The sequence below is a fragment of the Pagrus pagrus genome (assembly GCF_965226575.1).
Source record: "Pagrus pagrus genome assembly, chromosome: 4".
In the NCBI taxonomy this organism is placed as follows: Eukaryota; Metazoa; Chordata; class Actinopteri; order Spariformes; family Sparidae; genus Pagrus; species Pagrus pagrus.
Window position 1 is genome coordinate 2,717,109 of NC_140188.1, and position 140,812 is coordinate 2,857,920.

General features: G+C 40.3%; 2 protein-coding genes across 5 annotated transcripts; both read right to left on the bottom strand.

Annotated features, from left to right (window-relative positions):
- Positions 1–7,955: 7,955 nt before the first annotated feature.
- Positions 7,956–48,953, bottom strand: gdpd4a (glycerophosphodiester phosphodiesterase domain containing 4a). 2 transcript variants are annotated; one of them, XM_084351158.1, is made up of 18 exons: positions 48,747–48,953; positions 32,976–33,187; positions 31,947–32,052; positions 31,361–31,464; positions 31,027–31,120; positions 30,357–30,416; positions 30,142–30,240; positions 29,914–30,007; positions 27,955–28,100; positions 27,786–27,868; positions 26,162–26,312; positions 24,994–25,212; positions 23,544–23,701; positions 20,262–20,409; positions 14,979–15,061; positions 13,855–13,934; positions 13,026–13,143; positions 11,635–11,723 (listed from the first exon to the last, which is right to left on the bottom strand). In XM_084351158.1, the coding sequence occupies exons 2-17, from the start codon at positions 33,035–33,037 to the stop codon at positions 13,049–13,051; spliced, it is 1,782 nt and encodes a 593-aa protein (XP_084207284.1). In that variant the 5' UTR covers positions 33,038–33,187; positions 48,747–48,953; the 3' UTR covers positions 11,635–11,723; positions 13,026–13,048. The 2 variants fall into 2 exon arrangements, with proteins under 2 accessions (XP_084207283.1, XP_084207284.1); XM_084351157.1 differs by lacking the exon at positions 13,026–13,143 and having other exon boundaries at positions 7,956–11,723; positions 48,747–48,952.
- Positions 48,954–61,025: 12,072 nt separating this feature from the next.
- Positions 61,026–121,496, bottom strand: pak1 (p21 protein (Cdc42/Rac)-activated kinase 1). Of its 3 annotated transcripts, XM_084350090.1 has the most exons (16): positions 121,309–121,496; positions 107,868–107,932; positions 88,179–88,398; positions 83,743–83,837; positions 82,682–82,829; positions 82,521–82,558; positions 79,813–79,926; positions 77,256–77,490; positions 72,800–72,863; positions 72,515–72,563; positions 70,511–70,623; positions 68,622–68,739; positions 67,729–67,828; positions 66,006–66,202; positions 65,185–65,322; positions 61,026–64,081 (listed from the first exon to the last, which is right to left on the bottom strand). In XM_084350090.1, exons 3-16 carry the CDS (start codon positions 88,369–88,371, stop codon positions 63,995–63,997), a joined length of 1,689 nt encoding a protein of 562 aa, XP_084206216.1. In that variant the 5' UTR covers positions 88,372–88,398; positions 107,868–107,932; positions 121,309–121,496; the 3' UTR covers positions 61,026–63,994. The 3 variants fall into 3 exon arrangements, with proteins under 3 accessions (XP_084206216.1, XP_084206218.1, XP_084206217.1); XM_084350092.1 differs by lacking the exon at positions 107,868–107,932; XM_084350091.1 differs by lacking the exons at positions 107,868–107,932; positions 121,309–121,496 and adding an exon at positions 91,808–91,887.
- Positions 121,497–140,812: the final 19,316 nt, after the last annotated feature.

Genomic DNA, 140,812 nt, shown 5'->3' on the forward strand with positions numbered 1-140,812 from the left:
AACTATTCTAATCCTAGATTAACTAAAGAAAAACCTTAAACTAGACTGCTGGTGATCTCCAAAACAAGACTACAAACAAATTAACAATACAAAAGCCCCAGCACTGAAAACGTGGGGGGAAAAGGTAACAAAGGAGACAAGGTGAAAAATCTCCTCCTTTTGGTATCAGCTGGGCAGTGGCTTCAGAGAGATCGTCTCTTCCACTCAATCCTCCTTAAACGCTCTCAGGTAATTGCAACACACCTGGACAGGTGTTTCTTCCTGAAAGAAAACAGACACAAAAGGAAGGGTGCCAGAGCGCAACAGAGAGAGAGAGAACACAACCAGGCACAACAACTATCCCTATAGGCCTGCACATAACACACTTGCTTGTATTTTCACTCGAAAATAATTCACTTGCTTTCATTTTCACCTTAGTGTGCACGTTTAAGTGCACACTTAAAAATGCATTAAGTGAACTCGAAAATAATTCACTTGCTTTCATTTTCACCTTAGTGTGCACGTTTAAGTGCACACTTAAAAATGCATACTTTTAAAAGTGCATACTTTTAAGTGCGTACTTTTAAGTGCACACTTTTAAGTGTGTACTTTTTTAAAGTATGCACTTTTGAGTGCACACTTTTGAGTGTGTACTTTTTTAAAGTATGCACTTCTTTAAAGTGTGTACTTTTTCCTCTAAAAAACTCCAAAAAACAATTGCACCAGGGAACGAGTTGCACAAGGGAACACTTAGAGGAACAGCAAAGTCTCTTTTCTTTTTTTATAGATTTCATGTGTGAAACTGGTAATGAGTGGGGAAACAATCTAATAGGAGGAAAAACATCTTCTAGAAGTTAAATGATGCAGATTTTTTTCTTAAAAATTCTGATTTTTTTTCGCAAAAATTCAGATTTTTTTTGGCAAAAATTCGGATTTTTTTTCAAAAAATTTGGCAAAAATGATTGGAGATTGGAGCTACCAGGGAACAAGTTTCAACACTTAGAGGAACAGCAACTCTACGGAGCCTGCTCCCCTTTTCCTCAAAAAAGTGTGCACTTTTAAGTGCGTACTTTCAAGTGCATACTTTTAAGTGCGTACTTTTATGTGTGTCTTTTGGTAACCTAGAAAAAAAATTCTTTCCCCTGAAAAAACCCGTTTTTATTTCTTTTCACCACTTTTTTTTTAACGCTCGCTTGTATTTTCACTCCCCTGAAAAAAAACCTTTTTTTCACCTGAAAAAAACCTTGTTTTTATTTCTTTTCACCACTCGTTTTCAACACTTTGTTACGGATCCTCTAACAGAAAAGCTTGTAAAGAGGATGCAACATATTCAAAAGGACGCTCAGACAAACAAATCAAGGAATGAACCAAATTTTATTCACAAATCAAGAAAAGAACCAGCCGAAATACATAAAAGGGGGGAATCGCTGGGCCAGCCACGGAGTGGGCCGTCGCACCCAGCTATCCCCTCTAAACTAAACAAGAAAGAAATTATTCTAATCCTAGATTAACTAAAGAAAAACCTTAAACTAGACTGCTGGTGATCTCCAAAACAAGACTACAAACAAATTAACAATACAAAAGCCCCAGCACTGAAAACGTGGGGGGAAAAGGTAACAAAGGAGACAAGGTGAAAAATCTCCTCCTTTTGGTATCAGCTGGGCAGTGGCTTCAGAGAGATCGTCTCTTCCACTCAATCCTCCTTAAACGCTCTCAGGTAATTGCAACACACCTGGACAGGTGTTTCTTCCTGAAAGAAAACAGACACAAAAGGAAGGGTGCCAGAGCGCAACAGAGAGAGAGAGAACACAACCGGGCACAACAACTATCCCTATAGGCCTGCACATAACACACTTGCTTGTATTTTCACTCGAAAATAATTCACTTGCTTTCATTTTCACCTTAGTGTGCACGTTTAAGTGCACACTTAAAAATGCATACTTTTAAAAGTGCATACTTTTAAGTGCGTACTTTTAAGTGCACACTTTTAAGTGTGTACTTTTTTAAAGTATGCACTTTTGAGTGTGTACTTTTTTAAAGTATGCACTTCTTTAAAGTGTGTACTTTTTCCTCTAAAAAACTCCAAAAAACAATTGCACAAAGGAACGAGTTGCACAAGGGAACACTTAGAGGAACAGCAAAGTCTCTTTTCTTTTTTTATAGATTTCATGTGTGAAACTGGTACTGAGTGGGGAAACAATCTAATAGGAGGAAAAACATCTTCTAGAAGTTAAATGATGCAGATTTTTTTCTTAAAAATTCAGATTTTTTTCCTAAAAATTCAGATTTTTTCACAAAAAAACATCTTCTAGAAGTTAAATGATGCAGATTTTTTTCCTAAAAATTCTGATTTTTTTTGGCAAAAATTCAGATTTTTTTTGGCAAAAATTCGGATTTTTTTTCAAAAAACTTGGCAAAAATGATTGGAGATTGGAGCTACCAGGGAACAAGTTTCAACACTTAGAGGAACAGCAACTCTACGGAGCCTGCTCCCCTTTTCCTCAAAAAAGTGTGCACTTTTAAGTGCGTACTTTCAAGTGCATACTTTTAAGTGCGTACTTTTATGTGTGTCTTTTGGTAACCTAGAAAAAAGATTCTTTCCCCTGAAAAAACCCGTTTTTATTTCTTTTCACCACTTTTTTTTTAACGCTCGCTTGTATTTTCACTCCCCTGAAAAAAAACCTTTTTTTCACCTAAAAAAAACCTTGTTTTTATTTCTTTTCACCACTCGTTTTCAACACTTTGTTACGGATCCTCTAACAGAAAAGCTTGTAAAGAGGATGCAACATATTCAAAAGGACGCTCAGACAAACAAATCAAGGAATGAACCAAATTTTATTCACAAATCAAGAAAAGAATAAAACTACATACCAAAAGAAAAGGTTGGAGAACCCAGCCGAAATACATAAAAGGGGGGAATTGCTGGGCCAGCCACGGAGTGGGCCGCCGCACCCAGCTATCCCCTCTAAACTAAACAAGAAAGAAATTATTCTAATCCTAGATTAACTAAAGAAAAACCTTAAACTAGACTGCTGGTGATCTCCAAAACAAGACTACAAACAAATTAACAATACCAAAGCCCCAGCACTGAAAACGTGGGGGAAAAAGGTAACAAAGGAGACAAGGTGAAAAATCTCCTCCTTTTGGTGTCAGCTGGGCAGTGGCCTCAGAGAGATCGTCTCTTCCACTCAATCCTCCTTAAATGCTCTCAGGTAATTGCAACACACCTGGACAGGTGTTTCTTCCTGAAAGAAAACAGACACAAAAGGAAGGGTGCCAGAGCGCAACAGAGAGAGAGAGAACAAAACCAGTCGGGCACAACAACTATCCCTATAGGCCTGCACATAACACACTTGCTTGTATTTTCACTCGAAAATAATTCACTTGCTTTCATTTAGTGAAAATTAAAGTATGCACTTAAAAGTGCATACTTTTAAGTGCACACTTTTAAGTGTGTACTTTTTTTTAAAAGTATGCACTTTTAAGTGCACACTTTTGAGTGTGTACTTTTTTAAAGTATGCACTTTTTTAAAGTGTGTACTTTTTCCTCTAAAAAACTCCAAAAAAACAATTGCACCAGGGAACGAGTTGCACAAGGGAACACTTAGAGGAACAGCAAAGTCTCTTTTCTTTTTTTATAGATTTCGTGTGTGAAACTGGTACTGAGTGGGGAAACAATCTAATAGGAGGAAAAACATCTTCTAGAAGTTAAATGATGCAGATTTTTTTCCAAAAAATTCAGATTTTTTTCACAAAAATTCAGATTTTTTTCACAAAAATTTGGCAAAAAAGATTGGAGATTGGAGCTAACAGGGAACAAGTTTCAACACTTAGAGGAACAGCAACTCTACGGAGCCTGCTCCCCTTTTCCTCAAAAAAGTGTGCACTTTTAAATGTGTACTTTTAAGTGCATACTTTTAAGTGCATACTTTTAAGTGCGCTCTTTTATGTGTGTCTTTTGGTAACCTAGAAAAAAAAATTCTTTCCCCTGAAAAAACCCTTGTTTTTATTTCTTTTCACCACTTTTTTTTTAACACTCGCTTGTATTTTCACTCCCCTGAAAAAAAACCTTTTTTTCACCTGAAAAAAACCTTGTTTTTAAATAATTGACTTGCTTTCATTTTCACCTGAAAAAAAAAAAGCAGTTCTTTGGTCACCTAGAAAAAACTTTTTGTTCCCCCTGAAAAAACCCTCTTTTTTTAACCTGAAAACCCTTTTTTTTCACCTGAAAAAAAACATGTTTTTATTTCTTTTCACGACTGGTTTTCAACACTTGTTTGTATTTTCACCCGAAAATGATTCACTCGCTTTCGTTTTCAACTGAAAAAACACTTTTATTCCCCCTTGAAAAAAAACCCTTTTTTCACCTGAAAAAAACCTTTGTTTCACCTGAAAGAAACTTTTTTTACCTGAAAAAAACCTGTTTTTCACCTTTAAAAAACCCTACTTTTTTCCCATGAAAAAAAAACTTTTTTCTGCTGAAAAAGAGTTTTTTCATCTGAAAGAAATTCACTCGTTTTCTTTTCACCTAGAAAAAAAATTCACTTGTTTTCAACAGTTGTTTTTATTGTTGCCCGAAAATAGTTCACTTGTTTTCATTTTCACCTGAAAAAAATTCACCGTCTTTTGGTCACCTACAAAAAAAACTATTTTTTTCACCAGAAAAAAAACCCTGTTTTTATTTCTTTTCACCACTTGTTTGTATTTTCAAGTCACTTGCTTTGATTTTCACCTGAAAAAAAATCACTATTTTTGGGTCACCTAGAAAAAAAACTTTTTTCACCTGAAAACCTTTTTTCTCTTCTGAAAAAGTCTTTTCTTTCCACCTGAAAAATACTTTCTTTTCACCAGAAAGAAATTCACTCGTGTTTCTTTTCACCTAGAAAAAAAATCACTAATTTTCAACATTTATTTTAATTTTTGCCTGGAAATAATTCACTTGCTTTCATTTTCACCTGAAAGAAATTCATAATTTTTTGGTCACCTAGAAAAAAAAATGTTTTCCCCTAAAAGAACTTTTTTTTTCACCTTTGTATTTCTTTAAACCACCCGTTTTTAACACTTGTTTGTATTTTCACCTGAAAAAAGTCAATTAAAGCCTAAAAACTTAGAGCTTAGAGCAGGACCAGAAAAGATGTGGTAGAGAACAGGGGACACTTGCTTTCATTTTCACCTGAAAAAAAATTCACTTGTTTTTTTTCTTTTCACCACTCATTTAGACACTTGTTTTTTTTCACCTGAAAGAAATTCACTTGTTTTTATTTTTTTCAAAGATTTAAAAAAAAAATTTAATAAGAGAAAAGTTGAGGGGAAAAAAGTCAGAATTTTGGGAGGATTAGGGTAAAATTTCTGACTTTTCTTTCTCAAAATCTTTCTAGAAATCTGACCTTTTCTCAAAATTCTGACTTTTTTCTTAAAAAATTCTGACTTGCTTTATAAAATTCTGACTGTTTTCTAAAGTTCTGACTTTTTTTTCTCCAATTTTTTTCTCAAAATTCTAACTTTCCCCCAAAAAAGTTTCTCTTTAAAACTCTGACTTTTTTTCCTCAACTTTTCCTCAAAATTGACTTTTTTTTCAAACTTTTCTCTTAAAATTTTGACTTTTTTCTCCCAAAATTCTGACTTTTTTTCTCCCAAAATTCTGACTTTTTTCTTAAAATACTGACTTGGTTTTTAAAATTCCGACTGCTTTCTAAAAGTTCTGACTTTTTTTTCTCCAATTTTTTTCCTCAAAATTCTCTCCCCCAAAAAGTTTCTTCTCAAAATTCTTTTATTCCCTTAACTTTTTCAAACTTTTCTCTTAAAATTCGGACGTTTTCCCCCTCAACTTTTCTTATAACCTACAAATTTCCCACCCTCCAAATTTTTTCTTAAATTCTAACATTTTTCTCATAATTCAGATTTTTTTCTCAAAATCAATTTAAAAAATAAAAAAAAATCGGAATTCTGACAAAAAATTCTGATTTGAGAAAAATATGATTTTTTTTTAGAAAAAAGTCAGATTTCAGAAAAGCAATTCAGATTTAAGAACAAATATTTCAGATTCCAGAAAAAATTGAGATTTGAGAAAAAAAAGTCTAATTTGAGAAAAATGACAAATTTGAGAAAAGAAAATGAGATTTCAGAAAAAAGTCTGGTAAAAAAAAAGAAGTCAAAATTCAGAGAAAAAAGCCAGAATTCTGAGGAAAAGTCAGAGTTGAGAAAGAAATTTCAGATTTGAGAAAGAAATTTCAGGTAAAAAAAAAACAAAACCAAATTCAGAGAAAAGTCTGATCAAATCAGAATTTTCTGTTTGAGAAAAAAGTCAGAAAAAAAACAATTTTTTTTGGGGGGGGGGGGTTGGTTCACGAGAAAGAAAAAATGTAACGAGAATGTTTTTTTCCTGTGTAGAATCAAGAGAAAGTACATTCATGAGAATTTTTTTCCCTCTGCGTGGAACAGAATGAAGAAGAATATGTGAAAAAAACTGAAAAATTAGGGTTTTTTTCCTAAACTCTGTTCCACACAGAATAAAAAGATTAAGTAATTTAGGAATATACAGAAGCCCTGAGGGGCGAGAGAAAATTGATCACCAGGGACATCCTTTTTTTCACAGTTCTAAAAATAATTTTTCATGTGTAGAACCAAGTGAAAAAAGACAAATTCTTCAAGAGAAAATATATTTCACAAAGAATTTTTTTTAATGTGAGGTACTAAGTGAAAAAATCCCATCTTCATGAGATAAAAAAAAAATATCACGAGAATCGTTTTTTCCTGTGTGGAACCAAGTGGGGAAAAAACGTTTTCATGACAAAAAATTAATTTCACAAGAATTTCATTTTTGATGTGTGAAACCCAGTGAAACATTTTTTTCTATGAGATTTTTTTTTGTCTGTGTGGAACCAAGTCATAAAAACATTTTGTTTCTCACAGGAATTTTTTTGTTCATGCTTGGAACCGAGTGAAAAAGTGTTTTTCTAATACTCAGTTGGACCACAAGAGGCTGAAGTGCACCACTAAGCCATGTTCTAAATAGAACCAAAGAGGATTCTTATTTTTTTTCCTGTCAAAGCTTTATTTTTTTCACTTGGTTCCACAAAAGAAAGTCCAGAAAAAATTCTGGTGAAAAAAAAATTCAATCTTTTTCACACCTGGAAAATAGATCACCAGAAAAAAAAAACTCTTTCAAGTCTTTGTTTTTGTAATACTAATTTTGACCACAAGGCACTGAAGTTTTTTAAACTTTTAGAGATTAACCTGGCAAAACATTTTTTCCCATCAGTTGTCAAGTCACTGACACAGCAAAGAAAACAATTTCAATCAGAAAAAGGGATCACCAGAAAATAAAAAATTCTTCACTTGCCACTTCTGCCCCAAAAACCCGGTATCGGTCAGGCTCTAGTCAAAAGTACAATATTTGCCTCCAAAATGAAGTGGAAATGAATTATAAAGTAGCAGAAAATGGAAATACTCATGTAAAGTGCAAGTACCTCAAAATTGTACTTAGGTACAGTACTTGAGTAAATGATTTAGTTACTTTCCATCACATATAACAGATGTAACTTACTCAGGCTTTGCAAAACATCTAACGTCGCTCTTCTGTGGTCAGACCCGAACCTCAGAGTGAGTTCTTTGTAGCCTGCTGTCTGAAATAATATTAGCTAGCCACACTTTTTAGCAAAAAAGAACAACCAAACCTTTTTTCTAATGTTTTAATACCAGATGACAGTAGCATTTACAAACAGAGAAAAGTTACAGTAAAAAAAAAGGAAACCAAAGACTGGGAACGCTTCTATAAAATAAAATAAAAATAGCCGTTCAGTACAGCACGAGATGTAAAATGCTACAGAGATTAAACCATTTGAAAGAATGGCATCTGGACTATACTATAATACCCATATAATACTACTCTATTATACCTTAGCTTATTTTTCCTCAGCAACAAGTGCTGCAGTGCATTGTTCAAAGACAGTGTTGAGCTTTTGTACACTTTCAGATTTTATTTTGTTTTATTTCAGTGCGATTTTTTTGATAAGATCTGATTTTAAGAGATCCAAAGTTTTACTTGGTCTGAGAATGTTTCTTACAGTGGGCATCTCTTACGTTAAAAGCATAACAGCAGCCAACAGGACAACAGCTTCCTCCTCCCAGTATCAAACCATAGCAAATCCAAATCTGAAACACAGCCTTGATGTGGAGAACTCTAGTAATTTAATAAATAAAGACATGAGCTCTGACCTCCAACATATCCTGTAAACACTTATATCTACAGAGCACTCTTGTAGGCATCAAGACAGTAAAGCAGGTGTGTTGTATTGATGATGACTGGGTCAGAAATGATAGAGTGAAGTCTGGAGTGAAGGTGTCTGAGATCAAACAAAAAGAAGCTGTTTGCCTCCAGTGGGAGTCTGTGGCCTGATGATGTGTGTTTGGTGTCATTAACATCCATTTCCTCTGAGTTTTTTTTTTTCTAAATCTTTATGGTTTGACTGTGGTAATTCAAGTTGTCTTGCATTATCTTTACTGATATAACATGCAGAGCAGCATGCAAAGGTCGCCTGCATGTGAAAACAATGTAATACAGACACAACTTAACTGGATGTTTGTCGCAAAATCTAAAGATTTAAAAGCAAAACAGAGACTGAGGTTAAACCTCTGCTTTCTGGGGGGCAGGGAATTTTGAAAAAGGATCTATCTTGCTTGGTTGTGTTGCAAGTACCAAACAAAATTGTCTGTTAGTTGATTTAAGTTCAGATGGAGATAAAGTGATTGTTTCTGCTGTCATGTTGTCCACTTCTCTGCTGTTTATTTCCATGCTTGGTACGCACCAAACCGTCACTGTTTTGTGAAAATAACTCAAACTCAAAAAAACATCTTCCATGTTATGTAGTAGGTTTCATCTTTCATCTTGAAATATATTATGAAGCAGGGCTGCAGCTCAAGATTATTTTCATTGTCAATTAATCTGATGATTAATTCTCAATAAATTAATTGTTGTCTATAAAATGTCAAAAAAGTTATTCAGCCCAAGATAACATCCTCAAATGTCTTGTTTGTCCACAGCCCAAATATATTCAGTTTAGGGTCACAGAGGAGGACAGAAAAGAGAAAATATTGAATATAGAGAATTTAGATTTTTTTAGCTAAGAACAGAATGACTCAATGGCTTTTAAATAATCGCTGCTGCTCATCAGCGCATATTGTTTTTGACCTGTGGAATGCTGCCACTTTATCAGTTTGTGTTTTAGGAAATACAAACGTTTCTATGAATGTTATCATTTTGTTCTCAAGTGAAAACTTGTCAGCACTTGAATCACCATTACTGTAGGAATCTCTTTATAGACTCCGTTTCCGTCTACTCGAGCTGAGTTTAACACTAACGAGATAGATTTTTGTAAGTGTGTCACTTTTAGAAAGCATCCATTAAATAAATGTTGAATAAATTCATCACATGCAAGGCTTCGAAATGCATTTCCAAAGGGAATCCAACGCAGTTCTGTAATGTCACCAGACTCACTCACTTCAATTGAACGGGCTTACGGTGAGAAACATCATATTCAATAGAATAAATATGGCTGTTTGTGCAGCGATTGATAAAGCTTAAATGCTCATCCTACCCGACAGATCAGCTACTATATTCTCAACAGGAACACAAATACAATTAAACTAAGTGCTATCCACTTATTCATATTACAATACAATACAGTACATTAAGTTGCTTTGTTGCATTTGCAGTCTTAGACAGTCATGTGATTCTGCACTGTAATGACTTTAGTCCTATAAGCAATGTTTCATTCTGACCTCAGGACGGAGGAATGCACTGGCCACAATCTTGTTCAGTGGTCTTGTGTTGCACTAAAGTTTTTTAAGACAAAATAAAAAGTCCAGAAACTTCTGATAGCAGCCACACATTCATCTGTCTTCAAACATCCACCTCAGTCAGACAGACCTCAACCGGGCCGCTGTGGTCCCAACGTGAAACAGGACACACAAGTCCTAAACTTGAAAAGTTCAGTATTTAGTCCAGGGCTAAGAATGAATCAGAATGGGAGATAAAATGCTAAATGAAAGCTAGTTGGGTAAAATCAAATGCACATGGATTCAGTCTGCAGGTTAAATGTAATGAGCAGCCCACTGGGAACCATGTTGGATGACGATTTGTCGGAAACTATTGCAATATTTTATAAATTAATTCCTGTATGTTTATTTTGCTGGATGGATGACTTGATTCTGATTCTAAACACTGACAAGAAAACTAATCTTTTTTTTGTTTTTAATGGCACTTACTGCAGCTCGTCCTGCTTCATCTCCAACACTGTCCAGCAAACTGGCAAAACCCCTCAGAAACCCAAAGCCTCTAACCTCATGGATTTCACACCTGAAAAGTCGAGACAAGACACTCTGGATTTCAGATCTAAAATCAGTTTCAGTCAGAACAACATTGCACAGATGGACTATAAAGTCATATTTGCAGAAAGTACTGTGTGCGTATATTTGAGGAGAAAGCAGAAGCTGTATTCACTGCCTCTTTTTCTCAAAAGCATCTTTATCTTTATTCAGAGCAGCTGACACTAACATTTGGCACAAACCTGTAGCCAAACGGAAATGACTCCCAGCCAAAACATTCCTAATATGCTTCTGAGAAACATGGCTCCACATGATAATACATTCACTTTAGTACAAAACATAAATAGTAACCAACACCACCATCTCAAGCGTCAGGTTTACATTCAGTCTGTCAGTCCAACAGTTCACACACCACATCCAACAACTCACAGAGATTAAATCTTAAGACATGGTTTAAGGTTTGGTCTAATGCACCTGATATCTGTACAGCTGAAAATGAAAAAGTAAAGCTCCTACAGAAGATGATCAGAGTCCATTATAGCAGCGTCCAGATGTCTCTTTTCATCACCATCGGTTTTCACTCAGAGCTTCACCTTCACTCTTTTGGTTTTTATCGACTAGAAACACGAGACAGAAAGTAGAAAGTATATATTCATTCGTTTCTTGTTTCTTCTGTGAGGTTTCATTTCGTTAACGTCTTGTGTCGTTGAGCTCAGCTGGTGGAGTTGAATTATGAAAATGTTCTCAAACATGTCAGCCTCTGGGCCAGTGTCCTCACCGCCCGGGCATTTTAATGGCATCTATGAAATAGCAGTATGAAAATGAACACTGACGGTCCCGGGCTCGTTTCCAGAGTCTCTCAGCTCCGTCCCTGATGGCAGATCAGTGAATGAGGTTTGGTTCAGCGGTTCAGTTTCTGCAGGCACTCGGCCCACAGACTGAGAGGATGAGAGAGGAAGTGGAGAAAGAAGAGAGAGTGTGCTGTCTCTGACTTTACTTCACTTTGGTCACTTTGTCCTGATTCCTAAATATCTCTAAAAATCTGCTCCTTTTTTCTTCTCTTAATTGGAGAAATCATTATTTTTTCTCTTTAATTTTAAGATATTTTCTCAATCAGCTTCTCACTATGAGTGACACACAATTTAGGTGAAAGACAAGACAGATTTGGTTATTTCACACGCGTGATCGACACATTTCTGGGTTCCTCTGAGCTTTTCTCTCTCTCTCTTATGTACGTTTTTCCATCTCTCATTATCTGTACCTCTCTAGCTTGCCTCTCTCTTTCTTCGTCTCTCTCTGTCTCTCTCCCAGTCACTCCTCCGTGATGGTGGGCAGGTGAGGGTTACTGGGGGAACTGGGCGTGCTCCGTAGGTCAGGCCGGACGTTGACGCTGGAGATGGACCACACATCACTCAGCTCTGCAAAAACCGGAGGCAAAGGGCAAACAGTTTAGAGTTTATTCCTTCACCTGATAAGAAGCATTGTGGGTAATATAAAGGCCGTACCTAAATCAGGGGGTGCACATGAAACATATATGAGGGGTGGGTAAGTACAGGAAGGTAGCGAAACACTGGCAATGTGAGCATTGAAATTATACATTAATATAACCCGGGAATAAGACAGCCATGAATCTACAAATGCAAAGATGAGATTAAAAAAAGAAGCAGCATGCAAACTGCTGAGTTTGGTGCAAAATGCAGGGACACGTATGTGGTGGTGAGGACTTACAGTATTTCAAGGCTTTATATATTGGACGTCATAGAGTGGTGTAGGGATGCCTGGCAACCACAAGGTGAGGACACTTACATGTTTTGTTCATCAAGATAATCTTCACAGATGAACACTACTTTTGTGATTTACAAAGTGTAAACTACCTCTGTAGTCTCATTTAGACACTAACCGTTTTTAACACACGTAATTGGTTTACAATTATTTTATGGGACATTTAATGATGAAGAACAAAACGTGTAATTACCTTAAGCCTGTGTACATCACAGACCTTATTTCAGGCATTCAACCAAAAACGCATTTAAAAAACTGATTTCTGGGTTTTAGGACTACAGCACTCTATTTGTGGTTGGTGCAGGATTTTTATCATGTTTGTGACACCACTTGCAGCTCTTACGACACTAAGGCTTGTACTCATTGACATATATTAAGATGGAAGACACTTCTCCACTTGACAAAATTATAATTAATAATACACCGGATACGAGCGCTGCCATTTTTTAAAATTAGAGAAACAACGTTTGTGTTTCACATGTACTTTGAGTTTTTATACTGCAATCCACTGTACTCAGAAAATAGATACTATTAGTAACATGGAAAGCGAGGGGTTTATAACCTCCACCAGGGGGCGATCAAGATTTTTTTGCTTCACTTTCAGGGAGCTGTCATGTTGTCCATCTTTATATACAGGCAGTGCTTGTACAGATAAGATGTTACTACATTGACTAAACCTTATTTTCTCTGATTATATGATTTTAAGATGCATATATCAAGTATCAGTACATGACCTCCTCATTTTTTACATTGAGTATCGTTTTGCTGTTGCTTGCCAAGTGAAGCTTAATCGCCACATTTATTTAAATCACAGAAATCTCTCTCTATGCTGTCTAGAGGCTTTATAGAGGGTTAATGCTAGTTTTCTACAGGAACCACAGAAGGTTGTACAGTTCACACAGGGTTCAGGGTTCAGACAAGGTTCCTGAGGGACTGACATGCAGGGCTGACATGCAGGGGGTCATGGGTTGAAGACCAAGGGGAGGGAGACGAGGGCTCCAGCAGGGGGTTCAGAGTGGAGGGGGCTCCAACGAACACAGATGACGTCTGAAGAGTCTGACACACACAACACACACAGCAGGAGATCACTGCATGCAAAGACGGTAAACATAAAATAATGTGGAGCCACACAACATATTGATGAATACTCTGACGTGTTGGAAAAAAAAAACTCAAGTGATTCTTAGATTTGAAGTCAACGACACTTCAAACCTGTTGAAAAGCATTTTTCCTCTTTCAATGAAGACCAGCAGCTCCAGTAAAACCACATCCTAAATAAGTGCTGATCAACAGAGATGTATTTGATTTGGATACTAACATCGAGGGAAGACAGCAAACAAGTATGTGTAGTATTTTCCAAAATGTCAGCGTATTCCAACAACAATCTGGCCAAGACTTTCTCTGTGAGTCTCGATATATTAAATTTACATTTGTTGATTCGAAACAAAATTTTTTAAATGCAGAGATAAGTTACATTATTCTGTTTTAAGACTTTCTTTTAGTCTTGTTTCCATCTTCTCTTTTATTCAGGAAAATTGTTAAGTAGAACCACAAAAGACAACGGCCTTTTCTCTAATAGTTTTTTGCCTTTTGTCGTTCTCTCACTTAAGCAGTAAGACGAGGTATCCTAACCTCGGCCTCGTCAGTGATGACCCTGAATCGGAGTCAACACAGCTAATATCTGACAGGATGGAGACGAGCAATAAATAAAATGGAAATGAAACAGGAGCCTCGACACAGGATGAAGAGAAGAAAATGTTCTCATACCCGTCCTGAACTTGCTGTACGGTCCGTTCTCATGAGTCTGACGGCTACCGGACCAGAAGGGCAGACCTCTCTCTCTCCACCTGTGACACACACACACACACACACACACACACACACACACACCAGACAGAGAGATCAGAGCAGCAGAGCACAACCAGGTGTGTTTCTATGTTTACCAAAGTGCTTTGAGACAGTCACATGAACACACACTGCTTTGATGTGTACATCATGCATGCATGAGGACGAGGGTGTGTGAGGGGGTCCAGGTGAATGTTGATGAAGCCCAGTATCAAAAGGAGGAGAGAGGGAGTGATGATGAAAGAAATGATGCTAAACAACAACTACTAAGGTAAAAATAAAACCACAGAGGCAGACAAATATCCAGTCCTTTGTGGTGAAGGACCTCATCTGGCCCAGAGGAGGCGATGACCCTTTCTGACATTCACACTCTCACTCTGTTCATATCCTCAGTCTAAGGGCCAGGTTATGCTCGAAAACAACAAGTCAGAAAGCAAAAGTTTGTATAGTTGCTCTGAACAGACACACTTGACAGATACTGTAATACTACGTAAATAAGCTGCAGGTTGAAAAATAAATCAGCATTTTAGCATTTTTGAGTTGTCTTCTCTCTCTTTGAAATAACTGAAGTCTTTAATCTTGAGCTGTGTTTCAACCCAAAATACCCCAAACTTCTGGTCAAGGGAACTACTTTTCAAGGATCTAAAAGGTTCCTTCAGCCCGTCGTTGTCTGTGTTTCATTCACAGCCTTAGGACCCGTGAAGAACAGGCACATTAAACTGTTGATGAAACCGAAATGATGAAAAGCGACGGCTGGTTTTATTTATCAGTTTTGCACACAACTATACAACAATGACGTCAACATTTCCCGTTCCAGCTGGATTTCATCCTCAGCACAAATACACAATAAGAACTGGACTTCACCGTCAGTCGATCTGTAAACTGACATCTCACACTAAATATTAATAAAACCTCATCAGCAGCCAGGATGACTCAGTCCTGCACAGCTTCACCACCCCAACACCAGACGTTATCATTACCAAAGGAGGATAATTATAAGAGCAGTGTGTGTGTGTGTGTGTGTGTGTGTGTGTGTGTCTACGCACCAATGGAATATGAAAACTGCAATGATGAGGAAGGCAGACACAGCATCAGTCAGAATCCACATCAAACTGTATTCCTCTGGAGTCTGGAGAGAGACGGAGATAAGAGGAGTTGATTACATTTGCTGATAAAAGAGCTCCACAGATTTGCTGGAACAGAGACAGAAGAGTGTGAACATGAATATCATCATTTCATTAAGTGACATCAAAGCATTGGGCTTGGACTTGAACACTCGTATTAAAAATATAATCAAACATATTTTACACAGACGTGTAGGTGGTGAGAGGGAAGGTTTATGTAACCAGAAGGTCACAGACTCAATCTTCAAACACCCACGACACCTGCTGAAGAGATTTTCAGTCTGATACAGAACCTCCTACCTGCCGCAAGTCACAGCGGATAAGAACAAATTCTAGATGTCTCAAATATAACAGTACACGTCTGGAGACATGCTGACAAACATCCGGAGGCCAAAAGGAGCTCCTATGTTTCCAAGTCAGGAGAAAATCCTTAAAATAAGGGGTGTGTCTAAGAGTAACTCACAAAGTAAAGGTAGCTCTAAGGCCTGGTCCACATGTACATATATTTAGAAAAACAGGTTGGTTTTTATTGGGGGGGGGGGGGGTTTGTTCAGTCTGTATACTCTGGTCAGTGGCTGAGCTACAGAAAATACTATAACGAGGCAAGAAAGGGTGACTGCTCTTCACAGAATCTTATTAAAATAACTTGTTAACAAAACATTGTAAGCAGCTTTTTTGGTCTCTCTTTTCCAACATTGTATCACCTGTCCACTCCATCACTGCACAAACTGAAATACTCTGAGTTCACATTTGCCAATTATGCTACAAAGACGTATAAACGTGTGTGTGTCTGTGTCATTGTTTACAGAAATGTCCATTTCTGCCTGTTCAGACGTAAACACCGAAAACCACATTTCTGAATATCTTCACCCTGGAGGGAGCTTTCCCAAAGCCTAAGTCTGAGAGAAGTTAAGAGGCAGTCCAGACGACTCAGTAATGTGTCATATTGCTATGTGATTATAATAATGAATTTTTTAAACCACATTTTGATGGCAGCCAGTTAGAAAGGATTCAGTCGGTTCACCAACAAGTCAAAACTAACCAGTAGATGGTTTGTACTTTGCTATTTGGACAGTGGGAAAATACACTTTGTATTACAGCCCCACAACGCTCTTCAAACCCTTATTTGTTTGACATAATAATTACCAACTGTAATCAATTAAGATCATTTCATGGCCATCACTGGATTACCCAGTAAAACTGGTGCTATAATCAAACGTTTTTCTGAACTTAATTCATAAAACTGAAAATCAATTAAATCTATTAAAGGTGACATATTATGCTCATTTCTGCTTGTTGACATGGGTCCTTGATGTCTAAATGGAATGATAGTAACATGCTTTGGTCGAAAAGACCGAAGGATTGAGCACAGCAGGGTTGTTTACACACCAGTTTCACAGCGCTGCTCTCAGCGGCCGGATTCAGGGACTGTTTGTCATTATGCTAATGAGCTACTGCGTGCGCCGCCCACTTCTTCCTGCCGACCGGAAGACGTGAGGACGGCATCGCGGGACCATGGCAACAAGCGCTACACAGCAACTTTCAATAAAGTTGAGAAAGAAAAAAAAGGGAAAAAAAACCAAGGAGCAACACACAACGCGACGCAGCTTTTCTGTGTCCGTGCCATGGATCTATAATATAACCTGGATATGACGACGCCTCTCAGCAGGCACGCCGATTTTTTCCAGTGGCCACTCGCGGTATTGCAACAAAAAATCCCATGGGGCCCAGAAAGCATTTTTCCCATAAGCCGTAATAGTAAAAGAGAAGCCTGTAAAACTGTTCTCAGGACACCTCCAGCTGTCACCACTGTTAATTGCTAATCTTTGTATTCCATTTTTTTAAGTCATGGACTTTTAAACCGTCAAAAAGTTTTCTAAAGGCCAGAAAAGCCCCCCCAAAGTCTCATTTTCAATGGTGACGTCACAGCTGTGTGCGTGAACTCCCAAGCGCGGTCGTGCTGTGTCTCGGGAGCGAGGATGCCTGTTGGCTTAATGACAGCTCTGAACGGGGCTAAACGTGGTGGGGAAAGTGAATTAAACGACTCCAGGGTGAGTCTTTTTCGAGACAGAGTTGTGATACAAGTTTCATATTTTAATGGCATGTATTTTTAAATGCAATTTTAAAGGTATTTTGGCGTTAAATCACCCGCTTAATGACCACATTTTCGCTTACTGCCGTCCACTGCTGTGGAAAAGTCAAAAAGTTATTTACCATGCATGTGATAGTGTCGGTGATGATGACTGTTTAATATCCTTTTCATCCTGTCATAACGACCTTTTATTACGGTTTGAACCGTCTCAGTCTGACGGCCTGGAGTCATGCAGTCTGCAGCAGAGCATACTGATGATGATGCAAGTATAAACGACAACGCAATAAATAATAAAGCTGAATAAAATAGAAAAAAAAGATAAAATGAATTAAGAAATGCACATTTTAGTTACGTAATGTCAAAGCATTCTCTATTTAAAGAAAGTAAAAAACAACAGTCAACATGCAGTCACATGTTATTCTCTCACTTGGCTCTTACAAACTATTTTTCTCAGGTTTGCAGACTGTGATCACAAATTAAACCATTTTTACTTGGGACAGATTTGTTTGAGCCTTGGAAATATTTTACAATTATTTTTTTTATACATATACACAATCAACTTAATGCACATGAATAATGGCACTTGCACTTCGGTAGATATTTGCACTTTATTGGATTCGCACACAACATTGTTTACACATCACAGCAGCTCCGCCTGAAAGGGAGAGTCAGGATCCTGAATAGAGGAGACTGGACATGCTGTATCACTTTGTTAGTGTTTGGTGGAACATGTGCCATCATTACTGTGTCTCACATGTGTAGACTATAGTGCCATCAGTGTGTGATGTAGTTGAGTCACTGTGTTCAGTATGAAACACTAAACAGACAGTCGCTCTGGCCACAGGCTCAGCTCTCTCGTCTCTGTGGCACCGTGAGTCCACGACACGTTACGCGCCCCGTAACATGTAATCTGTTGTTTATGACAGATCGGACTACACAAATACACACAACATAACATGTATATGATAATCCATCGATCCACCGATTGACTTCGCTGAAAACAAATGCATACGACCGGAGGAGGGTTAGGAAAACAGCGGAGAACAACGTTTTATCCTTACTTAAAAAAAATAAAACAACACAAATTTACCATGTATAGTCTATAACCATGACTTTGAGAACATCATCGGTTGATGTGCGCTATAAATCCATCATTTGATTGTGTAGATCTGTCGTTACCAGTCAAACTCATCCACAAGCACTCATGAGCGCGCAGCGCTTGTCCAGAACGCAATTTGCTCGTTCTCATTGCCCCAGGGCATGATGGGAGGCCCCAGAGCATCATGGGGGGTGACTCAACTGCGCATGCTCTATGGGCCCCATAACGCGGAAGTAAACCCGGAAGTCAGAAACTTTTTCGGCGTATGCGCCAGGCGAGCAACTCCGTTGAAATCAACGGCGGCCATTTTCCGGTCCTGTATCCACTAATAATACATCCATGGTCCGTGCCTGCATATAACTGATAGTAGCACAGCAGACATGTAGCAGGTAGCCCCCGTCTCCGGCTCCAAAACAAAGTAGTGACTGCTTTACTGCAGATAACGTTTTGGTGCTCTCAGGTCTGGTCTCTCATGCCAGCAGCTAACGCTACAGGCTGTAGCATTAGCTGTACCGTTAGCTGTAGCCTACAGCTAACAACGACGAGCTGTAGCCTACAGCTAACGCTACGGCTAACGCTACACACGTATTACATGTATACCAACACACAGAAAAACGGTCAGAGGACAGTCTCCCAGAGCAATGACATCTGCCAAACTACAGCAGCTCCTCGGGCTGTCACACAGTCAGCAGTGCATTCAGACAAGACACGCTTCTAGAAGTTTGCTTACACACTGTCCTTTAGCACAACATGCTAATGAATGAACGTAGCTCACTGGCTGTGAATAACAGACCAGTTCATACCGTTTCCTCTGCGTGTTCACCGCGAAACAGCAGCTAAACGTCCGCGAACAACTGACACACACAACTGAGACGATGTCACACCGTCTCCTCTGTTTGTTCACCGCCGAGCAGCAGCTCACTGTCCGCGAACAACTGAGACATTTCACCCCGTCTCCTCCCCATGTTCACGGCGGAGCATCGGTTCACCGGCCGGTTAGAAGCGATAAAATCTCAATATCCTAATTCATTTTCTCAATTCACCGTCATGTTTTACAAGAGTGCCGATATGACACATTAACGTTTCGTATCATTAACATTATCGTGAATCCTCCGGCCTGTAAGCCCAACGTTGATAACTTCACATGTAATGTTGGCTCAGCCTCATATTTACACCCACGGTTAGCGTTAGCTCATGTGCTAAACGGCCAAAGTAACACAAACTACACTGTTTTTTAAATACTTACAGCTCCATCATTGACAGTGGGTATGGATCCATCTTTTAAGGGACAATCTCGTTGCCAGTCCAGCGTTGTACTGACCCTGGTTGCTGAAACAGTCCGACGTCAAGTGACTGGCACAGACCATAACGCTTCTGCTCACTGAAGCTGGGACCCTGATAAATAAAAAGTAGCCTCTTCGCTCTGATATCCTCTTTGGTAGGAGCGATGTAGCGAAACAGGAGGATCCGTGCATCCGACGACAGAGCAGCAGTGCTCGGCTTTCGGGTTGTACATGGTAGCGGTCAGGCTGTCGCGTACAAGTTAGCGAGGACGAGAAAATGGCGGATCCTCGTTCAGGTAGCTGGCGTAATGTGGGAGGAGATACGCAAAGAGTATGCAAATCACCCGGACTGTTACGTCACAATCCAGGTGAAATCCAAACGGCTCGTTTAGAGACTCAATTCCGGACTCTGCCAGGTACAAAATATTGACTGAGTTGTCAAAACTCATGCTTAAGGGGTGGGGAGGCACTCCGGATACGCAAATATACATACTAAAGCAAGGAAAAAGTCAGTTTTGCATAATATGTCCCCTTTAAATATTTTGAATGTTGATTTCTCTTCATTTGTTTCTTGCTCCCTTGGATATTGATGATGATGACGATGATGATGATGATGATGATGATGATTTTTTTCATATTCACCAAGATAGACCAGTCACCTGTCCAATCACTGTGGACAATTATGAGAGGACATTCGTTCCTATCTGATAATAAGAGTTGGATCTGCTCACCATGAGGAAGAGCGGCTTGTCGATGTTGGACAGGATGTGGATGGAGTTGGTGGTTACGGACTGAGCTCCAGCACACCAGGCCAGAGTGTAGAGCCACGGCTGGCTGATCACATACAGGTTCGTACTGATGTTCTCTGACTGGTACTTACTGTAGAGACAGAGGAAGGAAGATATAAAAAAAGTCACTATGTTGTTTAAATAATCCAGGAGAAACACATTTAAGTCTCCTGTAAACTTACTCACCAATAAATCTATACACAACAGAAAAAAAACACATGACGTCTTGGACTGAGATTACCAAAACAAAATCTGATCAGCTGATCTGCTGTTATCAAGGCAGTACTGCAACACACCAGGACAAACTGACAATATTTATATTATACAAGGACATTAATAACTTAATGTATTATAATTACTTAATTTACAACAAATAATTAGTCATTTGTGGTACACAGCATTTCACAAAGTTTATAAAGTTTCCCCTAACTCATAGTTAGACTCCTTTTTAAGGAGTCTGGGTCTGATTTTCCGCAAACTCAAATTAATCATGGCCAGGATTTGCTCTGGCGGACACAGATGCAATTTTCTATGAGGATAATGAGAATGCATTAAAATACCAAGTGTACACGCAGGCAAGATCGGATCATTTATTATCAGGGATAATGTGTCAAGATACAGATCCCATTTTAATACCACGTGTAAATAGGGTGGGGTGGAAAGAGCTCCTCTTCCTCAATTAGGGGCACAAAATATACTGACCTAGAAGAATGTCATACGTGCAAATGTCCAGAAATCCCCACAAAACAAGGGTGACCTTCCTCACATCTTGTTTGTTTACTCTAGCTATAACCAAAGACAAAACACAGAATTCTCCTCCAAAAGGATGTAAATCAACATTGGCAAGAAGGAAGAAAAACTGCAAGATGGTTGATGGTTACAGGATGGAGGGAGGGTACGAGGAAGAGAGCAGCACACAAACACACACACACACACACACACGCACACAAACACACACACACACACCCAGTCCCTGACTGCCTGTTGGGATGAAAGTGTCCTTTGAAAGTCTAATGATCATCTGCTGAGGTAAACAGACCGAGAGAGAGAGAGAGAGAGAGAGAGAGAGGGAGAGAGAGAGAGAGAGAGATTTCCTATTATGAGAAAGATCAGAGCTGAGACGAAATCTTTGCCAGGTTATACAACCTGGAGTTGTATAATCTCCAAGAGTTGTATAATCTCATTATTATTTCTGGTTGTGACATCACATGAGGGTCAGCTCAAACGGTGCACTTGTGACTTATTAAAAAGTTGTTGAAAAAGTCAGGAGTACCAGCGTCATGCTTTATCAGCACTTAAATACCCTCTCCAACTCCAGCATTCACCCTGAATGTTATCTAAACTCTTAACACACATTTAAAAGGGGCAGTAAGCGATTCTAGATAGCTGAGCAAAGCAGTGAGCAACATAAAAAAATACTGATTTGCACTGAAATCGATGCACACATTTTACTGTAGCTTCTGTATTTTGTTCCCTTCTTTAATCTTTAATGAATCATTTTCACAGACTGCTGCTGCCATAAAAAGTTACGGATATGAACATGTAACATCAGCGCCTTTTCAGTCACTGTGGCCACTCAAAAATTATACAGGTACATCGGATGGCAGTGTAACAAAAGAAACCTTAAAATAATAACAATAGATGTTTTTAATTAGGCACATTTTCACAGTGGGTAGAAAGATCATGGAGAGTTAAAAACTATATACTGAATGTACTGAATTGTAATCTAATTCTGTTTTGCAAAAAACAATTTAGTGAAAAGCAAAACAACAGTTTTTAAATCATGGATACACCAATCCAATTTTTTCATCTATGATACTAATGCTTTAACTGAGACACCACCGGGTATCTATTTGATACCGGTGCTTTTATTTTTTCCTTATTTAAAATCTCTATGCATCAGTCTGTCTTATCACTGAAACATTGTAGAAACAACAACAATTGTATCATGCATTGACGAAGAAATGTAGATCAAGAAATTGTTTGATGAAAAACATAAGTATTGTAGATGAACTGTTGTGAGAAAGTATCGTTATCTGTACTTTTGATGTGTAAGTCTTGAATCATACCCAGCCCTAGTTTTGATATAGTAAAGCTTGTCCGTTAGAGACAGAGCAGATTTGTTCTTCCCTTCTAATCATCAGTAGATCACTGTACAGATTAACGATAAAATAATCACCATATAAACTTTGACTACCCACTGATTATAGTAATCACACAAACGATGTCTAATGAGCAACTTTTACCACAATTGTTACCACACAATGTTCCAACATGACTCATCCGACCAGGCCTCTCTAGGCAGTGACACCTACGGTGCCATCAAAGCTGATATTTCCATGTTTCAATGAGATATTACAGTGGAGATGAATCAGCAGCACCATGGGGAAACTATTTCAGTGGACTGTGTGAGATCTGTTAAAAACCATCAACGTGTGAGTCACTCAACCATCTTTCTAGCCCTGTTCTTTCCACATTGTTCTCCCACAGCTTCTGTTTATGCTCAAGTACCTCCCACTCATTTCGTTTCTCTTCTGCCACTTATCAGCCTCTCATACCCTCTTCTCCTGTAAACCACCTCCTCTCCAACCCATCTGTACCTCCTGCACTGCTCTCCTCACTCCTATCACTCCGACCAATTACTGAAGAAATCCTTCCTAAAGTTTTCTTTTTCTCTGCTCCTCAGTCTCTCCTCTTTCTCTCTCCTGACTCCTGCCATGAACTTCTCACCCACCTGCCCTTGACCTCCCTCTCTCTCCCTCCCCCTCCGTCCTCTCACTTCCCTGCGGCTGTTCTACAAACACCAAAATGGAGACTCTGGGGACTCGGTGGCCATCTGTACCTTGAGTTACATAACTTCACACGCACACACAGAAAGTACAGACCAGGCTGTTTTATTAGGTAGATGGAAATGATTGCATAACTGTGTTTGAATGTACTGTATGTTTATATTAAGGGGCAATTATTGTCATTTTTTTATTTGTGAAAAACAGTTTTCTGTAAATCTGATATCTGAGATGCAAATCATTTCAAACCAATCTGTTTTTTTTTTAGGTCAAAATCTGTCAATAACAGCGATCTGTTTTCACTGAAAACATCATAAAACTGTGCATAAAATCGTTGTCACATGTCGCAAATCTTTTTCTTAAAATGTCCTAAAAGTTTTTTATGTCATGGCATTTTTAACTTCACTAAATGACTGTGCATGTGTGTGTGTGTGTGTACCTGATCTGCTGCTGTGACATGGTGCTGTAGTGAAGGTTCAGTCTGGTGATGTGGCCGTCTGTCAGTTCCTGAATAGAAGCCTTTTCTCCAGATGTCTGTTGCAGCTGTGGGTCCACAGCCTGGACCAGCTCCCTGTCCTCAGATGGCAGCCACAGCACCTACACATGCACACACATTAAAAAAAACACACACACATAAGCCCAATAAACACATTAAGATACACAAACACACATCAACAAATGCACAAAACACATTGTCACCACTTGCAACAATCAGAGAGATCAGAAGATTTCTCCATCAAGTCATAAGGATCGGTACTGTAGCCCATTTGGGCTCATTGTATTGGTTCAAATTCTGATCCTTATGTTCTCTACTGCTTTTGGCCACCTCTGCTACCAAGTGTTGCAGAAACATGAGAAATGTTTTGGGTCCAGTGGTGCGATTAATGGTGAATTATGGTGTCCATGTAAATCAATTTATAAAACCCTGACTCTAGCTCTCTTTCTCTTGCAAAGAGAATGTGTCATTTTGTCAGCAGTTGCAGGTCATATTAATGTTAATTCCTGTGTAACTTAATGATGGGGAAGACTGAAACTTGGCTGCTGTCAGATTTGTCTGTACCAAAGATCCTTAGTGAGGGAAGACCATCCATGAAGTGTCTCTGTAATTCAGAAAACTCCAACAGAGTGAGGCGTCTTCTCTCTAGCAGATCACATCACATCACTTTCAGTAGTCAGAACTTCCCATTAAACTTTCATTCACATCATTTAATAATTTAATACTTCTGAAAAAAGACCTCTGGAATTCAGAATTTAAGGAGCTTGAGAAAAATGCAAGGGTCCCAGATACATCTTTAATCAAAACTGGCCATGATACAAATTCATTTCTAAAATGTACTCGATACTGCAGAATGAGGGCCCGAATCCAGGTTTTCTTTAATTTAGAGCAAGATGGGATTCAGATCTGAACAACTGATGAATAGCTCTGCTCTGACACGTCAGCAGATCTTTACCTGGTTCCCAAATTAAATTAATGGAAATCACTTTATGTGTGGCCAGAAAAGGCGTAACGGTGACTTGGAAATTTGATTCCCCTAAAATCATCTTTGGCAAAGAACAGTTGAATTCCTCTTGAAAAAAATCAACTATAGTCTTATAAAAGAAAACAATATTTCTGTGAATGTGGCAGCCTCGTCTAGAGTATTGGGCACAAATTGTATTCATACAGGTATGATAGGGAATTCTTTGTTTTTTGTTAAAATAAAAAATATAATATAAATATCCCATAAAACATTTCATATTCTGCTGCTATGTAATGTCAGTTTGATACTCAATTTTAAAGGATTCTGATTGGAACCAGGGTCTTACAACTTGAGTTACTCTTGGGCTTTAGAAATAAAACTGACTTGACAAGTCATACAAAGTACCGTCCATCCACCCCGTACACTTACCTGTGAGGAGTTGATGTGGGCCTGCACCACCTGCAGAGTGATGTTGATGTACGACTGACTGTAGGGATGTCCGTATGGTGGCCTGCGCAGGTCAAACAGCACTAGTCCGCCACTACGGGCCGCTACATCCAGGAACTGGGCTAGTGAGGGAACAGACTGGTTCTGAGCCTGGGAGCAGTCTGCCTCTGACAGGGATGACACGGTACCAAATGGATCCCTCTGTAAGAGAGCGTGTGTTCGGTCATTCAGAGTATTCATAGGTACAGAAAAAATCCAGATTTAACAGTGTATATTTTAAATATTTATAAAAAAAACATTTAAAAAGAGAGAGAATGAAAGAAGATAGAGAGCATCACAGAAACAAAGACAAGAGAAGGAAATCAAGCAGGGAAATGAGACATTGATTTTCTGTTAAGAGGAAGTGCTGAGAGAGAAGGAGGGAAGGCAGGGAGATCTACAGCTGAGTAATTCATGCCAAACAACAGAAAATCAGATTAAAGAACAAACAAATCATCAATAGAATAATATGATAAAAATTGGGCTGATGTCCAGCGGTGTTTGGAGTTAAAACACTATGAGGTTTAACTGTTCGTTATTTTTTTGGAGGGACCCCGTTTGTCTCGTCATAAATTAGTTTAATATTTTCCAGGAAACATCTAAAAAAAAATTTAAAAGAGGAATGAGCCTATTTTACAGTGCACAGGAGGTTAGTGACATTGTTATTGTAGCTGCATCAGCGCTTTATTTCTAATTAATTCTTATTACTTTTCAACATAATCCCTAGAGCACAGACAGCATCCATGTTATTTACATGCAGACGTTGTTGTATAAATGTGGACTCAAATGTTGCCAGTTTCCATGTTCTTACATGACCTTTCTTCTCTCGAGGTTCAGTAAATCATTCAACCTCTGGATTTTATTACATAAAATATATCAAACATCAGCATTAATCTAAAAGTAAACTTCGAGATGTGTTTTCATTAAGCAACAATATTGTATTTTGTGTTGAGAAGAAAGAAAACAGACAGATCTCAAGATACGTTAAAAGTTTTCAGGTTTTTTAAGTCTTTAGGTTGCAGTGTCTGTCATTCAGCCTCCAGTTTGAATTTCACGCTTCAGTGACAAAATGATATTACATTTTTTGATAATGTGCGTTTGTAAGCCTCACCGATAAGAACCAGTCGCCAGCGTTCAGCTGCTGTAGCTCTGCCCAAGTGAACATGGAGGCATCGAGGTGTGTTCGATTTGGAAAAACCTCTGCGACGTTAGTGGTTCTCCTCAGAGTGGAGTCATGCATCAGGAAGGGAACGCCGTCATAACTACAGAGAGAGAGACGGAATATTAACAAGGTGTCAGCGTGAGGACTCAGGATGTTAGCGAGGTGAGAGAGTGCAGGACACAAAAATGAGAGTTAAGTCGTGACGAGTGAATGTGAATGAGAGGAGAGGAAGTGAGGGGAGGAGAAGAGAGAATGATTCAAGTCACCAATAAGCGTTTCATTCTCCAAATCTCTGCTCACTGTTCAAAACACCAGCCATCAAATTAAGTCACACAAGCAATCTCAGTGAGATCAGCCCGTCATCTTAATTAATCACACGATTGATATCAGTTATGTATATGCCCATAAAAACACACACACACACACACACACACACACACACACACAGTAATAAATTTCCTCACGAAACCCTTGACAGTTTAATTACACAGAAAGTGCCTAGCAGCCACAATCATTCATGCAGACCACACACACCTCATTTTTACACACACTACCAGAACTACCAGACTCACTGGGGTCACTAGCAGCATGGGATTAAAGCTAACCCGCTAACGCTGAGTCATGCCATGTAGCTAATCCCCCTGTTTTCAGGCTGTGAATGAGCATGCTCACCCACCAGCCGTGGGCTAATGAGAGGGCTAACGGCTAACTGGATTAGCATGGCAGTAATCACCTTAGCACTGAGGGTAGCACGCTAGCATCTGATCTGTACAATTAGCATCGAGGCACAGACTCAGCATCACTGCACAGTTGACTGAACATCTTGTAATCTCTTGTGTTATTAAATGCTTAATGATTTGAAAATTTCACTTTTGGTGAATTATAATTGGGTCCCCTTGAAACAACTACATTTTATCAATTTTTTCAATCACTCACCAAGGCTCATTCACTGCCAAAGGCCACACCAATTTCAATAATCGAGTTTTAAACTCCTGTAATCTGACTTTGACTGTACTTCAGGAGCATTTTCCTGCTATTAGCTGTTTGGCTTTTAAAATGTATGTTGTTCAAAGAGGTCATGAAATATACGTCATGATCTTCGAACAAAAAAGTGATATTAAAGTTAAGTAAACTAACGAGTAGTATTATCAGAGTCATGACATGTTGTTGTGAGTGGCTGTGGTATAAACGGGCAATGCACTTGACAAACCCCTGGCACCTTGTGGAGTTTTCAGTGTTTCAAACCAAAATGAGAAATAAAACGGGGAGTTGCTTAGCATTACAGGCTATCCACTCCCTCGAGAGGCAGCTGGGCTCACAAGATCACGCAAGAATCCATCTTGCCATGCTTCGAGTTACGCACTTGTGTTTAAACTACAGTGGTCCAGAGCACTACTGACGCCTACGGCTGTGGTTCAGGTGTGATGACAGTGAGAGAAGAAATGATTTGTTTGAAAACAACAATGCCGGGTCCTCAAGAAGCTTAGATGCTTTTGTTCATCAGTATTTATTATTACAAGAATACATGTTCTACAGGCACATAAACTCACACACAGGTAAGAGTCGGTAATACCTGATAGTGACGTCCGTCTCCAGTCCTTCTCCTCCGGCTTCCACTGCCTTCTCAAACGACATCACAGTATTCTCTGGAGCAAGCTACAGACACACACACATCACTATGTCAACATCACCAGAGCTCAGCAGTGAAGTTGATGACAGAATTAAGACAGTTCCAGTCTAACCATGGGCGCTCCTCTGTGTCCGATGAGTTTCGGGGCAGGGCCCAGTGTTCCTGCCTGTTTGATGCAGGGTGAGTACATCCCCAGAGGAACCAGGTAGAGAGAGAACAGCATGGACAGGTACAGACCCAGGACAGCCACCTGACGCACTGGAGACCACACAACAACACAAAGATACTGAGATGAGCATTGATTCAAAAACGTCTTTATCTTTTTTTAATCTTGATACGAGATGTTGGCTTTCTTTCTTAATCCAGGATTTACAAAATCTTATTGCTGATGAATACAAACTTAGGGAGCATTGTGGTTCTCAAAGCGGTTGCTGCAAGAGGATGAGGCAAAATGTATATTGTTGTTCATTTATTGTGTGTTTTTATCAATGTTTTATTACATTTTAAAGAAAGCAAAAAATATAAAAACCAACGTAAATAAAACTTAAAAACTGTGTTTCATTCAATCTAACAAAATGTTGATGATAAATTGTTAAAACCACTAACCACCTGTGCACAGACTATATGCATTTATACTGAGGGTCAGGTAGCTCATTTGAAGGGGTGCACTGATATTAAAAGCAGTTTGGGAACCACTCCTCTAAAAGTACACGAACAACACATTTTTGGTCCTGGTCTACAAATGCAGCCCACTGCGAGGACTTGTCAGGATGTGACTTAATCAGGATTAAATACTGTAAATCGTTCCTGATAGGATCACCATGGTGGTCTGGTGCTGAAACACAGCCATATGGGCAACAGACAGAATGACGGCTGTCTGGTTAGGAGGCAAATCTTACTGGGAAGGTCTTGAACAAAACGACAGGTATTTTCGAGAAAATGGTTCAAACATACAACTGGAAACATAAACTTTATCCAAAGTTCCACAATCTAACGTAAACAGTATATATTACAGTAGATTTTTTGAAAGCTTGTTTAATTATTCTCTGCCCTCACTGTTTTTCACCTGTAACCACGCCCGACAGTGATATCATGGTGTTAAAAAAACTCATCATCAACTCCTCCCTGACACATCAAGGGTTACATTACATCCTGTGCTTTGGCAAGTCTCTCTCCCTTATCTGCTGCCAGGAGAGACCCCCAACATGACTCAGCATCACTTTACCCACTGAATCACCATGGCAACCAGAGACAGTACCCATGGAGACCAAAGAGAGAAGAAAGGCGCAGAGAGACGTAGAGGTCAAAGCCATTCAGTGGAGAGGAAACGGCAGCCAGCCACAGTGCAAGACGGGCAGAGTGACCACAAGAGAAGTGAAAAGAAAAAGACAGCAGCAAAGGGCAGAGCGGGTAAGAGAGTACGTCAGAATGATCAAGAGACCAGGAAAAACAGAGTGAATGAAAGAAGGTGGAAACCATCAGAGAGACGAAGACAAGAGAGCAAAATGAGACATTGATTTTCTGTTAAGAGGAAGTGCATAAAGCGAAAGCAGGAGGGCAGAGAGATCTACAGCTGTGTAATTCATGCCAGACAAGTGCGTCACTTCGCTGAGGGGTTACGTTTGATGTCAGAATAACTTTATTCCCAGCGGGTGGGGCAACTCAGTCATTATGTTATTTCAACAAGGTCCTCCCTTTCAGTAGCTGCTGTTACGTCAAAGAGATTGGTTGTGCTGTTCACTCGATTTCTATTCCTCTGTCTCTCTGTCTCCATAACATTCAACTATTTTGATGTACAAAGGGTCCTAAAGCGCCTGGCTAGGCTGGTTAGAGGTCTGGACTGAGGAAAAGATAAATTATTAAATTGATCAGTTATAAGCATCTAGCATATACCAACTGTTTACATGTTGTCCTTCAGGATGACAATCAATGCTAATAAAGACTTTAAAATAAAATATCATATAAACAACATTTCTGCTAATATGACCTGGCTTTTCAATTATGCACATTTGATGCGAACCGTTGACTAAGTAGTTTTCTTATTATGAAGATAAATACTCAGCGTGCTTACCTTTCTTGTTCATGCGAAAGAAGTGCAAAGCTATCGGCCAGGCGAGAATCGCCATGAGTGAGACTGCAGCCACATGGAGGAAAGGTGCTGTCACCTAAAGACAAGTGATTGGTAAAAGAGTAAGCACAGTCTCAAACATTTCACTCAGACAAGCACAAATTATGACTTTTTATAAACACAATATAAATAGCCACAGTATTAACTGCCTGGCCCGTCGGATTGACTAACCTGCAGGGAGAGGAGGAGAGTCTTCCACTCTTTGCTCCAGAGATCAGACAGGATGGCCGTGGCTGTGACGGAGAACGCCAACGTCACCACGATGCCAGTCTGACACAAACACAGGCGGGAAGAGAAAACACAACTTATGACAACTGAGAACAAGTGGAAACACAATAAGACAGAATTGTGTGACAGTGTTTGTGTTTATTTATTGTGTGTTATACCTTGTGGCTCCAGTGGAGGTACAGCCTCTGACCCTCAGAAAGCAGACACAACGCCAGAACCTGAACAACGTTTAGATTTTTATTAAAAAATGGAAAATAAGGCTTCTTCAAAGAACATTCTCCTACAAGGCATTTGCTTATTTGAAAGTACTTGTTTACAACAAGTTAACTAATATGACACACTGACTTTGACAATATATTGTCTCAGACAACAGCCACGAAGAAAATAATCAACAGATAATTTGACAATTAAAATTCTCGTTAGTTGCAGTCCTGAAGTAAACTCTGTTGATGCAGATTTCTCCCTTACTTCACCTGTGTCCATTTTTCCGAATTATATAAAAAGTGTGAAACACATTGTTTCAAAGCGCTCTTGTTCAGTGAGAAAAACTAAAGTGACACTCAACCAAAACGTTAAGTCAGACCCCATCAGGTGCTCGCTGACAATGTTGTACTACAGGTACAGTAGTTACAACAGAAGTGGTAAGGTCAAGTGTTTTGTTCAACAACACTACAGTAGCTGTAAAAACAGTGGAGTGTATAATCAGACCTCTGAGTATACTACAGATGTGATTTGATTTTTGCTTCTTTTTGTATTGTTGTTTCTATATTATACATGATTGTAAATTTGATCATGCTAGACAGGCAGAAATCACATCAGTGTGCGTACCAATAGTAGGGCGATGTATGTGAAGAGAGCAGCAGCAACAACCAACAGGACCAGAGACCAGGGAAACCAGAACCCCAGAGTCCCAAAATTGAACCTTAAGAGGCACGAGAAAAACTGTCAACAGCTACCACATACAGGATGCTTCATGCTGTGAATCAAGTGTGAATGATGGTTTTGGTTCCCTCATATATTCATTAATTAAATGAATCCTTAACGGTCATCTGTTTAAAAAAACACAACTAACCCTCACCCCATCATGACGACAACAGACGCCCTGCAAATCACAACAAACACGCCAACATGTTATCCACAGTATGTGTTGTGTGTGACCCACCAGTCAAAGTCGTTGTAGTCGTTCTGAGCTTCACTCCAGAAATAGAGGAATAAAAAACTCAGGAAGAAGGTGAGGATCAGGAGGCCAAAACTGCCGCACTCCACCTGGAACACACATTATTTGATTACTGAACTACTAAATCTTTAAAGTGCACTTTGATCAAATGTTTTTGGGTCTTTATAAATAAAGCAAAAAGCTTAATGAGCCTGCGTTTGTGATGATTGGAGATTTAATGTAAAAATAATGTTTTGCGTATTAGCAGGATTTATAGTCATAAATGGAGGGAAAACAGAAACTTCCTGATGCAACACAATCTGGCAGATAAAGAGGAACAAGTGCATATGGAAGCAGTATATTTAGATACAAGCTGACAGAGTATATATGTGCTGATATTTTTCAGAGAAAAGCAGGAACTGACTGTTGGAGTCAGCAGGACGGACGGAGGAAAACTGTCTTGGGAATCAATACTCTCTGCACGATCAGCAAACTAACCAAACTCAACTCACTGCTTATAGACGGTGTGTGTGTGTGTGTGTGTGTGTGTGTGTGTGTGTGTGTGTGTGTGTGTGTGTGTGTGTGTGTTTACCTTGCTGCAGCAGCACTCTCCCGGCTGCGCCCGCGCTCTTTGGTATCGTCTCCATTGGCAACCGTAGAGGCCGGCCAGGCAGGAGACAAACGGCTGATGTTCATACCTGGTACAGTCAATTAAACAATGAAGTAAACATCAGTTAATTAGTGCAGCATTCACACATTCATCTGATTAAACTGAAACCTATAGCAACAACATTATCACATACTGAAGAAGCAGGAAAAACACTCAAATTTGGTGCATTTTTAGAGATTTAAAGATAAGGTATCCTGTTTTATTAGAGATGGGTGTAGAGCAATAAAGACTAGTTAATTTTGGATCTGGGTCCAGGTTGATTAAATACACAGAATTACAAAGCCCTGACGAAACTCTTCAAATCAATTCTTTCACCTCTCCTTACACTTTCTAATTTGTGCAAAACAATTAGGAGGCTTAAAGTTTTAGCTTTGGGATTGTAGGACGGGTCAGCCAACATCCCAGCCAAGCGTCAGTATTGGACGAGTTGGGAATAAGACTCAATAAGACTCTCACAAAAAGGACCTTTATGTCTGACGTGTGAATCAAAGTTGGGGTCGGAAAGGGTTCAGATTCAATAATCAGATTTGATACTGGATTCAGTTTAAATATAATGCTACCAAACCCCAGACCCACCACTGTGTTTAATATTCATACAGTAGTAGTAAAATATCCCTCTTTAGACGATGCATTCAGACCGTCTCTGTACAGGAAGAAGCACCGTGAATCATCCTACTGTGCAAACAGACAGCAGGCTGCCATAAGTCAGAACAAGCCGTTACAGAAAAGTTTATAGATCATCCTGAAAAACCAGATGATTGCTACCTATCTCCATAGTCACTGCAACAGTTTCCAGAGCAACCAATAATGTAAGTTATTCATTATGTCACTTATTATTTTAGTTCCTTTAAATGGCATTAGAGAGAAATTCGCCTACATGCGTATAGACTGAAATATGTAAGAACACTTATGAAGACAGCTGTGACGATGGTGACGTGTGTTGTTCTGTACCTTTGCAGCAGCTGCCGCCGCACCACCTTTAGCTTCCCCAGCTTCAGTCTGGTCACGGGCATACAATCACCCACAGCCCGGCATCACAGAGACAGACAGAGAGAGAGGAAGAGAGAGAGGGAGGAAGAGGAGGATGAAGAAGAGTCAGGAGAGAGAGCGAGAGAGGACAGAGGGAAAAAAGGCAGGAGCGTCAGCCTCCACACCACCTTCACCTGGAAGGAGAAGAAAGTTTGAATCAATTTAAAATGTATTTATAGGAAAACTAGACTCAGCAGGAGTGTGTGTGTGTGTGTGTGTGTGTGTGTGTGTGTGTGTGTGTGTGTGTGCGTGTGTGTGTGTGTGTGTGTGTGTGTGGCAGTGGAGGCCTAGTTTTTTCTCCGAGGCCTGCTTTAACTAACCCAGAACATACAGATACTCTCACAGAAATACACACTGACCTATATCTGATATAACCTGTGTCTGCTCAGGTGACTTATGCTTATGCTACACACACACACACATACACACCAACAGTACGTGCCCTATATGGTCTGTGTGTTTATGCTAATCTATCAACCCATATCCTCTGTCTGACCTTTGACTGACTCCAGTAATACTATAATTAGACCTGTCAGTGAGGAAACTCCCAAAGCAAGTCTGCCAGCCAACCAGCCAATTATCCAACCGGCAGCAAAGTCCTGGACTCCAAACTAAACCTATAACAATTGGCTGATTGATCAATTAGTCAACTGACAGAAAATCAGCAACATTTCATGCTTGAGTAATTGTTTTAATACTCAGTCATACTGTAAACTGGATATCATGAGGTTAAGAATACTGTCTGGACTAAATATATATATTAGATGACAATGTGGGCTTTTGGAAATTACAGTGTGCACATTTTACTATTATTTGACATTTTACAGACCAAGTGATTAATCAGCTGATTGACAAAATAAATGGCAGATTAATCGATAATGTAAGTGACAATTAGTTTCAGCCAACTGTTAGGTTTGTTTTCTGATCACTGTAACGAAGACCACAAGCCAAAATGTGTTCGTTCTTCGTAGCAGAAGTGTTGCTGGAGCTTTGATGGCAGAGTCGTTATATAGATAAAACGAATGGCACAACACAGGAGGGCCAGCTCCTCAGGTCAGGACTCTGCTGTCCACTTACATCTGAAGGAGACAAATCATTCCTCTGAGGACGACAATGTGAACATCTTGGCCAGAGAAGACAGATGGTTTGAAAGAGGAGTAAAAGACTCCATCTATGTCAAACTGGAACGACCGTCTTTGAACAGAGGAGGTGTAAGACATCACTTATCACCCACCTACAATGCTGCACTGAGTTCTCTCCCCAGACAGCTTGACAACCATTCACACCTGGGCTCACCTGGCCCTAACAACCTGCATGAAGGCCGGTTAAGTCAGCGACCCACTAGTGCCCCTAACGACTCTGTAAGGACACTCCCACACAGTTTAAAACCCTGCAGCTCCTCCAGTTAGTCAGAACTGAAGAAGCCTCTTAGATGAGAGGGGAAACATCTTCAACAAACTGAAACAAGTCCAGTTGTCTACGATACAGCACCTAGATTTACCATGACCTGGATGACAGAGACCCTTCATCAACATATATAGATCATATCTTTATTGATTTCCTTCACACAGAGACATTTATAGATATTAATAGGTTTGCTTTCTTCCAAGATTTCCATTTAACACCTCAACAGCAGCAGCAGCAGCAGCAGCAGCAGCAGCAGCGTGGTTTAAAAATAATAGTTATGCAACAGCTCTACATCCAGTGGCCTACTGCACCAAATACCACAGCAGGACGACAATCAACATTTGTCATTTGGCCAGCCAGTGAAGCAGGCTAATTAATCAGAGCTGTCAGTTTACAGCCTTGGTTTGGTTTACCTGTCACATCAAGGACCAACATTAAGTTTGTAATAATACAGTAACACAGTAAATATAATCCAGAAAAAACTTCCACAACCACAAATTTGCTACACTTTGAATTTAGCTAAATTCTAATTTTAGCAAATCAAAATGTAAGATAAATTAACTATGACATCATAATTTCTTTTTATGTCTGACCAACAGTCCTGAACCCAAAGATATTTAATTTAGCATTATATAAAACTGGACGATAAGCAAATCCTCACATTTATTCTTGGCACTTTTTCTTACTAAGTGATTTAAAACAATTCATAATCAAAATTGTTGCCAGTTATATTAAGTTGAAAGGCTGAATGAATAATCAAAGATTACATTTCCACAGAGCAGACGCAGCAAACCAGTGAGCTTCCTTGTTTCTGTAGTTGTGCTACATCCTGATGTGTTCCAGACCCAGATAGGTGGCCTAAATCGGCTTAATGTAGGTCCAGCAACAGCTTTTAACAGTGTGCTGGAGTTGAGAACAAAGAGGTCAGCTTAACAGCTTAACAGACACTCTCCATTATAAAAACTGTCTCGTCCAGAGCGCGAACTGGTTTGGTCAAAAGATACAGGATGTGTTATTTCCATACAGAGGAGCAGATTAGTGTGTGAGCAACAGGATATAGTTGTATGGGTGAACCTGCTGTGACAGATGGTAAATACACTGTTGTGTTGATCCCAAACACGCAGACTGTGTTGCTCCAGCACAACAGGACTGAATAATAGATGCTGATGTCTGTTGCTACATGTCGTTTGTCTTTTCAATCAGCAACCACCTGACTAAGTCTGAAATTCACTGTTTGGTTCACCTCACAAAAAAAACAGTACATCGGTACAGCTGATTTTTTTCTCTCTCTCTCAAATTTTTGAAGTAATAAGAGTCTCAATCAAAACAAAACAAAGTTGTTAGTAGTGGGAGTGTTTTACAATTCTTCTTGAAGAAGATCAGGTATTTTTTACAACAATAGTTTGACTTGATCCTGGTGACTTTCTGCAGGTTGGAGTAAGACAAGTCCAAATAATAGTCACCAAAAATAAAGATTCTAGGGTCAAACAGAAAATACTACTCTTCAGGGATTCAACAATAAACAACAAAACATAGAAATCAGTTTGTTAAAAAGTTTGGTCTCTTGGAGTGAACCCTCTTACCAAACAAATCGATAAAGGATCTCTGAAAAAGAAACTAAATCAAACATCTCTGACACTCGGGTAACAGTCAGTTGATCATCTTCATGCACAAAGGATAAGTGTCTGGAGCAGCTGCAGGTTTCCAATAAGTCATCTCTGACGTGCTGTTTTTCTACGAATAGCACACATTGACAGAGATGGAGAAAAAAAAATTACTGGTAGAATCGTCAATCCTGCTTTTGATTTTGATGTATCATTATTATGTCTGTACCACCATCATTGCAACTGTCTGCACCACTACACTTCTACTGTGCACATACTCTGTTTATCAAATGTGCATTATACTGGTCTTTACTGTAGGCCAGTTTGCATAGTCTATAGCTTGATCCAAATCCATCATATAGTAATATCTGCTCTCATCAATTACATTCGGGTCTATTCTGGTATATAATAATCCATTATTTCATTTTAATTACACTCTAGTCTATGCAATGTAAATCAAATGAACTGTTTTCTATTCTAATATAGTCTGTACAAAACACTTTTGCTCCGTTTAGGTCTGTTTTGTGTCTGTGACTGAAGTCAGCCACCAGACCACCAGACCGATTCACCCGGCCAAGTCATCAGACAGCTGCCATGGCAACTGTGACATCAGATCTGTTATTATTACTGCGGTAAAAGATGAGGGGAGGTGGAGTGAACAAGAAAGAACCAGATGGAGTAATAAAAGAGGGAGACTGAAGAAAAGGCAGAGTGAAAACATGCCAGAGACATTACCATCAGGAGTCAAAAAGCTGTTAGGCGCTAGACACAAAACCAGTCACATCTGCAGGATGAGATACAGAGTACCCTCTTTACACTACTGTATGTCCCACACACACTCATAATGAATACTGCGTTTTAAAATGAGCATTCGGCAGCATAATGGTACATAAGAGACACAAAAGCTCTGCACCTGCATTCTAACATTCAAGCGAAAAGCGAGACAACTGAAGTCTCTTACGAGGAAAACTTACCAGAAAATGGGTGACGTGCAGACCAGCAGTCTAAAACCTAAAGATATTCTATTGATTATGATGAATGACAAGGAAAAGCATCTCCTCCAAACATTTAAGGAGCTGAAACCTTATCTTTCTGAACTTTTGTGCTCCCTACCAAACAACACAGTCTTCATTTCATTTACTCTCAATTTAAACACAGTGCTTTGTCCACATGGATAAACATTAACTCACTTACAAGCTGCTGTATGGTCAACCTGCTCCTTCTGATCATTTAGGAGAGCACATCATGGTGTGACAGGAAAACTGACCTCAGACCTGACTTTGAAACCTGACAGCTGTTTTATCACTGAGCAGGTGCAGGTGTCATAAAGTGTATGGACAAGGTTATTTAGGACCCGTCATCTGAGGTCAGCTCAGTCTGATCCTGATGTTTTAATGCTCACTTCCTCACTGATGCTCAACATCATCACATTTTTAATAATGTCAAGTGAGAAGAATCTGAGCAACAATTACATATTTGTTTTTGTTTTTATGGTATTAATGTAAAGACAATATAATATATAATATTATAGAAGACAATGTGATTGATGGGCAACAAGACAAAATGGTTCCCAGCATCTGAGTTACGGATTTCAGCTCTATAAGAAATACAAAGTCTTTGTCTCCATTGGGTAGATCTTGGCATCTTTTTAACTAATGAACACCATTATTGATAATTGATGATTCATTTTGAGTAATTTTTTAAGAAAAAATAGTAAAAACTCTCTGATTCCAGCTTCTTAAATGTGAAAACATTTTCTGGTTTCTTTCCTCCTCTGTGACAGTAAACTGAATATCTTTGGGTTGTGGACAAAACAAGACATCTGATGACGTCATCTTGGGCTTTCAGCAACAGCAATCTATACATTTTATAGATCAAGCAACTAACAAGTTAATCGAGAAACACATCCAGAGAGTTATCGGCAGTGAAAGTTAGTTGCTAGTTGCAGCCTCACCGTTGTGTAAGGCAGCTATTGTAAATGAAACCCTTCAACTGCAGTCACTTTCTTTCTTAAGGCTTAAACAACAAACCCAATATGTGTTTTAGCACCATACACGTCCCTATCTCTCAACCCATCACCTGCCAGGCCACTTCTGACAGCTGAGGAGAGCGTTTCTTTTTTCCTCAATACTACTTTTTACATTCAATGATTTATAAACTATGCATCTGGAGCCAAAGTGGGTCAGATGTATGTCAGGTGGAGACATCAAGTAGTGACACACTTGAAGGACTCGCTGAGCTCCTGAGGTGAAAGGAAAAAAACATTTCTTCAATGTAGTCGGAGGAAATTTCAAAACCCCTGCTGTCCATGAAGTGAGGACACGGAGAAAGAAATCACTGCGAGGAAGGAGGGAAGGCAGGAGAGGAGAAGAAGAGGAGAAAATGCCTAAAAGAAGAAGGTGGACAAGGACTGAAGATTTAAAATGTGTTCTGCTACAGAAGATTCTCTCTTTATTTATCCCCTCAGTCTTTTGTCTCTCAACTAATTGTCTTCACCTCAGTTTTCCATCCATCCTCTGTCCTCCCTCCCGTCCATCTGTCCGTGTTCCTCTTCCTCTCTGCCTTTGGACAACGGCCAGTTCCTTAGCAGCTTGACATCAAACTACATAACTGGACAGCACTTTATTCAGCCAGCACTCTACAAAGAGAGCCAAAGTCAGTTGAGGTCAGCTCTCCGACACTTTTCTATTTTTATGTGAGAGTGAATACAGCATATATGGGGACACTTTTTTGACATGTTTTTTTTGGCTGCTGTCTGGCAGCAGTTAGTGTCTTAGTATGGCAGACTATGGTAAAAACTACTGCAGCAGGTTTGTGTCAGCAGCTCTTGCAGCTGTATTTCACGACTGCTGTGGGTGTACTGTAGGTTCTGAGTGACATAACATATGATTCAAATCTTTATAAAAGGCCAAAAATCAATTCAGACAGGATATGCAGGAGCCTACGTTGTGAGCGATTACCCAACCAAGAGTCAAGGTTTAGATATTTTATTTTCTTTCAGTGATGAAATTATTGAAAAATGGCCTCATGAACGAGTAAAGAAAATCAATTTTGATTTGACAATTACTAATCTGAAGGAAAAAAATGACCCCTGATGTCACTATGTCATAACCTCTGACTTAGAGGCCTAAAATATACACTCATTGTGAATGTAATGCTTGTAACATCGTAAAGTAAGAAGAATCACAATGTCCCAACTTTTTTGGAGTCAGGGTCGTATCTGCCAGCCTGTAAACACTGTGCTGGAAAGATCATGACAGGATTTTTCTCAGGGAAACTGGTCAACATATATTGTAAATTCTTACATAAAGCAACTTGGGGCTTCATGTAAAACACGTTTTCCAGCTGTTGATTATCAAACTTAGAAGTAACCTCAGGCTGATTATGACTGACTGAGCCATTCACCTCCACAGTACTTCGACCAATTTCAACAAACTCTGAATGCTCTCCTTTTCCCTACACTGCAACACGCTGCTCTGATTGTCAGTGAAGTAAATCTAAGATATGATCGATCACCATCTCATCTTGCAGCCTGATTAGTAACTAGATGACACTTGTACTGTATGTAAGTATGTTCAAGTGTGTCACCCTTGCTGAGTGAAATAGCAACTCTCCTCTTTTCTCTGTGACGGTCAAGGGTAACCATATATTTCAAAGCTAGTTTGGTAAACTGCATCTCAGAAGAGACGTCCTGCCTCTGCTGTAATACACTGTGGGAAACCCTGCATAAAAGACAGATTGACAGTTACATTCACACCCACATTAACAACTACGCAAACACACTGAGCACAAGAAACATAATGCAGAACCCCAGGACCTTGAAGCTGTGAGCCAACAGCTGTAACCACTAAACCACTGCAGCACCATGGGAGTGACATGACGCAGGTAAGAGCCAGTGTTTGACACAGAGTCAGACAGGCAGCACTGCTCTGATCCCAGTGTGGGGAGTCCTCTGGTACATCACACTGACATGAAAACAGCCAGAAGGAGAGGTGGAAACCCTGCCTTATGTGTCTCTTTCTGAGGGACTCAGACTAGGACTGTGTGCATCTCACAAACAGCAAAGAAACATGGTGGTAAGGTTTGTCATCATGATGCCCTTGACAACATCTCCAGTGCCTGTCACGCTTTATTTGATCTGAAACATAGCGGGATTAAAGGAGGAGTGTGTCCTCGCCCACGAGCACAGTGAGGCGTTCTGTAACATTATCAAAAGATAAAACTGGGGGTGTCAGTTTTAAATCAAAATCGATCGAAATGAGCCTTCAATTTCCACAACAGAAATAAAAAAACTATGCTGAGCATCTCTGTTCTGTTTTGTTATAGTTTATCTTTGCAGATTTATCTCTGCTTCTCTCCTTTGCTGTTGGAGTTTAACACACTCAGAGGGAGTTCATGGTGCATTCAAGGGCACGTCTTAAACTCTGAAATCTACATTGCTTTGTAAGGAATCGCAAAGGTGCAATACGTGCACTGACAGGGAGGTCATGGTGCGTTCAAGTGCCTCTAATTAAAAATATAAATGTAAGTTGTCAGGGCATTAAAGTCGAAGTCTAACAAAAGCAAAATATCTTTTGAATCGAATCGTGACCTTAAAATTGAATCATGGATTTGGAGAATCGCGAAGAATTCAGTACTTTCATTCCGTCACTGGTCAATATTAATTTTGACACTTAGAAGATTTATTTAATACGTATCGGTTCCAAATATCAGTTATCAGTCTCTGTGATTACCAATCGAAACCATGGAAAATACTTTGGTCAATCCCTTTAATCCCAGTTATAAAGGAAAGATTACGAATACAAGACAAAACAAAATCAAGGCCAGCAGAAAGAAAGTACGTCATCCTCTAACAACAATGAACAGAATGCAAAATAACCACTGATTGATAACACTTACATAGTGTTAACAAAGAGTTACAGGGTGCAACGTAGGTCTAAATGTCCTGCTGCTGACCCAGGAAAAGAAGAAAGGGGTGTTCTTTATGACTGCTCCAGTTTCCAGAAGCCTTGTTCTAGTTTACCGAAAGGACTGATTGTTGAGAAAGTGTTCAGTGAACAAAGTCTGCCTTTCTCCTCTGCTGAGACCAAGGACTTGACAGTATTTAGGTCAAAAACAAAAAAAGGAATTCATCAATGAGAGCTCCAACAATCAGTACGTCAACCGATATCTGTCTATCCGGTTGACTCCAGAGACTTAAATGACTTGTTACCTTAATGGACAACCTGTACTTGGTGATTTCTGGACTCAGTTTGGAGAATGGCGTGCTTATCTGGAGGAAGTCTAACATTAGCCAGGTGATATGGCCACTGAAGCCATCAAATGTACAGCACTTCTTGTACAGGCGAGTCTGTCTAATCCCCACAGCCTTCCTGCCGGAAAGCACACTACAACCACACGTGGTGCCAGGGAATAGATTTAAAAGGTTCCTCCAGGTACTACAGAGCACTGAGGTCACACAGCAGCTCAACAAACTGTTTGACTGCAGCAGAAGTCGTCATGAAGTCTGAATGGTACCTTACTTCAAGTCATTTCTAAAAAAAAAAAAAGTCCATCACATGCTTGATGCAAGAGCCAGTTTATGTTTTAACACTAGAAGCAGCTTTCTGACGTCAAACAGCCCACTTAGCAGTTCAAAAACCGCAATGCACCAACAGCAGACTGGACTAACCACATGGACTACCACAACCAATCACTTTTATAAACAAAAACTTGAACCTGCAGCCTGGGCTTCCTGTGGCAACGCTGCCACACCTAGCAGCTCTGCTGTTATGGGTCTGGATACACCTTTAGCCATCAAAACATCAGAGGAGCTGTAGAAGAGCTGTCTTACATCTTCATCCCTGGGTGATGTGGGAGACTAAGGCAGCTGGTAGAGAGCGGGTTAGCAATCTGTCATATTTCACTTTCTGCTCGGCTCCATTACATCTGACAGGAATTAAATAATGACCCAACAGGACTGAGTACAAATATTGCACCTATTCACATGGATCGTTACAGCATCCAGGAAGACAAGAGGCTGATGCAGAACCAGACAACCGTAACAGTCTTCTTCTGAAACCAGTAGTAGAAAAAAGGTGCTCCTTGTAACAAATCCCTCTTAATCATAATCATAATCAAGTTAAGTGTTTTCTCCAGTACTTAAGTCATCTAGAGATTGTAGTTGTGTATCCATGGTAACAATGCAAACGGGAACAATAAGCAGTTAATCCAGGATGACAGTTTCTGGTGCAGATTTGCGAAAACGTAAAGGAAAGAAGAGGGGCTACACCTCAGTCATTTCCACTCAGTGCCCAGATAAGGTGTTGTACTGTAGCACAGGACTGCCACTGCATACAGGTGTATACACTCAGTGGCCACTTTGTTAGGTACACCTGTACAATCTATTACAATTGTTGTGCCACACCGTTACTTGTTTCCGTAAGAGGGTAGGATCACAGCGTTACATACATGTTTACTTCAACATACAAGTTTTCACACACAACATTGTTATGATGTAATGAGTTTTGTTTGTAGTTAGCACCTACATTACGTCAGACAAATTGTTACAGACCTGGGTTTTGTATTTATGACTGTGGTGTTAAAAATCGCACAAAAAGCCAATTTCTATGATGCCTTAACTATAATCTCACAAATAAACATATTATGATTTCAAAATTACACATTTTCAACAATGTCAATGGAAACTGAACACTATAAAAACAATACAACCTACCACAAAAAGTGAGTGTATATATTTGTGGGAGACCATTTTGGATGCTCATCAAATAAAAAAGGAATCCATTATTTTCCAGAAGGATCCAGATAGTGGCCACAAAAATGAAGTCCTACATTGTACAAGCTCATAAAACAAGCATGAGACACCCTCACACACATTTATATCTGAACAAACAACTCAAACAATATGAATTACCAGATTCCTGTTCACACCAGCTGGTGAGGTGCAATGCTGTGAAAATACAAACATGCTGACTCTGTTTCGAACTACCAGTGTCAACCAGGACAGAAGAACAATAAGCCAGTTCTCTCCAGCCACAGTTAATGTAACGGATATTAAGTAATTAAAAAAAAACATGATCAGGTTTAACAACAATATTTAAGGTGTTTTAAACTGACACAAATGCAAAACTGAACCGACAGAGCTGAAATACATGAGAGCAGAAATGTGCACGTGTGTGTGTGATGGAAAGAGAGCTGTCTATTTAATTTAATTGGCCCATGTGGAATAAATTACTGTGACTGACAGTGGCAATGTGTGTTTATGTGCCTGTTTGTTTGCATGTGAGTAATGCTATGACAATACCCATATCTAATGTGTTTATCTCAGGCTCACTCCCACTGCAGTCGTGTCAGCGGAAGAAGAAGAGGACTAACAACAATGTGGAAACAACAAAAAGTAAATCGAGAAAACAGGATTAACTTAGAGAAAAAAAACGTTTTCTGTCAGTTTGCTGTGGCACTTTCACGACTTGTGTTTGGTCTGCAGTCGGGTTTTCTTCCAGCAGTGACAGGAGCAGCTTGTTACAGCCAGGACACTGGTTTGAATCCCCAGATAGCTTGTGGAGTGCCCTTTACAGCAGGCACTTAATCCCTGCTGCTCCTGTGGAGCTGCACGACTGTGGTTTCAGGATGTGATTATGCACAAGATTAGATTAAACTTTAATGATTCCCTTGGGTGCGGGTATTAGATGTATGAGAGCTCGTCAGGTTTTTTGCTCTGCATGGGAATGACACAAGTGACTGTAGACGTAAATAAAACAATGAGTGACTGTGGTCCCGTCATGCAGCCCAGCAGCAGGTCCTGGAGCTGAATGTGATTGGTCCCAGACAGGGAGAGGGCGACGAAAAAAAGCAACCACGGAGCTGAATACTGAATGGACAATGCTGGAGGCTGCCTGTACAGTGCAAAGTGTGTCTCAGAGTGTGTGTGTGTTGGAAGTTCATCTGTCTTTCAGTGTAAAATGTGACGCAGCAAATCACACAACATCGCAGAAGAAGACATACTGAATGTGCAGACGATGGGGAGGCAAAAGATATAGAAAGAGGGACAGAGAGCAGGGAGACAGTACACATGAGACAAAGCTGCCCTCTGTGTCCAGACCAATCAGCTCTTTGCTGTTAACTCGCTGTCCAAACACATCACACCATGGCAAACAACAACAACAAGAGCACATCAACACCAACAACTGCCCAGCATGTGTTCATTCTTTGTGTACAACATAGTGACACAAAACACAGACGTGGAGGGGTAACTGCTCAAAAATCCCTCTTAAACCAGCTAAGATCAGGCTTTCGTGTGCAATGGGAATGTGTACACTCCCAGTTCAACTGGTCAATTGACTCTGCAGAAGACCCGGGATTTTATCAGCTCGGCTCGGCTCGGCTCGAGTACACACGCTAAATTCTGCCGCGCGAATCGATGGCGAGATATTAACATCCGGTGGTGGCGTGTAGATAAGGAAGGAACTTGGGATGCGGTCTATTAAGGACCTTTTATTACTGGACACAGTGTTGGAGGTGGAGCCCCGTTCATTCCTATGAAAGCTGCTCAGTGGTGTTTTGAAGACAAAAAAGTTTAAAAACCCATGTAGACCCACTCTTTTTGGTGGAAAAGCAGTTTATGTCGCCTGGTGAATAGGACTCAAGCCTGCACAACCCAGTAAATGTCTTATTACTAGAAAAGATTTATGTCCAGAGCCAAAGTAGGGAGGTAAACGTGGACAAGAAGCATGTCTGACTTTGAAGGCAAAGACCAACTCAGACCCCAGCCATAGTCTTTCCTCACTAACAACCACAAAGTTTAGTTTCCTGTAAGTGGCCATGACACTGACAGATATGATCTCCTGTTTTTATGTTCTGTTTGGAAAGTGAGTTGCAAATTACCACCAGGAAACACATTGTTGGACATTAAAGTAACCAACAACAACCTGAACTCAATGCATGACTGTGTTATCAGAGAAAAGGTTACTTCTACATAAACATCCTCAATCGAGATTTCTTGTTGGATCTAGCCATATTTAGAGATACTACAGATTGGCGACTGTTACTGCTTGGCATCCACTTCTCAATATCCACCCAAAGAGCATTAATGACAGACTGTCATGTGCTAATGTGATTCAGCACTAAGCCTCTGAAACCCAACTAAAAACAAAACTCACTCAAAATCCTGAATACTTTTCTTTTCACAGTCAAGTCAGAATTTCTCAGTAACAAACCACTTGTCTTCTTCAGGGATCTGCAGAGACCACACACACGTTATGAAGAAGCATGTATCAGCACTGATGTTAATGAGTCGTGGCAGATTAATGACAAGCTCACCAACATATTGATTTATTCATTAAACTGCTCGTTACATGTTGTCATCATCACAGCCTCAGTGCAAAGGAAATAACCCACATCAGAGGACAATTTAATTGCTTTTTACTGCCAGACTGGGATCTCTGTCAGCCTGTGGGAATATTCATTCACGGTAATAAAGCCAATTTAATTAACTTGTGCAGAAAAATTTAAATAAGGCTTAGTAAGCACCTTATAAAAACATGCACACGCACACTGGAATTCAGATTCTGAGGACTAATTCCAACTGTATGACTCAAAATCTGCCTATAATTAGTGCCGTATTAAGATTTGTTTACTTTGATTTCTTACCAATTTGTTCTCTGGGAGAAACGAGTCACACATTAAATAAAACACATACGTATGTAGACATGGCTGTAGCTAAAGGGCCAGGTTGGTTTGACCTGGAAGGAGGTCAATTAGATTCCCCTGACATGTTGAGAAGTATTGGGTACATTTTAGGACTGCAACTAAGAATTATTTTCATTATCCAGTATTCTGGACAAATGTTCATTACATTTCCCGGACCCTAAAGTGATGTCTTCACATTGCTTTTATGGCCAAGTCCAAAACATATGGGCTCCTTATTCACCATCATAAAAGACAAAGAAGGTGTTTGATACTTTTGCTTGAAAAAAGACTGAAACGATTAACAACTTATCAAAATAGTTTGACAAGCTTATTTTCTTTTTATCAACTAATCAATTAAATGGCTAATCGTCATCTAGCACTGATGATTGTCTAGATGATGATTCATCAGCAGAGGAGTCACCTATTCAAACAGGTGCAGCTCGGTGACGGCAACATGAAAATAATCCCAAGACTGTTACAGGGAAAAACAAAAAGACGACAGACTTCTAGAAGAATGTCAGATGATGGTACGAATGACAGATACTGTATTATCACATATATAAACGATGGTTTAACTTGTTTAATCTACATTTCTGCTTCTGTTTCTGACTGTGAGGGTGACACCTCTGTCTACATCTGGACTGTGCTGTACCCTTAAATGATGGAGCAGCACTGACGTCATACAGAAGCACAGAGAGGCTCAGCAGAAAGTGAACACTACTTTCTCTCTGACCAGATGAGAAGAGATTTAATGTGCAGAGCTTTACGGGAGCTGTTGCACCACGACGCTCTCTGCTCCTCTGCTGTGTGAGTGTTTACATGTTGTCTGCTCCAGGTGTGTGCGTCTGATCGGTGCTGCTCGGTGCGTGTGTTTCTATAAAACCCAACTGCAGCTGATTTTTTAGGCAACCTCTAAACACACAATGCCAGTGACGATGCTCATCATTTCACATTGTCAGCTGACAAGTAAAACCTGAACTATGTGGCTCAGGGACGTAAATATGACAACAACAAACAAACAATAAAGACCCTTTAAAACAGTAAGAATTTGGGGATTTAAGAGGATCACGAGCCAGACTAGGCTGCAAATCCAAGATTAATCATTTCAGAAATACTTCAGACATCTGAATCTGTGGTTTAGGTATCCTCTCTGCGCCTATTCACTTTTTTTTAGGTGTGACTCGTTTGTCCATTGGTAGCTTAGGCAGACAACAGCATTGAGATCATACAATGACGAGTGACATGCTGATTCTGATTAGCATGTCACTGTCGTTCTTTGGGCTTTGTAGGCTTTAAAGCGGGAAAAGACAACGGTTCTGCCATCAAAACATAACGATATCTAAAATCTAAGAAGGTAAATAGTCTCATATCGTGACAATGATACAATATCAATATATTGCCCAGCTTTACCTGAGTATATTCAACACAAAGTCCACAGACTGTCGTGTCTGTCAATACGTTACCTTTCTGATCACTTCTTTAAAATTCATTTCCACTTCTACACTTTTTCTGTAGCGGTGTCAATTCAAGCAGCCAAGCCAAGCTAAGAAAGTGATGATGTCTGATGACTTTGCTTTTTGTCAACACGATTAAATGACTGTAGGTAAACAAACTGTCGTGTCTGCGGTATAACTGTGGGAGTCTGTCTGGATGTAAAAGGTGGCTTTGAGATTTTGACTTCCACTCCACATGGTGATGATAAAAACAAGAGCATATCTCGTCCCACCTCATTAACATCCATTGTTCTTTACAGAGCTGTAGGTCTATGAACTGACCTTGGCAGGGTGATAAATGCATAAATGTGAATCTGATGTTCAGCCACGTGACTTGAACCTAGACAGCGATCCTGTCAGTGTGTAGTGTTTTGATTTGTATTGACCGATGGGATCACAGTGAGGCAGCCGGATAGAAACGTGATTCACCGTTCAGTCGGTGGTTAAAGCAAACAACCGCAGGAACACAATCAATCACTACATGTCCCCACATCAAGCATCTGCACAAGAAATGCTGTGTGAGCTGAACACTGACGGTATCATTCACAATACGAGACAACATTAGACACTACTGCAGCGTCTGTCGTAGGAGAAAGACTCGCGATGAGCAGTCATAGTAAAACAGACAGACCGCTCACCGAAAAAGAAAAACATGTTTGGTGACTGCAGCCCTGATAATAATAAAATGTTTATCAAAGGGGAAATTCAAACTCAGAATTTTAATATTTACAATAATAATGAGGTAATAATACTCAAAAATATGTATTTTTTCCATAAGTGAATAAACAAACTGTACTCAAAGAAAATAAGGTCACACACTGTTTGGAGCTAGAAAGGTGGCAGGGTCCGCCACATATAAACAAAGTAAAGCAATATGAAAATGTGTTGTCCTTTAAGCTCAGTTTGTATAAGAGAGTTTGTTAAAACAGAGAAGATCTGAGTGCTCCTTTCATACTGACAGTAACTATAATTTTACTCCAAATGAAGGAAATATAAAAGAATATAACTAAAAAAACACAAAGAGGATTAAACTCTGTCTATCAATCCATCTTCCTTCAATTGAATCACGTTTTACTGTCATGTGCAGCCTAACATCAACTTGCTTCTCAGTAGTTTGAGTAAAAACACGTTAGCGTTAAGTCTTATCGAGCTCTAACGAGATACTGACAACCTCTGATGATGACAATATTTCAATTAAGCGACCAAATGTACAAGAAATGTCTTTAAATGCTGGTTTACAAGAGAGAGGAAGACAAATGTGTGTTGTCCTCAAGCATATCGCTCAGCTGGCTGGAGACTTAACAAACACAGGCTGGACTGCTGAGACGTCCCTGCTGTCAACGACACTGATACAAAGACTGAATTTCCCATTAAACAGTATTTTAGTTCTCCACTCAACACAAACTGATGATCAGGTTTCACTTCACATGCAAAGCTCGTGCAAGTGTTGACAGGAAACGATGAAGGATCATCCTGCAGGACACAGATGGACGTGTTCTTACCTCTGAGACGTGTTCGCTGCTCGGCCGTCCGTTAACTCTGTCTCCTCTTCAGCTCTGTGGGCGATGATAGGCTGAGGAGCACGAGCCCTACGCTGCAGCAGTCTCGTGCGGCGGTGCAGCCTCTCGAGCTCCGTGTGTGTGTGTGTGTGTGTGCGTGTGTGTGAGGACACGGGGATGTACAGTACCAGCACGCGCTCCGGCTGGGTGAGGATGTGTGAGGAGGGGGGACTGCAGGCACGAGGCAGCCGCGAGGGGCTCTCCGACCAACCTGTTGCTTACGTCACCACAGCGCACACTCCCTCTTTCTCAATTACAATCAAATGACCCAACAGAGACTGACAACAACATTATACAGAAAATATGGCAGAGACTTTTATTTATTTATTTTGATTTTAATATATTTTAATTTATTTATTGGATTGCTAGAACATGGAGCCTATCGGATACGCTGACGGGGACTAAGATATACTATATTTATAGCATATTTGTATTCTATTCATTTTACAGTCTGTATTCATGAATGCAGATGGTCAATAAAGAAACCCAGCTTGCACACAGTTCAAAACTGAGGTGATATATTACTTTGGAGGACTAAATGGACAAACAAATCAGACATTCAGTCATCAGGAATATGGTCAACAACGATGTGTAGAAAATCTTAAAATATTCATGCACTTGTCTTTTGCTTATCCTTCATTGTATTTATAATAAATATTCAGAAACGCTCTGTCAAGGAAAACTAGTCAAATGTCCCACTGTACAGTAACATTTTTATTTATTTTGAAAACAATAATAATAATGCATTGTCTTCTTAATTCAACACAATTTAAATCTGTAAAATATCTTGTGCTTAAAGCCGCCACAATGGCTTTCATTTCTGTTTATTCTGGCGCCCCCTGTGGACAAAAGCGGTACGCACACCCTTAACATCTTGATCTGGCTATAGATCTGATCTGTTTTAAAAGCGGGGCAAAACATCTGCTTTTAGACGCAGCTGTTTTCAGTTTGCATGACGATGAGGTATCTATATGTGGCTATGTTAGATCAATAACTGTAATATGATGGTGGAAGTCAACTTTGTTTTAGTGACATACCTCCAGTCTACAGAGCAGCTTCTGTCCTCAGACTCAACAATTCATCCTCAGCACTAAACCTTAAAAAAACTGTTTTAATTTTAACAGGATAGGTCGAAACTCTGACCCCGTGACAGACATTAAGAACGACTATAATATCTCTATACCGTAGGAAAAGCCAATCTCCTCACTGATGCTCTCATTTGCTTCTAGGTCATGTAAAGGCATCGATATTAAATTGAGACTGTTTCATAACCAGTGAAAAGTTCATGTTTAACAGAAAATATAATAATATATGCATATGGTTTGTGTTGGATAAGCTTCTGACAGTATGACTACAAGAAATCACCAAATATACAAAGGGTTATGCTGACATGTTCCTGAAACACTGATCTGCAAGTTTTGTTCTTTGTGTATTTAATAATTCTTAATATCACAGTGCATCGTGCAAGTATGGTGAGTTTAGTAGCCAAGATTTATTTCATATATGGTTTATTTTGCTATTTTCAGTGTATAATTTTCTAAAAAAAAAAAAAAAAAAAAAGTACAAGACAAACAATACACTTTTACCCACAATACTTTCACATGTTCATAATAAACAAAACAGGAGCAGGATGAAGAAAGCTTACCCGCCCTTTTCTCAGTTATAACATAAGACACTGTAGATTCAGATGGTCATCCCTTTATTGTTAACCTTCATTATTTTTTTTACAAATCTTACAAACAGTCATCTTCACATGCTGGTTTCTCAGTAAGTTCATAATGTCCCATTACTGCTTCTTTGTAAATTCTCTTGAGCAGCATTTGGAGGAAATGTCCCCAGAATGTCAGTTTCACCCAATATACTGAAATATACAGTTGTTTTATTGCAGTGCTTGCCTACAAACTTTTAAAATTAAATTTTCTTTTTCTTTTTCCAAAATCAAAATCTGTTTGTCTTTGAAGACAAATTTAACTCCCCTTTCTATACACGACACGGCATCAAAACAGGATTTAATCACAGTACGACCAACAAAGTTGTGCGTAATGAATGAGTAAACGCCATTAAAAGGGTCTGTTGGTGGGTGCTGGTGAATCAGCGCGTGTTTACATCAGTGGAGAGTGGAAGTGAATCCATTACAGCAGGCAGAACAGTGGTAAATCTGCTGACAACAGAGCAGAAGACAGTTCAAAACACACTTAAATGTCAGGCTACAGTTGTTATTACATAACCACATCCAGGCCTGATCCACATTTCAATCACTCTAACAAACTCAACTTATCTGTAACGCTAAGCTTTGTTTGAGAGGGCACGCACATCCAAACAAACACCCAGAGCACAGACATTAACTCAGCTGTGGAGAGATTTTTAGTATTTTTCTGGAGGAAATATTCTCCACGAGTGGATGGAGAAACTTTAAAACAAAACTGAATAATGAGCTATTTAAATAATTTAAATGCAGACGACTGCGCATTAACTGGTATGAAACAGCATATCTAAACGCAGGGACGTAAGTGAAGCCTGTGGCTCGCAAGTTTACACAAAAAATGGTGGTTTTTGTAAACACTATTCCAGTCATACGCTAGTAGCTTGGGTCATTATTCCTCCTGGCTATTGATACTGCAACATTAAACTCAGCTGCTTCATTGTAGAAAAACAAACAGAACACTGGATGTTTTTTTCTTTTAAACAAACTGTCAGATTAAATTAAATATCAAATATATTTAACTGTATCAAATATCGGAAAGGGTCAATTTAACTCTCACTGTTTCAAGCAAAGATTAATAGAAAGTTGTTTTCTTTTCAGATGTGCACTATATGCAGCAAATTAAATGGAAATATTTAGTTCCAATATAGAGCAAACAAGTGAACAAGTGAAACTCACCATGTCTGTATGAAGTGTTTGCCTTCAAATACTAGAAGTCAGTTTGTGATTGTTCCAGAGCCTGAACCACATTGTTCTGCTGCCTAAAAATAACCATACCTGAACCGTACTGTGATGGCAAACGTCCAACTGAAAAATGCTGGCACTGAACATTTTGCAGACGTGTGCTGTGTGATTGCACTATTTGCTTTTTCTTCAATAACAAGGGCTGGTAGGCTCTGTTGCAAACTTACTCTACAATGTACAGCATAATGTAAAATTAGAAGATGAGTTTAGTTTTTACATAAAATAGTAAAATAGTTTCTAGAAAACAAGCTTCAGGGGAACTTTGAGGTAACACAACTACTGTTTTCAAGGTCAGGAATAAACTTTGAAGCCAACATGGGTGAGAAGTCCTCACGATGGGCTTGCTCCAAATGTGGACTTTTTCATAACTTAAAAATGATGTTTCAGGAACAACACGAGTCGCAAAGCTGTGACATAACGACAGAGTGATCGGTCAGTTGCATTGACGGTCCAACCTGATGTTCTCCCATACACTGAGAAGGCAAGGCAAGGCAAGGCAAGTTTATTTGTATAGCACAATTCAGACACAGGGCAACTCAAAGTGCTTTACAGGCGCATACAATTACAGTAAAACATTTAAGATACATTAAAACAAAACATTAAAACAAGTTGAGAAATAGACATTTAAACAAAACATTAAAACAAGTTAAGAAATAGACATTAAAACAAAACATTAAAACAAGTTAAGAAATAGGAAAACAAAAGTCACAGAGAAAAAATAAAAGTCACAGTGCAGTTCAAAGACTTAAAATTGCTTCAGTGAAAGGCAGTGGCAAACAGAAAGGTCTTCAGCCTTGATTTAAAAGAGGTGAGAGTCGGAGCAGACCTGCAGTTTTCTGGGAGTTTGTTCCAGATGTGTGGCGCATAGTAACTGAACGCTGCTTCTCCATGTCTAGTTTTGACTCTAGGGACTGAAAGCAGACCTGAGCCTGATGACCTCAGAGGTCTGGATGGTTCATAACGTGGTAGCAGATCAGAAATGTATTTTGGCCCGAAACCATTCAGTGCTTTATAAACCAACAACAGGATTTTGAAATCTATTCTTTGACTGACAGGAAGCCAGTGTAAAGATCTGAGAACTGGAGTGATGTGATCTACTTTTTTGGTTCTTGTTAGGACTCGAGCAGCAGCGTTCTGAATCAGCTGCAGCTGTCTGATGGATTTTTTAGAGAGTCCTGTAAAGACACCGTTACAGTAGTCGAGTCTGCTGAAGATAAATGCATGGATAAGTTTTTCTAAATCCTGCTGAGACATAAGTCCTTTTATCCTGGATATATTTTTAAGATGATAGTAGGCTGATTTTGTAATTGACTTAATGTGGTTGCTGAAGTTCAGGTCTGAGTCCATTATTACACCGAGGTTTCTGGCTTGGTTTGCAGTTTTCAACATTATAGATTGAAGCTGAGCAGAGACTGTGAGTCGTTCTTCCTTGGCTCCAAAAACAATTATTTCAGTCTTATCTTTGTTTAACTGAAGAAAACTCTGACACATCCAATCATTGATTTGTTCAATGCATCTACTTAGCGTTTGTATGGGATTGTAGTCCCCTGGTGAGATGGTTATGTAAATTTGTGTGTCATCTGCATAACTATGGTAACATATTTTGTTGTTTTCCATTATCTGAGCTAGAGGAAGCATGTAAATGTTGAATAGTAGAGGCCCCAGAATGGAGCCCTGGGGTACTCCGCTTGTCATTTTCATCCTTTCAGATGTGTAATTACCAATAGACACAAAGTAGTCTCTATCATTTAGATAGGATTTAAACCAGTTTAGTGCTGTACCAGAGAGTCCCACCCAGTTTTCTAGTCGGTCCAGTAGTATGTTGTGGTCGACTGTGTCAAACGCAGCACTGAGATCCAGTAAAACTAAGACTGAAATTTTGAGAAGTCCTTTATATGCTCAGGAAAATGTAAATTTGTACATAGCTGAATGATAACTGGGCAAACTCTATCTGCTGAAGAAGATTACATAATACAACAGCTTCTAAATGGACCTTGATGTGACACTGTTTTGACGCCTGCTGTGTCTGAAGGCAGGAATGAACGTGGGAGTCAAGCTGTTCACTGTTTACTTCGCTTGAATGAGACACAAAGCTGCTCCATGTGAGCAGCTCCGAGCCCTACAGCAGCAGTCTGTGGTTGAACTGGTCAGCTCCCAGTTGTGAATGTGAGTAACTGTTTTCATATGAAGCAGGGCACTGCTGGAAATGAACACTCACGCTGTTAAATTTCCCCGGATACAGAGAGGTTAAAAGAGTGAGAAACCGACAGTCCAGTCTGATCAAGTGATTCAGAATAAAGAATAATAAAAACCTCCTTTGGTTTCAGGTCAAGTGCATCAGTCTGCACCACACACACACACACACACACACACACACACACACACACAGTATAGATACACATAGACTCAGGCTGTACACACACTGAGATGTACACACAGATAACACACACACACACACACACACACACACACACAGTTGCTGGGGTCCCCGCTCGCAGCTTATGCAACTCCTACGCAGATCGTTGCCATGGCGACTCGGTGCACCTTTACTCATAATGCGTTGAATCTGGTCAACAAGGCATGGGTCGCCACGGTAACAGAACCATTACAACAGCAACCTGTACCCGAGGAGACGCACACAGGAAACAGTTTTATTACAGCACACGAGCGATGATGGTCAGTAAAAGACATTTGTTCACCTGAGCAAACAACTAGTGACAGAGAAGACTTTGAACTGGACGGTTCTGGATGTTGAGCACAATAATAATCCGTCATAAGCAAGTCTCTAACATCCCTGCTGTCTGTGTGCTGGTGACAGCAGAGAATATTCGCTCTCAGGTGTTTGTTACTGACTACAATGAAATGCATCCCAGCTGCTCTCAGCAGGAAATACCTGTCAGTTTCAATTTTAATCAGACTTTGGTTCTAATTATTTTGGTTACAGGAATGCGCTGCTACATCCCAACACACTGCTGTCAAAGAGAAACGTTTTCTGTCTTTTAAAACCTCGCCACGCAGGATGCGTTACAGCTGCAGCAGTCGTCCATTTGACATGAAATCTACAACCCAGATTCTGAAAAAATTGGGATGCTGTTTAAAACATAAATAAAACAGAACTGAACATTAGCGAATCCTTTTTGACATATACTCAATTGAAAACAGTACAAAGACCTTATGTTAAATGTTTGCCTCATTATTTTTGCTTTCTATATGGTTATTCTGATTTCGATGCCGTTTAAAAACAAGTTAGGACGGGAGCAACAAAAGACTGGGAGAGTTGTAGAATGCTCAAAAAACACTCACTCAGAACAACATCTCTGCCAGCCTCGATCCTCAGTATGCTTTCAGAACCGACAGATCCACAGAGGATGCAATAACCACTGCCCTTCACTCAGTCTTCACACAGTTGGAGAATAAAGCACAAAAGATAGGTTCTCAGCCAATTCAAAATATCACTGGCTCCAAAAGCTGGAGTGCCCCCATCATGCGTGAGGCCACATAGCCAGATGAGTAAAACACATTTTATGTTTGCTTTGATCTCCTCGACAAAGACTCAGCTGTGAAGTCTACTCCGCCTTCAGAGGACAAGCCACTGGCAGTAACTACAGCGGATGTGAGAAAAGTCCTGCTGAGAGCGGATATAAATAAGGCTGCTGGATCAAATAATATAACTGGCTGTGTACTAAAAACATGTGCCGATCAGCTAGCTGATGTTAGTACTGACATTTTTCACATCTCACTCTCACCGTAGACTTCTACAACACAGCAAAAACAACATCCCTGCCAGCCTTGACCCTCACCATTTTGCATTCAGAACCAACAGATCCACAGAGGATGCCATATCCACTGCCCTCTGCTCAGTCCTATCCACTGCCCTCTGCTCAGTCCTATCCACTGTCTTCTGCTCACTGTCTTCTGCTCACTGTCTTCAGCTCACTGTCTTCTGCTCAGTCCTTACACACATGGAGAATAAGAACAGCTACATCAAGGTTGAAAAAGAATAGAAGAGAAATAATACAGCAGTCTTCAAGGACATGGTTCATTGCATCCACCTGCAACCCAAAGTCTCTTTTCAGGCTTAATTGTGGTAAATAAGAGAAACTAATCCTCCAGCTGACGATCTCTGGACATTTTAGACATTGTGCTGATGCTCCTGTTCACAGTGAGTCAGCATGTAGTGAAAGTTATGTCATGCTCCACGTAATATTTCTCTCTTGCTCTCGACCCCTTCAGATGAAATGAGGCTTCATTATGAACACAGAAGAAAAAGGACGAGGCGGCCTGAAAACTTCTCTCAGAGCCCGCCCACTCGTCTGTGCCTCTTTCATCCACAGGTTCAAATGGAAAATGAAATCTCTTTGTGTCCGCATGTTTAATATTCTCTGCACATTCTTCTTCCCTGTTGAAGCTCTTTCCTCCTCTTTCCTCACTCCCTCTCTCACAGTCATGCAGGGTGATGAACAGCCTATTAGGATCCCTGCTGGCTGCATGAGGAGCATTAAACAGAGACTGTACTGTATACGGTATGAACGCCTTAGCGGCACTCTTTTGCTCTGCGGCAACACATTTCCTCACAAAGAGCTAAAATCAAGCTGCATCTTTTCATTCAGTGATGAAAAACACATGATTTCTTCCAGTTGAGGAATTAATGGTTGAGTGTTTTGTGTGAATAGTAACAAGGAGCCTTTTACAACCTGGGTTGTCTTGTTCTTATCACATTCACTGCTTTATATAATGACATTTACTCCACAACACTCGGACCACAACCTACTTTACAACACTGTGATAAGTGCCAGTGGGGCAGCAACTTCGAGTGATGAGACAAGTTTATAACAAGTTTGGTGTTTGTCATTATATACTCACCTCCATGTCGAAGGGAAGTTAATGTTTTAAACTTTTCTGGAGCTTCACAGCAACACGCAGCTTCGCACCTGTCTGGCGTATCCGAGTCTCTAGAAGCCCCAAGATCCCAAACTAATTTGCAAAGATGTTATTTCCACCCTTTCTTAAGCTGAAATCTTTGCTATGGCTGCTAAGCTAAAAGTGTTAGTGCTCCCCCTGTCTGAAGTGGGTGCACTTGACCGCTTATCAAGGGGATCAATAACGTCTTGGGTCTTATCAAGACTGGGATTACAATGGATGCGCTACAGTATATGGAGCTATTTTATGGTTGTTGTTTTTTCGGTTGTTTTAAAACAAGTCTCCAGCTACTTCAGTTGTTTAGCAGAATGCTGCAACGCGATTTTACTGTGAAGCTCCGGAAAAATGTTTTTTGGACTACGAAACTTCACCTGACTTTCCATCAGCATCGGGGTGAGTAGCTGATAGATACATTTTGAACTTTCATTTTTGGGTGAACTGTTCCTTTAAGATGGGGGCTTTCTGTGTTGAAAATCTGTGTCTAAGGTTTCTTAATTACCAGAAGCAATAGGAAATTTGACCTAACATGAAAAGATGTAAAGAAATGTTGAGTGAATTTATTGTTATGCTCCGACGCCTGATTGTGTATGATTGTGTTAATGATGGAAATGGAGCTGATTATGATTTCTTTGTACTAATTAGAGCCTTAAATAGATTATTAAAATGTAAATAAGCACCAGAGGAGCGATTTTACAGAGTAACAACTAATGTGTGTGTGCGTGTGTGTGTGTGTGTGTGTATCGAGAGTCCTCTGCAGTGCTCTTCCTCTGCAGTGGAGGATGTTATGTAATAGCGAGCGATAAAAAAAAAAGGAGGGGGGGTCACTGCAACACAGAGGGATATCAATCAATGCACACACACACACACACACACACACACACACACACACACACACACACACACACACACACAGCACATTTACATGACTAAAACATGGACAATAAATCAAAACATGCTTTTTCTCTCTCACACACAAAGAAGATAAAGAGATGCATAGCCGCACTCACACACGTACAAACACATATGCATATTCACACACTTTCAGTACATCTCAGTACACCTCTCCCTCTTTACGTCACACACACACACACACACACACACTCACACTCACGGGAGAACATGGTAATCAATCACCACCTGCTGTTGAGTCTAACCTTTGCTGTCTCTCCCTCTTTCTCCCCTGAGGAGTCAGGATGTACTTTAGTGTAAACACACAACAGAATAAACTCTATTCTAGAGTTTCAGATCAGTGTTTGAGTCTATATATATATGGCCAAAAGTATGTGGACAGTTCTGTCTAAATAACTTTGTCTGGGTCTTTGTGCTTTTCAACATGACAATAGTCCAGTTCACATCCAAATTTAGTGCAAACAGAATTTCCAGAAAAAGAAAAATATGAATTACAGTACAGCACTGCTAATAATTAAGAGTTAGGCGCCACCAGATAAACAGTCTTTGACATTAATTCTTCAGTCATGTGCCACTAAATTATAGCAGAGGACGAGGGCACGGTGAGAAAAACAGTCACAGCTCTCTGGAACAAAAACATGATCAACATGATGTGAGATTTCTGTTTGTTTCATGTTTTGATGTCTCCTCGTCACACAGATCTGTCACCGTGTCATGATTTTATCAATAAAAGGTTTTTTCCCAGTTCTGTTGCTGATGAACTGGTCTGGTCTGGTCCTTCACTTTAAAAAACCTCTTTTCCTTCTAACCCTTCCTGTGTTGCTCCACCTGTCCTCTCCCTCTGATTTCACATCTCTTTTTGTTGTCACTTCACACTCCTCTCTCTTCATTGTCTTGTTTTCCTTTCACTTTCACCCTCTCTGTGCTTGTTTGTCCTTGTCATCGATGCGTCACACTCTGCCTCTCCTCCTCCTCTCTGCCACCTCAGCAGAATCCAGCCTCATTACTCTCCACACTGCATCAGCAGAGGAAGACACGCGAGTGTGAGAAAGACCACATATTTAATGTACGAGGGGGAAAAGACTGAAGACTGAATACATTAGAGGAGCAGAAAGAAGAGAAAGAGAGATTCAAACAGCAGAAATCCTGCGTCACAGTTTCTGCAGGACAGATAGAGCTGGTTAATGAGAGCTCCATCTGTTTCCTCATGTAAACAAAGATGGTAGCCACAGTACAGAATCTCCATCCTCAATTTAAACCAATATGAAGAAAATATTATCGATTATATTTATATAGAGTATAAGAACACAGTAATACGTAATTAAATAACGCAATCTGGACCTGGATTAACCAAAATGCAGATGACTGTTAGAAAATCTGGTTCAAGGGCTGGGCGATATATTGATATTATATCGTTAAGTTGATATTAGACTTTACATCGTCTTAGAGATCGTTATATCATGATATGTCATAAGTGTTGTCTTCTCCTGGTTTTAAAGGCTGCACTGAAGTAAAGTGATGTCATTTTCTGAACTAACTGACTGATCTACCTGTTCTAATACTTGTCTTTACCCACTCAGTCATTATATCCACATTACTGATGATTACTGATCAGAAATCTTTTGTGAATGTTTTCAAGGGTAACAACAACAAGGTATTTGGTCAAAAATATTGTGATATTTGACATCGTCACCAAGTCCTAGCTTTTATGAAGTTATTTTGAGGAGATTTTAGTCTTGCGATAAAGTAAAACAATATTGCGTTATTATTTTAAGGCCATATCGTCCAGCCCTGGGTTCAAGTGAGACGAAAGAAGAAGAGCAGGAGAGAGGATTGTGAAGTCTCACAGCTCAATAAGATCATCTCATCATATTGGTTTGACACAATGGGCGGGGGCAGTGTGTGTGTGTGTGTGTGTGTGTGTGTGTGTGTGTGTGTGTGTGTGTGTGTGTGTGTTCTGAAGGATTTAAGGAGGATTACTGCCACTGACAGACTGTCCACTTCACTGTCCAGATAGAGACATCAGGAGGTGGAGGGCCGAGATGAGGGAGAGAGGACGGGTGAGGTCAGGTTGTGAATGATGATCACTGGATATACTGTAAGTTCGAACTAAACTGTGAATTTGAGTCACCGGAGACATTTATTACAGATAAATTTCACCTCTTATAACTAAAAAGATGGAGACGAAACAAAGGGATCTGAAGATGAAAGAAGACAGAAGATGAGAAGAGATGAAAGAGGATACAGAGATGCAGACACAACAAAAGAGGGTAATAAAAAGTGAGACTGGAAGGAGGAAATACACATTTTACTCTTGTTGTAAATGGGTTACAGGTATTTGTGCCCAACGTCTCTTAAACTGCCCCAGTTTGCCCCAATTCAAGATTTCTAACTCCGTCACCAAACACTGAATCCACTGCAGGGCTGTTGGGGCCTAAGCACTGATTCACATGCTGCCTCGCTTCCACCGCAAAACTCATTCCCTATTAGCCTGCAGATGAAAGAGGAGCTTCGGAGGCAGGCAATCAGTAATTACCACCTTTAATTAGAGAAAAGAAAAAAAGTAGGTGGGATCTAATTTCACAGCCAGACGGACGGCGGGAGGAAGGCTGCGGGCGGCCGTCACAGCCAGACGGATTTAAGCTCATTTCTGCCCCAGACTCAAGCAAACAACAGTAAATTACACAAGTGACTTACAGAAAGGCTTGGAAGCTTCCAGGAGTATTAGGAAATCATGTTATAGAATTAAAAACCTCAGTTATTATTTAACAGCGGTCATTCGGTCCATTCAGCTTACAGTGCCCTAAATGCTCATAACTGTGGAAATACTGAATGTGTCACCTGCTTCAAATGATGAAGCACCACTTTGATAAGCTGTAACTGGTCCTTCATGAACTTTCTATGCAGTTCTGAGCAGTGGGTAATATCTCCTGTATCAAGACAAAGTCCAGGAGAGTCAGTATTTTTAGAGAACAAATGTCTTCCTACAGTACATGTCTGTGGAGAGACGTCCTGACAGCCGAGCCACGGCTGCGAGACGTTAAACCAAAACAAGCTGCAGGACGCCGTACAGCTCTGTGGGATTATCACATCAAGTGACCCCTTTCATGAAAAAGGAGTCATGTGAGACATTTTTGATGTCAGAGTACTGATTATAGCTGCTTCAAGAAACACAGATATAATCTTTGGTGTGGTAACAATCAGTACCCTTTAAAATGTAGAGGATCCATCTGGATGGTTTAATTATCAAATAAGGAATTTGTGCAAATAAAACGTCCATTTCAAATAAATATTGCCATGTAACATAAGGCATTTTAATTTTGCACAAACCCTACAGTCTTGGACTGTTTTAAGGGGAAACATTGCATTTTATATTTAGGATTGAAACCATATCTTACCCGTGTTTCAATAGGTAAAGTTAAGAAAACAAGCAGACCAGATTTTCAGTTTTTGTACAGTTTTATTCTTCATTTTTCAGAGTTGTTTCAAAAAATCAGAATGACTTATAAACAGATAAATTATGGCTCTGATACACTGGGGAGTGAAGACTTCATCGACCATCTCATTCGGGACTGAACTAAGTCCCCTTTTAGACCTCGGACTGTACCAAGTCTGAATCCCCCTTGAAGCTGCTCAGAGGACTGTGTCCTGGCTGCTGATGGTCACTTACAGTAACATGATTATCGTTTTTTTTTTACCAAAGTAGCTCTGTGTGGGGGGTTCAGAGGAGGACACACGGACACAGTGGCAACAGTTTCAGGCAGTTTAAACACGTTTAATGTTTTTACAGCTTTGATCCTCCGTACTGCAGCCAGCGTGAACAGCTGCGACCTTCAGTGCCTTGCAACCGTTCACACTGGTTGTTGCAGGGTTCAAACTGTACTTTCAATGTTCAATGTGTTCTGCGGTGTTGCAACGATTACTTGATTACAAAAAATAATCAATTAATAGTTTACTTTTTAAAGCAGACGTGCCAATCATTCTGCTTTACCTCATATCATTGTAAACTGAATATCGTTGGGTTTGGAGTGTTGGTCGCACAAACAGAGATGAATCAATTAAGAAAGAAAGTAAACAGCAGCTTAATCAATAATCAAGATAATTGTTAGCTGCAGCCAAAAAATATTCACTGTTGCCACAAAATGTTGCCATATATTGTTGCCATCAGACTGGTACTAAAGGAGTCTTGCACCTTTGAAACAGTTTAAGGCCAGAGGTACATTAACACTAGATTAAAAAAACAATAAAAACAACTAAAAGCAGAAATCATGTTGATTGTTCTGAATAGATGTTTTGGAAATGTTTGGTTGATATTTACATTGCAGGTTTTTTCATTTTAGGATTAAATGTAGAGCGAGCAACCGTGGCTGTTGATGGAAACTTTGGCTCTTGCTCGGTTACAGGATGTTTGTTATCAACAAGAAAAAGATATCCAGCAGAAAGAAAATCCAAAACAAATACTCAAAATCTTGGTACCAGAATCAAAAACAGGTGATCAATTATAAAAAACAGTGAGTCCGTTAACAAAGGCTGAAACATTGTTGTCGTGTTTTTTTTCTCTCTTTTCACGTAAAATATACACCTTATGTTCAGAGGGTTCCCGGGGCTCCAGCAGTCCACCAGGCAGAAAAAAACAACAACATTGTACCGTCGCAGCATTTATTTGTCCCATTCTTCTGAAAATAGGACAAAGATACGATCCGTTCTATCGTACACAAGCATCCTTCATGTATCGTCACTTCTATGTTTCAGCATTATCACAACTCACGTATTATTTTTTTCTCCACGTTAAACGTACCGTATAAAAAAGGTTGACATGCACATTCTCTCCCTCACAGTCTCAGCGTCGCCCGCAGACGGTGAAGTCCCAGAGCCGCAGATGGATTTTGGGTAAACCAGCCCAGTTTTTTTTTTTATGTCTTAGCAAACCATGGATAAGTAAGTTTGTACCTTTGTACGTACCTTATCAACATTTCTACAAGTTGCATATTAATACGAGCCGACTTGCTGCTAGGTGAGAGATAACAGTTCAACATCAAGGTATTTTTTTCATCCGTGTTTGTGGCAACAGAACCAGGTATTTTAAGCCAAACCCTGACCAACTAGTTTATGTCACAACATAACACTGAAAATTAGACAGAAAGACACGCAAAGTTTCAACATAAACGTAAATTATCAGCATTTATTCCGTCAATTTTTTCCTCGTCACATACAGACTTGGACATTGCGTTCAGATTTCCTGACCTGACTTTGGATTTGTGCGTGCAGAAAATCTGCTTTTGCTTAAATCTAACTTTTTGAAACCATACTAGCTTTAAAGGAGGACATGAGTGTTGTTTGGAGTTGGAGCTTTCAAAAACTGGTTCACAAGTCGTCCTGGAAAGACATCATGGAGCCAAAGTGGCTGAAAATCTCCCAAACACGGTCCATCTACGGCTCTGGGCTCGATTTTCTTTTCATAATTAATATTAATAATCTCTAACTCACAACTCACACTGCAGACACGACAACGTACCAAACCTCACCTGCTCCGTGTCAAAACCTACAGAAGGTAACGCTACAATCAACTTAATCAATATCTCGACACCCCACCGTGACCAAAACACACACACACACACACACACACACACACACACAGACACACAGAGTGATAAACTGAAAATCAACAAATGCACTTTTTGATAGAGGACGATGAAATAAGTCAGACTGAAACCCACAAATGCGAAATAGGAAGCTAGGACCTTAAAACACACACACAAATGCGCGCACACACACACACACGCACACACACACACACACACACACACACACACACACACACACACACAGTCTGCAGCAGAGGGTGGTCCGGAGCTTTAACAGAAAAACGTAGAAAACAATCAAAAATTGATTTTAAAAAACAAACTCCCATGAGTCTTTGGGCTCTGTTGTAACACTCTCTTCATCTCATATTAGCGATGACATCACTTGATCACAGATCGACCGATGATGTCATACAGTCAGCCCCCGATCTTCCTGTCTGAGTCCAGTGGAGTGTTGAAAAAGAAGTTACAGGAAGAAACTGCCTTTCTTTCTCCCTGTGAGGGTGAGGCTGGGGGTGAGGCTGGGGGTGAGGGTGGGGGTGGGGTGGGAGGGAGGTCAAGCGTGGGGTCAAAGGTCACAGGATGAAGGAGCAGGCAGTGGAGGATACAAAAACGAAGAAGAAACGAAAACGAAGAAGGGAGAGAAAAACTGTAGGCCCTTCAAAGGGTTTTGTAACCCAGCCAGAAGCCATCAGTGCCCTCCCATCTACTGGAAATAAAATTAAAAAAGAGAAGAAAGAAAAGAGAGAGAGGATGGAGGGATGAGAGAGAGAGAGAGAGGGAGAGAAAGGGGAGAGAGAGAGAGATTGACAGACAAAATAATGAGTGCAAAGCTAGCGGTTGTTCTTGGCAGCCTCCTTGGCAGCCACAATGAGAGGAGTCAGACTGGAGAGAGGCTTCGCCATCTTCAGGAACTGATGCTGAGAGAGGAGAAGGAAGAGAGGAAGAGAGGAAGAGAGGAGAAAGAGGGAGGAGGGGAGGAAGAAAGGAGGAAAGGGGGAGAGCAGAGGAAGACAGGATAGAAGGGGGAGAGAGGAATAGAGTGAAGAGGAGGGTAACAGAGGAAGAGAGGAAGAGGAGGAGAGAAGAGGAGGGTAACAGAGGAAGAGAGGAAGAGGAGGAGATAAGAGGAGGGGAGCGAGAGGGCCAGGGAGGAGAAGAGAAGATGGGAGAGGAAGAGGAGAAACAGGGAGGAGAAAGGAAAGCAAAGGCAGTGTGGTGGAAGGAGTAAAGGAAGGATTGAGGTGGAGGAAAGAAAGAAAAAATATTTTAGATTACTTTGCAAAAACAGACAAAACAACACTACAACAAACAATACACTCACTTCAGTATACATTTGTATTCATAATGTTAGTGTTCAATCATGGTGTCCTACAACACTTCACATGTGATAATGTTTACTGTCTTCAGTCTGTAAACACAATTCACTGTTTGTGTACACATTAATGGACCGTACAGTATCTGAGTTTATATATTCATTATTATTATTCATATTCTGTTGTGTAATGAACTTGTGTAAGCCTCACTGCAGAGGACTCACCACGTAGACACACTCCAATAAAGTGAATTACGTCTTAAACAAGTCTCAGTTTCACCTTGGAGCTCTGAGTCATCGTACAGTTACACAACTCATGTTGCTGCTCAGTTACACCTCCACCTCCACATCTCGACACCCACACCACTGCCTGTCTGTCTTTCTGTCTGTGAGAGGACAGCTGAACCTCAAAGAAACACCTAGCGGGGATCTAACTTTTATTTCTCAGACCACCTCTGAAAGCCGCTCGAGACAGACTGAGTATTTATTGTTTGTCGAGTGTGAAAGGATTTTCATACCATTTGTGTCGTCACCAACCCAAAACAATAAGAAGACATCAGATACAGTATAAAGATAAGAGACGCAAGATGTTATGAATTTAAAAATGGGTCTGTCTCTTTATCAGTAGGAGGTACTAAAGTACGTATTTGAGGTACTTGTAATAGACTTCAGTATTTCAGTGTATTGTATGTACACAGTGTACTGTACCTGCAGCAGCTCTTTGGCCGAGCCTCTCTTCTCCACGTCCATCTCCAGACATCTGTTCAGGAAGTCTCTGAACGTCGTCGTCAGTTTCTCTGGGTTCTGCAGCTCCGGCGTCCCATTGGTTGCTATGAGATACAGCGCCTAAGCAACAAACACGAGCAACATGTTTGTCAACATCCCGTGGAGCCCACGTACAGTAAGTACTCAAACACATCTCATAAGCACTATGTGCAGCGGAGTTACTTTGGTGCCATCCAGTGGTGGTTTTAAGAATGACACTGAGGCAGCTATTCAGTGTTCAGGACTTAAGGTACTGTGGATATTTACAGAGAAACACTGCTATTATAATACGCACAGTCCTAAAGATTCACAATTTCTCCTTCTGTTCGAGGAAAAATACGTTTTAAAGATGAACACTTTAGGAGTAGTTCTGTTGGGAAAGTTTACCCAAGTCCAAGTTTTATGTGAGATGTTTCCTCGCTCTTTCTTTTGTTGTCCACTACTCTAAAATATCTCCTTCTCTGCTCAGAGCCTGATAGGTGAAAGGTGATAGGTGAAAGGAGAGAGCACCCGAGCTGATTCGAGGCTTCATGTCCATAAAGACAGAGACGCAGAATGGAGAGCCCGACCAACACGAAGCCTTTTGTTATGTTCGAGTTATTTTGATTTGTGTAGGTTTCCCATAGTAACTTTGTAGTGGCAGATGTAATAAATGCATTTGTGGTATTTAATGTCAAACTGTTTCTGATCATATTCAGAGGAATAAAAATGCTGTGCTCATCAGTTCTCTTTAGCCTTCAGTAAATGCACTCGCAGAAACTCACCCTGAGAGGATTTTCATTCAGGTAAGGCGGCTCCCCCTCCACCATCTCGATGGCCATGATGCCCAGGGACCAGATGTCCACTTTGGGGCCGTAGGCTTTACGGGTCACGACCTCTGGAGCCATCCAGTACGGAGTCCCGACCATGGTGCTGCGTTTACTCTGCTCTGGAGTGATCTGAGCGCAGAACCCAAAGTCAGCTGGGAGGAGGACAGAGGACAGAGTCAGCCATGTGATCACAATGTTCACATGAACACATCGATATTGTTTGAATCAAGCCTTGACATGATGTTTCACAAATCTACTGTAACAATATAAAGACGCAGGTAAATGCCATTAACTATAACATGTCATCATCTACTGACAGTCAAAGATACATCTTAAACACAGATAAGTGGCACAACTATCATCATTTACATTTAAGAGGACAACAACCATTGTACTTTCATTCAGGAGTAAGTAAAGGAAGCCATTGTGTGGATAAAATATAATTTCCTGGAGTGTAACACAGTATAAAGTCATATATATGAGTCATGTGACTATTATCTCTCACATACTAACAGGAAAAATGAAATCTGCGCTTTAATGAATCCATCAAAACATTTTCACAGCATCTGTAAATGTTGCTCTGACCTCCATCGAACATCGCTGAAAAAACACTCTGTTGAACATAACTGCTGATGCCTGATGGAAACATTTCCTCTATGGTCACTGACATCACAGTGAATAGACTAAACTTCAATACAGGTTCAGTGTCAGAGCTCCCTCTGCTGGTCCAACAGCTACAAAGCAAGAAGACATGCTAAAACATTACAGTAACTAAAGTAGTGTTAAATACAATGAATGAATAATCGACAGAATTAAACAGAGTGCTGCAGGACTGAGTTAAAACCCAGAAATGAGTTAACATTTCTGCATGTCTGGTTCCCTCGTCTGGAGGCTAATCTTTATTTTTTGTATTTTTAGATAAATGCCTGAAATAAAGTCTGTGATTTACACAACCTTTAAAGATTTTCATGTTTTGTTCTAGGATATAATGTCAGTCAATACCTAAAAAAAAGCAGTCTTAAAAAAGGTAGTTGCTAACAAGTAACTAATGTATTTTCATACAGTTTTGCCATAATCATTTCTAGTCTGCCTTTGACTCTGTCTTTCTGTGTTACTCTGCCTTCTTTTATTATTTTTTAAAATTGTTTTTCTGTAAAGCAGTCTGTAACAAAGTTTTGAAAGGTGCTATATAAATAAAGTTGAGTTGAGTTGAATGAGGCTACAGAGGTTGTTGGAGAGGTTGAACGTCATCGCGCCAAGAACAGAGACTCATCTACTCACTCGTCTCTCTTTACAGCCTCGTTGTGTTTATACTTGTAGATTTATCAATAAGTGTGTTAAGTATAGTGTAGTGGGAAGGTGGTGGTGATGTTGAATTCATGCGATCGCAGTGTTGTTTGTTTATAGTCTAAAATTAGCCTTTTACTTATGATGATTGTATTAAGTTTCAAAAACCATAAAATTGGTGTTCATCTGTGAGGATTATCTTGCTGAACAACACGTGTAAGTATCACAAACTTCTGTTAGCCACAGAGCTTATTCAAATTCAATTCCAACAAAAAAATCACATAGGCTTTTTGTCGAGCGAACCAGGGGGGTGCTAACTGCTAGGTTAGCCTACAAAAATACGTCATCCCTGCAGCACTCTACGACACGATGTCAGCTGATGTGGACTGACTGAGTTTGACGGAGCCGTCCATGCCCAGCAGGATGTTGTCGCTCTTGATGTCTCGATGGATGACCTGGTTCGAGTGGAGGAACTCCAACGCCTGGAGACACTGGAGAGAGATAGAGACAGAGAGACAAAAAATTAATGACAGAGAGACAGAAAGACAGACAGAGAGAGAGAGAGAGAAAATCCATTCTTCTTAACTTGGTCCAGCAGAACATTACACATCTTTATGACACTCATGAACGTCTCCACATCATTAATCAGACTGTAATAATCATAAACAACTTTTAGTCGAGCTTTCACCGTCCTGACAAGGGACGAAGCCACAAAATATTATTCTGGGCTCTTCTCTCTAAACTTATACATGGACGTCTTCACACAATGCTGAGTAAATGGGTGCAGTGTGATGAAGCTTTGAGAGCTGATGTTATCACAATAACGATACTTTTTAATTATTGTCCCCTTATTGCATCCTCCTGGGTATCTAAATATCTCAGTGTAAGATGATAGCAACTGAATGAAGCCAAATTTTACTATCATCAGTTTTTGCCTTTACCTCTTCCTCTCTGGATGTAAAAGGTTACGTTATGTTTCTTGTTTCATAGATATCCCTTGATAATGAAAAGAAATAGACTGTGGCTCAATCTATGAGGCTTGAGAGACTATATATGTGGAGCAGGATACTCTTTTAATTATTTTTTTATACTTGGCTCTGTAGCACTCAACACCACCTGCTCCTTTAAAACACCATCGGCTCCTTTAAAGCCAACAAAGTAAGTGTCTGTTTTTCTGGGACATCCCAAACTCTGAATAATCCATGAACTTTAGGAGATTATCCAGGTCCAGAGAGAGCGAGAGAGAGACTGAGATGCTGTCAGAGTGAATGTTTCATGTCTTACCTCTCTGCACACAGCAGCTATCTGAGCTTCATCCATGCAGGTTTCTGTTACGACATCAGTTAACGAACCTCCAGCCAGGTACTCCATCACCACCCACAGCTCATCACCCACCAGGTAACTATGGAAACAAGACATCAACATATGCAGGTATTATGTTAATGACACGACTAGTATTTGAAACTCGTTTTGTCAGACAAAATGTTTGAGAATCAGAGGGGACTCACTATATTTAACTAAAATAAAATATATATAATTTAAGAGTATTTTGTGAGTTACTGCTCACATTTTTAAATGTGATTATTCATTTCAACAGTTTGTCAGTTTTATTGGTCAGCCTTTCTGCTAAAAGAACAATATGTAATTTCTGCCACTAGGGGTCTCTCAATCAAAACAAAATAAAAGACGTTTGCCAAATGTTGTGTGGGGAGGGCCGGTCAGAGACAGAAACAGAACAGCTGCTCAGAGCCGGCCAGTTCTGTCGGGTGTTTCTGTTCTGTAACGTTGACTGCTGACTGGAGCTGGAGGGGAAATGTGCTTTACTTCATGAACGTAACGTTACAGGAGAGAGAACCAGAGTCTGTGCTGAGTGCTGAGTTCACTCAGAGATGACCTTTAATTTAAACACACAGACAACCTTGGTTTGTGCCTTGCTCACTAGCTTATGGCTAATGTACAGTAAAATTGGGAATGGGGGAAACACAACGCTGGCTGTTTTCATTATTCAGTTTAGTGCTTCATGGACCACATTTATTCCCCATTTAACTTCGGAATAATGAACAAAATATGAAATAAATAAATGGAGATAAATACAAAAAGTAATTGATGATTTTGAGAGAGCGTTCTTTCGTTAATCCTCTAAAACACACACACACACAACAGCACACACACAGACACACACACACACACACACACACACACACACACACACACACACACACAGTAAATCAGAGACGGTGAAAATGTTGTTTCCATGGGGATGACAACTTTACAGTCTTGCATGTGCTCCTCAATGTCTCTGACGACAAACAGGTAACTACGGAAACCAGACACCCGCCCCCCTCCTACATGTCCAGTGGGTTGGCATGGCAACAGCCACACTGAACTGGATGGCCTCTCATCACGGTTGAGTCGTAACATGTTTCCAGGGAAAGTTTGGGAACTTCACATTTTGGCTCGTTTTACAGCAGATTGTGTTTTTGTTTCACATTTCTGCTGCAGTCATTTTTCATTTTAGTCAGAACAGCAACATTAACAGAAGGATCTCAGCTGAGTGGGAACCTGCCAAAACTAAATATAATCCTCAAACTTTTAGCAGCAATCTACAGGAAGGTTTTTTTTTCTGCTGACAGAGCTGTTCAAATGTTTCCCCCCCGCCCGTGTATCCTGAGTACTGATGAATACACACACCGGTCACCTGTCAACCAATCACTGTAGACATAGTGAGTAGGTTCACTCATGAAATACGATGTCATCCATAGCAACAGGGTCAACCCCACCTCCTGAACAGAAATGACAACATGACATTCCAACTTATTTGCTGAAAAACCAAAAAAGTTTGGAGAGGTGAATTTCACTTTGATTTGTCCTAAAACTGAGGAGATTTCCACGTACCGTTACTTACTGGGACAGTGTCAGACCTAAACACAGTTTTTAGTGTATAATGTGCAGTTGTCATGTTAGAAATAAACTGTAAGCATTTAGAGTGGTAAAATTATTATATCATTAATTTACACACTTGGTCATTTCCTTCCAGCCTTGATAACCATCGTCATGGTTTTCTCTGACTGGGGTTTGAGGTTTTGTCGAGCCAGCTCACACAAAGAAAGACATATTTATGCTATGGTGGCCAAGTGTGTGTGTGTGTGTGTGTGTGTGTGTGTGTGTCTAACCTGTCCAGGTAGTTGACTATGTTGGGGTTCTTATTTTCCCTCATCACCAGAATCTCATTGATGATCAGCTCCTTCTTCGGCTGCTGCTGCAGGTTCATCTGTTTAATGGCGACCTGAGACAAAATACCAATATTTGACTTTTCACAGAAGCTCGGACTCAGATTCAAGCAAATAAATCACACTGAATTGAAAGAAAGCGAGGCTGGAGAAAATGGGGAAAGGTACAATAAAAGAAAGACGGAGGTTTATTAGAAGAAAAGATAATGTGACAGAGAATAAATGAAGACAAGAGGATGAAAAAGACAATGGTAAGAAACTGAAGACAGACGACAGACAGGCAGACGGAGAAGCGGTGTGGAGGGAAATATCTAAATCAAATGGCAGTAAAAGGTTGTTAGGCAGCGCAGCCTGACAGACATTCAAAACTGAGCCCACAGACTAATCCTCAGAGAGTGAAACTGAGGAGGATTAGCTGTCAGACGAGCTGAGCTCCTTTAAAATTAACCTCGAAGTCAAAGTTATTGAAGACAGACGTAAATCCAGTTTCTTTTCTCAGTGTGGAAACTCACTGTTCTCTTCCATCAAGTCTCTGTGCCTCTCTTCTTTACTTCGTTTTACCTGAATAACGACTGACACCCTGGATGAACCTACCTTCCTCTAACTCTACCATCTTTCCTAACCGCTCTTCACTGAATGCTTTCAGTTTGAACTTTATTTCCCCCGAGATTTGCAATTTAAACCATTTCGTCTTTCTTAGCTTTGGAAATTGATTTTAAATCCACTTCTGTATCATGATTTAACTTCATTTTACTTTAAAGTTGCTATTCTGTTCTGGCCTTTCAGCTCACAATCAAACAGGCTGAACACTTTGTACAGAGTCTTCTTTATCGTCCGAGTGAACTTTATTTCTCCTCTACTTCCTCTTTGACTTCAGGATGTTTAAGTTGATTCCTTCTCGACCTTTCAGAGTTTATTAAGTTTATTTGTTAATTAATTTTGAGTAAAAAAACAAACAAATAAAAAACAGGTATTATCTTTACAAAGCACTCTTAAAATCAACAATTTGATGCCACTTCTTTGTGAATTTAAATCCATAATCAGGAACTATTCGGCTTCTATCTGTGAGTTGTTTTTAATCTATTTTGTATACTTTATGGCATTTTAAACTGAAACGTGTTCCTCATTGTTAATGAGGGCCTGCCTTCAATGATCTTCAGATCTCTATCTGGTGTTTCTGGTGATTTTGGTTGAAGAGACGTCCAACATGGCGGCACTACGGGCGCTTGCTGTAGCCTCATCAATTATGTTATCTGATGTGTTTTTAGATAGGAATATTTTTGATATTTATTCATGTCTCTGTTTGTCTGTCTGTGTCTGTTAAATTAAGTCCTGAATGTCGAAGTTTAAATAAAAGGTATTAATAATAATTCATGTTTTCCTGTGTTGGTTAATTCATCATGGATCTTCAGAAGAGTTGAAAGCACAATATTTGATTTGTGAGATTTTTTATATATTCATGTATGCATGAATGGATGGATGGATGTGTTTTTTGTGAATTATGTGTTGGGTGGATTGGCTAAAACATTCTCGGTCCTCAGACGATGAATCCTACGGACTTTGTCGATCAGTGTGTATGTGCGCTGGAGGCTTCAAGTATTCACTTCACACTTGTGTTTGCTGAATATTCGACCAGGATTGGCTTCAAAACTATATGTGATGTCACAAATCATGCTCGTTAGGCCCACGCTTTGACAGTAGAAGGCCGTCTCACATTCATTGCTCAGACTCTGCACATACATATTTTGTGTACAGCCTCAGAGAGCTGCTAGCATGTAGACTCTTGTTGTAACTATTATTCTCCAGTTTTACCAGCATGTCTTCTTAGCACTATTAGCACTCCCTTTGTAACCAATTGGTGAGGCTAGCTGTAAACTGAAGGAGGATCAAGAAGAGAGAATTGTATGAAGGAGAAGAGAAATCTGGAGGATGACAAAGGAAACCTACCTCCTGTCCTGTAGCGATGTCTATAGCTGTGTACACAGTCCCAGACGCTCTGAAAACACACAGCAGAGAGATCCAGTTAAACTTCATAGAGTATGTCATCATTTCTCCGTTGAGATGGAAACTTCTTTTGTTTCTTACTTGAGAAAACACCACGAATATTTGCAGGTTTTAACACAGAGTCACCATATGAATAACAATGTGAATATGAAGAACAACTGAAACTGAACCAGGATCAATCTCAGGAGACTTGAGATACATGGATGGATGGATGGATTAAGGACTTACCCCTGTCCAATCTTCTCAAAGCGTGTATATTTCTTCTTGGGGTCTCCAACACTTACAATCGTCCCTGAGTTAAAGAAAGAAAGACAACAAAGCAAGAACTTATCGATTGATCAAAACGAACAGTAACGTGTATGGATCAGCTAGAGAGCAAGGTAAACAAAATCCTGCCCTTTAATCCACAGCTGATTTTACAGTACCACTGAATCTGAATGGATAGAAGAGTCAGCTGTCTTTCTATCCATCCAAATTCTGCTCTATGTTGATCACACTCAGGTCAATGCAGCATGCTGACTGGGAGAAAGAGCTGAGAGAAGAGAAGATGGAGAGAAGGAACGAGGGATGAATCTAAGAAAAACTAAACATGTCAGAAAAAAAGTCAATGGAGATGTAAATAAATTCATAAAAATGTATAATAACAGTCAGTTCAGGAAGGAAAAGGTGATAAAGAGGAAGAAAGTAAAGCAAAACTGGCAGAGAACTGGGCCAGTAAGAAGGAATAGATAGAGGAAAAAAAAGACGGAGGGCAGGAAAGAAGGAAGAAAAGGATCAAAAGAAGGAAACAAAGAATGAAGGAAGGAATCGAGAAAGAAAGAAAGACAGGAAACAAAGAATGAAGTGAGAAAGGGAGGGATCGAGAGGAAATAATGACATGAGGAAGGAAAAAATCAAGAAGGAAAGAAGGGCTAAAATAAAAACAGAAAAAAGGAAAGAGGAAAGAATCAGTAACAGAAAGAAACAAAGACATGATGGAAAGAAAGAATCGAGAAGGAAAGACGAGCTGCAGCAGCTCAGTCTGCAGTAATCAGAGTCCACAGGAGGAAAATGATTAGAGGACAAAACTTGGAGTCACTCTGTAACCGCAGGAGACTGGATGATGGAAAGAGAGAGGACGACCAATCAGACGTGAGGATTGGACAGTGGGGGCGGGGACAGAGGATATCGGGTCTGTCAATCAGAGAGACAGACAGGCAGTATCCTGGTCTTACCAGCAGAGGGAGATCTGAGCACATCTGGACAGGCGTGGGGCATGATTTAAAAAATATACAGGCTTTTATTCACCGGTTACAAATACACAACAACACATTTCATGAAGGGAGGAGTTTTAAGTATAGACACTTGTAAAAAAAACATAAACACCGTTTAATTATGGGAATTTATACTTGATTTGAGTAAAAAGTAAAGGATTTGGCAATATATTTTGAGACTGATTGATCTGAGGGACAACTTTTCAGTGGATATTCTTCCACACAAAATTATTTTAATTATTTTCTCACTTCTCTCTAGTTATAACTCCTTTCTTTACCACTGAGAAACTAATAGCTTTTACTTAAACTCATATTTAACCTGTTGTCTTATTCATCATTATTTCAAAACTGTAAATCGAGGTCAAGTATACTGTGGCACATGGTGTAAAATGCTTTTAAAGGAAAGGTTGACCCAAAAATGAAAATTCAGTCATTATCTCCTCACCTCCATGATGATGGAAAGTCAGGTGAAGTTTCAAAGTCCACAAAACATTTCTGGATCTTCACAGTGAAACAGCATTGCAGCATTCTCCTAAACAACTGAAGTAGCTGGAGACTTGCAGCTCCATACAGCTCACCTTGCATAACCCAAGTCTCAAGAAGCCCTGAGATCCCAAATTGATTTGAAAAGATGATATTTACACCATCTGTGCGACTCTTCAAGCTTGTGCACACACTTCAGACGGGGTACCCGCTAACACTTTCAGCTTAGCAGCTACAGTGAAGATTGCAGCTAAAAAAAACCCTTAAACAACACCTCTTCAAATAAATGTTTGGATCTCTGGGCTTGGATTATGTGAGATAAACTGTATTGAGCAATTTTATTTGGAGTCTCCAGCTACTTCAGTTGTTTAGCAGAATGCTGCAACGCTGTTTTGCTGTGAAGCTCCAGAAATGTTTTGTGGACTACAAAACTTCACCTGACTCTCCATCAGCATGGGGGTGAGTAGAGAATGACTGAATTAAATTTTTGTGGAGAATTTGTTCCTTAAACAACTTTAGGACATGATGTAAAAATCATGGATGCTCTAATAAAATTTGGGCCCTTTTAATGATTGTTTAAATGAGCAAGATATTGCTATAAAATCACCAGAAAGTAAAAGAGTTTGTACAATAACAGGCTCTGGCTCAGTGATGTAACTCACAGCACATGAAAATAATATAAATATCATATCTTTGTAAGACATGTCGGATGAATACCAAACATATTGTGTTCTTTAGCCTGCTGTGTATTCTGGACTTTGTTTTTCATGTCAGATAAATGTTAATACTTCATTCTAATTTAAAATAAGGAATATTATCATTTAACAACATTAAATTGAGGTAAAAAGAAATACTTTCACAGACGAAGCCTCTGTGCGTTAAGCTTGTTTGAATTGTCCATGTTAAATGCTACAGTTGGTGGAGGAGAGCTTCGAGAGGAAAGCCTGTGAGTTTCTGTTCAACAAACCACAATGCAATTACTTTTATATCTGTGGTTAATTTCTGAGATCATCTTCGCTGAGCATCTGTTAGCTGTGGCAGCATCAGTCAACACAGCAGCCAGGCGCCATGTTGAGAAACGTGACGGAACATTAACACTTCAATAAAGTTTTTAACAGGATCGTTTGAGCACAGCGAGACACTGCAGGCGGTTTCTTTTGTTAGAAGTGATAACGTTATGTAACATCTTTCACAGAGCCTCACGAACTTTGGCAAACACTCCTCGCTGTAAAATCATTGTTTTCATCATGATGTGGAGGCCTAAAGTAAGAACTGGCACAGCATTATGTGGGTGGTATATGTAATTGGTAAAATAATCGACAAGCTATAAACCAAATTCACAAGAAAGAATATCTGTATCACAAAGAGGCTGTTCACATTTTATCTTAAGTGTTGTCTTACTGTAGTGAACTATGTTTTCTGAGTTGTATTGTTAAAAATATAATAAAATACTGTTTACTGTAAGAAATCTGGTTTGTGCTGAAATCACCACTGACCTGACTTGAGCTTAAAATAAATTCAAACCCTGAGTTTGCACATGAATGGGATGTGATGAAACAGCCTGTCAAAACTCAAAGTGCTAACGAGGCTAAAATTAGCACCCGGAGACTCTGTCCTCACTGAACTACAGCAGGTACACACAGCAGCAGTATTCACTTTGCAGACATGGGATAACAATTACTTTTTATAGACAGAATAATTACGATACGATATTAACGCTCATATTATATAATAAAGCCTGTGAAAGACGTGTATGTACAGGCACTGTCTTGTTAATACAAAATGTTAATGCATGTAATTGACTTTGTACGATTAAAAGCACTTTGATCATGACCCTGGTGGATTCCTAACTGGTCACAGCTCATTGGTTTTAATCTTCTCATGTCCTCGTAAGGCTTTTAATATATCAGCAGAGCACCTTGGACTTTGACTTCAGTCTAACAGATGCCAGCTTCACCTTTAACCAGGTGAAGTCACTGCTTCTCTACAGCTGATACTAATATTATTTCTAGGGGTGTTAGCATTTCTATTCAAAATCAAAAATCAACTGAAATACACTTTCAGTTTTGATTATCAAATTTAAAAGCAGGATCGGTTTTTCTCCCAGTTTTTTTCTCTCTCCACCCCGCCGACCTGCGTGCATCCAGAGTAAACAAAACCCACATCAGAGACAACACAGCTAGCTTAGCATTAGCCTGCAGCTGCACTTTCAGACACTTATCATGTGTGCACAAAGACAGTCAGCTGACTGGTACTGGAGGAAACTCTGACAGCGTCTCAGATGTTGGGTTTATTTTCTTGTTCAGCGATCCTTTATTGATTTGTTTGGGAAGAGGGTTTACTCAGGACAGATTTGAGAAACCGAACCGTGTAACAGTAGCATAACGCTGTAAAAACAAACAAATTGAATTTTGAGAATCATGATAGCCTTAATTATTCATACAAATAAAATCCAAGCAGGGCTTCAGGTTCTCTTTTTATCAGAAAGGGAGTTTTTGAACCTCTCACTAAATTGTTGTCTGAAACTATAATGTAACTGGTGCCGATCATCATCATATACTGTCTGCATCCTTTAAGCGACACCAATTTCGTGGACTAGTGTTGGTGTATTTGTGTGTGCACTTGTCTGTCAGCCTCACTGCTGACCACGGCCATGCATATGTCCTCTATGTGGCCATTCACCTTCGTCCACACCAGACGGAAAACCATTTCTTTACGGAGCTGCTTTTTGCATGGAGGCACTGTCACAGCAGCATGAAGATAAGCCCAAACCATGTAAAACAGCCTCAGGTCAAAAGATCACACTGTGGACTGGGGTGTCCACATACTGTCGGCCATATAGTTTTGTTCAGCCAGTGTGTGTGTCTGAATTAGTTCATGTGATTTAACTGTGTATAATATAAAAAGTATACTAAAAAAATATATTTGCATGTATAAACAAGTCTTACGTAGTTTCTCCAGGATCTCCTCATCAGACATCTTCTTCTTCCTGGTTTTGTCTTGGGGGCGGGGCACAGAAGGCCCGGGGGCGGGGCTCGCACTTGGAGGGCTGCTGGGAGCTCCTTCTGCAGGGGGGGCGGGGGTGACGGCAGCTGCAGCGGCTGTCGGCGGGGAGATGGGGGAGGTCGCAGCATCTTTGGTGGGAGGAGGAGGGAGGGGCTCGATCACTGAGCGAGTGTATATCTAAAAGAATGACAACACAGTTTAAAACAATCAAGAAAATATTACTTCACTCGTTTATTTTTATTGACATTTTTATGACATGTTAAAAGTATTCGTATATTCATCTTGTGCTAACTGTTAGAACAATTAGTCTTAAACCATGAAGTTTATGTGTGGATAAATCAAAACTAAGTGTTTTAAGTGAGCTGTGAGGCGTTTGAGTCCTGCTCCGCTTTCAGAACGTCGGCATGAAAAGACGAATAACACCAGTGTGTGTGTGTGTGTGTGTGTGTGTGTGTGTGTGTGATCGTGGGAGCTCCAGTCAGGTGCACTAGACTCGTCACCATGGAAACATTGGTGGCGCCATGGAAGCAGCCTCTCAACCGCCGACCTGTCTGACAGAGGAGGAACAATGTGTGTTTGTGTGTGTGTGTGTGTGTGTGTGTGTGTGTGTGTGTGTGTGTGTGTGTGTGTGTGTGTGTGTGTGTGTGTGTGTGACAGTGAGCGTGTGAAAGAGAGAGCAAAGGACATAAAAAAGGAATTTGTGAAGTGTTAATGTGACAAACAGTGTGTGTGTGTGTGTGTGTGTGTGTGTGTGTGTGTGTGTGTGTGTGTGTGCAAGGGATGAAGGCTATAAAGACAAAATACTCATTCCCGACTCGTCAAATACTGACACTTTGAGATTGTAGGTCGAGTCGGCCTCCGTCCCAAAGTGTCAGTATATGACAAGTCTTACAACGTGGACCTTTAATGAAGCAGGATTTACTGCAGGAACGTTGTAGCTCGGTGTACCTAATAAACTTGCAATTGAGTATAAATCAGTCTGTGAGGAGTGTGTGTGTCTGTGGTGCTGACTTAACCTCACAGAAAACAGAAAGCTTCTTAGTAAACGGTCTAAATAAAAATCCTCTGCTTCCCTTGTGACTGTCACACACACATATAAACATGTGCATACACACACACAGACACACACACACACACACGTCCCTGGGGTCTTATAATAGAGCTGAGGTGAGGCAGGACACAGGACCATTTAAAGATTAATGAGTGAGAGAAATCTAATGAACGAGTTTTACCTGGACAGTAAATGACTTATCTCTTAAGTGCAGAGAGGGACAGAGCTGATGTAAACAGAACTTCACTGTGTGTATGCGTGTGTGTGTGTGTGTGTGTGTGTGTGTGTGTACAGACTGTACATGATTAAGTAAACATTTGTTTGTTTGTGGAGAAAAGTCTAACGTGTGTATTATACAGCCAGTAAAATGGAGACATCCGGGGTTTAAGGCCGTTGTTGCATCACTCCACCTCTCCAATCATTTCCTACAATCTCTCACGTTAATTATAAGTAATTATTAAGATACACGTTAACATGGACAGTTGCAACCTAATGGTGAATAGGCTGCTTTTACAGTAAGAACTCTGTAGTGAGCTTCTGGCTCTAATTTAGTTTCAGGTTTTCTTTCATTCCTCCATAAATATGAGCATTATTATTGCCTACCTGTCCCTTTTGTGCACCTTTGTCTCAGCTTTTAGGAGTAAATCACTGAAAGTGTCAACCAACCATCCATGAGACAACTTTTGAGTTGTTGTTGAAGTCAGCACACTTTAATGTGTTCTTCTTAGTTGTTCCATTTAAAGAGGAGATTGTGATGTAGATGATGTATCGATGTCTCGGCCTCATATTAATTACTGAGGATCAACTCATGTTTTTTATCAGGGCCAATACAAATACTGATTATTAGTAAACAAGGAGACCAATAACTACTCTATATGCAGTAAAAATGAAACTCTCAGTGACAGAATCTAGACTACCTCGTGATGTGAGTCCATGAACTTCCACTAAATTTTGGAGGGAAATATTAAACTTTTTACTCGACAACGTTTATAATGTAATTAACACTACAAGTTTCTTTTCAGATTCAGGTATACTTTACTGTTATTTGGCATCAGAGCCCAGAAGTACGTTTCTAAATAAACATATTTTATCGGAAATCTGCCAAAAAAAAAACACCAACATACCAATAATCAGAAATGCTGAATATCTGATGTGATGATTGATGTATTCATTCTAAGTACATGTAGGTGTTAGATGTAGTGTTTGTGTGTACGCACAGTATATGTGTATGTGTGTTTGAGCTTGTATTGCCATCTTTGTGACGAACAATTTCAGTTTTTAACCTACCTGATGAGGACCTTTGAGCATTTTGAGGACATTTGGGCCAATCCTCACTACTTCAACGTTAGTGAAGGTTAAGGTTACGTTAATATTATGTTTAGGTGAGTTAAGAGAGGGTTGGACTACATGAGTGTTATGTAGTTACATATATAGTAATGTGTCCTTACTGATTTGGTGTGCTCTGGTCGGGGGGCGATCACCGGTGGTGGCTCAGCCTCGTCTTCATCCTCGTCCTCAGATACCGTTGTTATGGCGGGCGTCTCCGACACGGCCTTGGAGCTCTGCGTGATGTCACAAGGGAAGAGAGGGCGGGGCTTCAGAGACATCATCGTCACATGAGCCAACAGCGATACGAGACCCATCATTGCTTCCTACTGTTGCTGCCACTTCCTCTACTGCTTCGTCATCTCATCCTGCAGAGAAGTCCTCCAGCTTGTCTCCAGCTCTTCTTCTCTGCTCGTTTCTCGCTCAGTTTAACCTTCTTCTTCTCTGTCTTTCCACCCTGTTTCCCTTCCCTTCTCTCGCCCTCCTCTCGTCATCACTGTTGATGTCTGAGAGCTCTGGTCATGTCTGGCTTCTGATGCCACTAGTCACACATCCTCCTCTCCATCCCTCTCTTTTTCTCTCCTCTATCTCTCTCTGATAGTCTGACGCTCGGCTGGTGGCCAAGCTGCAGAGACACGGAGACGGTGAAAGGAGGAAAAGATGCTGAATCACAATGCAGAGAGAGAGAGAGAGAGAGAGAGAGAGAGAGAGAGGGACAGAGAGAGAGAGGAAGAGGAGTGCATCTCTAGGAGTGGCATCATCATCACTTCCCCTTCCTTCTTCTTTTTATTCTCACCTTTGTGGGTTTGTTTAAAGGCACCTTCCAAAAAACAGATGCACTGCTGTGAAAACGCTTCCTCATTTATTTCAAGATGAACAACTGAGTTCGGAGCTGTATTGGAAATGTGTTGGCCAATCAAATTGCGTGAACTCACACGTGTCAGAATACCTGCGTCCTTTTAAGGGGAGATACCACAGGTGAATAGAGACGTTTAGACAGACATTTTGCAAATGAGGCATTATCTAGTTAAAGATGCACCATTTGCATAAAGGTCCAGAACAGAAATGTGAATATTGGCTAGAGTCAGGATTAAAATCATTCATTTTGTTGAGATATAACAGTCAAAGGTTTGTACTGAGGGAAATCTGGATATCTGATATCTGATCTATTTTGATCTCTCCATCGATCAAAAAATACTTTCAACAGCCACAAACACATCTAATGTATCCATGTTGTATAAAATGTTCTGTAAATCAGTCCATGAATGAAATATGAACAAATCCCTCTGTAAAAACCTTCAGAATATAAGTAAGAATAACTGGTAATGTGTAAGTTAATAGGTAATAAGGCCCATATAATAAACATTAACATTATTAAGATGATATAACTTAATAATAGCATAGTCAGTAATACATTTTAAGACATTATTAGTATTTATAAGAAACAGTTTCTAGACTGCCTAAGAACATTAATATAATGTAATCTAAAAACTGTTAATAAGTGCACAATAAAGGATCTAATAACCTTAACAAGAGCTTATCTTTGCTTTAAATCCAGTAGCTGCATTAAATAAAGTTAACTGTTAATTACTGCATAGTTAACTGCTAATAAATACATTATTAAGTATGTATTAATTTATAAATTATTAGCAAAGCAACAAAAAAGGCTTTGTAAAGATTTAACTATGACATATTAGTATTATATATATATATATACATATGTAGGAAACACAATGTCTTCAACCTCCTCCACTTCTCTTCCTTCTCCCTGTTACCCTCTCTCCTCAGACACTTCATCTCCTCTCATGCTCTCGGTCTGTCTTGTCAAACGGTAGATTAAACTTCATCTCCAGCTCTCCTTTTTATAATCTCCTCATCGTCTCACCCTGCAGCTCTCCCTCCTTCCTTTATTAATCCTTTCATTCCTTGTTACCCTGACAGACTACAGACAGGCTCCATTTCCCTTCAACACACTCTCCTCTAACATTTCTACTTGACCTTGTTTACTCTCAAACTAGTCTTTAGGGCGTCTTCTGAAATGTCTTGATTAGAGCTGTAGCGATTAATCGGTTATTTTAATTTTAGAATAGTTTTCAAATATTAAGTTAATCGCCAATTATTTCTGACATTTTACAGACAACTAATCAATTAGTCAAGAAAATATCGCCAGATTATCACAATGAAAATAATCGTTAGTTGCAGTTCCAGCCTGATTAACACGTTGGTTAAACCTGTTAAACTAAACATCGGTGTAGCTCCTTCTGGGCTGCAGACATGATTTACTGTTCATTCCTGGGTTATTTTACCACCTGTGCTTCGTTTGTTTTAGTTGTAGTCTCTTAGTATTCTGATATAACCTTACCACCCTCCATATGTTAAATTGGCTCTTAAAACTCACATAAGTAATAAAAATATGTCTGCTGCTGTGATAGTTAGATTTCCTTGATCAATGTAAAAACCTCGAAGTTACCACAGCCTGTGTCCACTGAATATGACGTCACTGTCAACATACAATGTTAGGCTGAGTGACTGAAGAGTGACACGACAGAAATGCAGTTGGATTTTTGAGATGGATATCCAGAACCTCACAGAGAATTTCCTGGAGTTACTCTTTTAAAAAATATCGAGACAGAAGCTTCTGAAATAAGTATTTTTGTTCAGTGTTATTTATTCTCTTGATTAAAGCTCGACATTCTCCTCAGTAAATTAACAGTGCTGTTAGTTTGTTCCACTGTGCGACCACTCTCAGTGATGCTGACGGTCGCCTCGTATGAGGGACATAAGAACCATTCTGTGTTTGTGTCTGTGTGTTGACACAATGCTTTCTTACCGTTGTGGTGGAGGAGATGTAGGCATCTGAGTTTTTATCTGCAGGGGGGAAAAAAACACAATTAGAAATAAAAACAAGAGGAAGGAGGATGATGTGTGTGTGTGAGTGTGTGTGTGTGTGTGTGTGTGTGTGTGTGTGTGTGAGTGAGTGTGCGTGTGTACCTGTGAAGCTCATGTACTTCTGGCTGTTGGCCGTTTCTTTCGAGTCGTAGAACTTTAAAACGTCGAGGACGGCCTGAGGATTCTTCTTCTGCTCCAGTTTGGTGATGTTGGACGTCTGCAGGAGCCGAGCCCACTGCTCAGGCATACCCTACACACACACACACACACACAGTTTACTTCTTTTCAGATGCCATATAGTCCATGTGTATTTTTTTTGTATTTTTTATTTTGAACCGTGTTAAAGAGAAATTTCCATCGCTTTATGATGAACAGTAAGTTTCAGACAAAAACAACACATACATCACACACATAGTGTTCCTACAGACTCCTAACAAGCCAGTCTTGTCATATTTGTACTTCAGTCACATAAACTGGGTCACATGTCCTTGTTTTCTGGCTCTCTTTCTACTCATCTGTCTGGGTCAGTCTGTCACACACAAACACACACACACTCGTTCCATCACTCCATCCCTCACTCTATTCAGGTCTCATCTTTCTTCCTGAACCATCATTTCCTCCGTACTTCCAGTGTCTCGTGTTGAATGTTCAGCGCTCTGCTGTTGTTTACTCACTGGATTATATTTAGATTGTGTTGATTTGAGTAAAAATGACAAATGGTTATTTGCATATAGAAGTGTGTGAGCAGCAGGAACTATGTCCCAGATTACAGAAAAGGAAGAAGTGCGTGCGTGTGTGCACACACACACACAATCTCACACACACGCACACACATACACACACATACACACAATTTAACTCCCAGCTAAAAGAGCTTGGTCAGGCGGATCAAGTGAGTCAGCTAAACAAGGCGTCTTTGTCTAATGTGATTATTTAAAAAGGTTCATTTGCAGAGAACACGAACACACACACACGAACACACACACACACACACAGACTTGCATGCAACAGTAACCATGGGTCCTTTGGTAAGCAATTAAAAAGTGATGTAAACACACCAGACACACAAATACACACCACAACTGTGGAGTGTGTTACCACACACATGGGAACAAACACACACACAACACCCCACACACACACACACACACACACACACTTACAGTAAACTCTCCAGTGACAGCATCAAAGCCGACATGGATGGTGTGTTCAAAATCAGATGGCAGAGAAATCTCTGGACGCTCCTTCTTCTTATAGGCTGAAAGAAAGAAAAACAATTAAAATTTCTTTTACAGATTAGACTCGTTAAATATACTGTAAATATTTCAGGATATTCTAGGTTTCAACTTTAAGGATGCAGGATTATCTGATAATTAATTTCCCTTCAGAACAAAGGTTATGAGTGAAAAAGAGTATAAAAACAAAAGGTTTAAGAGTCCTGACTCGGCTCTGAAAGGCTGCAGAAGAGTGGTTGAGATGTTGAACCATTTCAATAATTAAACTGACTGTGACAGAAAATCCTAAATGCAACATTTTGGGGAAAAAGGCCCTTGAACAGGAGGTACAAAGAAGGCCAGGTTCATTAACATTCCTGGAAAGGTCTTAAATCCAGAGAGAAACTGTAAGAAGGGATAGAGGAAGAGGTAGAGGCAGACAGAGGGGAAAGCTTGAGGAAAACAACCAGAGAAAATTAGGAAGTAGGAGGAGGAAGAGGAAACTGGTGATGGAGAGAAAAGTACAGATAGAGTGAGAAAAAAGAAAGAGACAGACGACAAAGGAGACACCATATGTTGAAAACGATGCAAGATGATCCTCTGGGAAATCATAACTCCACTGAGAATCACAGACAGCAGAGCCCCCTGGGACGACTAACAATGATGCAGGACCACCAGCCTCACACAAAGCATCATGGGTAATCTGTGTGTGCGTGTGTGTGTGTGTGTGTGTGTGTGTGTGTGTGAAATACACCACTGAAGTAAAATAACATAGTATAAACTATAGAAAATAAAAAAGACTTAAAGCCAAAGTTCAGAATGTGTTTATTCATCTTCCAGCTGATAGTTCGATGAGAAGGTCGATGCCGCTCTCGTATCTGCCTGCCAGCAGATGGTTAGCTTTTAGCTTAGCACAAGGACTGGAGAGTAAACAGCTAGCCTGTTGCAGCACAAACTCTGTGTGTGTACATGCATGTGTGTATTGTCTAAAGTAGGCCAGCCATGTGAAAGTGTTTCAGCACTGCTTCCTTTATCTGTGCAGAAGTTTGAAGGTCACACGTTGTTGAATTAACACTTAAACACTTTTATTTTCTGAGTGAACTTTATACAGCAGTGTAGAGCTCCAACAATTGATTGATTAGTTGTCAAATATTAAATTAATCGCCAAATATTTTTATAATTGATTGATTGTTTTGAATAATTTTTCCAAGAAAAAAAGACCAAATTCTCTGATTGCAGCTTCTTAAATGTGAATATTTTCTGGTTTTCTTTCCCGCTCTATGACAGTAAACTGAATATCTTTGGGTTGACGACAAAACACAAGATTTGAGACACTTTTTCAGTTTTCTAACATTTTGCAAACCAAAAACCTGATCAATTAATTTAGAAAAAAATAATCAACACATTTATCAACAGTGAAAATAATCATTTGCAGCCCTATAGTAGTGCTCATTGAGAATCTGTGTCAGGATCTGTACAGGATTTAAATTGAATTTCTGTCATCCAGCACTGCTGTTAGTCATGTTATCTCACTGTTACTGTCACTGTCAGAGCTGTGTTAACTTACTGCACATGCACACACAGTGTTTCCTACTTCTGCTGCTTCAAATTAAAAAGGTATTCAACAGACTAACAGATCGCTTTACAAAACTATACATTTTCAACATCATTTTGAAATATTTCATGGATGAATGGTAGCGTGAGGAGCAGCCATAGAGAGCTGTTAGACCTCCAACACCAGTGTATCGTGTGGATTAATCACATTTTTCAGATTATCAATCTAATCACTAAAGTCCAGACATGTAACTCAAGTCATTTGGTCCAAGTCTCAAGCAAGTCTTCGAGTCAGGTCACTTTATTTCTCCCTCAAGCTTCTGCAGTCTAACCTTCAGTACAGTATCTTTATAAAGACAAAAGACAAGGTATTTGTAAATGTCTAATAATAATATTGGTCAAGTTATCTAACCTGTTCAAAAGATGTAACAGTGTATTGAATTTGTATTGTAGTTGTTGATATTCAGTGAAATATATGTAATCAAACAAATAACTTTATTAAAGCTGATCTATTTCTTAATTTCTTCTCAATCAAAAAAAAACATCCCCTACACATCACTTTTAAACAGTGAAATACCAGCCAGACTTAATTAAAACGGAAAAACTAAACTGAAAACAACCGACTGTCGAGTCATTCTGGATGTCATGTCTCAAACCAGGTTCAAGTCAAGTCTCAAGTCATTTATTTTCTGTCAAGTCTAGCTGCAAGTCCTCAAAACTGTCACAATGACTCGAGTCTACATCACTGCTAAAGTCAGTATCAGATTCAGAATGAAGAACAGGTGCATCACTGTCGGTTTCAGTCAGGTGCAGTATGTCTGCAGCTGTATGGACTGGATGATGAAACAGAAACAATTTGCTGTGTTTAATGAGATTCTGAGAGAGCGAATCTGCTCTCTGTACTGACACAACAAGGCCAAACTCATCTGTCTCCATGAGCACAATAACACTGTAAACATGATTCTATTTATATAATATCTAGCACTGGTAACACTGCACGCTTTACTGAATGTTCTGGCCTTTCCTTCTAAATCAGTGGCCTCACTGCACTCATAATTGAATCTGAATTCTATCATGTAATCCTTGTTTGTGTTGTAAAGACTGCAGCCTGCACACTTTTGTTTTCTGTAGCAGTCTGTTTGTGAGGCAGAAATACTTTATGTTTCCCCAATTAACGACTGGAATTCAGTGATGCATGTTTGTATCTTATGGACACTGGACCGAAATGCAAAAATGCAACTTGCAACACAAAATGAAACTGAAGACAAAAATGGAGCATCAAACAAACTAGAAAAGAACAGATTGCTCGGTCTTTGACGACGACATGTCGGTCAACACACATCAACTGCTAATATGTCCACATTAACAGTGCTCCTCATGTCTTATCAGCACATTTCTGCACCTCTCTGCACTTTTTAATGGTTGAGATAAACAGTAGTTTCCTCAACAGACTTCAAAGAAGCTCAGAGAAGCTAAAAGAGAGTTGAATTCTGCTGCAGAGCATCTGAAAGCAGCGTCTGACACAATAAGGCCAGAGTGATGTAAACTGTACAACACTGCTCTGATACACAGAGGGAGGCTGTGGAAGTGGAAGCAGACACTCTGAGGAGGTTTAAATATGTTTGCTGACTATTGATCGAGCTGCGTCTGGTGATAAAAACATTTTCTCAGAAAATGACGTGGAAAAACTCTGGCACTGTTTAAAAAACGAAAGGCTATAATTGGTGTGATTTTAACGTGACGATAAAAATGTTTTGCCGTGACACCTTGTTGCTTTTTTTTGAACCCGCACCTCTTCTGAGTTCACTAGTTCAGGTTCTGGTATTTTATATTCTGACAGAGGCCTCTCCTATATGTAAACATTGAATCTATTGCATTATTTTATGGTTTTGTGCTATTTTCTTCTGCCACAAATGAAAAAAATATGAGCATTCTGAATTTCAAGTTTATCTTATGGCTGAATGACTTTATATCACTCCGAGCCAGATATACTAGAAATACTTTTCAAAGAAGAGATATAATATTTCTCTAAAAACATCCTATTTAAGTATATTTTAACCTTTTAGACAGGATGAGTTGTGGCTTTTGTTCCCACCAAGCACAATATGGATTGAAGCTGTAGAATAATAATAAGATAAATGTTCAAAACAGGTTTTACATCATGCACATTTCTGTCTGTAATCAAGGCCCCCGTTACTTCCCGGATAGCAGCAGATGTTTGTGAACACAAGCGCTGTTTCAATGATCCAACCATTAAACTAGTAACCACAACATCCCCAGACTCCTTAAAAAATGCTCAATTTTGAGAGTTGTTGAGGAGAAACTTAAAAACTTTTACAAAACGGCTTCTTATTCTTTCTTTCTTCTAATTCTTTCTCAATTTCATTCTAAATTTCTGTTTCAACTGATTTCACCATTTACAGTCAAATAATAAAAGAAGACAACATTTCATCCAGGGCAGTAAACAGTTCGTCACCCTGGAGAAAGTCCCCAGATTCCTTTAAAGAATTGCTCAAGTTTGTGAGTTAGGAGAAACTTTATAAACTATGTGAAAAGCTCTCTGACAAATTCTTAATTATTTGGGCCTGATTCTTAATTCGGCAAATGTCCTACATCAAGATCTTTCTCTTCTTCGTGTACTAAACATCATGTCAGTTTTGTCCTGGAGATGTGCTTGTTTATTTGCATCTGGAGCGGGGAGATGAGATTCAGAATCACAAGCGGTCACTCAAGACACATATTCATGTGAGGTCTGAACAGGCTCCAACAGGGCTGAAGTGCTTTGCTCAAAGGCAAATGTGTGTGGGCAGAAATGTGATGTCAGCACTCACTCTTATCGCCTCCACCAGTCAGGATGAAGCGGATCGAGCGGTCTTTCTTCTTCTTGTCCTCCGGGTTCGGTGGGAGGGGCTTGGAGCCGTGGTTGAGGGGGGCGGGGTCCTTGTTGCAGGAGCCAATCATGGTGCTGGTATTCCTCATGGGCGGAGCTGGGGGCTTGTCCTCGACCTCCCCATTATCAGACATCTTCAGCTAGGCTGCAGCCGGCCGCTCCTGCACAAAAACACACCAATCACAGAGGACGCAAGGTGAGCGGCAGCGGAATCAACCAATCATAGTTGAGCATTCAGAATTCATTCATTTTTGTAATTATTTATTCATATCTTGAATTTTTTTTTTTCCATTTCATCTGACCTTTGATGTCCCATTATTTTATTTTTTTAATAGTGTCTTGTTTCTTTTAGATCTTAGTTTTATGCCTTTTATGTGCTACGTAAAAAAGGCAACCTCAAATACAAATGTATTACATATCGTTGGTTAATTAGGAGGCTGTAAATCCAAAAAGGAACAAAAACAATTTAATTATTAACAATAAAAGGTAATTTACTCTGCTGTAGATATGTGAAGAAAACCAAACGAAACACAATTTTTGGTTTGGGTTTTTTAATCATCAAGTCGGAAATCAAAGCTAGAAAAAGAAACGAACAAAGAGTTTCCATTTGCTCACTGAATCTATTTGATCTACAAACACTGTGCTGACTAAACCATGGTGTGTGTGTGTGTGTGTGTGTGTGTGTGTGTGTGTGTGTGTGTGTGTGTTTGTCTACTGACTCAGACTTAAATGCTGTGAGGAAAAAGGAAAAGAGCAACTTTCAGCCTCTTCAAAGGATCGCACACACACAAACACACACGCACGTACACACACTGTTGTGTAATTACAACCTGGAGTTTGTACACACAGCTGAGAGGCAGAGAGGGGCATTTTAATAACACACACACACACACACACACACACTCATGCAAAAAAAAAACCTACACCATCATGCACGCAAGCTAACCTGCTCTGCTAAATGCTCCAGTGGACGCAGAGCACCACGAGGAGAGTCTTATGTGGGTCAGAGCTACACAGAAGAAGTCAACACACACACACACACACACACACACACACACACACACACACACACACACAGATAATGTTGATTCATCAGTGATCTATTAATCCTCATAAAGAATTTGATTTGTCAGAACATTTTACAGTCCTGACAGTATCAGTTCCCTGCAGGTGTTTTCAGCTGCTGCAGTATGAAATATACTGAGCAGAGGAAACAGCACTTTTCTTCCTACTGGTCCATACTTTGTTGATGTTGATATTTTATCACATCAATCCAGGCTGCATGTTAGCGTAAAATAATCATATTGCGATTCGTTTTGCAGATATTGAGATTCGACATGATTCACGATCAGTGGAAACGAATATTTTTGGATCACAACTTTTATTTTGGCTGACAAAAAATATAAAAATGACTGTGATTGTTGGGGTCTGTACCAAACAAACGTGTTTTTCTTACATCTGGTGAACAAGATTTGTAGGTCAGGACATCTCTACACCGCTACAGTACTTCATTATAATACCTTTTTGTCACACATTTTACTTTTATCCAAAAATAGTGTGATTTGGATATTGCCCTGAGCCATATTGCAATTTTATTTAATATAATATTTTGATTAATAGTGCAACACTAATATTCATCAATAAAGTCAACACTGAAAGACTAAACTAAATTCAGTTTCTAAAGTGTGCTTGTTGTACAAAATCCAGGATAAGTTACTCAGTGTCAGTCTGCTGCTCCAGTAAAATCAAACATGTCAAATATTCAGATTTTCCTTGAATGTCCCGGATCAAATCCCCCAGGCTGTCCACACTAGAACAAAACTTTTCATAAAGGGGAACTCCACATATTAAAAAGCAAACAGCTGAAGGCTGACTGAAGGGGTTTTCGAACCTGCATCATCCAGTCTCTGGTTTGTTTGAACAGATCTGAACACAGCAATCGTACTCAGACCAAATCAACCGCACTGAGACTTTAGAGGAAGTCCAGTCACAAACTAATTCTGGAGTGGTTAGTCTACGATGTGAACGTAATCCGACCTCAAGCCGGTCCAACTACAAGCCAACCTTGAGACCTCAAGAATAGGGAAGAATTTTGAAACCAAAGTGGGGGTGTCGGCGACACAGAGACATTGTTTCCTTCATTCTGGTGACTTGTGAAAAATTAAAAAAGAAAACCCCAAAGTAAAAAATTGCACCACAGCAGCATTATTATGTTAAATACTTTTAATTTTACTTTCAAATCTCAGGGAAGATTGCAGAATTACTCGCCCCCCTGGGGCGAACTTGGCATTAACTAATATTCACCAGTTTTCATTCATTCATTCATTCATGTCCCTTATAGAGTCTGTGCATGCAACTGCCTTTTATTTGTCAGACTTTTGATGGTGTTTGACATCACTGCGACCCCCCATCATCGACAGAAAAAACAATGTGGCAGATTTTACACAATGCATGCCACTTTCCTTTAAAACTTTCTGTGAGAAATGGGAATTCGTCTTTCCAGGACGTCTGAAATTTGATTTCTTTCTCTTCTCCATGTATCTGTCCGTCTCTCACTCACTGAGAAGGATGAGACTCAACAGTACAGAAGACTACACACTGTATAGTGCCAAGAACAGGTTGTAATAAAAGGGGAGAAGGGTGTAAAAATGTGTCACAAATCAGGAGAAAAACGGGAGAATTGGCAAGTATTGCTACAAGGTGATCTAGGTAAGTTAAAGCGAAGTGGCTTCCATAGCCATGTGTGCTTTGCATGCTGGGATGCTGATGAGTGTAATCAAACAGTTTCTAGCAGCTCACCAGGGAGTGAATTGAGGTCTGACCTGGACTAGCAAATTAAGTACGTTGTCTTCTCGAGATTTAGGCAGTTGGATCTTCATCAGAACTTTCTCCCGCTGTTTACCGTCCTGCTCAGACGCATCTAACCAATGAGAGAAGTGAACGTTCCCATGTGGCTTTCAGAGTGAAGAGAAACCAAGTCATGAGGAAAACATTTACAAAATCATCCACTGATTTGGACCTGAACAATAAAAAAAAAACTACAGGTTTGAAAACTCATCATCAAATGATCTGTGCTGTTCAACATGATTAACAAACTGATGAGTAAAGTTTCACATTAATAGTTAGGAAAGCTGTGACAAAGTGTTTTACAGCACAAAGAAAAAAACACTCAAAGAACTTCAATCACCAAATAAAACCACCAAACTCAATTCTCAATGTCAGACGGGAGATTTTCTCACAAAACTTCAGCTAAACTTTTGATCAGCAGCTGCTCTGCCTGCAGGGGCGTGATGGCATCACGCACATGAAGCAGAAAATGTGACAAAATTCACAGGACAATGAGAAAAAAAGACTAAATTTCTCCATCAGGGAACAGAAAACAACAGAAAATGATTTCCTATTTATAAAGTACTATAAGAATGGTATAAATGGACTTGAAGAAGTGAGCAGAAAGTTTTAAGGAGACTCAGCAGAAACAAGAAGGTGAAGATTCAGCTCACACATTCAGCCTCAAGGATCATTTACAAAACACAGATTTAAAAACTCCACAAAGCAGCAGGTAGATCTTACCTTAGCAGACCTGGACAAACATGTCTGCAGCTTCAATCCACAAACAAACAAACAAAAAGAAAACAAATCACTCTGCATGAAGAGAAACTGTTGGATCCACTGAGAGCTAAAGAGGAGAGTGACTGACTGAGATTGAGAGGCTCTGTCTGCCTTTTGACCAACCCTGCCTCCCATAGATGGTGATGTCACAGAATGATGTCACAAGGTGAGTCACATGAGGAAGTGGGAAATGTGGCATAAACTTCAGACACACACTCACACAGACTCAGACACACACACACACATAGAGGCACCATGAAAAACTAAAACACACAAGTGTTTATTGTGTCTGCTGGGTCAAAACACACACACACACACACCAAGTCACACACAAGTACAGAGGTGGAGTGTGTTTACAGTCACACATACAAACAATCATTGTTTACAGGGAAGTGATGCCCCCTTTGTTGTCTGTTGATCTAACACACACACACACACACACACACACACACACACACACACACACACACACACACACACACACACACACACACACACACACACACACACACACACACACACACACACACACGTCATCCAAACACAAGCACACACACTGAAACTGAGTCTAAAACCACCTTTAACCCCCTGAAATAGCTTCTTTAAAAATAGCCTGACGGTGACATTATAAATCTTTGTCAATCTTTAACACACACACACACACACACACACACACACACACACACACACACACACACACACACACACACACACAGGGGATGTGACAACAGAGGTCTCATATTTCAGACACTGCTGTGAGTTTCAGCAGAGCCCTGTTATCAAACAAACCCACACACTGTCTGCTGCATCACACACACACACACACACACACACACACACACTAATTGACCTTCTAAAATGAGCACCAGATGAGTAAAGTGAGGGTTTTCCCAACCACGTAAAGACTTTATCTTTAAACACAACACAGTCATCTCTCCTGGACAATGTGTCATTGAGCAAGGCACTAAACCCAACTCTCTCCCTGACCTTTGACCCCCTATCATAATCAATCTGGCTAACGTTCCAGCTAAAATCATAAAATACAGCAGACAATATAAATATTGAGTGAACACCGAGCGGATATTTTTTACTTTTGCAGACGTCGCACTGGACTAGAAGTACTAACAATGACAAGGAAACAACACAACATGATGTCACACATTACAACATGACAACAACAAGAAACATCACAACACAACATAAAGCTACACACAGTGTAAGAAAACCCAAGCAGACACACAGCAACGACATCAGGTTTGCATCATCAGTTAATCTCGTTTATTTTATCCAATCATAATCCCACAAACATCAAGAGCATAACATTTCAAAACAAGAATGGTAACCAAGGTTAGTGGACGAGAGACAAGGCTGTGAAACTTTACGTCTGAGAGGATGAAACCATCAAAACAACCTGTCAAAAAATCACAGCACAGCAACCAGTGGATCAACAAAAACAACACAAACAGTCTGTGTTTATGGTGTGCAGAGACACACTTCACTGCACACACACACAAACACACACAGTATAGTGTGTCTGTCTGACTGATGAGAAAATATCACAGTGTCAGAGACCTTATATGATATCTGGAATTACAACACACACACACACACACACACACACACACACACACACACACACACACACACACACAGGATGATTACAGTGTGTCTCGGAGCTGTCATGGCCGACCCATCTATTTCTCTGCTGACAACTTTCTCACTTTTCATCTCCTCGTCCACTTTGCTGATGGTCTTCTTCCTTCTCCTCCCCTCTCATCACACTCTGCGTCCTCCTGTCACCTCGCAGGAGTCAATATCTTTTCTTTTCACATAAAAATCTTCTTTTCTTACATATTAAACCTTTACTTTTTGCTTCATCCTTCTCTCCTCCTGACACTGCCTCAACACGATCAGCTGATGGTTGTACGAGTGAAGAGGTCTCACTGTGTTGGGAATTGCTGGAACTACAGAAGCACTCAGTCCACTGTGTTTGTAGTGTTAGAGCTTCTTCCTTTACAAATGATCTTTGGTCGTGGATAACCACAGAAACCAATAAACGGCAAGTTTTGTTTTGGCTCTTTATCAAGTTACTGACAGAATTAAGGTTAATTAATGACAGCTGATATGAGCTGCAACCTGAGACGATGCTGCTGTACTGTAGGTTGTGTAAAGGAGAGCAGTGCTACACCAACAGCAAGCTGAGGTTAGGAAAAAAAACGAGAAGGATTGATATTTGATCAGGAGACATCTCCTGCTGCTGAGGCTGGACACGGGGTTGATGAAGGTGGAGGTCAGAGCCAAAACACAACAAAAAGGTGAAAGATGATAAAAAACAGTCTGAAGAACTGAGGGAATCTGCAGCATCACGTAATTATTCTGGGTTTCTCACTTTGACCACCGGCCTTCTACATTACAGAGTCATCTGATCCATATTTACTATAGAAATATTGATTAGCGCAGCTTTAAAATGGAGAATCGCTCATCAGTTCATATTCTATTCTCTCGTGCCCTCATCACAAACAGCTCTGCAGCAGCCTTCAAACCCTGATATCAAGTCTCTGGAAAAACACATTACTGCTGCTGAGATGTAGCAGAGCTCCACGACTCTGTCTGTTGTCCATCGACCTCACTGACTCATTATGTCCATCTCTCTATAATGTACTTATCAATGACAACAAAACCGAATCAAACAGAGACAATATTTTCAAAATATACATCCAACAACCACAGGCAGATACTGTATATGTCCATGTCCATGTAAGAGACTCACATTATGCACACACACACACACGCATCTCACGAGATAGCTGCCATTAAATGTCAGCACTTCCTGGAAACGCCATGTCAGCCTCTGCAGCCACGTTTACTGGAAGAGTTCACACACACACAGAGAACCATCCGTGCATACATTTACCCTCTCACACATACACACACATTGGTGCATGTCATTGCTGTTTAAACTCAGCAGTCTTCACAGTCTCCTCCTGCACTGCATCCCTTTACTCACGCTATCAAGTAAAACATTTATCCTATAGGCCACAAGTTTCCTATTTTTTTTCTTCACACGATATTTAGGAGCTAGTTTTAATTTATATGAGAGTTCAGGCAGACGATAAATAAATGGATCCATAATGTGAATCAGGCTGGAATTACTGTAAAATAAATCACACAAAAACATATTTCAGTAAAATAATATAAAAATAAGAAACAGCCAGATGAACAGGAACATGTCTATTCGCCAAATATAGCTGCGACAATTAATCGATTAATTGCTGGTTTTCCTTGACACTCACTTTGAGTTCTGAGAAACTGTAATGGACATTTTTCACAAGAGAATTATCAATAGATTCATTAATAATCAAAATAATCATTAGCTGAAGCTATGGGTGTTACGATATACTGATACTGACATAGCCATGACATTTAAAAATGAAATATTAATATAAACATATTATAATATTGTGTATACAATCTTAAACCTTAAGATGCATTGCTGCCACCTCAATGACAAAGTGAGAATGAAAAGAAGCAGAAATTACTTGGCTGGTTGCCACCTGGCATGTTGGTTGATTTGACAGCAGGTCAACTCTGCAAATAAAATGTATTTTATTCTACTGTAAAGCAGCTATTGTTGCCACACACACACACACACACACACACACACACACACACACACACACACACACACACACACACACACACACACACACACACACACACACACACACACACACACACTTACTTCCCTCTCTGCCTCCGTCCTTGTTAAACATTTAGCTGACCTAGCAGACCCAGCAGGGGGGATCCGCCTCTGTCGTAGCCAGGAGAGTTCAGTGTCTCTGGGCATGGTGAGGCCACAGAGCCCCTGCCTGCTCCTGGATCTCCCCCTGTTACACTCACACACTCAACACTGTGGGACACTCATAGCTATAACAACCTCTGTGTGTGTGTGTGTGTGTGTGTGTGTGTGTGTGCGTGCGTGCGTGTGTGTGTGTGTGTGTGTGTGTGTGTGTGTGCGTGCGTGCGTGTGTGTGGAGTGAGGGGGGAGATAAATAAGAGACATAAACAGGAAGAGACAAAGAGACAGAGACAGATGAAAGGAGAGATGGAGACATTAGAGCGGGCTGCCGGCCAAAGAAGCAACAAAAGAACAAAAGAAGAAGAAAGACGAGGAGTAAATTTCTTCTGAGCTCTGAAATCCCCAAAACACCAAGCGAGACAAACAGCAGAGAGACCGAACAGGTCTGACTGATCAAGACGAGGAAACACCACAGAGGAAGAGGAGAGGAAGAGGAGAGGAAGAGGAGAGATCGAATTCTGTCTCGTCTGTCAACTCCGACATCAGGTCGTCATGGTAATGAGACAAACCCCAAGGCCCAGACTTCAAATGTATATTTTAACATATTTTACAGAAAAGACACATATATATGGATACATGTGCAAGTCCCAACACACACACAGACACACAGTCACACACACACACACACAACCTCACACACACACACACACACAACCTCACACAGAATCTATTTTCAAGTTCAAATGCACAGTGTCTCCACTCACACACACAGTAAAGTCTCCACACACACACACACACACACACACGTCTCGACCACACCCATTATAATTTGGGTCTTTGAAGTGCCAACCTCGGGAGAGTCCTGCTTTACCCTCTTCATCCTGACTCTTCTTTTGTGTTCAGTACAGTTTTCATTTTTCATCAGCTTGATTATAAAAACAAAAAGCTTTAAAGTGGCATTTTCAAACGAACAGTCCAAAACCAAAAGACTCTTCATTAACTATCATGACTGCTAAAGAAAGCAAATCCTCACATTTAATAAACTTGAACCAGCAAATAACTGAAATGACTTCAATCAACTAATCGATCAATTGACTAACTGTTACATTTGCATTCGTCACCATGAACACACACACTGTTGTTCATTTTGAATCCCACACACACCGTCCTGCTGCCACAAAAACTCACCAAATGTGGATTAATCCGCTGCAGGAAATAGTCCCCAACAAATACATTATTTCCCCTTTGTTTTACTGAGACTTCTTAAAAAATTGACACATTTCTTTTGTGACCAGTTTAAAAAGATTTTAGTAGAAACCAGTGGGCTTGGGTTGAGTGCTACAGATGGTATTGATAGTTTTTGTCTTTTGTTTATGGGAAAATAAAAGAATCACATCAGCCTTATCATTTACAACCTTTTACAGGTACACACACACTCTGCACTTTCATTAATTATCAACACATCTGAGAAGCAGCGAGTGTGTGTTTAAAGGCTGTGCCAGTGTGCGTGTGTGCGTGTGTGTGTTAGAGAGACAGATGGTAATTTTTGAAGAGCAGGATGTGGCCAAACATAAAATAATGGATAGATGAGAAGAAGGAGAGCAGAAAGCGAGAGAAGAGAAAAGAGGAGAGAAGAGGGGGATGGTGGTTTTCTTCTGCATGGATGAAGGAGATGACAAGCCAATTGGGATGGGGCGAGAGACAGAGAGAGAGAGAGAGAGAGAGAGAGAGAGAGAGAGAGGAAGTTAAGAAAATAAGAGAATAAAAGCAAAGAGTAAGAGAGGGAGAGGGTGTGGATGAAAAGAGAGCGTGCGTGACCAAATAACAGACTGTCCCTTAGCAGGGGGCGTGCACACACACACACACACACACACACACACACACACACACACACACACACACACTGCAGTAGATCAGTTGGAGGTGTTCAGTGCCTTGCCCGAGGGAACTTCAACTCATAACAACATAATCGGTTCAGATGTCAAAATCCCTCTCATTTTACCCATAATCCTTTGTGTTTCAGGCTCCTGTAGTCGGCTCGGATTACATCCTCATTACAAATGAGCAGCTCTCTGTTTAGACAACTTTTCAGGTTTTAGACGTCTCTGCATTGTTTTTAGTGCTTTCATTTTCTGCCCTCAGTCTCTGTAAGGTCCATTTAAGAGCTGAGAGATTTGTGAGATAACTGATAAATATTTTTCAATATTCTAAAAACTCAGAAGCTTCTCATTTGTGAGGAATTGCTTCCTTTCTCCGATTCATATGATTGTAAATTGAATTTCTTTGGCGTGTTGGTCAGAAATAACAAGACATACTGTACAATGACATCACTTGGGGCTTTGCGAGATTGTTGCAGTTAATTCAGGAGATGTTAGAATAGACTAAACATTTAATCAAGATATATTAAGATGTACTAATCAAGAAAATAATCCTCAAAATTATACATAACATAAATAATCATTAGTTGCACCCAAAGTCTATTGACTTTAAGATTATGTTAATTTAAACAGAAAATAAGATCATCACATCAACAAAAGCTGACGGCATGAATGGTTTAACTTCATACAACAACATTATGTAAATTGTTTGTATGTTTTTCTTTGCTTTTATCTCCACTCCGCAGCTAAATGTGCACAGCATGAGTCCAAGACAACTATCCCCACAGGGAAAGTTACCAAAGTGTATCATATCGTACCGTATCAAAAATGAACTGAGAAACAACAGTCTAGAGTTTTTAAAGCAGAAAAAAATCATTATATTTAACTGTAGTCACTTTATCTAAGGCCTTGAATTTAACAATATTTCAGATGTTTCAAGAAATTTCCCAGAAATACTAGAGTTCCATAAATAGACAAGAACAGACACAGAATACAGAAATATCTATTGTACACACACACACACACACACACACACACACACACACACAGGACATGATTAACTAGCTGTCCATCCGGCTGTGTGTGCAGCACATTGATTATGCAGGTTATTATAAGCAAGGCATCCCATCCCAGAACTGCTGCCACACACCATACAACCATCTGTCCAGCCCCGCCTCAGCATATTGCCTTCAGGGGCCAACTGAGGCCACTGTGTGTGTGTGTGTGTGTGTGTGTGTGTGTGTGTGTGTGTGTGTGTGTGTGTGTGTGTGTGTGTGTGTGGTGTGTGTGGTGTGTGTGGTGTGTGTGTGTGTGCATGCATGCGTGTGTGTGCTTATAAAAACATACATAATAAATTTAGTTCACTACCCACTGAGATCATCTGGGCGATCTCTCGCTGCTCGGCTCAGTCATGAGAACATTTACATGTTTGTCCGCTAATCGTTGTCGATTTGAATAATCAGTCGAGAAGAGTTGAATCTCATTTTGTCAGCGCAGTGCAGTCGACTTAACTACTTTTGAACCAGTCGCTGGTACAGCTTTCTCTACTGTCCAGTGTGAATAAAGACATGAAAAACAATCTCAAACTCAAAGTGCAGCTGCTCTGAACAGCCCTGTAAACACTAACTTATGCTCACTTATGATAAAGAAGTCTGAACAGTGGAAGACATCCGAAAGTGAAGATTTCTAATAGACGCCACAATTTCATTCTGATTCAGAGGGCAAAGATGTGATTATAAACCTGTTATCAAGGCATCTTGATGACCCATAATTAAAATAAAATAATGAATTTATTTCCATTATCTTTGCTGGCCTAATTTACGTCCATAGCGCTTCATCATCCAATTTGTTCAGCGGTAAAGAACTTCTTACAAAACTGTTACAGGTAATGTTAATAATAGCGTTGAGAGTTAGGTTTTAAATTTCCATTTATTGACTTTTCTTTATCAAGACCCAATCTTTATTAAGAGAAGCCAAGAGGACAGACTCTGCTAATGACTTGAAAATCAGAAGGTAGCCACGCCCTCAAGCATACCCTGCTTTTTTGTGTATTTTACTCTGAATGGGATCATATTTTACAAATGTAACATCATGCTATATTGAAGAAGACTTGAAACTAGCCACAAACTCATTAGGAAACAGTTTATTGAGGTAATAAATCAAGTGAGAAGTACAGTAATTTACTCATACATTAGAAAACACACTCTTTTCAGAACAGGAAGCTCTGCCCAGTTTCTTATACAGTCAATGGCTTACACCATGTAAGAGCAGGGCTGCAAAACTGTCCAGGTATCAATGAATTGTAGTCGGAGAGACATTGAGCAGTACCTCAACCAAGAAAGAAACTAGGATGGCTTTAGTTGGAAAGAAAAGCGATTAAATGAGAAGCTACTAGTCCTTTAAAAACCTTGGAGGCTTTTTGATACGATGTGTGATAAGATGGGTACAGGCTTCACTGCTCTACTGGACAAACTGGGTCCTGATTATCATCCCAACTGTACTTCCTGTCAAACTGAACCAGCGTCACTGCTTAAATCATTTTAACCCAGTTTATGTCCATTTTGAGCGAGACTCTGTGATACAACACTGACATTCATGAGAGCATGAAGTCAGAGAAATGCACCTGACAGTGATAAGACAGACAGTTTTTTTTACAGACATTTAAATACCCAGAGGCACTTCTTCAGGCTAACCCCGTCACGCTGGCATCATTTTTATTTATTATCGAGAAAAAACATTTTGTGCTTAAAGAAAGTAAAAAAAATTCTGTTGCATTGAGGAAATTGCCCTCTCTCTTCAGCTTGTCTAATGCAATACATCGTAAGTCGTGGTGGTTTCCTCTCGATCTACTGAACCAGAAAGCATCGAAACTGACAGTCCTGTGAAATCAAACCATCTCTGTTCATCAGAGACGAAGGATCTGATGACATTTCTCTTGTTTATGGGAAAACGTTTAATTATAAAGCTCAACTGAGCAAAGTCTGATTAAAAGCTAACAGCTCAAAGGATAATGGTTTAAATGTTTGAAAGGGAAACGATCTTGTCACAAACTTAACCTCACACCTTCAGTGTTGGACGGGAAACGATCTACTCCAGAGTAAACTAGAGAACTAGTTAAAATGGTTGTTTGTGTGATACGTACATACATACAGGCAGACTGAGAGCTTTGATCTAGAGCTGAAACAATTAGTTGATTCATTGATTAGTTGATAATCAAAAAAGCCCGGTCTCCAGGAAATAATGCTAGCAGTTAACGTTTCTGCAAACCACAGATACAACGATACAGTTGAAAACTGTACCAAACGTGCCATAACATGTTCCCATCTGAAGGAGATGGTGGTGGCGTTATTACAGCTAGAATGTCAAACCAAGTCACACCACTGGATATTTGTATGGATGTTTTTGTCTGGTCAAAAACTGGTGTTTTTCATGAGACCTGCGGACATTTACAGCAGATTTTTTGGCAAGCGAAACCAGCCATTTTTCAAAACAGATATTTTGAGCCAAACCATGAGTGTTTCCTCGACCTAACCGAGTGTTTTATGTGCTTAGACCTAACCAGAGCACAAATACAGAGTTGTGACAAGAGAGAAATTAGAAATTCAACCTAAACAAGTGTAAAGTTGCAACATAAGAAACGTTCAGCTTTAACTTATCAGTTTTTAATAGACATATTACATTTTTCAAGCACAATTAGCTGTTTCTCTTGATCCTACAGGATAGTAAATTATTTATTTATTTACTTATTTACTAGAGTATTTTGGGGCTTTAGACTTTTGTTCAGCAATTAAAAAAATGTAATATAATAAGGTGATGGGTTTTTCCCTGAGTTTTCCCTTGTAAAGTAGACCAACAGATTAATCAGTTAACATAGAAAATAATCAGCAGATTAATAAATAATGACAAATTGTTCGTCAATATTAGCCTGTTTCAGGTGTCAAAGATAAGATGCTGTGTGAGTGTGTGCAAATTTAGGGTGAAAGCATCAAAGGCCAGATCGTGATGTGTGTGATGTCTTTGTGTGTGTGCGTGTGCATGTGTGTGTGTGTGTCTTTGTGTGTGAGTGAGTGTGAGTGCGTTTCTAAGATCAAGTACATAGAACTACAAAGTAATCACCGACAACACGGACTCCAGAGTCGTCCTTTAAGTCAACACGTACACAACAAAATCCAATAAGGAACCAGCACACACACACACACACACACACACACACACACACACACACACACACACACAGAGAGAGCTTTACATAATCAATACTGACACGGACTACAAGGTCACATTAAGACCCCCAGCTGGGAGACCTGATGTTTCAGGTCTGTTGTGCCCTTTAGACTGCACATACACACACACACACACACACACACACACACCCACACACAAACACCTTTTTCTCCCATGTGTCTCCTTTTATTGCGTCAGTGAAATTTAACACCATCACGAGGAAAATGTGAGGATTTCCTTCGATTATAAAAATGAATAAATCCACTTTTCACACATGAAATATCGTTCAAATATCTCAACCTGACTAGAGGAGGTGATGATAAAGTGATTATTATTTAATCACCATTATTCATTTAATGAATCAAATGAAGTATGCTAACCGACAACATCATAGAAGAGGAGGCAAGTGTCGAGTTACTTGGCAGAAACTGTCCTGGTGATGCTTTGATCTGTTTAATGAGCGGGCATTACAGGTGTGTGTGGCGTCCACCTGTCATTGTCGGACACACATTAACAAGCGGTTACGTCTCAGGTAAAAAATTAAAGAATAATTCAAACATTTGTCCTGTTAATCATGATGCACACATGTTGGCTGCACACAGCCAGCCAACATACATGTGTGAATGACGATTTCCTCCACACATGAACATAAAGCAGATTGAAGGAAGAGGAACAACAAAAGGAGGAGAGCATTAAAGAAGTCCTTAATGATTTAACAGCTGAGCATCGCTGACTCTGTGTGTCTGACATCGGCAGCTGCTATTGGTCAGAGTTGACTCACTGCCTCTGACTGATTGGCCGTCCGAAGTCGACCTGATTGGTTTTACGAGAAGCAGAAGAGCTGGAAAATACCAGGACAGAGGAAGAGAGGGAGGGACGGAAAGATAGATTATAAATAGGAACAATAAAAGCAAATGAGGAAAAAAAAGGGGAGGTAGAGTTAAGTTAGAGGAAGTTAAGTTAGTTAGAGGCTGGAGTCGGTATATAGGAAGGCTATACAGTTAAATGTCTACACTGTAGGCTGTCCTTTAAGAGAGGAGGTTTGCAACATCAGCAGGCTGAGGAGGACAAAACACAGAAGAGTTCAGTAAATAAAGAAATTACATTTTGAATTTTTTGGCTTTACTTTAATTGAAGCACTACAATACTGAGATACTAAGTGAGTGAAAAGAGCTAAAAAAGAGGAAAGAAGAAAAGGAAACATCCAAAAACAGATTTAAGTAAGACATGAAAGAGGACTGAAAGAACAAAAGAGAGAACAGGACATTAAAAGAGAAAGAAGAAGAAGATGGAGGACGAGAAGCTGCAGGAGATGAAGACGCCCGAAGTGAAGCGTTCGATTCAATCCCAGGATGCACTGCAGAGCCTTAAGTGGCAAGTCCTCTAATGATGGTAATAGGCTTAATGTAAACTTACACACACACACACACACACACACACACACACACACACACACACACACACACACACACACACACACACACACAGAGTCAGATATCCAGTCAGTAACATGGATGCACACTTTACCCTATACTGTACCATGATTGAAATCAACACACACACACACACACACACACACACACACACACACACACACACACACACACACACACAGCAGTTAGGATCGCATAATGTGAGCCATAAACATGATGGAAGCATCTTTCACACACACACATGCACACATGCACACAGACACACACACACTGCAGTGGAGATAAATCAGTCGTGGCATCCAATAGATTGCTGCACAGCAGAAGAAGATTCCTACAGTCGGTCTTATACAAAGCTGCAGGTGTGTGTGTGTGTGTGTGTGTGTGTCCTATATATTTTATACGGGGTGGAGGATATAGGTATGTATGTATGTATAACTGGATGTCTTCTCTCTTCTCCTTCACACCGGCAGCTGTGTCCCTTACAGGCTCCCGTACATCTCCGGTCCCATTTCTCTCCTCCAGCAGGTCAACAAATCAAAGACTTTTAATTAAATGTATGTACAGAGTTAAATTTAGTGGGGGTGTCATGATTCTCTGGTTCCAAGATTAGATTTCACTTTCGATGTAAACATTTTTTGTTCCATCCATCGTTAGACTATATCAACAGATCGTTGGTTTTATGCCCTGACAACTGTCGTTTTCAAAGTCATCTTCTTTGAAAATATTGGGGTACTTAACAGCAACAGCTTGACTTTATCCTGGTGGCTCTTTGGAGGTTAGACTTTTTTAAGTTCAAATAATATTCACCAGAAATATAGAAAAATAAAAACAGCCTTTAGTGATTCAACAAAAAAACACAAAAGATAGAAATTCAGTTTGCACAAAGTTAGGTCTCTCAAATCTGTCCAGAGTAAACACTCTTCCCAAACAAGTCAATAAAGGATCTATTAAAAATGATAAAATAATAAACCTGGCAATGTCTTTGTGCACACAGGATAAGTGACTGGAAGTTGTGGGGTTTATTGTTTTAAGCTGAACAAGTCGGGTGGAGAGAAAAAAATACTGGGAAAATCAACAATCCCGCTTTTGATTTCGATGATCGAAACTGAAATCTCATTTTGAGTCATTTTCAATTTGGAATCACAATCGTGACACCACTAATAATTATGAGTACCAATATCAGTACACTGAGGAGACTTCAGCCTACAATGGCATTTAACTTCAAGTAAACAATGTTTCAACGGTGTTGTAGTTTTCTAATTCATCAGAATTACAGATAATCCTGGAGGTCTGTGGGAAACAACACGGGAGGAATTTGATGGCAGAAATTTGTTTCACACTCTCTCTCTGTTTAAATTAAAAACTACATAATTGGCATGACAGCTAATGATGCATTTCGCAAAGGAAATGTAAAGGATCAAAGAGAAAAAATTCATTTCAACTCTAAACTCTGACAGCAGCTGAACCCTCTGTCTCTTTTTCACACTTTTCTACTTCGTCTTTCCATCACCCCACTCCGTTTAATCTGTCTGGAAAGTGTTCTGCTTACAGCTATTCTTCATTTCAATGTGTGCGAGGAAGAAGGAGGACATTTTTTTTTTTTTTTTTAAAGTTTTTAAAAAGACTGAATGAATGAAAAGAGGAATCTCTCTGGTCTGAGTGATCCAACAATGAGCAAGCACGAAGGGAAGAGCAAGACAAAAGAGGACAAAAAGGGAAAGTAACACAGAGACTAAGTGGACCAGCGGGAGCGAGAGACATACTGAAAGAGCACAAAGTAAAGAGAGAGAGAAGAGAGAGAGAGAGAGAGAGAGAGAGAGAGGGGAAAGGGGGCAAGTGGGGGCCAGAGGAAAATAAAGAGTGAGGGATCAAAGAATAGAAAGAAAGCTGAGTAGCAACATGAGACCACTGGAATTTAGACAAAACCATTTTTCTGAAAATCTGTCTGAGAGTTCACACTAACACACACACACACACACACATACACGCGTTATTCTCTAGATCAATCAACAGAAAAGCAATCAGCAACTTCTTTTTAAAATCAATTAATTGTTTGTTTTGGACATTTCTAACAATTTTGTAAATGATTAATCAAATCAGCTGTGGGGCGGCTGTCGCTCAGGGTCTTGTTATCGGAAGGTCGCTGGTTCATTTCCCCTGGTCTGCATGTTAAAGTGTCCTTGGGCAAGATACTGAACCCCCAAAACTAAATGCCTTAAATGTACATCAATAATCAGCAGATAAATCTATAATGAAAACAGTCATTTAATACAGCTCCGACTTTATATTGTGATTTTGTAACGTCAATATTATGCTCATAGGGTCAGGTAAATACTAAACTTAACTAACGAAATACCCCTAAAAAGGCTAAATGTAGGGATTATATATTTATTCACTGGGTTGCGGTGTCAGTTTCACAGATTTTGACACTAACTGTGATGAAACAAACTCAGCTCAGTGTAATCGAATCTCAAGAGGAAGTATCAGGATAGATTGACGTATCAGATATTCTGTCCCTCCTTACGGACAACTTTAAAAATAGACAAAATCTAAAATCATCATTTGATGTCAAATCAGCAACTGTCTCTCTCTCACTGTATGTGTGTGAGTGTGTGACACTAAAACAGCTTTTCCACCTGGGGAAGGAGAGATATAAAAATCCAGCTGTTCAAAGCAATGAGCTGTGTTCCACTCACTGGCTGGATAACAGACGCAGCTCTCCTGGTCTGAAAAGTGAAAAGTGAAGCCAACGTGGAAATGCTTTGAATCTGCATTCTCTCTGATGACCAGCAGGAGTCCAATCTACTGGTTTCAGAAAGTAGTCTGATTGTAGGTAATAGAGTTAGTCCGATAATTAGTCTGGACGATTATCGGGGCGGTATTGAGCATTTTTCAAATTATTGTCATTGGTGTTTTTTGTGTGACTGCCAATAAAATGAATAAATGAAAAAATGCAGTACTTTGGCTCTGATGCAGCATCCTGGTCATCACTCTGTGGTCTCAGTATATCATCACCATCTGATGTCACAAGTAATAGCAGATCAGCACTGAATAATCTGAATTAGTAAAGTAACTAATAACTAAAATTATCAAATAAAAAGTAGCAGAACATGAAACTGCTGAGGCAAATTACCTCAAAATTGTACATAAGTACGGCACTTGAGTAAACTGCAGTTAGTTACATTCCATCACTGGTTATTCTTGACTTTGAGACAAAGATTTTTATTTTTCCTCGACCCCTAGTAGTTAAGCTTATGAGAAAATGAGCTAACTTCTCACTTCTGTCTTCCAGGACATGTGGACCAGCGCCAAGATCGTGTGCTGGAAAACGCTGGAATATGGAATATGTCATTTCAGAGTCATTGGGAAACACGAGGACGTGCCGTTTCTGCCTCAATATGAAGAAGTTTCTTGAGTTTTTTTGTTTAAAAAAAACAAAAAAACAAAACATTGGATCATACCGTATCACACATTCCTTTTGTGTAGCAATATTCAAACACTCACAGAGGCATCCAGAGCTCACACACACGCACACACAATGATGCAGTACATAAAAAATGCATGGTGAGCCCGCAGAGTCCCAGTTCTCAGGAGCACCGTAAACTCCCCCACCCTTAAAGACACACTCACACACACTCAGGTGTGCCGGTGGGTGGAGGGGGTTCTTTCTCCATCCCTGATCTACCAGCTGTCAGACTCCGCCCTGCCGCACCCCCATTACTATGGAAACCCCATAAATAATGGAGGCTGCAGTGCATGCTGGGAGCCATCAGGCCAGAAAGGCAGAATCCCATTACAGCTGACTTACATAATGTGAAACACTCTGGTTTCCCTCAGTGAACCACAGCACTGATGAGCTGCTGCATGCTTCCTCTGAAACGTCTTTAGTGTATGAATGATCTAATGAACAGCATGTCTGCAGGGTGACCTGAACCAGAGACAGAGACTGAGAGCATGAGTCCTAAAAATCCCTGCTGCTAGAGGAGCGTTTCTCTGCTTAATGAACACTCTCAGCATGTTGGATTAAACAACACATTCAACAATCAGTAATTAACCGGCTGCGCTTTTGCGTCTTTTTCTCGATATCTCATCAAGACAAGAATTTCACATTAAAACATAGTGGGTGGGCCCCCCTAAAAACACAAATAACCCTTTTAAAAACATGTTTTCCAGTGTTTGCAGACATGAAACAATGTACAACCTGGGAATGAGTCTCAAGAAAGTTTGCATGACCAATCGTCTTACTACACTATACAATACGCGCTTAAAAAGGTCCAATATTCAACATCCAGCCTCACCAGATGTCAAGAAACAACTATTTGTTATGTAAAGATTCAGTGGAGTACAGGCGACCTGTGCAGAGAGTGACGTCACACTCCCTCTCTGTGAATTATTATAATTATATCATTATTACCATTGAGCTTCTATGTTTTTTGTTTTGGAGCTGATCTGGTCATGCATGTATGTTAGTGCATGTTAGGCCCCTCCCTTCGGAAACGTTGCACTGTTCTCTGTGTGTTCGTTTTGGTTTAACATGCTGGTGCTGAACTGTGACCACTAGTTGTGCTCAATTTGGCATTTAGGACCTTGAACTAAAAAGCAAATCTACAAGTTAAAGTTAGAATAATTTAGAATAACAACTAAAGTCCACGTGTAAAGATGGAAATGACTCAGAATTACAGTCCTACCTGTTAATGTCGTATCCGGGTCGCTCCTCTCACAGAAAAGCAAAGAGGCAGCTTCAACCTGCAGCCTGCACACAGACAGAGAGACAGCTGTCATTACACACTGCTGATCACCTGGTCACTTTTATCAACAGCAAGAATTTCAGCAGATTTTGTGTACATGTGTTGTCATTAAAATATCTTTTTAATTTCTGCTCCTTTCTGTCCTCAGACATCCAGCAGGCTTGCAAAGGCTGACAGTATTTCCTGGGTTGTTAGATTTTAACGCCTCTTCATAAAATCACATTTTATAGTCCTGCAGTCGTCAGCATCACAAGAGAAGGACATGACGGCATGTAAATGTCACTTTGAAACATGACTGAGACAATCACAGAGAGAATCTGAGTAAACAACATTTGGATTTTCCACGTAACTGAACATGGTGAGAAGTTATCGACACACAATTAAGAATAAGCAGGAGCGACCGTGTTGGCCATGTTTGTGAAAGGGAGCAATAATTCACTAATCATTTACTGCGTTTTGTTGTGTCTGGTGCTGCACATACTTCAAAATCAGCCTGCTAAAAATCTTTCTGATAACAGATATCCAAAGTCTGGCTCGCAGACAGCATGCAGTGATCTTTGGGATGAACTGGAACGGAGACCAAAATGAGAAGAAGGAAATATCTTCCTAACCTATTGTGGTGGTTTGAGTGGCAAACTTTTAGGTCGGGTTTTAAATTTCTATGAGTGGAAGGAAACTCATTCACAAAAATGTTTAAATATATTCACATGAGTGGGGACGGGGCTTCTCTCTAGCCTTTCTTAGCAGATGGGGTCCACATGCCATCACACAAACAAACAGTCTGTCGTGTTATAAGTGAGGATGAAGCCGTTTGTGTGTCCACAGCGTGTTGGTGTCATCGGGGGCTCAGACGAGGATGAACAGATGATGGTTTGAAAGAGGAAGAGGGAGGTCAAACAGAAGGAGGGCAGGAGGTTAGAGCCAGCCCTGCAGCTGTCCACACATTCACACCTGATTGTGAGAGGACACACACACACACACATGCACATGCCAACAGCCAGAAGGTTATGCACACGTAGCTGTAGATTATGGCTTATTAAGGTGTTGGTAAACTCTCATTACCACAGGCTAATGCGACATGTTGCCAGCTGTGTGTTCATTGCTGTTTCACCTGCGCTACTCACATACACACACACACACACAGACTCAGAGTGACATTTGGCATAGCGTTAGCCTTTGCTAATTATACATCCACTCACTAAGCTTCCAGTTCAGGTGAGCTGCAAGTTGCTCACACAGATCACTCATTATCTGACGGACTTGTTACGGGTTGGCTGCAGTCGCGAGACGTCACCGGAGCCCGCTTGCAGGCGGGACGGGAGTAGCTTGGCCCTACTTCGATTTTAAGGCATTTCGTATACATTTTACTCAACTACATTTATCTGATGACTTGTGTAACTAGTTACTTTGCAGTATTTGTAGGTAGTAGAAGAACATTTTTTAATTATTTATATTTATTTATATCATTGTATGGGCAATGGGATAAAATAATAAACAAAACAAATAAATAAAATGTGGAATATTGGATCAGACCGACCAGGCAGATACTTGGTTGAACCAAAGTATACATGATATATATTATTTTTTACATTTTACTTGCAGTTTTGACACTTAAGTACATTTAACATCAGACACATATCCTTGATATGTGTATATCCTTATAACACTGCTCTTCTGTTAGTTTGTAATTAAAGATTGCACACAATAATTCATTTGGACAACAGTAACTTGTAGAACGATACCATGATAATATCATTTATTACAGCGTTAGACTCGGCTAACAAGTTATTAAGGATAGTATCTGATTATTACTCAGCACTAATCTACTGTCATTATTAACAGGTTTATTATTCACTTTGAAACAGTTTGGCTGCCATACATGCAGCTTCATTGCTGTCAGTGGTAACGTCATTATTAGAGCAGACTGCGGAGGTTTAGCTCCAAATTAGCTTTGTCTGTTCAGTTCAAGGCTGAAGCATCAACAACCACAGCAGCCTGAAAATCCAACGTGTTGCTCTCTAAACCAGCTTTGTCTCCCCCCCCCCCACCGGCTGCCTGTCTTATCTGTGAGGTGAAACACACACATACAATAAGTCAGACTACTTGTGCGTGTAATGTACTTGGCAGAGAAATGTGAAAGTAATTGTGTTTCATGGCTGCAAGCCTAATTATTCCTGCCGAGCATGCCGATTATCTGATGAATGCTGACAAGCAGCTGCCGGAGACGCACACATGAAAATATGTTGGAATCTTACTCAAAATCTAAAACTAGATATGTATGAAGCATCAGTAGACTTTAGAGAAATAAGCATTGAGGATAAGTTTAACCTAAAAATAATAACTTCAGTCATTCTCTCCTCCCCCATGCTGACAGAAAGTCAGGGGAAGTATCGTAGTCCACAAAACATTTCTGGAGCTTCACACTGAAACAGCGTAGCAGCATTCTCCGAAACAACTACAGTAGCTGGGGACCTGCTTTAAAGCTTCCCATGACTTTCCATCAACAGGAGATGATTTACATTTTTGGGTGGACTTATACTTTAAGTCGAGGAAGGTCATCAGTGTGAATCAGGGCTGCGACTAATGATAATTTTCATTATGGATTAATATTCTGAAATATATGCACAATTAATTGATTGTTTGGTCTATAAATAAATAAATAAATGGTCCCCGGAGCCCATGTTAATGTCTTAACATTGCTTTTGTTTTTTGTCCAACAGTCCTGAACCAAATGATATTCAATTTTCAAAGACAGCAATATTCACATTTGAGAAGCCAGACCAGGGAATTATTGGCCCTCCATTATTAAAAAAATGACTTACAATATTAATCGAATTATGAAACATTAATTTTCCGCTGATCCATTAATCCTTTGAGCTGTAGTTTGACTGCCAGGTCTTTGGAAAATACACCAAAACCGAGCTCTTTAGTATCAATATGGTTTATTTAATGGTTTTTGACATTTTGAAAGAGAGAGAGAGAGAGTGCATGTAGAGGGCAAGCTGACGCGCTCGACTGGCCATATTTAAAATTTGGAGTGTGTTGGCGAGCGAGGGGGGTGTTGTTCTCGTCTCTGTTGAAACGGAGGTGAGAACACAGCATGAAACATCCCCCTGGGGAAGAGACAAGATGGGAGAGAGACAGATCTTGGCCTGAGAGCGATGAGGCTGAGAAGAAAATCAGGAAAGAGGCAACAAGGGAGAAGGACAAGTGGAGAAAAAGTAAGAAAAAAAATATAAAGCAATAAAAAAGAGATGTCAAGAGATGGCAGCCATCACAAGCAACACAACACTTCATGCCTATCATGTTAACGCTCTGAGCGATTAAAGGAATAACTTCTTCTTGTAGTCCGTGTTTGCCCCACATTCGGACATGATGCACATGAACACAACAGAGTCAGAAGAACGACTTCCCAACTTCAGACACAGGACTGTCCGAAGAGCACGTGAATGCAGCATTCATCCAGTCAAACGAGGCGAGTACTCAGTCTGGTAATCATAGAGTGGGAAGTTTGTAGTCCTTAAACTAAAAGTAAGACGGTTAGTGGTGGTGACGTTTAAGTCATGTGACCGTGGTGTGGTCTGTTTATAGCCTAACATTAGCATTTTACTGCTAGAGGTTTAACTTACACCTCGAAAATCAAAGAGCGGTGTTTATCTGTGAAGATTATCTGGATGAACACAACATGTAAGTATCATAAACTTGTGTTTGACTGAGTGATTATTTTCTGCAATAATCCAAAAACAAAATCCCATAGGCTTTCTGACCAGGGAACAAGGGCGATGCTAACTTTGGGGTTAGCCTACAAAGATATGTCATTGCTACATCACTGTATATACACAGGTTGTCATTTTTGATCGTAGCAACATTAAATCCATAGTTTGGAGACTGGATATCTTGGGGACGTCACAACAGATGTGTTACAAGGACGCCATCTTGGCTCTCTATTTAACCTTTGTCAAAAAATCTTCTGTGAGTTGAATATTGCAACTGACCATATTGTGAATTAGATCAAATTTGAATTCATTGTGAAGCCTTGTCAGTCACATTTACTTAATCCTTTTCAATATTAGACATTTATTCAATAATAAAAATTGTCAAGACATCCTAAAATGTTGGATTTTGATCAGCCTCCTCTATTCCACACTGCTGATTTTCATGTTTCTCTACACTGATGATGTTTTTCTTCTTTAATAACAAATCAAGTCAAGCACTATAAATAAAACTGCATCCAGTCTGATTAGAAAAAGTTTCCGTCTGCTGTAAATGTGAGAGGTAGAAACTAAAAGTGAGAGAATCCTTTGGCAGGAATAGCAGAGAGAAGACAACATAACTGGTAAATGGAAGAAAGTGGACGACAGTTAAAGAGAGACTTCCTCTGTTTGACAGTGAGAGAAATGAAGGGATATTTATAGATAACAGTATTATAGTTGCTTCACTGGTTACAGATAGGCTGGAGGAGAGGAGTGGACATGAGAGGAGGAGGTGAAGAAGAGGACGAGGAGCAGGAGGAAATCAGCCATGAAGACATGAGGGATAGAGAAGAAGGAAAGATTGAAGAGGGATGGAGATGAAAGGAGGACGGAAAGAGGGTTAAGGAGGAGGAGAGGAAAGGAGAGAAAGGTGATGAGGAGGAGGTAAGTAAGGAAAGATATGTAAGGAGAGGAAGAAGGAAAGAGGAGGTTGGCAAAAGGAAAGAGAAAAGGAGATGAAGTTGAGGAGAGCGGGGTGAAGGGGAAGAAGGACACGGAAAACAAAGACACAAAAACAGACTGGAGAGAGAGGAGGAGAGAGAATTCAGTTTGCAGTCCTGAGTGGCTGTTTGATATCTGAGGAGATGATATCATGATGTTGGCATTTGAAAATTTCATGATAGGTCATTTCTCTTTTGGAGCTGCGCGTCCCTCCAGCTGAGAAGAAAAATGAAATGTTTATGTTGAATATGTCACTGCAGACCCTGATCTACAATCATTCATTATTGTTTTCTTTAGTGATTAGTCTGCTGATCGTTCGGTCCGTAAAATGCCGGAAAACATTACTCAGAGCCTCTGCATCATCTTCAAGTACTCTCGGTCCAATTAACAGACAAAAAACATCATATTTCATTTAAAATGGTATTCACAGAATACAGCTTGTGCACACCTTAGGATCAACAGGTGCGTAGGAGAAGACTGAAGGCCGACAAAATCAGGAGAAAGACTCCCTCACACTGTCCACTACACTTGCAATTAAGTTTAATGACAACGTTTCAGTACTTAGACCTGACCCTAGATACCCTGATAAAGGTCTAATTACCGAAATGTTGTTGTCATTAAACTTAATTGCAGTTGTAGTGGACAGTGTGCCGGAGTCTTTTTCCTGATTTAAAATGTCATAAAATGACCTCAGAAAAGCAGAAACATGTGTATGTCGTGTATTAGATCAAATACTGCATGAGCCCATTCACCTCGTCTGTGTGTGCTGTGCTGGTGGAGACAGGGTCATCTCATGTGTTCATCTCCCAGCAGACACTCAACAGAAACAGTATGTTAATCATGTAATGATGTAATGCACACACACACACAGACACACACACACCGTAGGGTGTGAATACAATACTTCAACACTGAAATATTCAGACTCTCACACACACACACAGCTGGTTGGTCAGAGGTGTGACACACAAACGTCTTCTATATACTCGACCTACTTTCACTCTGTAATTTGTAATTCATTTATCTCACTCACATACACTTGTGCGAGTGTTTGCTGCTTGTGTGTGTTTGAAGGTGTGTGTGCACGTGTCACTGGGACAGATTAAAAGTAAAGAAATGTGTGAGTGTGTGTGGGTGTTACTGAAAGGTGTGGCTGGTCCCAATGAGTGGGTGGTTCCTCCACCATATGGTCACTGGGCTCCACACACACACACACACAGACACACACACACACACACACACACACACACACACAAACACACACACACACAAACACACACACACATGATGTCAGCTCTCAAGAAGCTGGGATTTGGCCTTGAGTATCTTCAGTATCAGCACTCCTCACTGATACTTTCCTGTTCAGGTTCTCTGTGTGTCCGTCTGTTGTCAGGATTTTCAGACATACAACTTCTGTAAAATGTTAAGATCATGATAACTATTGGATCATTTATTCTAAAGATATTACTCTAATGATTCTGTACTGATAAGGAGTATTCATCCGTAAAAGCCTGGAAACAGCTTATTGATCCAGATCGTCCAGTCCTACCAGCCTACCAAAGTCCACAAGTACAGGACTCTTACTCTGGAGGGTTTGTGTCCTGATGTGAAGACGCTGTTATACTATTCATTTACTATTTTTAAACAAAGTTTACCAATTATTACCCCTTCTTCAGTTTGGTTTGGTTTAGGCAACAAAAATACTAACCTAAAGGTTTAGGAAAACATGGTTATGGTTAAAATAGACCCTTCACAACCTCAGCCACATGTTAGAAAGGATAATTTCTCTCATGCGTATTTTCAGGTCTTTTTCATGAGTCGTACATGGGGCTGGCTGATGTTTGAAAAATGTTGATACCTTTACTGATACTGATACTGATACCGTGACTTCGATACTGGTTCCTGAACGATACATTTGTCGATACCAATTTTATCAAATCCATTTTACCAAAAGATTACATTACATACAAGTGGTGAGCCCCGTCGCTGGGCATAACCTAGTGTTTTTCCTGCATGCCTCGAGTCTAGCACTATTAGATCTTAGCATAATAACAAGCATGCTGCGTATTGGCTCACTGATGCTGATAAATCCTTAGGCATTGAAATTTGTTATCGAGTGACAAGACATTTTTCGATACTCGCTTGTATCGAGGCAATTCGTTCGTTTTTATAAAAGTATCAAACTTCAATACCCATCCCTACTTGCAGAGCAATGACTTAAAAAAAAACGTGTTGGTCTGTTTGAATGATGGTCCACGAACAGCGATATCAGAACGTTAACACTCTAAGTTACAAAGCAGCCCTCTGTGTTCATATGGAGACCAAGATGGCACATGCGTGAAAAATACAACACGTGCTATTGCTTCAATACCACTTGAAGCTCTTCACAACACTTGCCATATTCACCTATTCATATGCACATTCATACACTGATGGCAGAGACTACCATGCAAGGTAGCGCCCTGCTCATCAGGACTGCCACAGCGCTTCCATGCTCAGCCCTTCAAACACACTCACACACCGATGAACAGCCACCAGAAGTGATTTAGGGTTCAGCATCTCACACAAGGGCACTTTGACCCTCCGTTCAGTAGACGACCTGATCTACCTGCTGAGCCACAGCCGCCCCAAAAGCACAAGCTGGTGACTTTCTGCAGGTCAAGCGAATCTGCAGTGCTTCTGACTGATACATTCAGACAGATCAGTGCTGACAGAAAACAGATTAAATTACACCGATGTTATCCCTGAATGGAGCCCCACCTGTTAAAGCTTCTTCCTCCCCTGTCCTCTAAACAGACAGAGCTCTGACTCCTGAATGAAACGGAGCTGAAGCAAGAGGAATATTTCAGTCCCCTCTCCAGGTTTGATCATAATTACGCCAACAGTATTGGGACTATCTGTGTTATCATGAACCATACTATTACCAGCTTAGAGATGCCTCGTCTCCCATTCTTTCATCTGCCTTCACATCAATGAGGTGGATAAAATACTTAAAGAAGGAAAAAAATCAATGCAGGATCACAGTTTTCCTGTGGATTCAGCCAGTCAGCCTGTTTCATGGAGAGACGAGGAGAGTGCATGTAGTTTTGTGCTGTCTAGACGCCGTGCTCAGCAGCTCCAGGAGCCTTCAGGCAGACAGACTATCCATTATTCAGCTGCTGGCAGGCTTCTGCCTGCTCAACAGCCAATATTACTATTTCTGTTGGTACCGTGTGTGAGCCGGTGTCAAAACTGCAAAGAAAAAATATCCATCTTCATGAGTTATTTAGTTTTGGTTTAATAAATTGAAATTAAGAAGGCAGTGAAGCCTGATCCTTCTTCTCATCGGAGGGATTCCTGAGGTGTTCCCAGCTCTGCTCTTCATCACAGCAGTCCGGGAGGATGCAACCAACATCGCTGACCACACAATAACCTGCCGATTTAAGTTTGACATTTTGGGAAATACACTTATTTAATCTCTTGCCAAAAGTTAAGAGTAAAAGATGTATATCACTCTGCAATGATTAATCAGTTCATTGAAAAGGTGTGACAAATAATTGCCCATTATTTTCAAAATAGATTCAAATGTTCAGAGCATTTTAGAAAATAAAGGCAAAGATCTGATTCCAGCATCTTAAATGTGAATATTTTCTAATGTCCTTCCTCCTCTATGACAGCAAACTGAATATCTTTGGCTGTGGACAAAACAAGACATTTGAGGACATCATCTTGGGTTTTGGGGGAACACTGATAGACATTTTATACACCAACAACTAATTGAGAAAATAATCTACAGTTGCAGCCTTCGAAACGTTCCCAGTGGGATATGAAGCCGCGTGACAGACTGAACAAAACAATGATGCACACACCAGGTAACAGCAACGTGCCCAGTGGAGTCAAGGTGTTAGACAGAGTCTGGTTAGCGGTTTCCCCCTTTATTCATCTTCTCAGCATATCTTCTTAATTCTCTGCAAGAGAGCAAACAAACCTTTATCCCAAATTATCAAACTGTTCCTTTAGTTCGCACTCACGCTTGGCCCAGTTGCTCCGTACCGTGCCAAGGCACGATTGTCCCTCCTCCCCGGTCCCCCGCTGGCCTGCACTCACATTGGTCCAGCCACAACCAGGCCTGAGCACAGTCACCTCTTGTGCATACGTCATCATGTAGGTCGCAGCACAATGGAGAACAATACAGAGATCATGACTGGTCCTAGACGGCCCTCACATTCCTGGATTTCTTGACTGTGCAAGGAGGCGTAATACGCAGGATTATGATTGGGGCAGCAACTCACTCACAACCCAAGAGAGCTTGTTCCTTATCTTCTACGAGGTAACATGGCCTCAGAGTTTAACATGCTAAAAGCCTGATTAATCAACCAGGTAAAGAATCCCGTAGACACCTAACTGGACACACCATTCATGTTCTGCATGCATTGTGAGATGTTTGATGACAGCATCTACCCCACATATGTAATCATCTCCTCCCTAAACTCCCTCTACCACAGCAAGAGGCTGTTTTCAGTGAAAGTGATCTAAAAACTCACTGTAACTACCTGCCTGGCATTAAACAGACACCGTTGGAGACCAGCTGGTGAACATAGAGGAGCATTCAGAAGCTAAGGAGCCAGGTACTTCCCTCAGGAGTTAGGAGAGCTCATAAAAACTAACAAACAAGAAGAGCAAATATTGAACTTACATTCACCAGGTGGCAGGAACATAACTCGAAATGAGTGACGGTTCTAGGCTGGATGTGTAAATAAACAACTGATTGGCAACCTGATTTTGCATTTTGTTTTTCTTTTCTTGACACTAAATGTTTAAGTTTTCACAAAATAACTGAAACATAAGCAAAATGGAAATAACTGATTTCATAAATCTCAAATAACTAAAATACGTGGAAATGAAGTGCATTGTATATTTCTCTGTGAGTGTGTGGTTATCTCTGGCAGTAGGTAGCTCACACTGTAGGTCAGCAGGTCTAATTCACTTACTGTAGAGCCCAAACAAACTGTCTCAGGGTTAAAAATAACTAACGACAGGTGAGACAGAGCCCAAAGACAGGCCAAAACACACACACACACACACACACACACACACACACACACACACACACACACACACACACACACACACACACACACACATACACACACACACATACACACACAACCAACACACACTGTCCTCTTTCTCCTGAAGTAGTCGAGCCCAAAGCCACAGGAGCCAAATGGGTCATTAACTCCTCCCAGCCTTCCTCTCTCTTCACCATGCTGTCGAGGTGTCAAAGCGACAACTGGGTGGCCTCATGCTCCACACGGGGCCATAAAACACTCCTTTAGCCACGCCCAGGTCTCCATGGCAACAGCTGTGCCGCCACTGCCCTTAAAACCATAACGCAGTCCATGGGCTCAACTCAACTCAAGCTGCACAGACTCATGCTACAGGATCGTCTGTGGTTGGTGGGCCGGACTGGAAGCAGCTCTGGACACAATCAAACTCAGATCTAATTGTATTTGATTTACTGCACTTGTTTTGAAGCTGCTCTTCACCCATCGCAGACCCTCAAGTGCACAAGCTTTCTTCAAACCAACACATACTTTTTATGTAGTCGTGAAAAATTGGGTCCTGGGTTTGAAAATTACACTAAATGTAACTAATTAAAGTAGAACAGAAGCAAGAAAATAAAAATATATACCTACATCATTCTGTGTATACAAAGAAGGGATGGCCAATATATTGATATTATATCGTTACTGTGATATGAGACTATACATCTTCTTAGATTTTGGATACGGTTATACAGTATGGTGATATGTCATCCTGGTTTTAAACGCTGCATTACAGCAAAGTGATGTAATTTGATCTTACCAGACTCTTCTACTTATTCAAATATTTGGCTTTAACTACTTAGTCATTATCTCCACATTACTAATAGGAACCAATCGAGAGCTGAAGTCACGCCCCTTCTGCTGGACCCCTATGGGCCTTTATTTTGGAAAAAATATGTCATGTAGTGAAGAGAGAGAGATAAAAAAAAATGTTTTCCCTGTTTGAGATGTGCCATGAATCACACATATGATGTTTGTCAATTTAAAATTCATTTTTCAAGACAAGAAAGCCTCAGTTTGTCGTAAATAAAGTAAAATATCATCTAGTTTTGTGTGAAACCGACTCACCAACACCAACATGGCTGCCAACTCAGACTTTCTTGACTTGCAATATTATCTTTTAAAAACGGGATACGTAATAAAAAAATGATTTATCTGGAGAACGAGCTATGATCCTACCCTCTCACTGAAGTTACAAAGTGCAGAAACAAGTGACAGAGACATCACAAAAAACGGAAATCGCAATATAATACTAAGTGCAATATCCAAATCGCAAGAACCGCAATTATTTTATAAAGGTAAAATGTGTCACAAAACATTGTTCTAATGAAATCTTGTTTGCTGCAGAGATGCTCTGGTCTACAACACTTGTTCTCCAGATATAATAAAACATGTTTCTTTGGCAGAGACCAGGAGAAATGCCACATCATCATGATTTTACTAGTTTTTCAATGAAAATTGTGATGTAAAATCTAATCATCCATGATAATCATGCATTATATCGCAATATCTGTCAAAATAATCGCAATATCACTTTTTGACCATATCGCGCAGCCTTTACTACAAGACACTGTACTATCAACATAACTCTGAAGCTGCTATTTTAAGGTGAAAAAGTTACATTATGTTGCTTTAAAGTAGGGGCGAAACTAATAATAATAATTTCCATTACTGATTAATCTTATTATGATGTGATGTGTACAAATTTGAAACCAGAACTGGCACTCAGTAGAGCGCATACCTCCACCAATGCCCAACAGTCACTCATAGATACTAGCCACCTCAATATGCCTGATATTTTTCATCGAGATCCATTCATTATTCCCTGAGAAACTGGCGAAGAAATCATCAGTAATGTGGATTTAATGAGTGGGTATCTCACTTTACTGCACTGCAGCCTTTTAAACCAGGACAAGACAACACTTACAACATATCACCATATAACGATATCCAAAATGTAAAACAATGTAGTCTCATATCATGATAACGATAATATTGATATACTGCCCAGCCCTATGACTGATAAATGCACTGACATATTGTTTCAGGTCTAATGTCAGTGAAAATCAGGATTCAATGAGTTAACTTTCCATTTCCTACAAGACTAACCCATCAAAGACTGAATACAATTGATAAATACAATATTGTACTCCACACACATTTAACCTTCTTCTCCATTCAAATTCAGAGGTTTTCAACCTGAGCTGTGGGAACTCATGACATCACAAACATGACAGGCCAATAAAAATCACTGTCATTTAACCGACTGTAAATAATCCCCTCTCTCCACTATCAGCTCCCCTCATACAGGTGTGAAGCTCAGGAGTAAAACAACATCGAGCACATGATGGGAAAAGGATAACACAGGGAGTCCAGCAATAACTGCATGTGTGTTTCATTCAGGGGCACCAACACTTTTAATCAGCTTCACACACTTAATCCAGGAAACTGCTCGCTCAGATGACGAGGAAACTTTTTATAACGGGGAGCAAAGGGCAGCGTCAGCCCAACTCAGCCGGAGAGAGGCTGTACTTTATGCACAGAGAGACAAAGACACAAGTTTATTTAGAAGGGAATTGACTCTAAATACTGATAAAAAAAATGCCAAATGAGAGTTAGAGCGACCTTTTCTGTCCATCTGTAATCAATAAGAAGCAGCAGATATACACTGTCGGGCTTGCTTAAGACTTTCAAATGCCTCCAGAAATCTACTGGCACATAAATACGACTGAAGGATGGAGAAGAGTGCACTGCTTTCTGCTGAGCCGTGTGGAAACAAGTGCATTTCAGACAGATTACTGTGCATGTATCACAGAAAACTAGAAGTTTATAGCAATTAATGACACAGCAGGTGATGTGAATCTACAGTGAAGCACAATGACGTCCCTGTAAAGTCACCACTGAGCACTGCAGACAGCTTATAGTGACATTAAAGGGACATTATGCAAATAATTTACAAAATATGTGCGGATTTCTGCTTCCTTAAGACTCAACCTTGATTACTTGTATACTTTAAATATATTACACCAGATTAGAGCTAAAATTAAAACTTAAAATCTGAATAATTTCAGGATATGAGGGAGTGAGAGGAGAGCAGGGGATCTGTCTGTTCTTGGGCACCGCATGGACTTTCTGATGAATCATGTCAGAGGTATCCTTTGAGGTAGATTTCTGGAAAACTGGCAGGATTTCATTCATTCATTCATTCATTCATTCATTCATTCGTGATACTCGCCCTGACGTTCACAAGCAAAAACTCCCATGTTATCACAGCCTGCTGGTGCTGGTAAACTGGGAGGAAACCGGTGTAATAAAAAAAAAAATAATCACACCATCCACCTCCGGCTGCTATAACCTCGTCGTGGCTGACTTCAGGTCCACTGTATGAGGGCTAACGGGCCTGCGTGGTCCGGGGTGTTAATACATGGATGAAGATAAAGGATAAGGGAATAATAGTGTGATCCAAGACTACAGTAACCATTAACCCTTTCCTATTCTCAAGCAAATGAGCCCCTAATTCACAACGCACCATGCCTGGCTGAGAAGGGAGATGTAGGGCTAAATTTGAGGTGTAGAATTGAAGTCGAAAGGCTCACTCACCACCTGTCTGGTTGCAAATGTAAATCCCAGAATGTTGGGTGATAATTTCCGACACCGGGACACACCGTCTCATGTATTCGGCAAACTCTGCTCTCCTCTCGGCTCAGCTCTGCTCCGCTCTGTCGCCCTGCTGGTCGGTTTTTTAACAGTAAACTTGCCGAACCCAGGCTATTGTTAGCCAGGCACAGAGAAGCCTGCTGCACAGAAACACCCGCCCCCTAACATGCCGCTCCGGACGTCTCATTGGTTAATTTCAGCATCGCCCGCCGCCGATTGGTTGGTGCGGATGTCCGCTCAAATTCTGGGGCGGGTCGCAGCCCGTCAGTAGAAGGCGAACGTTGGTGCGTTCAATGACGACTGGGAAAAAGTCCGACATTCCAGCTCCCTTCAAGCCCTGGCTAAGGGCGTTGCTTTCACGTATGAGGTTGCCAGGAGATCATAAACCAGAAATAAGTAGGAATTTATAAAGAGTATAATTTATCAAGAGAACCTCACATTACATGTGATGCATTTATGATATAAGAAAAAAATGCTCAAAACAAACTTTTGAGGACTGAATACTAATGATAATAACTACTAATCTTATTATTATCACCACCACCACTACTACTACAAACTATCTAACTAAATAATAATAATAATAATAATAATAATAATAATAATAATAATAATAATAATAATAACATATTGTATAGCATTGTATAGCATTAGTAACATTTGGCTTTGAAAAGCGTTATGTAAGTAAATTTGACTAACTAATTTTACTATATCAAAATACAAGCAATCAACATAATACACAAGATGATAATTGTTTTGTTGTTCAAATGATTGAAATGATTACTTCAGAAATTATACAAGATTAATCAATATTGGTTTTTCATGTGACATTACAGAAAAAAATGCTCTTTTTTTAAAAAATTTTTTTTTATCAGAATCAAATGTGAGAAAATGGAACATCCTGCAGCTTTGTCTCACTGTCCATAATATGACTATCCAAACAGTGCTATCGTCAGTGTTATCTTCATTTATAATTGCACCATCAACATAGGATTTTTTTTTTTGGAGATTACCAGTTTGTTATTCTGTTTAGCGTCTTCCATAGTCTAACATAAAAAGCAAAACATTTGATTGTTTAAACAAATGTTTAAAACTTCAAACTCATTGTGAAGATGTTGTTACCTGTATTATTAAACACTGGCTTACTTTGAACATTTTTGGTCCTCTCCAGCATCGCCCATTGTGAAAACAGAAACAAAACATCTAACCTGGAAACAAACAAGCAATTCCCCCGTTGTGGAAAACCAAATTAAGTTTGATCATCTTAATTAAATTCTTGAAAAAAATGTGCAATGTTTCCTCAAAGCACACTATTAAAATAAAAAACTGAAAAAAACATCTAATTTTAGCATTATTTTGAACATACTGCATTAAATGAGGTTAAGAATTACAAGACAGCGACATCTTGTGGTAAGAGTGAAGAACTCCACAAACTCTTAAGTGTAGGCTGAGCTGCTCCCTGCAAAACAAACCTAAGAAAATACATAGAACATAACATTTCAGCTCTGCCTTCCTCAGTTCAGCTTCAGAGATGACATCATTTAAGTCCACCAACAGTGCGTGCTCAACCACTTATCATCAACAGGTGCTCTAAGTGACTACCTGTAGTAAGATAAGAGTGTTTAAGGGGTCTAACTTACGTTGGCAAGTCCATATTAACGCAATACATACAGTTACTGAGTTCAATGAAGTTTGGTAAAGACATTAGGAGCATATCTATGGCCCCGTTGTCCTATATTCCCACATTCTCATGGTCTTACGTTCCCACATTCTCATGGTCTTATGTTCCCATGGCCCTATGTTCTCATGGCCCTATGTTCCCAGAGTAATATGTTCTTAAGGTCTAATGTTCCAATGGTGCTATGTTCGAACATTCTCATGGTCTTATGTTCCCATTCCTCAGTGTTTCCAGGGTCCTATATTCCCTACTTCAATATTCTGTTAAAACATCTTAACTCTCTTTTTGGGTTCGGGTCAAAGCCCTGACGCTAATCCAGGGACATAAAATACCACCCTGGGAAAATGGGACCCTGTGTGAGAACATATATAGAACTAGGGAACATAGACCCGTTTGTATTGTACGCATTATATTTACCATGTAAAATTGGGTAACATTCTCCACTTACACAATGTAGTGTGACGTATGTCGCCTTTACAAACTGCACGTTCTTTTGCTTCGGCTGCTCTATCATATAATATGATAATAATAATAATAATAATAATATAATAATAATAATATAATATAATATAATATAATATAACATAATATAATATAATATATTTTACTAGGTTAGGAATGAAAAAGCACTGAGATAACCACAGACGTATACTGTACAGTTGGCACCGGAAGCAAAGGGACGTACAGTCTGTAAAGTGGATATATGTCACACTACATTGTTGAAGAGAAGAATAGGACCCTGAGAACATATGAATGACCTCCAGGCATTCAGAGTATGAAGCCCACATGACAACCAACCCTGACTTTACATCTAGCGCCACCATGTGGTTAACATTTGTGTTTCTTTGTGAAATGTCTCAACAGCTGTTGGATGAATTGCCACTGACATTTGGTTCAGATTTGTTTTTCTGAGAATTAACTGATCCCTGACCATTTCACCCGGTAACATCATCAGGTCAAACTATAAATGTGTACTTTTGACAGCTGATGAAGCTCAGTGTTGCTGATGTTTTATCGATGCAGTAATAAAGCAAAGAAAACTAACACGTGTTGCACATGTCTGATTACATGTTACAAGATATAATGCAAATAATGAAACTTCTCAGGAGCCATGGTGTAACAGCATGTCACTAGTTTGTGGACTTCTGTTTAGATGAATCTTGCAGTAAACTCAAGTTAACATCTTTAATGTGTCTAAAAGTCACTTCACAACATGTGTCTAATCTGTTGAGGTTAGATTTCTTGGTACAGAGCCTAATGCGTCAACGTTTCCTATGATGATGAGATAAACAAGTCACGTTCCTCCAACCACAAACGACAAGCTGCTGATGAGGGCTGATATAGAGGTTATAGGGTGAGAGGTGTCAGTGTTTGCTCGTCCTCAGAGCAGAATGGCTGCAGTCACAGAGCTCTCCTTCCTGCTGTTTGCTCTCATCAACAACATTCATGCAGAAGAACGTATCGTCATCATACAGGAACGGGACTCTTACACCTTCAGCCTCCCCGAGGAGGCCAACTCCTGCCTGATCTCCAGATTTGTTGGTGAGGAGAAGCTCGTCCTGTGGAATACCTCTGCCCTCTGGTCCGAGAACTCCACAGTACCTGAAGACTTGAAACAACGACTGTCAGTTGTCAGCAGAGACAATACTTCTTCTTACAGGATCCAGAACCTGACCCACTCAGACTCCGGCCAGTACCAAGAGGAGTGTTGGGGCAACGTGACATATGAGGAAAACATCACTATTATTGTTTGTAGTGCGATAAATAGATACAAAGATGTTCGTGTGACAGTTGGAGAAACAGTGGACCTGCCATGTGAGGGAGCGGCTGACAATCTGGACATCCAGTGGCTCAAGAGTGAGTCTGGATATTCGGACGACATTTGGACAAGAGTTTTTGGGGACAGTGTAACATCGGTGATGGACAATGTTAAAGGAAGATCTCAAGTGGTGAAAACCTCATCAGGACTTCGTATTTATAACCTCACGTTAACACAGTTCAGATTGTACACCTGTCTGGTGATGAACCAACAGCAGTGTGTCAGCAGTCACCCTCTAATGTTACACCTACCAGTGGAGAGGATCCTCCACACAGTGGGAGAGACAGCTGTGTTACAGTGCCCTGCCGCTGAGTTCACTGACGACCAGCCCCCACTTTGGACAAAGTTTAATAGGATGACCTCCGATCGTGTCTCAGAGGTGGGCAGAAACTACTCACTGGTGCTTTCATCGCTTCAGTTAAATCACACAGGTTTTTACAAGTGTGAAATCTACCCCCATGATCAATGGCATGACCTGGTGGTGTGCCCCAAACCTGGCCCACCTGCTGTCAAGCTTGTCTCAGAAGGAGACAATGTCACTTTCAGATGCAGAGGTTGGGAAAGGTTGAAGTGGCACCACTGGTTCATCAAGTCAAACCGAACAGAAGGCAGACTCCTGAGTGTAGTTGATTTAGCATCTGATTCTGATACGAAGAGCAGACTGAACATATTTGAAGATTATGGTGGCTTGTTGATTCTCTCTAATGTCTCACTGGAAGACACAGGAGAGTACTGGTGTGCTGTTCTTGACCCATATGACCATTGTTTGTCATCAGCCAAAACTCTTCTGAAGGTCAGAGAGCCCTCTGGGATGGACTTCACCCTCTACACGGTGAGGTCCTCACTGCTCCCTGGTCTGCTGGTGATCCTCTGTGTTGTTGTGGTCGCTGTGAACCAGAGGACCAGGAGAGGAGAGCAGCGTTCAGCTCAGACAGACAGTTAATAAACAAACTGTGTGTTTATACTAACTCATCATCATGGTTTATCACCTATTGTAGATGTAAGTACTCATTTCTCTTCATCTTTAAAACAGGATGTTCAATATTATATTATATTGTATTATATTATATTATATTATATATGCTGGTGGTGGCCAATTCATGTAAATTGAACATATGTGAACTTGAGAGAAAGATGGAGACAGATTATTGTTATTATTATTACTACTAATAGTAGTACCAGTAGTAGTAGTCGTAGTTGTAGTCGTAGTATTAGTATCTGATTATTAGGAGTATTGTTGTTGTTGTTGTTTAGAGGTGACATAAAATATGAAAATAAATAAAAAGAGGGGTAACACTTCATAATAACATCATAAAAATAGATGACATTTATAGTTAATTAAACTTTAGTTAATAGTTATTTCACTGCTAACAAAACATGCTTTATTAACAACTGTAAATGTTGATAAACATCAGCTGCAACTTTATAATGGCCATCCAAATAATGTTTACAGATGAACTGCACAGTATTTATCAACATTCACAAAGTATTATCAACATCAGTTGACACGTAACAATAAACAAGAGCTTAATAAAGGGTTTGTAAAACATCTGATTGTTTGTCAACAGTGGAATAACTATTAACTTAACTTTAATTAACTATACATTTACCATTTATTAATCACGCTCATTAGAAAGTGTTTCCAAAAGAGGTCGACGCAATAAAGAAAACTAAATGTAATAATGTTATTGATATTGATAGCATGGGAATAAATAGCTAACAGTTATAATATTAATAATGATAATAATAGAAATAGAAATACTGATAATAGTTTTAAGGATGTCCCCTCAGTTTCTGTATTAGTTTGTGTATAGTGATGTATAATAATAATAATATGTATAATGTATAATAACATTATGTTTTTAAGTCATTTTTAACATGTATGCAAGTAATCGTTGAACATTTCACTGGAGGTATATTTTTTAATCTTTCTACTTAAAATAAAATCTTGTTCTGATGATTATGTGATTTTTGTTTCAATCACATGTGAAGGAATCTGAGTTGGCTTTTATGCATATATATATATAATAGCTGTATCTTGTAGTGTTGTTAGTGCTATATAATTGTTATACCTTGGTCTATATCAGTCATCTGTATAAATAAACAATACATGTTGATACCCAGTTTTTACTGTGTTGATTGTTATTTCTGATTGTAATTAAAACCATAACCCACGCCACAAAAACAGTTCAGTATCATGTTATAGCGTGAAAATTTTATTGTTATAATGAAAATGTTCATGTTTTAACATGATGTAAAATATCTTTTATAACATGAAAATATTTTGTTACTACATGAAATGTTTTATAACAATAAGTTGTCACATTATAACAAGAAGTGTTGGCTGTTATAATGTGATCAGTTTGTATTTCACAATATGAAAATGTCTTGTTATTGTGTAAATATCTGTTATCATTTTAAACATACTTGGAACATTTTACTATTTTTATTGTTTTCATTATATTTCATAAATTGTATTTCAAAGTAAAAATATATATTTTGCTGCAGTTTATTCCTCAGTATTAGTCCTTTTAGTGTCTACAATAAACATTGTTTTCTAAATGCACAAAAATAAAAGTTACATTGCTCAAAAAGTCAGAACAAACAGATCTCTTCTCATCATTATTATGAAGATCCAGTTTCAAATGTAATAATGAAGAATAACAAGACAGCGACATCTGGTGGTGACAGTGAAGAACTTCACGGACCCTCCTCAGCTCAGCTTCAACATATAAGAAACAAGTCCACCAAGTGATGACCTGAAGTAAGATAAGAGTGTTTAGAGGGGTCTCACTCAATGTTTGCACGTTGTTGATCGTTGTAATTATTCCTCCTCCTCATGTTCCTCCTGGTCCTTCTCTTTTTAGGCCGTCTTGCTCAAGTTCTCCTATTTTATGAACATCAAATACAGGGAGCTCCTTTAATTTGAGCCGTGTGGGCTATTTGAAAATATACATTTCTAACCAATAGTAAAAAAACTTGATAAAAAGGAAATGTCTATGATACACTACAATACAAATATCAGAGCTACAAATGACAGCATAAGAGAAATATAACCGGTCCAAATCACGCTGTTCTGAGGCTAGCAGTCTGGTTTTTGGTACAGACATTAGGAACATATCTATGTTCCCACATTCTCATGGTGTTATATTCACATGGTTCTGTGTTCCAATGTTCCCCTCGTGATCCAATGTTTCCTGGTCCAATGTTCCCCACGTGAATGTTCTGTTAAAACATTTGAACTCTCCTATTAGGTACAGCGTACAGCAAAGGGACGTACAGTCTGTAAAGTGGATATATGTCACACTACATTGTTGAAGAGAAGAATAGGACCCTGGGAACATATGAATGACCTGCAGGCATTCAGAGTAGGAATCCCATATGACAACCAACCCTGCCTTTTCATCTAGCGCCACCATGTGGTCAACATTTGTGTTTCTTTGTGAAATGTCTCAACAGCCGTATCTGATGGATTGGCACTGACATTTGGTTCAGATTTGTTTCTCTGAGAATGAACTGTTCTCTATCCTATCTCTCCCCCCATTACATATTACATATGTATGGGGAACGACCTACTAGATCGTGCAACGTGGATGCTCTTTAAGACACACCAGTTGTACCGGCCACGCCCTTGATTAGTGTTGTATAAAACACCTGTGCTGGCGTGGGACTAGTGCTTTTTTGATCTCCACACGGACGTGCGTGACTCAAAAGACATACACTATAAAACTATAAAAGGGAGTACAACTGTAGCCGCTTACCCGTTGCTGAAGGCGCAGTTAAATACTGGGAGAATTGTCGCAAGGCTTTCTCACTGGTGGTTGTATTCCGTGTAGCCCTCGTTGTTAAGAGCTAGCGCTATCCAAGTATCCGCAGCGCTACTGAACAACGTGGGCCTGCTGTGCCGATGTTAGGCTCGTTGTGATTCCCCCGTACGGCGTATTACACAAGGTGGTGCGTTAACGCGACCCAGGGAGGTTGGGCTCCAGCTGGCGTTGGCCTGTCTGTTCCCGAGTGTGGCAAACGCATACATTCCCCCATTCAGTAGCTTTCCCCGTATGGCGCACACACAGGTTTCAGCTCCAAGTGTTGGTCTCTCTGCAGAAGCAGCTAAGGTAGCCTAGCCCAGGGTGGGGGGCTGACTTCTCCGAGGAAAACAAACCCTCGTGGCCAGGCGTGACGTCATCACGAGAGACTCACGTGATCTCGCGAGATTTGCAACGCATAAAAAAAAGAAAAAAAGAAAAGGGGGCTTTCCCCATTAAATAATAAATAAAAGGGGATTAAGAGGCAGGTAAGTATAGTTTTAAGGTAAGTATATAAAAAAAAAAATAGAAAAGCCGTTGACCGGTGTTGTCTGCCATCATGGCCAGTGCGTCCACTCATGTGTGCGTGGCCTGTAACGTCACATACCTATGGAGGATGGGCACGACAAGTGCATAACATGTCTGGGTTCCCAGCATGCCGAGAATGCCAGAGAAAACCCTGCAGCATGCATGAATTGCTTTATAATGCCTCTGCGCACAAGGGAGGCTCATGTCCACTTCTTTGCCGGAAAACGGCCCCACTCCCATTCAAAAAATGACGGAGCTGGAAAGCACCAGCGAATGCAATCCCCCGCCAGAGAGGATTGCCGCTCCTGTTAAGCTCTAGGGTACTCAGGAGGGGAAACAGATGAGGATGTACTCTCCTTGTTTCCCTCGGGAGACGAGGCCATGCTGACAGAAGGGCAAGAAAGCCAAGGGCAGGGGTCCAGCCCAAGAACTGAGTTCAGCTCACGGGGGCAAGAGCGACCTGCGGTCTCCCAGCTACAAGAGGTGCTGAATCGAGCAGCAGTAGCCTTAGACATCACGTTACCAGAGGATCCATGCCTCCCTACCTCCCGCTTCGAGGAGAGGGGTGCACTACGACCTGCATGGGCAAGGGTGCCTCTCCTGCCAGACTTTGAGGCTGTGGTTCTGGCGCAGTTCCGCACACCTGCAAGATCCTGCCGATGGTCTAGTGATAGCAGGCGGCTAGCAAATATGAGCGAGGCTAGGCGTATTGGTTGCGAACACCCCCCTCCAATTGACCAGTCCATGGCTGCCCTTATGTCACCAGCGGGGTCAGCTTTAGGACCAACCAGCTGTCCTAACAGGAACTGTAGAACAATGGATGGCTTTCTGCTTAGATCACACAGTGCAATGGCAGTCCAGACAAAGCTAGCCAACACTACAGCAATCCTTTCTCTCTATCTGCGCCATCTAGCTGAGGGGGAAGAGACCACAATGGAGGAAATACAGCTCGTCTCCTCTCTCCTTTTGCTTGCCGTAAAGGAGCAGGCCGTAGCAGCAGGGAAAGCGATTGCTTCACTTTGGATGCCAAGAAGGCACCTGTGGCTGACGCAGTCTCGCTTCCAGCCAGCTGATCGTACATCTATCACAGGGCTGCCAATTGAACCCACCGCCATGTTCGGTTCGGGGGCGCTATCAATGCTGCAACAGGCCCAAGAGGCAAGGCGCTATGCCAGTGAGCTCTCAGGCCCATCAGCCTACCCGCAAAGAACCCATCGCCCTCGGGCCCCTTCACGTCAAGCTGTGCCGCCACAACCCAGCTGGGGCCCAGGGGACCTTAGGCAGCAGCTGGTTCATCGGCGGGGACAGACATTCTAGCAGCAGAGCAGGAGTAGAGAGGCCAGCCGGCGCCAGGGCCGACGGCCTCCACCCCGCTCCTGACGGTGTGCCGAGCCCCAGCTACCCAGGCCTCCAACTGGGATGGGCAGAAGCCTGGGCAGCACTAGGGGCCAACCCATGGGTCCTGTCGACCATGACCCAGGGGTACCGGCCGCAATTTTTACACAAACCCCCACTGTCAATGCCTGGGGCTCAGCCCGCAGTACGAGACGAGCACCACAGGCAACTATTAGAGAAAGAGGTAGCAACACTCCTCTCCAAAGGCACCATCAGGGAAGTGGAGAAGGCCGACCAAATCAAATCAAATCAAATTTTATTTGTATAGCCCAAATTCACAAATCACAGTTTGCCTCAGAGGGCTTTACAATCTGTACAGAGACGACACCCTCTGTCCTTCGACCCTCGATTCGAGTGAGGAAAAACTTGCCCCAAAAAAAAAGCCCTTTTAACAGGGGAAAAAAATGCGGAAGAAACCTCAGGGAGAGCCACAGAGGAGGGATCCCTCTCCCAGGACGGACAGACGTGCAATAGATGTCGCATTTACAGAGCAGATCAACGAGATCACAATGTATTCAATTATAATGGATGGTTGACAGGAATGAAAGTACATAAAGATGTATTACAGCAATAATAATGAAATGCACATGGAAATGTGATTACTAGTGATAACAGTAGTAGTGATTAATGGTAAGGATGGTATGTAGTAATGCATTACAATAATAGTAGTAATAGACCACCAGGCAGGGTTGCTCTCACACTATTTTCTGATTCCCAAGAGGGACGGAAGCCGGTATCTCCGTCCCCTCCGGTGCAAAATGGTCACAGTTCCAAGAGTGCGCCAGGCCATAACTCAAGGTGACTGGTTTGCCACAGTCGATCTCAATGATGCCTATTTTCAAATACAAATTTGAAGAGGGCATTGGCGCTTCCCTTCGGTTCCAATCTGGGGACAGAACATACAAGTTAATGGTCCTCACTTTCGGGATTTATCTGGCACCTCGCACATTCACAAGGTGCATGGACGCAGTCCTCGGACCCCTTTGTCGGCGAGGCCTCTGGGTCCTCAACTATTTGGACAATTGGTTGGTATGTGCCCAGACACAACAGATGTGCCGCAACCACATTTCCAGGTTGCTGCGCACATCAAGGAATTGGGGCTGTAGATAAATGCATATGCGACTGGTGAAGCGTTGTCTGTTGAGCTTGGGCTTGGGGCCCCAGTCTCCCCTGTCGACCAAGGTTTTGGTGACAAGACGACTTCATGTGGCACTCCGCTTGTGGAGCTGCCCACAGAACTTGGGGAGGGGCAACAGACTGGGCCCCGTGACGCATCGGCAACTCCTGGCAACAGATGCCTCGCTGGTAGGTTGGGGGGCCGTACACGCAGGCCTAGGAGTCCGGGGAGCCTGGACCGGCAAGCAGTTGAAACAACATATCAATGCTCTCGAGCTCCAGGCAATCCACCTTGCGCTCCTACAATCCCTCCCACGCCTGCAGGGCTGCCATGTATTAGTCAGGACCGACAGCACAGTGGCAGCAGCCTATGTCAACAGGCAGGGGGTACTGGGCTCTCCCCACTTAGAGCACCTGGCCCACAAATTATGGACATGGGCATACCCAAGGTTCCTTTCCCTAAGAGCCACCTACCTGCCGGGGCCTCTGAACACCGCAGCGGACTTGTTGTCCAGGGGAGGCCCTCAGCCAGGAGAATGGAGGCTACATCCGGAGGTTGTTGCGCAGATCTGGCACCGCTTCGGGACGGCAGTAGCCGATCTGTTTGCCTCTAGGGAGACAGCTCACTGTCCAATGTTCTACTCCCTGGGGTGGGACAACCCACCACTCAGTACGGAGGCTCTGGCTCACCAGTGGCCTCAAGGCCTGCTGCATGCCTTTCCCCCTTTCAGCCTTCTCCACCCCCTATTATGGAGGATCCGGCTCGGGGATGCGGCAGTGATCTTGGTGGCCCCAAATTGGCCCCACATGCCATGGTTCTCAGAAATTGCACCACTCTTGAATGGAACTCCTTGGGAGCTCCCTATTTGGAGAGACCTGTTGCTGCAGGCACAGGGCACCTTGTTCTCAGAAGGGTAAATCTGCTGCCACCCTCAGAGGCATGGTAGCCGCGATTAAGGCTTCACTAGTGGGGAAGCGTAGTCTGTCGGGACGCTGCTGTGCCCTTATTTCACAATTCTTGAAGGGCGCCCAGCGACAAACAGTGCAACCTAAGGTGCCAAGGGTGCCCCCATGGGACTTAGAACGAGTGCTGGGGGCACTCCGGCATGCCCCGTTCGAGCCGATCGAGGCAGTCAAGCTGAAGTGGCTATCACTAAAGACTGCTCTACTTCTAACAGTCTGCTCAGCGAGGAGAATGGGGGAGCTGCACGCATTATCTGTCCATCAGGAGTGCTGTAAGCTGCTTCCAAGGAATGCTGGAGTTATCTTGCGGCCTAACCCTGCCTTCCTTCCAAAAATACTCTCCGACGCAAATCTGAACCAAACCATCGAGCTCAGCCCGTGAACTGTCAGAGCACTGTTGTGTTATATGACACGCACAAACTGCTTCAAGGCAGAGTGCTTGGGCCAACCGCTGTCGAAGTCAAGACTGTCCAGATGGGTTGTAGAGGCCATCCGACAGGCCTACACAGGAACAGACGGGCCACCTCCAGGGCTCCGTGCTCATTCAACAAGGGGCATGGCATCTTTATGGGCACTATGCCGAGGTGCTTCGCTACAGGAGATCTGCAAAGCAGCCAACACTGAGGCCCAAGGGGCCAAGTTTATCTTTTGTTCAACTCATGCAGCCTTGCGTCTGGCAGGTATCTGAGTTTCTTCACCCCTCTGCTACCCCCTTGCGTCTTGAGGGGCTGGTAGGCCCAGGTTGGCATCTTGCCACTGGGCGTATGGTAGGGATTAACTGAACTATTTACACTATTGTAAACTGTGTAAATAGTTCAGTTAATCTATCTATCTATCTATCTATCTATCTATCTATCTATCTATCTATTTGCACTTGTGCTTGGTCCGCACGGCCTTCCCACGAGGTGTCTTACAGAGGTTCCCCATACATATGTAATGTATGTACCCAAAATGTCTAAGTAAGGTAAGGAAGTATTTGTACTTCGTTACTAGTGTTAATTTTGTTGGCTATTTTTCAATTTAGTTTTAGTCTTAGTCTTGTGTCAAATGCCCTTATTAGTTTTAGTCATATTTAGTCAGCTTGTATTCTTTTTTGTTTAGTCACATTTTAGTCTTGGCATTTTAGTCAAGTTTTAGTCGACTAAAATCCGAAGTATTTTAGTATAGTTATAGTCAATAGTCTTATTTTAGTCTTTGATAGCAGATTGACAGTAATGTTAATCACAATTAATCTAGTCAAACCAATAGATTTTAGTCTTTTTCTGACTCATATCACAAGATTTATGTCATTATTACCTGATGAAGTAGCTCCACATGTTGAATGATTAGGAATGCTACGTTGCTAGAGGAGCAGCTGCAAAGACACGTGTTGCTGCTTTCTGTCGGCCGTGCCACACCGATGTGAACCAAAAACACTGCTGACGTGTTGTCTGAAGTAAGATAGGTAATAGGTTGCCACCAAATTTTATTTTTTTAAGCAGGTAAGTCGAAGCATGCCCGTCTGTAGCCTGCAGAAAGGGGCGGGACTAAAGGTCGATTTGTGATTGGCTGGAATTCGAATGTGGACATGGCTAAATGTTGCTTGTTATTGGTCATGCCAGCCGTCAATCAAACTCAAAAGAACACTTGGGTAAATCGACCCAGATGAAGCTACGAGATCTCAGGAATAATAAGTTTTATCAGGCAGGAATACATTTATTGAAACACGGATTAACATGTGAAATTACTCTGTAGCACGTTTCACCAGAGTTTCTGTTTCTGTTTGTACTCGCCGCACTTAGCACAGAGCACCGGTGTTGTGTGTGCTCCTCACTCAGGCACACACACACACACACACACACACACACCCCTGGCAGCAGTGCAGGAGGAGAAAAAAACTGACGCGCATCCAGTGAAGGCACTTTTTGGATTGTCATTTAAAAGTCTGTGACGAAAAAAGAAAGAGACATATTATTAAGTTTTTATTTGATTAAGTAGATTTCGTCTCGTCTTTTTTCGTCAACAAAAAATGCGTCTTAATTTCATCACAGTCAGTGTTTAAGGGCATTGATTTCGTCTCGTCTTCGTCATGAAAAAAAACATCATTGACGAATATTTTTCGTCTCGTCTCGTCTGACGAAATTAACACTGTTCGTTACTTGACACCTCTGCTGGTGGGAAAATTAGTTTCTGGCCGATGTCTGCCACCATCTTCCAGTACGGGCCATGCCTAGGTGTCCTGCCTCTGGCCAGGTGGAGGGATGTTTTTGGTGTTTTCTGTCCTTGTCTGACAAACGTTGTTGCCTTCAGGGGGTTGGTTGCTCTTGGTGGCAAGGAGTTGGTCTCGCCTCGCTTGCTCTCCAGAGCTGCTGCTAGGCCCTTGAGGACCTGATTGTGCCACCAGGTGTATCTCCCTTGCGTAAGGCAGGTCTTGCAGCCTGTCATGATGTGTTTGAGAGTTGCTGGAGTTGGGCAGAGGGCACAGGTTGGGTGCTCGCCATACCACAGATGGAGATCCTTTGGTGATGGAAGCACATCATATGTCGCTCTGATGATGAAACTCATCTTGCTTGCTTCCATTTCCCATAGTTCCCTCCAGCTGATCTTTCTTCTCTCCACACCTTCCCACTGCATCCATTGCCGCTGCTTAGCAAGAGAGACAGCCTTCGCACCTCCTCGACCACCAGCTTCCTCCACTCTGATGTTGTAGCCACTCGCCAGGATGGTTTGCATGCTTTCAGGCCAAAGCCTCCTCTTTCCTGCTGGACTTGCCCCACAATGTCTTTGTACCTCAAGGCAGATATGGCGTGCTGCACTGCAGTGGATGGTGTCCACTTCCACCCAGTTACTAGGGGCAGTGCAGCAGAACTGATGATCTTGTCTCTGGAGTAGGAATCGTTTGTAACTAAAGTGGGCCTGTAAAGACGGACTAGTGAGTAGACGAGTCTTGCTGTGACGACGTTTAATGTCCCCGACAACCTCTGTAGTCTCATTCAGACACTTGTTTGTAACAGCCGTTGTTAACGCACGTAAGAGCATGTTTTTTATGTTGAAGAACAAAACATGTAAATATCTTCAACCTCCAGTGACCACACACCTTATTTCAGGCATTTAACTGAAAACCAATTAAAAAAAACCCACATAGACTTTTAGACGAGGGAACCAAAGCGCAGAAATGCAAACTGATTTCCAGGTTTTAGGACTACAGACTACACCACTCTATAGAGTCTCTTTAGGTTCAGCCTACGTAACAAAACACAAAACAAAGGAACAAATGTTTTCTGTTTGTGATGCAGACCAAGTGAAATAACTGCAGCTCATTTATGGAAATGAAATGTGACACTGCTGCCCTGAGGAATGACAGTAAGCTGACTTTCTGCAACAGCCATCTGACACTGTATACAAACTGGGTAGAAACAGTGTTTGTGATGTGCGTCAGTGTTGCAACATCCTCCTTCTCAGAACTCACTATCTGAAGACTTGTACCTGATGACAGAAGATTTCCTGAAAACATAGCGTTGCTGTCCAGTCAAAACCACTTATCTCCAAAATCTGAACGTTTCCTGAGCTGAGAAAGTTCATCAGTGACAAATAAAAAAACATCCTTCTCTCATGTTTTTCCTCACCCCTGGCCCTAATACTCCTCCGTATAAAACAGCCATGTTTTCAGCTTTGTGGCGATGCATTTTTCAGGTGATTCAATTACTTTGTTAAAGGTTTGTTTGGCTTCAGAAATACGAGAACCGTCTCAGCTCATAACGGAGCACTCCCTCCTTCAGTTTGATCAAACAAACTTGGAGGTTACGTGGTTTTGACTGTTCAGCGACGATATATTTCTTCTGTATTCAAACAGAAACATCCACCTGTAACATTTGAGTATCATCAAGCTGTGGTACAATCTGACCAATCACAGCTCTGTTAACTGGTGTCAGAAGTCTGTGGTTAGTCATGTTTGGACAGGATGACAAAATAAATGAGCTGTTCTGAATTTTAACGTCTACAAGAAATACAGTTGTATAAATACACATTACTTTTGACAGCTGATGAAGCTCAGTGTTGCTGATGTTTTATTGACGCAGTAATTAAGCAAAGCAAACTAACACGTGTCACACATGTCTGATTACATGTTACAAGAAATAATGCAAATAAGGAAACTTCTCAGGAGCCATGGTGTAACAGCATGTCACTAGTTTGGGGACTTCTGTTTAGATGAATCTTGCAGTAAACTCAAGTTAACACCTTTAATGTGTCTAAAAGTCACTTCACAACATGTGTCTAATCTGTTGAGGTTAGATTTCTTGGTACAGAGCCTAATGCGTCAACGTTTCCTATGATGATGAGATAAAGAAGTCACGTTCCTCCAACCACAAACGACAAGCTGCTGATGAGGGCTGATATAGAGGTTATAGGGTGAGAGGTGTCAGTGTTTGCTCATCCTCAGAGCAGAATGGCTGCAGTCACAGAGCTCTCCTTCCTGCTGTTTGCTCTCATCAACAACATTCATGCAGAAGAACGTATCTTCATCGCAGAGGAACAGGACTCTTACAACTTCAGTCTCCCGGAGGAGGCCAACTCCTGCCTGATCTCCAGATTTGTTGGTGAGGAGAAGCTCGTCCTGTGGAATACCTCTGCCCTCTGGTCCGAGAACTCCACAGTACCTGAAGACTTGAAACAACGACTGTCAGTTGTCAGCAGAGACAATACTTCTTCTTACAGGATCCAGAACCTGACCCACTCAGACTCCGGCCAGTACCAAGAGGAGTGTTGGGGCAACGTGACATATGAGAAAAACATCACTATTATTGTTTGTAGTACGATAAATAGATACAAACATATTCGTGTGACAGTTGGAGAAACAGTGGACCTGCCATGTGAGGGAGCGGCTGACAATCTGGACATCCAGTGGCTCAAGAGTGAGTCTGGATATTCGGACGACATTTGGACAAGAGTTTTTGGGGACAGTGTAACATCGGTGATGGACAATGTTAAAGGAAGATCCCAAGTGGTGAAAACCTCATCAGGACTTCGTATTTATAACCTCACGTTAACACTGATCAGATTTTACACCTGTCTGGTGATGAACCAACAGCAGTGTGTCAGCAGTCACCCTGTAGTGTTAGACCTACCACTGGAGAGGATCCTCCACACAGTGGGAGAGACAGCTGTGTTACGGTGCCCTGCCGCTGAGTTCACTGACGACCAGCCCCCACTTTGGACAAAGTTTAATAGGATGACCTCCCGTCGTGTCTCAGAGGGGGGCAGAAACTACTCACTGGTGCTTTCATCGCTTCAGTTAAATCACACAGGTTTATACAGGTGTCTAATATACAACCATGATCAATGGTATGACCTGGTGGTGTGCCCCAAACCTGGCCCACCTGCTGTCGAGCTCTTCTCAGAAGGAGACAATGTCACTTTCAGATGCAGAGGTTGGGAAGAGAATAAGTGGCACCACTGGTTCATCAAGTCAAACCGAACAGAAGGCAGACTCTTGAGTCAATTTAAGTTAACATCTGATTCTGATCTGAAGAGCAGAGTGAACATATCTGAAGATGATGGCTTGTTGATTCTCTCTAATGTCTCACTGGAAGACACAGGAGAGTACTGGTGTGCTGTTCTTGACCCAGATTACCAGTGTTTGTCATCAGCCAAAACTCTTCTGAAGGTCAGAGAGCCCTCTGGGATGGACTTCACCCTCTACACGGTGAGGTCCTCACTGCTCCCTGGTCTGCTGGTGATCCTCTGTGTTGTTGTGGTTGCTGTGAACCAGAGGACCAGAAGAGGAGAGCAGCGTTCAGCTCAGACAGACAGTTAATAAACAAACTGTGTGTTCATACTTACTCATCATCATGGTTTATCACCTATTGTAGATGTAAGTACTCATTTCTCTTCATCTTTAATACAGGATGTTCAATATTATATTATATTATATTATATTATATATGCTGGTGGTGGCCAATTCATGAAAAATTTTACATATTTGAACTTGAGAGAAAGATGGAGACAGATTATTGTTGTTATTATTACTATTAATAGTAGTACCAGTAGTAGTAGTCGTAGTATTAGTATCTGATTATTAGAAGTATTGTTGTTGTTGCTGTTTAGAGGTGACATAAAATATGAAAATAAATAAAACGAGTGGTAACACTTCATAATAACATTATTAAAAAATGATTACATTTATAGCTAATTAAACTTTAATTAATAGTTATTTCACTGCTAACAAAACATGCTTTATTAACAACTGTAAATGTTGATAAACATCAGTTGCAACTTTATAATGGCCATCCAAATAATGTTTACAGATGAACTACACAGTATTTATTAACATTCACAAAGTATTATCAACATCAGTTGACACGTAACAATAAACAAGAGCTTAATAAAGGGTTTGTAAAACATCTGATTGTTTGTCAACAGTGGAATAACTATTAACTTAACTTTAATTAACTATACATTTACCATTTATTAATCACGCTCATTAGAAAGTGTTTCCAAAAGAGGTCGTCGCAATAAAGAAAACTAAATGTAATAATGTTATTGATATTGATAGCATGGGAATAAATAGCTAACAGTTATAATATTAATAATGACAATAATAGAAATACTGACGATAGTTTTAAGGATGTCCCCTCAGTTTCTGTATTAGTTTGTGTATAGTGATGTATAATAATAATAATATGTATAACGTATAATAACATTATGTTTTTAAATCATGTTTAACATGTATGCAAGTAATCTTTGAACATTTTACTGAAGGTATATTTTTGAATCTTTCTACTTAAAATAAAATCTTGTTCTGATGATTATGTGATTTTTGTTTTCAATCACATGTGAAGGAATCTGAGTTGGCTTTTATGCATATATATATATATATAATAGCTGTATCTTGTAGTGTTGTTAGTGCTATATAATCGTTATGATACCTTGGTCTATATCAGTCATCTGTATAAATAAACAATACATGTTGATACCCAGTTTTTACTGTGTTGATTGGTTTTTCTGATTGTAATTATTATAAGTAACCCATCTCTCAGTGTGCAAAATATATCTTAAAGTCAGAATAACTCCAACGTTCACAAGTATAGTTTTTATCAGTGCCTGTAGTGTTTCGTACGGCAGCGTGTTGCCGCCACGCCACAAAAACACAAACAGTCCAGTATCATGTTACAACGTGAAAAGTTTATTGTTATAATGAAAATGTTCATGTTTTAACATGATAATGTAAAATATCATTCATAACATGAAAATATCTTTTACTACATGAAATGTTTTGTAACAGTAAGTTGTCACAAGAAGTGTTTGCTGTATAATGTTACTAATCAGTTTGTATTTCACAATATGAAAAAGTCTTGTTATTATGTAAAAACATCTTGTTATAGCATCAAACTTTTCACGTTATAACAAGATACTGAAGTGTTTTTCTTTTTGTGGCGTGTCAGCAACACGTTTCTGTAGCTCTGAACTTTGTCTTTTGTATTTAAACTCTTTAAAAGTGTTCAGAAATAGCAGAATGGAAATATTCATCTGTAATATTTTATAATAACCATCATTAATAAATCAACTTTCATTCATAATAATTTCACTGTTAACAAATAATGAACTGCTTCATAAACAATTTAATGACAAATTGTTGCAACTGATGTTTATAATAGTTTGTAAATGATTAATAAATACTGTGCAGTTCATCTGTAAACATTATTTAGATGATATTATAAAGTTGCCTGATGAACCTCTACAGTTGTTTGATAAACGATGCATAAAGCATCTCATTGTTTATCAGCAGGGAAATAATTATTGACTAAGTTTTAATAAATTATACATTTACCATTCATTAATGATGGTTATTATAAAGTGTTACCTGTCGATCAAACAATCATTTATATGAAATAACTGATTAGAAATGACAAAAGAAGTATCTTGCTGCATTTTATTACTCAGTATTAGTCCTTTTAATGTCCACAAGAAATATTGTTTCTAATTGCACAAAACAAAAGTGACAGAAGTTGTGTGAACAGGCCGGAGAGCAGCTTCAGTCGAGGGAAAAGCAGAAAATATCAGTAAACTGGATTATAGCTGCCAGACTTTTATTTTAAGCGTCAGCATTTCAACTTTAACATCCATCTCATCAGGACGGCTTAAATCCCTCCATCACTAACATCT

Bases quoted from the DNA above. Each gene is read 5' to 3' on its own strand.
- gdpd4a (XM_084351157.1), bottom strand. From the start codon at position 33,037: ATGCCCGTGACCAGACTGAAGCTGGGGAAGCTAAAGGTGGTGCGGCGG. The intron at 27,869-27,954 runs GTTAGACTGGAA...GTGTGTCTGTAG, and splicing joins GACACAGAGGAGCGCCCATG to CTTGCTCCAGAGAATACTGT. The intron at 13,935-14,978 runs GTGCGTAGACAC...TGTGTGTCACAG, and splicing joins GCAGTTTTCATATTCCATTG to GTGGAGAGAGAGAGGTCTGC.
- pak1 (XM_084350092.1), bottom strand. From the start codon at position 88,371: ATGTCTGATAATGGGGAGGTCGAGGACAAGCCCCCAGCTCCGCCCATG. The intron at 66,203-67,728 runs GTCAGTCCACAT...TCCTCCTCCCAG, and splicing joins GGACGGCTCCGTCAAACTCA to CTGACTTTGGGTTCTGCGCT. The intron at 64,082-65,184 runs GTACAGTACACT...CTCCTCTCTCAG, and splicing joins CGGCCAAAGAGCTGCTGCAG to CATCAGTTCCTGAAGATGGC.